The 144,179-nt window shown below is 35.1% G+C and overlaps 8 protein-coding genes, 1 long non-coding RNA gene and 5 pseudogenes across 16 annotated transcripts; 8 read left to right on the top strand and 6 right to left on the bottom strand.

Moving 5' to 3' along the window:
- Positions 1 to 3,887: 3,887 nt before the first annotated feature.
- Positions 3,888 to 6,676, top strand: LOC143560632 (uncharacterized). Its single transcript, XM_077048899.1, has 8 exons — positions 3,888 to 4,014; positions 5,036 to 5,148; positions 5,233 to 5,304; positions 5,409 to 5,444; positions 6,108 to 6,150; positions 6,248 to 6,335; positions 6,413 to 6,470; positions 6,576 to 6,676. Exons 1-8 carry the CDS (start codon positions 3,936 to 3,938, stop codon positions 6,624 to 6,626), a joined length of 540 nt encoding a protein of 179 aa, XP_076905014.1. The 5' UTR covers positions 3,888 to 3,935; the 3' UTR covers positions 6,627 to 6,676.
- A 663-nt stretch (positions 6,677 to 7,339) lies between these two features.
- On the bottom strand, positions 7,340 to 26,914 carry LOC143560621 (uncharacterized; annotated as a pseudogene). The gene is made up of 13 exons (XR_013140153.1): positions 26,502 to 26,914; positions 24,726 to 25,407; positions 18,639 to 24,548; positions 16,452 to 17,744; positions 15,989 to 16,252; positions 15,655 to 15,872; positions 15,285 to 15,556; positions 12,207 to 15,209; positions 11,457 to 11,589; positions 10,864 to 11,368; positions 9,078 to 10,000; positions 8,817 to 8,999; positions 7,340 to 7,978 (listed from the first exon to the last, which is right to left on the bottom strand). The product of XR_013140153.1 is annotated as an uncharacterized LOC143560621 (transcript).
- Positions 26,915 to 32,326: 5,412 nt separating this feature from the next.
- LOC143560620 (uncharacterized) lies at positions 32,327 to 37,940 on the top strand (annotated as a pseudogene). Its single transcript, XR_013140152.1, has 7 exons — positions 32,327 to 32,481; positions 33,434 to 33,880; positions 33,976 to 34,161; positions 34,292 to 34,344; positions 34,462 to 34,681; positions 35,046 to 36,778; positions 37,372 to 37,940. The product of XR_013140152.1 is annotated as an uncharacterized LOC143560620 (transcript).
- A 1,531-nt stretch (positions 37,941 to 39,471) lies between these two features.
- Positions 39,472 to 46,823, top strand: LOC143560649 (uncharacterized). Its single transcript, XM_077048911.1, has 20 exons — positions 39,472 to 39,549; positions 41,727 to 41,802; positions 42,000 to 42,044; positions 42,301 to 42,378; positions 42,843 to 42,929; positions 43,018 to 43,113; positions 43,516 to 43,627; positions 43,923 to 43,968; positions 44,071 to 44,142; positions 44,296 to 44,358; positions 44,461 to 44,615; positions 44,695 to 44,759; positions 44,838 to 44,988; positions 45,061 to 45,166; positions 45,248 to 45,383; positions 45,519 to 45,583; positions 45,668 to 45,832; positions 46,192 to 46,264; positions 46,346 to 46,407; positions 46,473 to 46,823. The coding sequence occupies exons 2-19, from the start codon at positions 41,799 to 41,801 to the stop codon at positions 46,387 to 46,389; spliced, it is 1,563 nt and encodes a 520-aa protein (XP_076905026.1). The 5' UTR covers positions 39,472 to 39,549; positions 41,727 to 41,798; the 3' UTR covers positions 46,390 to 46,407; positions 46,473 to 46,823.
- A 1,689-nt stretch (positions 46,824 to 48,512) lies between these two features.
- Positions 48,513 to 52,657, bottom strand: LOC143560648 (uncharacterized). The gene is made up of 3 exons (XM_077048910.1): positions 52,250 to 52,657; positions 50,613 to 50,743; positions 48,513 to 49,533 (listed from the first exon to the last, which is right to left on the bottom strand). The coding sequence occupies exons 1-3, from the start codon at positions 52,427 to 52,429 to the stop codon at positions 48,759 to 48,761; spliced, it is 1,086 nt and encodes a 361-aa protein (XP_076905025.1). The 5' UTR covers positions 52,430 to 52,657; the 3' UTR covers positions 48,513 to 48,758.
- A 3,916-nt stretch (positions 52,658 to 56,573) lies between these two features.
- On the bottom strand, positions 56,574 to 58,036 carry LOC143560631 (uncharacterized). Its single transcript, XR_013140154.1, has 3 exons — positions 57,943 to 58,036; positions 57,498 to 57,581; positions 56,574 to 56,832 (listed from the first exon to the last, which is right to left on the bottom strand). It is a non-coding gene; the product is annotated as an uncharacterized LOC143560631 (long non-coding RNA).
- A 1,290-nt stretch (positions 58,037 to 59,326) lies between these two features.
- Positions 59,327 to 63,437, top strand: LOC143560647 (protein PAT1 homolog 1-like). Its single transcript, XM_077048909.1, has 6 exons — positions 59,327 to 59,356; positions 59,402 to 59,568; positions 60,043 to 60,191; positions 60,880 to 60,936; positions 61,061 to 61,136; positions 61,231 to 63,437. Exons 2-6 carry the CDS (start codon positions 59,526 to 59,528, stop codon positions 63,168 to 63,170), a joined length of 2,265 nt encoding a protein of 754 aa, XP_076905024.1. The 5' UTR covers positions 59,327 to 59,356; positions 59,402 to 59,525; the 3' UTR covers positions 63,171 to 63,437.
- Positions 63,438 to 64,087: 650 nt separating this feature from the next.
- LOC143560646 (protein FAR-RED ELONGATED HYPOCOTYL 3-like) lies at positions 64,088 to 69,903 on the bottom strand. Of its 2 annotated transcripts, none has more exons than XM_077048907.1 (8): positions 69,756 to 69,903; positions 66,221 to 68,374; positions 66,080 to 66,136; positions 65,536 to 65,604; positions 65,367 to 65,435; positions 65,212 to 65,280; positions 65,081 to 65,143; positions 64,088 to 64,577 (listed from the first exon to the last, which is right to left on the bottom strand). In XM_077048907.1, the coding sequence occupies exons 2-8, from the start codon at positions 68,330 to 68,332 to the stop codon at positions 64,521 to 64,523; spliced, it is 2,496 nt and encodes an 831-aa protein (XP_076905022.1). In that variant the 5' UTR covers positions 68,333 to 68,374; positions 69,756 to 69,903; the 3' UTR covers positions 64,088 to 64,520. The 2 variants fall into 2 exon arrangements, with proteins under 2 accessions (XP_076905022.1, XP_076905023.1); XM_077048908.1 differs by having other exon boundaries at positions 64,089 to 64,577; positions 65,081 to 65,128.
- A 12,065-nt stretch (positions 69,904 to 81,968) lies between these two features.
- Positions 81,969 to 83,345, top strand: LOC143560619 (CASP-like protein 1 pseudogene; annotated as a pseudogene). Its single transcript, XR_013140151.1, has 3 exons — positions 81,969 to 82,276; positions 82,862 to 82,982; positions 83,064 to 83,345. The product of XR_013140151.1 is annotated as a CASP-like protein 1 pseudogene (transcript).
- A 2,219-nt stretch (positions 83,346 to 85,564) lies between these two features.
- On the bottom strand, positions 85,565 to 88,740 carry LOC143560630 (ribose-phosphate pyrophosphokinase 4-like). Its single transcript, XM_077048898.1, has 7 exons — positions 88,625 to 88,740; positions 87,390 to 87,708; positions 86,647 to 86,742; positions 86,492 to 86,560; positions 86,288 to 86,416; positions 86,045 to 86,144; positions 85,565 to 85,898 (listed from the first exon to the last, which is right to left on the bottom strand). Exons 1-7 carry the CDS (start codon positions 88,738 to 88,740, stop codon positions 85,765 to 85,767), a joined length of 963 nt encoding a protein of 320 aa, XP_076905013.1. The 3' UTR covers positions 85,565 to 85,764.
- Positions 88,741 to 92,101: 3,361 nt separating this feature from the next.
- Positions 92,102 to 99,438, top strand: LOC143560645 (myosin-1-like; annotated as a pseudogene). Its single transcript, XR_013140160.1, has 23 exons — positions 92,102 to 92,906; positions 93,045 to 93,146; positions 93,230 to 93,373; positions 93,454 to 93,604; positions 93,707 to 93,734; positions 93,821 to 93,986; positions 94,094 to 94,157; positions 94,268 to 94,281; positions 94,369 to 94,453; positions 95,036 to 95,139; positions 95,221 to 95,344; positions 95,868 to 95,986; positions 96,051 to 96,203; positions 96,295 to 96,384; positions 96,469 to 96,546; positions 96,634 to 96,791; positions 96,879 to 97,085; positions 97,227 to 97,432; positions 97,588 to 97,720; positions 97,796 to 97,925; positions 98,017 to 98,163; positions 98,637 to 98,704; positions 98,801 to 99,438. The product of XR_013140160.1 is annotated as a myosin-1-like (transcript).
- Positions 99,439 to 100,987: 1,549 nt separating this feature from the next.
- On the top strand, positions 100,988 to 110,487 carry LOC143560643 (helicase-like transcription factor CHR28). 2 transcript variants are annotated; one of them, XM_077048905.1, is made up of 12 exons: positions 100,988 to 101,290; positions 102,199 to 102,367; positions 103,456 to 103,575; positions 103,660 to 104,000; positions 104,084 to 104,155; positions 104,266 to 104,340; positions 105,391 to 106,279; positions 106,370 to 106,500; positions 106,630 to 106,848; positions 108,333 to 108,833; positions 109,575 to 109,784; positions 110,167 to 110,487. In XM_077048905.1, the coding sequence occupies exons 2-12, from the start codon at positions 102,211 to 102,213 to the stop codon at positions 110,275 to 110,277; spliced, it is 2,826 nt and encodes a 941-aa protein (XP_076905020.1). In that variant the 5' UTR covers positions 100,988 to 101,290; positions 102,199 to 102,210; the 3' UTR covers positions 110,278 to 110,487. The 2 variants fall into 2 exon arrangements, with proteins under 2 accessions (XP_076905020.1, XP_076905019.1); XM_077048904.1 differs by having other exon boundaries at positions 103,456 to 103,584.
- A 1,111-nt stretch (positions 110,488 to 111,598) lies between these two features.
- Positions 111,599 to 115,213, bottom strand: LOC143560644 (laccase-4-like). Its single transcript, XM_077048906.1, has 6 exons — positions 115,053 to 115,213; positions 114,656 to 114,807; positions 114,308 to 114,552; positions 113,693 to 113,821; positions 111,873 to 112,784; positions 111,599 to 111,795 (listed from the first exon to the last, which is right to left on the bottom strand). Exons 1-6 carry the CDS (start codon positions 115,152 to 115,154, stop codon positions 111,665 to 111,667), a joined length of 1,671 nt encoding a protein of 556 aa, XP_076905021.1. The 5' UTR covers positions 115,155 to 115,213; the 3' UTR covers positions 111,599 to 111,664.
- A 5,149-nt stretch (positions 115,214 to 120,362) lies between these two features.
- LOC143560642 (uncharacterized) lies at positions 120,363 to 126,258 on the top strand (annotated as a pseudogene). The gene is made up of 4 exons (XR_013140159.1): positions 120,363 to 121,495; positions 123,848 to 125,268; positions 125,364 to 125,427; positions 126,233 to 126,258. The product of XR_013140159.1 is annotated as an uncharacterized LOC143560642 (transcript).
- Positions 126,259 to 144,179: the final 17,921 nt, after the last annotated feature.

Genomic DNA, 144,179 nt, shown 5'->3' with positions numbered 1-144,179 from the left:
CACAAATGGTGCATCATGGCTACAAGCCGATGAATCAAAGTCTAGGAGCCATGACTCAATGTTCTTGAGCTCAATTTCAATATTCACATCTCGGTCTTGAGACCATTGCAACCCTGATTCTTCAGACGAACAATTAATATAGTGATCAAATTGCGTGAACATGTTATCTAAACTTGGATCTGGACTATAACCGAGGCTAGGATTAGAGCTATCATAGTCTATGAGTTGATCCTGGGGCCATTGAAACGCTAGTTCTTCAGACGAACAATTACTATCATCAGACGGCATGAACATGTAGTTATCTGGATTGATGACACTAAAATCCCTAATATTATCTGAACGTGGATCAGGGCTATCATGGTCATCAATTTGAATCACATGAGCCGGTTCTTGTGACACTACACGCGTTGTATGAGGAGGGGAGAAAGAAGATTGTGCCAAAGATTGTGAACCGTTGCCCGTAAGCTCTTGAACCAAGGTCTTGAAATCGGAAGAGTTGGTTATGTAAACCTTTGGTTTCAAGGCTTTTATGAGACTTTTGAATTGATGGGTGTGTTCTTTTTTTGAGATTTTGAGGGAGGGTTTTGTGAGTCTTTTAGCCATGGTTTACTTTGGAATGATCAAACAAGTGGTGATTGTTACGGAGGATCCAAAGAGGTATTTGTATTAAAATGAAATGTGAATGGAGACAAATTGAAAGATATTTAAAGATGCTTAGAATGATAGGTTTTCTTCGCAAAAGTTTGTAGTTAGAATTCAATATTCTTTGAAGATTGATGTGTTGAGTCAACACCTTTGCCCAATCTACTTGGACATGTTTTATACCTTTGAAAAGAATATTACAAGAACTCCAAAAAAAAAAAAGAAGTGAATTCTGATTAAAAAATATATATGTATATACAATTTATTAAAAGATAATTTATCTTTTTACATTTTCGAGCATAAATTATCACTCTAAAATCAAAAATTAATTGCGAAAGTGTCTGAGAGACTGATAAACGGTCGCAAATCCATTTTTTAAGTGATAATTTATGCTAGAAAATGTAAAAAGATAAATTATCTTTTTAATAAATTGTATATACATATATATTTTCTAATCAGAATCTTTTTTTGGGAGTTCTTGTCTTGTCAAAATGGATTTGCGACCGTTTATCAGTCGCTTAGACACTCTCGCAGTTGATGTTTGAGATCGAAGTCACATGTTTAAGCAAATGTTATGTGATTGTGTTGTTTAACTAATTGTTATAGAACGGTTGGGTTTCAAGTATTTGATTATAATTTTAGATTGTTGATTTATAATTTTAAAGTATATGATTATAAATCTATAACAATTTCTTTTAACAATTAATTTAGGACAAATATAAAATGATCAAACTATTTATTAATTACTTCAATAAATAATTCCTCATTATTAAATGTCACAAGTTATTTTATTATTTTAGAACGATAAATCACGCACTCTCTAACGCTACTTGTAAATTACACATTTTTTGACAACTACGAAACTTAAATTCTCATCATTTGAAAAGATAAAACATTGCCCAACACCTTGATACTACTAGGCTAGATGCAAATTGGTAAATATCACACATAAGCATAAGCTATAATGTTTATTAATCTTGAAAAATGTCTATATGAACTTACATCTTTAAGAAAATTAATTCGTTGAAATCAATCTTGAAGTGCATACAAATCAGAAACTTGAATATATAATTGTGAATATTAAGCTACTGCTCTTAAAAGTAAATTGAAATTAAAATATATATTACGTGTTGTACTTTGTTGGGTATAAAACATGTTTAGATACCATATATGGGAAATTTCTTACAAGTTAAATGACTTACAAAAATATCTGTTATATAATACAGCACATTTATAATCAAAATATGTTATTATTGCATGTCATCATTTGGCATAAGTATGAAAATGTCCAACGTTCTCCTAGCTTGCAAAACCCATAAAACCTTATGTTTTACGAACATGGTATCCATAGTTGACCTAACAAAGAATGCAATAAATAGACAAGATACCCATGAATCCATGATCAACTACTAGGTTACTATGTACACGGATTTAGGTTACTAAAATCTATTTAAGTTTTAAAACCACTACAAATTTGAGTTTTTTAAAAACCAAAAGTACAACCACATAAAATAAATAAATCATATAAAGTTATCACATCCTAAGTTTTCAAATGGTAATGTCCAATTACATTAATTATTGACCAAAGTGATAAATTTCAATTTTTAATCTTTTCATAAGTATGTGTATATATGACAAAAATAAAATGTATTTAATTCGAATTTCGAATCGAATTTAAAATCATAAATTCGTATCCGATTCGAAATTCGATTTCTAAAATCGAATTCGAATCGAATTTCGAGTTATTCGAGTCCGATTCAAATACTGAACACTCCTACATAGATTCAAAAAAAAATCTAACAAATTTGTTGATCATTTTGCAATCTTGATGAAAAAATATCTAAGTAAACAATATTGTAGATGCCATGTCAACAGAAGTTCTTGACGAACAATTACTGGATACAACACCAAAAATGTGGACATAAATAATAAAATAATGAGAATAAGGGATGAATTTAACTTCAAATATCACCCCACGTGAGAGTAGGATTCAATCTGAGGTTTGAGATTCGGTTAATTGTATGTATATATGTCACCAGTGGTCAATTTATTGATTATTATTTGATTATATTATATAGATATCAGTCTACTCATTAAAATATAAATTATTACGTAATAAAACAATTAAGAAAACACGAACAAACATGCAAACATAGGCAAACTTTTTTTTAATAACAATCGTGCTATTTGGTCCGTAATTTCATATTGTATTGTGTTTAGTGACAGTCATCTATAAATTTGTCACTACTATAGGAATGTAAAAGAATTCACATTTCATTCCACGTATTAATCTTTATTAAGTTCAATAATATGTCTTTGTATCTTTATTTATTTTCTTTTTTTTATTTATAACCACTCCTAGACAAATGAGAATTGAATATTGCTAATAAATATATAAAATAAAAAGTGAATTTCTAAATGTATTCCAAATTTGCTAATAAATATATAAAATAAAAGATGAATTTCTAAATTTATTTCAATTTCAGAAAATTAGATGGAGTGTTAAAATAGTAAAATTAGCCAATTAGGCCACCTCCAACCAAACCATAGGCGAAGCTTATATAGGGACCCGCCTCCCCCCTCCCTTAGACGTTTTCATCCTAGCTTCACGCCTTCGCCAATACATACCACATTAAGTTTGTGGAGGACGTCTGAATCCACAAACTCCAATGTGGAGTTGTTTGTGGCATGCATGCAGTGTCTGGATTTGAAATGCAGATTCATGGATTTCATAAACCTTGTTTGGATTTCCATGTTAAACCCCATCTCTCACACACACATTATCTTAATATATTTAATAGAGTTTGTAAATATATAAAGTTTTCAATAAAGTTAATTTGATGCGTCAACTGATGCGAAGATTTGCAAAAAAAGCTTAGTCTTGTGGATTTTCTTACAAAAATAACATATGAATAGGGATGAGCTCGATACCGAACCCGTACCAATCCCGAAAATCATCAAAAATGAGCAGTGGGACCGGTACAGTACGGTGGTTAAAGGAAAATAATTAGTAAAGTACCTACCGGTTTTGAAAACCTTAAAATAGCGGTACTGAATTGTTACAAAAAATAATACCCGGTTGGTACCAGTACTGGTACCGGGTCCCATGTGAATGCTTGCTTGCCCACGAAAGTTCAAACTGACTTTTAAAAACACCTAGTCAAAGGTCTGAGTTTGTAACTAACTTTTAAAAAGTCAAAAGTCTATTACCTACCACCAGTCAACTTACACAAAACATTCATTACCTTTAACAGAACAATGAATGAATCAACAAAGAAAATCACTCCAAGAAAATGGGATTAATCGGAAAGCAAATCGATTCGTTGAAATCGACACAGTTCAGACAACTCGTCACTCAAGCCATTACCTTCGGTTCTTTATTCTCTTTCAGATCATACAATTTTAATGTTTCTATCGTTAAATTACTCGATAATTCACTTAACTTGTTAAATGCAATTTCAATATGTGTTATTTCGATTAGAATATGATTCTTCGTAACTGAATTTTGTGAATCGCATTATAAGTATTCGAATTCGCGCCATTTTAGTCATTTTGTATGTTTTAAGAGGGCTCAAGCTTGGCTTGTATAGAGATGTATTTCTAAAGCTTGAGCTCGGCTCCTTTTTTAACTTTAAGAGTGCTCGAGCTTGAGCTTGACTCGTTTAGAGCTGTATTTCTAGAGCTCAAGCTCAGCTCGTGAGTATGTTATCAAGCTCGAGTTCGGCTCAACTCATTTAGAGTTGTATTTAAGCTTGAGCTTGACTCGTTAGAGTTGTATCTCTAAACCTCGATCACGGCTCGTGAGTAGTTTGTCAAGCTCGAGATCGACCCGTTTAGAGCTAGCTGTATTTCTATAGCTTGAGCTCGACTTGTTTATTATTTATTTAATTGTTTGTTTATATATATTTTATAATTATTTACATATATTTATAATTATGATTTTTATATATAATATATATATATAAAAGACTTTTTATATAATATATATATATATATATAATATGAGGTGGCGGCACAGCTTATTGCCCGCTTATCCACCTCTCTATTGTAATTGGATCTTTTTATTTAATATATTTTTAAAAAGACTAAAAAAATAATATATATTGGTTAATTATTCTTATCATATGTTTTATAATAATAGTTATTGTATAAATATATTAAATAAAATTTATATAAAAAAAACTTGTTTAGGCTCATGAATCGGCAAAGTTCATTTAAGCTCGGCTTCATTCGAGTTTTAACGAGTGGATCTCAAGTGGCTTGCGAGCGGCTTGTCTCATTTAGTCATTTATACCCCCAACTTAGACTATGCGCACTTGTGCAGGCTTTATATATCTTAGTTCTTGGATAATGGAGCTATTATTGAACCTTGCTCATTTGATAATGTTTACAGGTATGATTGTGACATCAGCATTAATAAAATGGAAAGGGCTGATGTGCATTACTGGTAGCGAATCACCGGTCGTTGTTGTGCTTTCTGGGAGCATGGAGCCTGGCTTTAAAAGGGCAAGTGAACGGCTACTCGTCTAAAATATCGTTTACTTTATAGTTAGTTAAAGTGACAGTTATATTTGAAGTTATAACTTGCAGGGTGATATTTTATTTTTGCACATGAATAAGGAACCAATTCGTGCCGGTGAAATCGTGGTCTTTAATGTCAAGGTATGCTTCTTAATATGTTTTTTCTCTTTTGTTAGCATCACAATCTTTTGATAAATGAATTAACTTTCCTGTTGTGTATTTGTGCTCTTGTTGTTTGTATGCAGGGACGTGATATTCCAATCGTTCATCGAGTGATTAAGGTGCGTGTTTTCAGAAGGCGTTTATCTTCTCTTATGCTTTTTTTCTATATTCAAATCGGATTAGGCCTGTAAACGAACCGAACGCTGAGTGAAATATTCGTGACCCGTTCGGCGGGAAGTTCGTTTATGTTCATTTATTTAATAAAACTAACATGAACACGTGTTTTGTTCGCTCGCTTGTGAACGTTCGTTTATTTACGTTCTTTTATGTTCATTTGTTTAACTCATTAACTATGTAATTTTTATAAAATTTTAAAATAATTAAATATTTAATATGTTAGCCAACTACGACATTAACCCTAGCCTCATATTTCAAAATCTTTTAACTCATTAACTATGTAATTTTATGTTCATTTATGTAGTTCAGTTATGTTCAGCTATGCTCTTTTACGTTCGTGAACTGTGTGTTTAGATTTTTAACAAACAAATACGAACATGTGTATTTTTTAAACATACGAACATGTACAAAAATATTTGTCCGATTACTGTTCGTGTTTGTGTTCAGTTAAAGTTAAATGAATGAACACGAACATTAATTAACTGTATTCAAATAAACTGGAATAAACTGTTACAAATGTTGCATTGATCATTTGAACTATGGGCTAACTGGTCATCTCTGATATTATAAATGTAATATGCGATCACTAATATACAATTCTGCAGGTTCATGAACATGAAGATGGAGAAGTTGATGTACTTACAAAAGGTAAATCAATTCAACAATATCATTTTTTTTAAATAATAAGTGGAGTTTATTAAAATAATTTGGTTATAAGTTTTTGACTATTTAACTGTCATTGCAGGAGACAACAATCCTAAAGATGATAGAAGTCTGTATGCTCAAGACCAAATGTGGTTGCAACGGAAACATATCATGGGACGAGCCGTCGGGTAAATTTAACTTTAAATTTTTGTTTATTTAACACCAAATATAAAGAAAGTTTAAATGCATACGGTACCTTTTCCAGGTTTTTGCCTTATGTTGGTTGGGTGACGATTATAATGACGGGAAAGCCCGCCATCAAGGTTTGATTTTGAATTAACTCTGTTACTTTTTTATCATTTTATCACATAATATTATTGGTGAGTATATCATTTTGATACTATTTTTACTGGTTTTGTTGTATGCAGTATATTTTAATAGGTGCTTTGGGACTGCTAGTAATAACTTCAAAAGAGTAGCAACTATCAGTTCCTAATTGAAAGGTCATTTAATCATCATAGAATATTTTTTTACATTGTGGGCAAATATATATTCAGTATAAACTATTCAAGTACATGATACTATACATTTATTTTGTTATATATTGGATTCTTCTCCAAATTTGCAAATATGTAGATTTGGGTCATCTGGGTAATTGAGATCGTGAGCTACTCGAGACCAGATCGATAAAAAGCTCCTAATGAGCCGAGCTGTTTCGAGTCGAGCCGAGACCGTCATCGAGCCCGAGCTCGTGCCTTGTATGGGAAGTTCGTTTAGGCTCGTCGAGCCTTAACGAGCCTCATGTATTTTTAAGTTTTATCTCTTTCAGACTTCTGTGTATTAATTTCACACTGCACAACCAAGTTTGAGCTGAAATTTGGCTTGTTTAAGGTAGTACACAAGCTCAAGCCGAGCTTAGACTCGTTTAAGGTTTTTCTTAAATTGTATAAAAATAGGTAAAAGCATACATTAATTAATAAATAATAAACAAGCCCAACTAGAGCTCTCTCAAATCAAAAGGAAATGAGCTCGAGCCTAGTTAAGACTCGGCTTGTTTACACTTATAAATTAGTACTTATACTTGTTTAAGAGTTTGGAGAGCATATAACCTTGAAGGTTTCCTCAGGAGAAATTATGGTTATCTAAGTTCTTAGCATGACCCGTTGTTCATTCAAGCAAAACACGAGAACTAATTATTCTTCGAGTACTAATTATAACTATGGTGCGCACACGTACAGCACCGACTCCCTTGAACTGGAAAAAGCATAAAACATCAAACCCGAATAACCAAACGAATACTAGAAGGCTCAGCCGACCAAGTCGCACTAACTTGATTGGACCGTGAACACAAATCAAGATTCTCTCAATGAGCTTCAGAAGATTAAAAAAAACATTCCGAAGGAAAGTGTTGATGAAATACAATTTAAAATTAAATCGATGGGTACGTTCTGTACAATACATTCTATATATGATACAAGCTTCACTATGCATACATATTCAAAATCATGATATCACCTAAAAGAATATAAACAAACTATATATACTCTGACTGTAATCGGAACCAGCCGTCCAAAGTCTTTGGAAAGCTTAAAAAAAAAAGAAAAAAGAGAAACCCTTTTAGCACTTTTTAAGTCTATCATGGACGATATATTTTAATGGTATTAGAAACTTGTAGCCGACAAAACGGACATCGAGAGACAGCAGATGAACATCGACGACATAACACATGACCACACGGGACAATAGTTATATCTATTTCATTCGTCAAACATATTCTGCACAGCCATGCTGCTTTAGCCGTGTCAGCTTCTTTTGCTGCTGTTTCCGACTTCTCCAGCAAATTCCATAAGATACAAGGGAAACAATAATCAGTAAGCCTGGCAAAACGGGTCGAAACAGTTTATATACATGGGTCGTTTTAGAGGGGGGGAAAGTATCAAAATGAGTTCAGCCTCTATATTTGCTTGTAGTGGCGACAGGTGGTGGCTGTGGTGGCAGCTACTAGAGGTGTAAACAAGCCAAGACATTCATGAGCTACTGACTAACTCGCTAAAGGATTTCCTTATCTATATAATTATAATAATTTGTATTTGTATAATTAAATATATTGCATAATGAAAATAGAAGTCAATTACACATATGGTCCACGTGGTTTGTTCGTATTGCATCTTTAATCCCCAAGTTCCAAAAATTACAACTTTAGACCAACTATTTGCACAAATTACATAGTAAAAACAAAAATTAACTAAGGGTATTTTTGACATTTCACACGTACCAAACAGAACAAGTTAATGTCCATTCACTTTAGGGACCAATGGTGTTATGTTTTGCCAAACAGTTATAGTTGTAATTATAAAAAACATAACTAAAAATAACTGTATGCACAACTATGACAAATATAACTATATAATATTAAGGGTGTGTTTTATATCATTGCAAGTATAAATATATAAAAAATAAATTGTATGGTATATGTAAAATTTTAAATAGCTAGCAAATTATAAACGAATCAAGCACGACTCGGGCTTGATTACTGTCAAGCAAAAACGAGCCGAGCTCAAGCTTGGCTTGACTCGCTTACTTCCCTAGTGGCTACAGGCGACGATAGAGGTAGCGGTGGTGATCATGTATATATTGCTCTTTTAATAAAGAGTTAAAGATGCACAAACCTGCTCGAGTAACAGTGCTGTGTGAGATTCTTTTAGTTGTTCTTGCAGGGACAAAGTTGTATGCAACAGAGACTGCTTCTCGGTATCCATTCTAATTCCAGCAGCCGACAGCATCTCTTGAACCGCTTGAACCAACTCATGGGCCGACACACGGCCATGCTCGAGTTCTTTAATCGGCTGTCTCTGTCAAAATATTATTAAAATTAACAACCTTTGTATTATCCAATATAAAATATGTAAACAAAAAGATAATATAAAAACCTGATTTCTTGACTTCACTCCTTGAGACCCTTCGGGTTGGTCAACAGGGTCAACATGGATACTGCCAACCGTATTATCCCCGTCATCAGACATCACGTGTGATGAAGATTCGTTCCCAATCGATAAACCTTTAAATGAGAAAACATGTGAAGAAAGAACAGCTTCAATTTTCCCAGGAAACGTTTCAAGGCTAAATCTATAAAGTGCTTGTCCTGCCGACGGTCTCACATTCTCGGGAATCTTTCCATATTTCAATTTCTCTCCATTTTGATTCCTCCACGCGACGATCTCTCCTTTATAGAACGGTCTTAACGGGTGAAGTTGCACTTGCATTGCATCTTGTGGAAGAATATCCCGACCCAGAAACCCATTTCCACTACCTATGCCATCTTTCGACTTCTCATTGGCTGTAAGTTTAAGGATGTTAACAACTGCAGTTTCAGAGCCTTCCGGACAAAGAAATAACGAACCGATCGGTAACACGATTGGAGACCCCAAAACATGGCTCACGACAATTGACACAAGGTCGAGTACCGAGACATAGGTTGGCGGTTCAGCAATTAGCATACGTGTGGTCAACCGGTCAACATAGTAGAGGGCTCGGTGACCAGACCCCGGATGGCTTTCCCATTCTGGGATGATGGAATCTTTAGATGCACGGGTTATGTCTAAGGATCTTGGGATGAGCCAAAACCTAGTGCAGAGAGACTGAACGAATTGTAGTTTTTGAGCAATGGATTCGAGTGTTTTTTGTAGTGTTGGGAAATCAGGAATTTGGATTCGGAAGTCGTGGTGGGTGTGGTGTTCAGAACGTTTGATACCGCAACTTGAAATGAACTGCTTAATAACTTTTGTTTGATGGATGTTAATGAAACCGGCCCGACTTGTTCTAGAGTCTGCAGATGTTCTTCCCGATCGAGCTCCTGGAAAATAAATTATAACTTAGATATAATCCGGAAAACTGGGCAAACAGATAACTTATGGTGATCTAGATACTTGGGTCCATATTGCATATAGTATTATATGTACTTCACACACTTATTAGTAGGCACTGGAAAACAAAAGGATCTATGGGTATTTGGATGTGCGTTTTAAAATAACAAAATATGACAATTTACCCTGTATCAACTATAAAACTACCTTTTACCAACGTTATTTATTATATACAATTAACTTATCATATATAAATCTAACTATGGGTGTGCATGAAACAGGAATAACCGAACCAAAATAACCAAAAGCAACCCAAAACCGACAGTTTGGTCTTATTTTTCTAGAAACCGAACTTCCGTTTTACATGTACCGAAAAACAAGAAAACCGACCTGACGTTTTACAGTCAAATCGAAGCCGTAGAAACCGGGGGTGGGGGGGAGGACTTCTGTTGTTGAAAATTAGAAACCAAACAACAGAACGACTATCAAAAACCTAAAAACTGAATTTTCAGTTTTTTGGTTCTATTTTGAGCCCAAAATCGACCCACACCGACCCATGCACACCCCTGATTCTAACAATCATTTTTTTTTCTCAATAGTATTACTAATAATAAAAATGTCAGTTAAATGGTCTTTATGATGAAGTAAAAAAGAGGGGTAAATAAGTAACTCTCATGCTTCCTTAAATAATCAGTTTTGTTTCAATAGACTAACTATAAAAACTGAGTATCCAAAACCAATTATCCGACCCCTAAATAATCAATTTGTCCAAGCTAAAAACTGTTTATAATACGCATCCAAACGCCCCTAAAGCTGATAATAACTAAAGGTAAAAGAAGAAGATGTCTAATACCTCCACAACAACATCAGAAAGTTTTTTATGTGAAAAGCCGAGCACAACCTCTCTGAAACATCATGATGAACAAACCTCAATCTTGATGAATCGATATACTTTGCATACCGCGAGCCGTACGGATCAATATACACACACGCATTTGCATGAACGAGTCTGCAACCATCATCAGGAACAATCAACTCAGATTCCCATTTGGAATCTAGTGTCTCATCACAAAGAAAATGTAGAATTTCCATGACCGCACGGAGCTCATTAGGATTTAAACGCTGATACCCACAAGATTTTTGAAGATTTGAAAGAATAATCATCGCACTAGAAATAGACAACGTGTCTTGGAGCCCTAGTTCTTTAAGAATCTTGACAAATGGCAGGTAGAGTGAAGGAAGTTCAAATGCAAATGGTGAAAGGTTTATAGTCAAGCGGGCAAAAAGAGAGCTTGAAGTAACTAAACGGGTCCCGTTAGCAGCGGGGATGAATGCTACTTGTTTCAACTCTGATACATCTGGGAATAAAAAGATAAGAGAATATAATATATTGGTTGTTCAATAAGCAAAAACTATGTAACTGAAAAGAAGGGAAATTAAAATTACCTGAGGAAGATAGTGTGCCCCAAATTTTGTCCAGGTATTTGAAAATCTCAAAAGATGTTTCCTCAACAGATTTCAATCCTGACTCGTTAGGCCAATGAGCCAAAGTGTCCTCACCAAAATTTCTTCCAATGGCCTGCAATCATCATTAGGTTTGTTAATATTCTGATTCTCACTACATTTAAAGGTGGCATATCAAGTAGGTAGGTCAATATTCTGATTTTCGCTACATTTAAATGCGGTATATGAAGCTAATACTTCAAAACGGGTTGGTTTTGTTAAGTGTGTAAACGAGACAAGCGAAGCCTGAACTCGACTAGACTCAAGCTCCACTCGTTTACCTCACCAGAGCTCAAGCTCAGCTCATTTATTATTTATTAATTAATTTATATACATTTATAATTACTTTCTATCTTTTTATATATTCTTTAATTGTAATTCTTATATATAACGTGTACTAAATAAAAATCATATAAATAATAGACTAGTTTAGAATTGCGAGCCAGCTCGATAAGTGAAGCTCGGGCCCGTTTATTAAATAAGCTTATTAGTATGCTCAAGCTCGCTTAAGCTCCGCTCGATTCGAGCTTTTAGCAAGGCGGTTTTGAGTGGCTCAGCTCGTTTCCACCCCTTGGTTTGAGTTATACGTTTTCCTCTAAACAGGTTAAACAGAGAATATAGCTTTTGCAATCAAATACAGTCAAACACATTATGACTGTCTAATATTAAGGAAAAAAAGAGCTAAATTCGTACCTGCAGGTGCTTTAAAACTATACCAAAAGGAGGAGGGCTCCTTAACTGAAGAGGGCCCCACGAATACTCAGGTGGGACCATACTTTGTTTGGAAAGAATGGGAGCAGAGCTCCATGCAAGTGGCCAATCCTTCAACAAAATGGCTTCACTATAAGAACAAAGTGCTCGTTTACCTCCTTTCTTTCCACTTACAGATGGAAATCCTTTCTCAGCTGGAACACATGCAATCTTGCCAAGAGTATTACAAAAGTTATTGCTATAAAGAACAGCAAAATTTGCAAATATTGCACTGATAAGAGTCTCAGCTAATGACCAAATCCCTACAGGAACTTCAGTTCTCGTGTTTGAAAAATCGTCTTCAAAATCATCAACAAACCCTGAAGATTTAGGCTTCATACTTTCAGCCCCGAGAAACTCGACTCTTCTAGCACATTCAAGAACAATATCCGGATCACCAGTGTTTTGAAGACCCGCTTTTCTTAATATGTTAAGCCATCCGTCTGAAACAAACCTTTCACCAGGAAACTTTTGAAGCTCACCATTGAAAACCGATGCTAATAATGAATCACCAGGATCAAACAAGTCTTTTGGTTTGTATAAATCTCCAGATTGCTCATCAGCACTTTTTACAAATTTGGTATCTTTTAACGTCTCAATGACTGAAGATTCTTGTTGAAGATCTTCCCAATTCATGTAGAGGTATATTAATACATCCTCTTGTTCTGATTGAGACTTAGTTTCAAATTCAGGCAATGAAAACCTAACCAGTATTTGTTTATCTTGCAACTCGGTGACTCCAAGTGCTTTGACCAGTTGACTCTCAACCGACTCTGGCCCGTAAAACAGGCATTGATCGTTATATGGTTTTAGGAAAGTGTTTGAAGCAATCATACATGTTTCCTGGATGTTCAACTTTACGTAAGTTCCAGTAACAGTTTTGTAAATCGGTAAATCACGCAACACTTCCAGATCTTGCCTTGTGTAATCAGAGCCATTGGATGAGAAATCAGAAGACAAAAGTGAGAACAATTGATCACAGTCTGATGCTAGAAACGAGGTCAACTCAGGTAAATAACCAGATTGTTTAGCTGCAACGAGTTTGGCGGCTATGGTTTGACCCAATGATTGACCAATAGCTGGAAAAAAGTTAAGTGAAGGAACACAGTCCATGAAAGTGAGATCAACTATTGGTATGTTGCATTGGTTAAGCAATGAGTACAGCCACGGGTACTTTTTATCAGTAACTTTGAAGGCTAACATATAAGGCCGAACCTCTTCAGGTGAGGAATCCAAAAGTGCCACGTCATCATCTTCAAGACCCCAATTGATAACAGCATTTTCTGAGTCGGAATCTGGTAAAATAGGCGGAATGAATATAAGCTTGCGATACTTTACACGGCATAAAATGGGTCTACCAAGAAAGGCGGGAGCTATCGGCCAATCAGAGAAGAGTGGTAGATCTTGGGACCCACCGAAGCTTTTCCAAAAGAGTTTGACCCAGTTCCGAGAGGGCCCACCTTCACGAACAGAACTTGCGTTATTTTCCCATGAGAACCAAGGGGCTGGACTCGAGTTCATGACATGGTTCACCCAATTTTCATGAAAAAGTGAACTCATGTGACAGCAAGCAAACGTGGAGAAAAAATATGCAGTTTCAATAATGGTATCAAATCATCATCAGTAAATATTCGTGCCAAAATCGGTCTCTCTAATATATGTGGATGGATAAACATTGAAGCCAAAGGGGTCATAAGTGATTGCTGCTGCTCATTTCCTACCCAAAGTTCGGTCAACCCGAGTTTAGTAAGATGACTTGATGCAGTGGGACACGGTAAGCCTTTAAGCTCATTGGCTACTTTTAAAAGATAGCGGTCTGGACCTCTGGTTCGAGCATCAAAACTAGGTCCTGGGAAGTTGTACCTTTCGTTTAACGAACTGCCGCCCCGACCAATGTCTTCAACAACCCCGCGTCCAAAGTCAAACAGAGCCCTACTTAAACTCGCCACCATTTCTATTGGGTCTCCTTGACCCGGTGGTGAATTCAAAGTCGTTAACCTGTAGGGCCCACTGGGCTCTGGCGGACTGGGGCCGTCACCATTAAACGTACTTGGCCCGTCATCATTAGATGGTTCTAGAAGCTGAATATCTGATAAACAATATTCTAGAACGTCCACATAAGTATCAATCGATGGAATATTGATTGAAGTTGGAGAAAGTCTAAGATGGTCACGGACCATTTTCGGTTTAATTTCTCGTATACGGAACCCGATTGACTGAATTTCAGACACTAATCCCCAGGGTACTGAAAATACTTGATAATGTTCTTTAACAAAAGCACAAACTGTAGCGGGAAGCACATTTCCACCAATTCTACTTCCAGGTTGTGAAAGAAACATGCCCTCTTCAGCTTTGACTATATTACCAGAATATAACTGCCAAACAGGAAGGTCAACAAGACGATAATAGAACGGTTTTATGACTTGGTCAACCAAACAGTACCAATCAGCTTTAAGGGTATTTGTCATTACTAAATCCTGAGCATCTTCGTTATCATTAAATATTAGCTTCCCGGTAGACGTGGGCCAAAAGGAATATATCTGGTTACCACACGCATTCAAAGCCATGTGAATTGAATGAGCTGCTCGTGAATCAAGTGTTGAAGATGAAGGGTCCCTTCTTATCTTAAACATTTCCAAAACTGCCCTTACGTATGAATCCTGCACACAAGTCATTAGTTCTCGATTCCATGCTTCTTTTAACTGGTTTCCTGCATCTGGTTGTGCTCTATATAAAGATTCATAATCTTGGTACGTGAAAATGTAACGGCCTCGATTGTAACGCGCGAGGAAACAACCAAGAATAGCAACCGGCATGCTGATACAGTCAGATAAAGGAAGTGGAGACATGATGGAACGGGTTGTAGGGACGTCAGCCAGATGTCCATTTCTTAAAATGTGTACAGCCACACCAGCAGCAGGTGTCAGGTTGTAAGCAAGGTATCGCCTGGAATTAAAAATGATGTAAGTATTTGTTGAAAATGTGTGCACAACTGACAAATGGAACGTTAATATTTAATACCTATCGAGAGCCATGTTTCTTGTTTGGCCAGAACCCAAGTAAAGTACAACGAGCCAACAGTCCACAACCATTGATCCCTTTTGGTGCAAATTTATATCTAAAGCATGCACCCTGACTGCAGAACTTGATGTACCAAATAGATTTGATAAGTGAAACTTCTTCCATTTCTTTTCTGAGAATGGATTCCTTAATGCAGCATGTGATGGATCCACGTATATCAGAAAATCTTGTGAAGGTTGTGGCTCTTTTTCCTCCCATGTTGACAATGACACCTGAATTTTGCACAAAATTACAACAAAGGCATAATTTGTCAAGTACAACTGCAATTACTAATAAAACCGCATTACAATAATGTACAAGAAATTATTACCTCTGAAACTGACTTCAGAAATACAATGGTTCTAGATGCAAGTTTCATAAAATTTTCAAATATTTTTGTTATTTCTGTCCATCCAGATTCAGCCCCGTTTTCAATGAACTCCGATGAAATAGGCATTCGTATAACAGTAGAATCATTTGACCATGGAACTTTTTGACCAACAAACAAAGGACTAAACTGATCACGGAATCGTTCAGCCAAATTGGTGCCTGCAGTTAAGCAATAATATAGATATACATTAAAAAATAGAGGTACAGATTATAAACTAACCTAAGTGGATGAAGCATAATAAAAATTTCAAATAAGTAACAAATTATGCCAATACCTGTTAAAGTAAACATCTTCGCAGCAGGAGAACGACTTGAAGGAAGAGCAAAAGCCATACCACGAGGATCAAACATATACAAATACCCACCAGATACAACTGAAGGAACATCAGTTATAGAATAACAGCTCATCAACCCTAACCCATAATTAAGCATGTCACCCCTTAAACCCCAAGGAGGAAGAAATTGGAGGCTTGATATTTCTTCCCTTCTCAAACTGGCTCCTTCAAGAACAGCAACTAGTGCAGGTCCTTGAGAATCTCCTGTAAAGCAGCATAATCATAAGGTAAACATTCATTATAAAACTCAAAAACATTTACTTCAGAAATATGCAACACTTCAGATGAAAATTTGCAACACTTTTGACGGTTTGACTAATATGCGATTAGCCCTTCACAAAGCATAAAGTTCATTTCAACTGGATATAAAGTAATAATTCATGGAAATTTGATCAGTCCATACCTAAATTGTGCTGCAGCAACGATTGGCATGGATGTTCACGCTTGTCAAATATTATGTGCAGCTTTCTGGCCTTACAGCAATCTGCGAGCTCAATAAGATCAAATAAAAGGAAATCCTTGCCTCCATACAACTCAAGAAGTTCACAAATTTTGGCATAGTCCATGCATGGTAAATCTTTTGTCATTTCCTCACCGGCTAAAGACATGGACCGAAGAGATTGAATCCCGAGCCTGTTTGCCAGGTCATTACTGATACTGGAATGTATGATGCGTTTTCCCAAAAGGGCATTATTGTCCAACCAAGGTGCATCATTATACATAACATTCAGTGAAGGCATAAGAACTCCTTGAAAATCAGGGACCAATAATGGAGTATTAGACGATTCAAGCTTTCCTTTATCTAACTGACACTCTGCAACGGCCTCTAGAACACAAAGGACAAAACTCAACTGGTCTTCTGAGAGTGGTGACCCTCTAACATCATCTTGTAACCGTTGAAGAACCTTAGCATAGTCAGAAACACTAAAATTAAGCCTAACTCCCAGAGCCAGAAGCAAATCTCTAAAAACCGATAATTCAGATGGAACAACATATAAATATGGACTATATTTTACAGGTGAGTCAAATGCAAGAGCTTCAACGGTTACAAAATCATCTCCAATCCAAACCCAATTAACTCCATTGAGGGAAGCTTTAAGAAGCTCAAACTCATCAGTTCCAACATACTCTTGCAGATTTGAATAAAGAACGGGCATATGCTCCTGTAAAGAAACTTCAAACTCTGAATCCAAATCTGAGTTCTTCTTGAGTTGTGTATAGGAATTTGTTAGAGAAACTAGTTGAATAGACAAAATGTTTATAGGTAACCGCTCTGTCCATCCAAGCATACGTTGCGCATACACTGACTTACATTCACCATCCAGTATGTGCATCATGGATGAACTGAGCCACATCTGTGATTTGGGTCTAACCGCATCTGGTGCAGCAATTTCTTGAGGCGATGATAACCATGGAAGTCCTGGAAAAGGCGAGTCCACATTAACAGGACACCAACGGATGGTTCTCAGTTCAGACCAAAACTCTTCACCAGGCATTTGATCATGCAGGTTATCTGTATAATAATCTGGCAAGCTGATGTCACTTTCCCCTGCAGTCCCAAATTCATTTAAACTGAATTCCACTTCCTCTGTTGAGAGCTTGAATGACAATGCATCTAAACAACCAAGTAATCGCTCTGTCCATCCAAGCATACATTGCATCCGGATCCATTGCATCCGGATTACAATAATGCAAACTGTTAGATAGCATAATATAAAAGCATTGACCAATTTGGATAATAGAGTATAGCAGCAAGTTATCCCTGCAAGTGTCTCCGAAACGTTACAACTTGTATAGTATTATATTAGTTTTCATCTAGTATAAATATGTAATGAATGTTATAGTTCAAATATGTAATGAATATTATAGTTCAAAGTGTGAAATAAAGTCTACTTCTCCCAATTCTCTGTTCTAATCTCTGTTTATAATATACTAACTGATATCCATTTACAGTTCAAATATGTAATGAATGTTATAGTTCAAAGTGAAATTGCACTAATTCTGACGTTATTTTACTAATCTCGTGAAAATAACGTTAAAAGTGACGGACGGTTAATCAGGCATCATGTAGTGGCGTTGATAGCCAAAAGACAAGGGTACATGCACCGATCAGCCGGTGTCCCGATGATTGAGTGCTATGTGCCTTATGTCCAAGGCTTGATGCAAAACTACTATCGAGCCGGGGGTCTCACCGGAAGCAGCCTCTCTATCCTTATGGGGTAGAGGTAAGGCTGTCTACATCTTACCCTCCTCAGACCCTACTATAGCTTTGCTATTGGTGGGATATACTGAGTACGATGATGATGATGATGATATCCATTTACACAAACTATGATTCATTGGCTAATAATTACTGGCAATTTGACCAATGGCGCGTGGACAACCCCAGATTCTCAGTAGCATAATTATCATGGATTTAAACTCAATTTCACTTATATACCTCCTCATCTCGTTCTACTCATCGTTGTGAGCGAAATTGAGTCGAAATCAAGTGTAAATCTTTGATGATTATGTTACCTGAATTACTATTGGTCAATAGGTAATAGTTTGGACTATTAAAATCCAATTTGCTAATAATCAAAAACCAAACAGTAAACCATGTAAGGAAAGGTGTTAAGGACATACATATGTGGTTCTTGCAAAGATCCACCATTTGTGAGGACAAAGGGTGTCATCATGAGTTCTTTCTTGAAGAAGCTGTCTTCCTTGATCAAAACACGGATTTCATCAAGAATATTTGTGAGAACACTTTGCTGAGAGACAAGTTCTGGCATGCGGTTGAATACATAACTTCTGTAAAACTGCACTCGAGAAGGTTCCTGGATATCCAAATATTTTTTCAATAATTTTCTATCTTTCTCTGATTCAACACGAATGAAGTCATCATCCAAAAGATCCTCAAGGATACCTTCTGGTTTAAGCCATTTAGTAGGCTTGGTTAATGAAACCAGCTTTATACTTCTAAAGGACTCAAACATGGGAATTCTTTTAATAATATTAATATGGGATTCATCCAGTAAGCCTCCAGAAAACCACTTGGATTGAAGAATGAAACTCCTAAGTTCATGTAGCTCACCCTCTGACGCATAGACAAAAAGCCGTTCTATTTTCTCTGGTTCACAAGCAATTGCTAATAATGCATTTAGAATGCCACTTGCAGTTGGAGACTACACATACATATTTAAATGTGGATGCTCTAATTGAAGATCATGCCTTAATAATAAGCAACCAGTTTTCAGCAACAATGACGACATATTCTCACTCCATCCGTCATCTTCAATCACATATGAATTCTCAACAAGTTGCAAAAGATGATCGTTTCCAACCGGTAAAATTGGCCACTTAGAAAACACAGAAAGATCATCACAATTTGAATTTAAATAACTCCATAACAACCTCATCCATTCCAAAGTCGGTTGACCTCGTTGACCAGGAATCCACGTCACCTGCTTCGCATGCATCCATTCTGCTGGAAGTAATCTCAGAAACAGCTTTTCAAGCAAATAACAATTCAGAAATGAAGCGTTGAACAATTCACTTCGAGCCATATCACATAACTTCCCATAAATGGTATCAGAAATTTCAGAATCCACAAGTTGGTTCGCAACAGAATCCTTTAAAAGATTATACGCATCTCCACGAGCTACATAAACTCTATCACTCAACCCTCGTTTCTCAAAAACCGTGAACGAACCATTCGAAAGAGGCAAAAGGGGTAACCCATATAAACTATCAGGATCAATCGGGTTTTCTAAATCAAGCAAGCAATACTCGAGTGCCAACAACAGTCCATTCCGGTCACGAAACTCCCGTTTCCGACGAACCAACAACGTTCTTAGCAACTGAGGTGTGAGAAAATGCAAAGACGGACAAAATTCCATAAATTTTTTGACGTGAGGTTTCGGTATTGTTGTCATTGGCAAACCCGCATCAGATAATGCATCGATAAGATCACTTGCATTCTCAAAACTAAAATCAGGGAAAATGGCTTGTTTGGTTGATATCCATTGACCACCTCTTGCTTTAGTAAACAATACACGAAGACCAGAATCAGCAATGAAGCTATAAAGGTTCTGCATCATTGAAGCCCATGGGCCTGATGTGGCGGTTGTGGGCCAGAAAGAATAGAATGAATCAGAATACTCGGTTTCCATTGTGAGTTTTTCAAGCAAGTGGCCATAAGCCGGTGCAGCAACTTCTTCTAGAAGGTACATGTTCCATTCTGACCTTTTTTTCCCACCACCCGCCATGTCATTTCCAAACCATATATCCCTTCGATTAGATGATAATTCAAAATACGCATTAACATGCACCGGAAGACCCGTATTTACTGGAAGCGGTAGAAAACAGAACGCCTTACCCACAAAATTCTTTTCAGCTTCCATAGTTCTTAAACATGATGCCACGCAAGCCCATGGAATAAACTTATGAGATTTGCTGTCTTTAGCTTCAGAGGTTCGTTTACCGTGTTGGCCATCAAAGCATTCACTGGTCAACCAAATATCTGACTTTTCTTCAGAGAATCTTTTCTCGGTCAACAAAAGTTTTTGACTTTTCCATGGGAGACCCACTTCATTGTTTCTTCTCAATTTGTCAAAGAAATGATTTTTATCTGATCCGCCTCGGTTTTCATGCATATGATTTACCATAAGCTGAAATGTGGTGCTTTCAGCTCCAGGTTCACCAATATGTTGCTTGTGGACTTGATGAAGCAACTGCATCTCACTACCGACCCCATCTTTTGTGTAAATGGATATGATTTTCACATTGCGTAAAAAAAGCAGTGTTTCCGAAACGACATCAGCAAATGATGATAAGAGTAATGTCACATCTTGAGGTGAGTATGCTTCCTTTTTTATTTGACTTTTTGAAGCAACTTTAGCATTTCTTAAAGGGAATCGAAAGAGTGTACCGGGAAATGATTGTTGCATGTCACAACCAAAGTGAAGAAATGGAGAAAACTGATCAGGAAATTGTTCTAGAATCTTCCTGCCAGCAAATTTAATCCGTAATCCAGGATGAGAAGGTGAGATTCCCGGTAAATTGCACGCGTGAGGATCAAATAACACGATATTCTCCCCAGAAACAAACGTGGGTATGTCTGTAAAATGGTAAACACAATTAAACCCTAAACCGAATCTTCCAATCGTAAACGGTTTCTCGAGTTTACTTTCTTGACCAATTCTAGAAATTGCATATAAATCTTGTGGACTGAAAACCGAGTTATTGAAACAGTACAAAGCAGGCCCCTGCCAATCTGCCATTTCCGGGGATAAAACAGATGAAGTCCCATAATGAGTGTTATCCAAAAGAAAAGCCACCTCAGTAGCTTTAGCATCTTCAGCATTTTGCACAAGCTCAAAAAGTGTGCCGGGCCCGTCTGCATACATCTCAAGAATATGTCTAAGTCTGGTGGTCAAAGCTTCATGTTGACCGAACGCTTCTGCAGCTCCCGATAGACTCACATTCATTGAATCCGCACTCTCGGCAAGTAACATTCGGCGAAGTGAATGAACACCAAGCTTTTCCGCCACATCATTTGAAATGTTACCATGCACGTATTTTTGCACAGAGTTTTTAACATTTATGGCCACATTAGATGCATCAGTTTCTGAACCAAGTAACCATGGAGCATCATTATAAACTAAATCGGTAGCATCAACTAAAATGCATGAAACATCTGGTAAGAAAATCTTAAGTTGCTCTTCGTACAATTGGACTTCAGCCAGATGTTGTGCAATTAGTAAAGCTGCCCTTAGCTCCTCTGAATTCAAAGGAGCTGACCCTTTAATAGTAGACATTCTGCATAAAATTTTAGCATAATCTGAGGGTTTCAAAAATTCCCGGATCCCGAGCTCGAGAAACAAATCCTTAAAAACTGCTAAATCTACAGGTATGACACGTATATAAGGAGCTAAATGCAGAGAACCTTTGATGACAACTTCTTCTGGTGTCGCAAATCCATCTCCTACCCAAATCCATCTAGAACCTTCTAGAACTGCCTTCACAATATCCATCTCATCTGAATTTAACATGTGCATAAGAATGGAGTATATTCTAGGCATTGCTAAAGCTAACTCCTGGCGAAGCTCAGGATCTGTTACAGTCTCATTATTCTTTCCAAGTTCAAGAAGTTGGGCGGCAATAACACTGCCACCTGGCGGTAATGACCACCCGAGGCAATGAGATAGTGATGTTGAAGAACAATCACCATCCAATATCCGCATGCTGGCGGAAACAAGCCATAAATCTGAGTAAAGTCTCACGAGTTTTGGTGGTGCAACCACTGATGACACAACGGGCCATGGTAATGATTGAAATGGAGATGAAACGAGCACCGGGCACCATGAAATTAACCTTAGATCATTCCAGAACTTTTCCAAATCAGATTTGAGATTGCGTGCCCTAAACGCACTTGCAGCGCGTGAAAACATCCGGTTCATTGTTCCCTGATCATTAAGAAAATCAGGTACCCATTTTAAGGCGTTTACTTCTAGATAAGAAAGAAGCACTTTCCCTCTAAAATGGGCCCGTTGTGGATCAGTGTGCATTAACCGTTCCACTTGTCGAGCACTTTGTGTGATAGCATCAGGAGACACATAAGTCCTTAAACCCAAACCATGTAAGATGTCTAAACTGCTAGATTCTTCAAAAACGCCAGCTGGAAAACTATCAGAATCTTCCAATAGCGCGTATAACTCTTCATTTCTAGGATCATAAAGCTGTGTTGGGCTCTTCAACAAACCACTGGCGCATGGGACAAATTCCAAATTTGCCAGCTGTCCCCTGAAAGTCGGGTCTTCTGCTGATAAATATGGTAACTCCTGCAAAACTGACATCATGATGATGTCACGAAACTCGGGTGGCAAATTTTTAACTTTGTTAAACGCTTATTGCTTATAAAATCTGGCCTTGCCAATGCGCTCGATACCATAATATTTACTTAAAATTTCATCTTCTGTACCAGATGAAGTTTTTATAAAATCACCACAAAGTAAGGATTCATGACAATCAAATGGGGGCAAAAACTTCTCGTCTTCTAATTTAGAGTAATAGATATTTTCAACAGATTCCTCGTCATAAATTCTAAAGATTGGAAGTCGAATACATGATCGTTTATCAAAATCGGACATAATGTTTCCAATATACCATTTTGGATCAAGAAAAAACACACGAAGCTCATCCCTCTCAGAAGCTTCTAGGGTATGAAGAAAAACTTCTTTGATGTCATCATTAGAAGAAACGACGTCAAAAATTGACTTCAAAACACCTGCACCGTCAGCATCAAGTATATAGTTGACCAAATCCGGGTGATCAACGCCATGCTTTGTGTCAAGTATCTTACACCCCACTTTCTGAAGAACACCCTGCATCTTGTCAGACAATGTATCAACGTTCAACAGTTACAATTGATGGGAGGTCTATAGAGGTAACCAGAAACCGAGGGCAAAATAGGAAAATCACCAAAAATGGACAGACTTTTACAATTACCACCAAGATACTTCCAGAACAATTGGAACCATCCTTTACTAGGATGATTAGAATTTGATTCTGGATCCCACAAAACCGCGGTCTTATACTTCCAATCAGCAGGTACCACTCTAGTGAACAATTGTAAAAGGAAACCAACATCAAACACGAAGATGTTTGTGGACGGGATCTTGGCAATAGATTCAAGCCTGCTTAACATATTCTGAGGTGTATTTTGATCAATTAATCTATCAGGTACCTTTTGTAAGAGCATATATTCCAATTCACTGCAGATAAAATAAGATACCCCTTTTGAAGCATCAAAGAATGATCCAAACTCACCATTTGCTAAAGAAACCAAAGGCAGATCATATGCATTTGTAACAACATCATCATCTGTCAAATCTTCAAGACAATACTCCAACAATACAAGCTTCAAAGACCTGCTTAAACTGTTAACAGCTTTTGATTTCCTTAAAAGATTTCTTACTGAATCAGGAGTGACAACTTTTAACCGCACACTAGATGCAAATTTCAAAAGCATATCCCGCAAGGGGATAGGCAAATGTACAATAGGTAATCCTAGCTGGACAAGAGCTGTACCGAGGTCCTTACTTTTAGAGAACTCATTATCATGAAGAAAAGCCTCTACTAGCGGGACCCACTTTCCTCCATCAAGATCTGAATGCAAAACTGGACTATCGCTAATGTTTTTATAAATTTGCTCGACTAAAATGTTCCATGGCTCCTCAAACGAGCCAGTAGGCCATAAAGAATAATATGAGTTGGTGGGACCCAGGATCGATTGGACTTGAAGCAGTAAATTGACGAAAGAAGAAGCAATCACATCTTCTAATAGATACCTGTTCCAGAGAGACCTTATTCTTCCACTTCTGTCCATATCAGCACCATACCAAATGCCACGTCGGTTTGATGACACCTCAAAGTATCCATTGACTTGCACAGCCATTCCAGTCTTTACTGGCAATGGGAGGAAACAAAATGCCCGACCATCTTTAAGAAGATCATCCTGTTAGACAGAAAAAGATTAAAATAACTTCACTAAAGTTTGAACATTTTTTTAAAGATTTATGGTATTACAGATTAGCATAAATAAACATTCAGCCACGCTATAGTTTCCATTTCATTTAATTCCTTCTGTGATACCATCATATCAAATGTTACAATAGTATAAAGTAAATATTACTCTGGAAGAATTGTTTGAGATGCATGCTGCTACAGCTGCCCAAGGTAGTAGATGAATGTCAGTCTTTAGACAAATTTGCAGCAAAAGAACCAATCCTGCTGGATGCCGCAGCCATAGTCTGCACTATATAAAATGTATCCACCCTCTTTTGAGACTGATCTCCATTTGCATTTTCACTCAAGAAATCCAGCAAAAATCCATCTGTTTTATTATCTGAAAAACTCATATTTTTGGATAATCTCAGAAATGCTTGGCGATGCCAAACAGTATCTTTATCAGCTAAACTGATAGAACAAGAATAAGTTTTTCTAGGTTCTTGTTCAGAAACAGAAGCGTGAAAACACCTTCTTCGAATAGATCATTAAACATTGAAGAAATGTCATCTGGTAAATAAGCTTGCTTTGACAGTTTACTGGTTGATGCTTGCTCTTTATTCCTTAAAGGGAATCTGAATATGGTTCCTGGAAAACAAGTCTCCATGTTGCAACCGAAGGCAATGTATGGAGTAAGTTGGTCTCGGTATTTAGTGATGGCTGATGAAGTGACATATTTGATTCTTTTTCCGGGGTTTGAAGTTGAAACATTTGGAAGGTAATCACCTTGAGGATCAAACAGGACTACATATTTGTCACTCACGAAAGATGGCAAATCAGTCAGATGGTAGACCGAGTTGAAGCCAACCCTAACAAACAAACAGTTACAGATTTAGTAATAAACAACTAAATTTAGCATGATCGAGCATATATGTTAAGACAATATCGCTTGTTGCAGATTATAACTTAAAAAACCATAATTAGACATTTCAAAACAAGTACACTAAAATATACATTATTAATATCTTGTTCTTGTAATTAACTTTCTAGTAAGATGACAACCAATAGAATCTAAGGGGCGAAAAAAAAATCAACGAATTCCTAATTTGGTTACGTAGTAAGTGCTAGGGCTAGACGTTTCGTCATAAAGTATCTCTCCGTCAAACAATCCTAATTTTTTAGCTCAACATCACCACTTCATTAATCAAACGCAAAGTATACACATAACACCACAACACAGAAATCACATAACAAACAACAATAATAACAAATATTAATAACAATCAACATCCATAACACTCCTCTGAAAGTCCATAACCTTTATCTTATTCATGTAGCCTACTCTCTAGCAATACGAGCAGATGTCTTTTAGCCACTAACAAAACCTTCAAAAGACAACTAATTCATCCTAATTCAATTTATCAACATGAACTAATTCTTCATATACCATCTCTCCATCAAACAATCCTAATTTTCTAGCTCAACATCACTTCACTTCATTCAACTATTAGCAACACATAACAAGTAAAAATAATAATAATAATAATAATAATAATAATAATAACAATTTTTAAGCTCAACATCATTTCACTTCATTCAACTGTTAGCAACCACATAACAAATAATAATAATAATAATAATTTTCTAGCTCAGCATCATTTCATAGCAATCACATAACAAATAATAATGATAATAACAATAATAACGTTTTACTAATAATATTCGTATACTGAACAAAAGGATCCAATTACAATAGAGAGGTGGATAACCGGGCAACAAGCAGCGCCACCGCCCCTCTTTTGAATGGCAAAACCGATCCAAATAATAATAATAATCCTAATTTTTAAGCTCAACATCATTTCACTTCATTCAACTATTATCAATCACATAACAAATAATAACAATAATAATTAACCTATCCAAATAAACTACATCAACTAATTAACCGAAACCGAAACCTCACCCGAATCGACCAGTCTTCCACGCCTCACTCTGCTTACCACTTCCACCAACCCTAGAAATACTTGCGAAATCACCTTCAGTAAACACGGCATTATTATACGCCACCAACGCCGGACCTTGCCACTGCGCGAGCTTCGGCGACAACAACGAGTCCGTCGAGTGCGTCCGCCGGTCCAGACACAGCCGGACCTTAGTAGCCCCAGCGTCGTCCGCATTCTGTATCAGCTCCTTTAATACTGTTGTGCCTTCAGGATAATTCAATAACACCTCGCGGATTCGCCTGGTTAGATCTACCTTCTGGCCGAAATCCACCAGCAGCAGTGAATTTGAATATGAATTTGATTGTTCGTGTTCCATTATTGTTTGATGATGAATTGAAATTGATATTGATAAAGTCAAAGTCAAAGTCAAAGTCAAAGCATGAGAGGTTGTTATATATATATATAAGTAGTTGAGATTGAAGGAGGTTGTTTCAAGCGGCTGACAAACACCGCCTTGGTGTGATGATCATCATCATCAAACTTAACTTCACGATTGGGTAAGCATAGAGGAATTATGTATTTTTATTTTTTTTATTTTTTATTTTTATTTAGTCAACATATCATTTGTATTTAATTTAATATTTATTAACAAGTATTTTTGTCATCGCGTTGCGGTGAAACGGGTTAAAAAAGTAAAGAATTAAGTTGAAATGATGAAAGTTTTGTATATTACTAAAGTAGAGAGATCAAAAATATATATGTATAAATTTTTTGTAAAAGAAGTCTAATAAATCAAAGTTTGTAATTAAAGTTGAGGGGAAGAAATCATATCGACTAATCTTGCATGGCAAAATTTTAGTGAACTAAAAATTTGCTTAAATAAAGTATAGGGCTCATTAAACTTGTGTGACAAAACTTAATGAACTAAAGTTGGCAACCGAATATAGAGACTTTCAAAAAGTACGCACATTTGATGAATAGTGAGATATGTGAGAGATATAGATTTTGGTTTTTAATATATATATATATATAATTTAATTTAACGAGTTTGTATAGTTGTTTATGCTATTATATAGTTCTGATTTAACTTAAATTCGTTTTAAAGAATCTCACACTAAGAATATGCGTTGTGATTTAATTAAAAAGTGCATAACACCTTGTAAGATCAATGCATGTATGTAGTAGACTTTAAATAGCACACTCTTTAATAAGCTCGTTATAGTTTAACTAAAAAGATAAATAAAAGGAAAAAAGTAGAACAAGTGTGATTGATTGGTTTGAGATGAAACCTATTTCATATATACAATTTGCAGGTTAATTGGTTGACGCGGGGGGGTTTAACGCGCAACTTTACCAATATTGTTGTCGTGTTGAGCTTAAGGAAATTAATGTGGCTCTTCGGTGATGGGCTTTAACGTCGCCGTCTCTGATAATCATTAAAATTTATGGGCCGAATACAAAAAAGAAATTTGGGACTTAAATAAAAGGGTTTTTGTTGAGTTTAAATAACTATATTTTAAAACGATCTTACTTTGTTATGATTTAGGTTGTGCAATAAAATTGTGTTTATAAAGTAATAGGCTTAAATGAATTGAGTAATTGAATTTAAACATTAAAATATATTTTTCTCATAAAAAGATAAAAAATAATAATAAAAATCAGGGGACTATCGGGATGATCGAGTCGGGGGCCGCCGACCATCCTGTCCTCCTATCCAAGCCGGCCATATTAATGAAGTGAGTCCTTCATTCTAGTCATCTTTTCTCCTTGCGGTTTCCATTTGTTCGTTTGAACTTCCATTTGTTCGTTTGAAAAATGTTGTTTCTGTTTTCACTAAATTGTACTAGCAGCGACTTGTAGGATTTTGTTTTCATTGAACGAGCATACTAGGGACTCGTTGGATGATTGAAGAGGCGAGTACCTCATTTCAAGTATTGTTTTACTCGTTGTGGTTTCCATTTGTTCGTTTCGACTTGTCACACCTTCAAAATCCACTAACGGAGTTTTACCGTCAGAGAGTGTGAACTAACAGGATCGGAATCATTAGTTATAATCAAACACCAAAAATAAAGTTTTCAAACAACCAAGACATCAAGTCTTAAGTAAAAATGAGGAAGCGTAAATCGTAAACCAAAACAGTTGGGCCACACAAGACGACTTAAAAACACAAGTTGTCAAGACAAAAATTAAAAGCAGTTTTTAAAACAATGGTGTTTAGCGAATGCATGTCCTAAACCGCTCGCCCGCCTCGGCTACCTGAGAATAACATACTAAAAGTGTCAACACAGGGTTGGTGAGTTCACAAGTTTATATAAATAAAGCGTTTGCGTTTGCGTTTACGTTTTGCGTTTGCGTTTGCGTTTGCGTTACCAGATAGTGTTAAGTCAATTTATATATCAATAGGTAGCTAACCTATCAACAAGTATTACTAAGTGTTTGACACCGAAGCTGACTGTTTATCAATTTCCTTGCCACCATGTCAACCACGACCATGGTAATGTGTTAGCCAAAATTACACCCACTCGACCTACAGTCGAGTTTAGAGTTGGGCGGGGTTTGTCAAACCCAGTAGTACTACTCAACAGTGACTCACTATTATCAAAATATTAACCGGTTCGATGTTATGAAGGAATTTAGTTGGTTTGTTTGCCACTTAGCCTTACAAGTGATATATAAAAACTAACAAAATATACAGCGTTGGAGTATGTTATCTCCCCCAAATAAAAGCGTTAAAAAGAGTAAAAGGGGCCGTGAAACTCACTGTCTGCGAAGATAACCAAAAAGATCCGAGAAAAGATGTGCGTCACATAAAATCCTCACTAGTGTTCTAGCTACCACTTTAATTCTTCAAACAAGCTTGCAAGGAGATTGTATGTGTGTGTGTGTGTTCACGGCTGCCAAGAGGAGGGGGGAAGGGGACGATCGTATGCAGGGATTAGGGGGTTAGGGTTTGTGTAATAATATGTTTATATTATTAATTATGTTACACTTAGCCCCCTGAACTTCTAGTTAATCAATTTCTAGCATAAACTAGGCTTTTGTTTCTTGAATTTAGTGTTATATATGTATATATATAAATATCAAGTAACACATAGATTAATACATAACTATCAATTACTTATCGTTTGTTCACCAACGGTTTGAGTCGACTCGTGTGTGTTTCGGTGAAATTCCGAAAGACTACTTGTGTAGTGATTGCCATGCGTCATTTAAAACCTAATTTAAATGTAATGAGATATGCGTTACAGTTCGTGTGATATTAAGTTTGAATTAACGGAGTTAACCTGAAATTGATGAGTGTCACACGACTTCCATTTGTTCATTTGAAAAATGTTGGTTTTGTTTTCACTGAACGGGGTTAGCAACGGCTGGTGGGCTTTTGTTTTCACTGACTGGGGCTATAAAGAAGTCGTGTGATGATCAAGGAGGGGATTCCCTCATTCTAGTAATCTTTTCTCGTTGTGGTTTCCATTTGCTCGTTTGGGCTTTCATTTGTTCGCTTGAAAGTGTTGAATCTGTTTTCACTGGACTGGGCTAGAACGACTGGTGGACTTTTGTTTAAATTAGAACAGGGATATTAGGGACTCATGGGATGATCAACAAGGTGAATCCCTCACTTTAGTGTTCTTTTACTCATTTTGGTTTCCATTTGTCGTTCGGGCTTTCATTTGTTCATTTGAAAAATGGTCGCTTCTATTTTCACTGAACTGGGCTAGCTGCGACTGGTTGACTTTTGTTTTCACTGAACGGACCTATCAGGGACTCGTGAGATGATTAAGGATGTGGGTCCGTCCTTATAATATTTTTTACTCGTTGTAGTTTTCATTTGTTCGTATGGGTTTTCATTTGTTCGTTTGATAAGTGCCGCTTATGTTTTCACTGAACGGAGACAACATGGACCAGCGGTCTTTTGTTTTCCCTAAATGGGCCTATCAAGGACTCATGGGATGATTAAGGATGCGAGCCCCTCACTCTAGTCTTGTTCTACTCGTTATTATTATTGAATGATTCTATATATTTTATTAAATCATATTTAAGAAATTATTTCATATAAACTTAACTTGAAAGAAAACCAATCATTCATATAATTTGTTTAAAGTTTTAATTGTCGGTCTCAAGTAAATATAAATACTTCTTTTTAGCTCGTTGTCTTAGGTTTAGTAAAGTACCCGTTTTATCTCTTAGAACCTTAAAACCCACATATTAACCAATTAAGAATAATATTCGATAAAACCTGACTCAAAAATACTTAAAAGTGTAAGAAATATTTATATAATAATATGTATATTTAATGTTGAACCATGCACGTTGGTTCATGTTGATGAGAGACATAAACAAAACAATATTCTTTACACACGACAAAATAAAATATAAAATTCGAAATAACATAAGGAAAACAAAATAATAAATTATTAAAGTTTATACTATAGTTTAACTCTTGTAATCTTTAGGGACAATGTAAATTTGATTAAAACTACCGTGTGTTTGCTTAAAAAATTATGTTATAAATTAAAAAAGAATAAAAAAACTACATTATTTAATTAATAACAAAAGCCGTCACCATTTTGGTAGGGGTGATAAGGTTTTCTTTAGAGTTTCTTGTTACACGTTCGATTCATGACTCATGTGCATGCTTTGAAACATAGGCACCACCCTTTGGGAGAGACCCCAAGGTCACCGCGACAGATGCCTTTTATAAAAAAACAACCGACTAACGATGAAAAAACTATCAGACTAGTTATTATGGGACCCCGCCTTAATGTTTCACACATTGCATCTGGTTGTTAAGGCCCGCACGATAAATGAGAGGCTTCAACACATTTACATGACGCAAAGGAGTGGAAGGAGAAAATTATGGGGTTCAAATGCTTTAACAAGGAAATGTTGGGACTATAACATACTAGTTTGAGGCCCGTGTATTACACGAGTAATTAATGAAAATTTTAAACTTTAACCATTAAGTGAAATACTATAAAGAAAAATGATCATATATTGTTAATACAACTACAATTTACATTAAAATTACATAATTAAAATTACACAAATATATTTAAATATGTAAAAAAGTATAAATCAAGTCATAAATATATATATGTTTCTGAAGCATTTTGGTCTGAGTTATGGAAGAAATATTAAAAACTAAATATTGATCTTCTTATTGCTAAAACCCTTTATACTACACACAAAAAAAAGTCATATAAATAAATGACAGATAATTCATATAGTAAATCGTTATACATATGAATTATAATTATAATATTCAATTTCAATAATTTAATGTTAAGCACCAAGATATGTATATATAATAAGTATTCTTCATGTTTGCAACATTTATATACAATTTTTGGGGAAATTAAGAAAATACATATTTTCCTTTGTTCAAATACACATGAGAAAATTTTAATACCAAATTTGAAACCAATCTTATATAAAAAGTCATATTAATGAATGAATCGGTTAGGCTTTATTAACAATTAAAATATTGAATTCATATATTAAAATAACTTAAAAGATAAAGGACCATATATTAAAATTGTTTGAAAAAAATATGAGAAGGGCTATAAGGTTGTCAAGTGGCAAAAATGGTAGTATTTTATTATAAGAGATAGATTTTAAAATTAGATGTGCAAACGAGTCGAGCTGATCATGAGCTACTCAAGACTAGCTCACTAAAAAGCTCTATCGTGTCGAGCTTCATCGAACCCAGACCCAAACTCAAGCCTAAAAGTGAGCTCGTTTAATAAACAAACCTGAGCTCGAGCTTCACTTGTCCAGCTCGAGCTCCATGTAAATTAAACGTTTGATTCCAACGCTTTGAATGCTATTAGTTCCAATTTCAACTCCATGAACCAATCGGGTAATTAGGGTTTAGTAACTGCTAATTGATTCAAGCGTACTGCAATCGAAGAGTTGAACAAGGTATTATGGAGAGAACACCGGCAGCATGTGCGATGGATTGGAGTATTCAGCTTGACAAAGCCCTACGTTCCAACAACCCCAGTAAGCCTCATTTAAGAGTTACTGCTTCATTATTATTATTGAATACATCTGCTTTCATATACAGTCTTCAGTTTATTCTAATTAGATAACGAGTTTCGTTATTCAATACCTAACTAGCATTGTTATTGTTACGCCTCTGTTACTATTTTGTTAGTTAGTTTGGTGTAAGTTTGAATAGAAAGAATGACATGTGTGTGAAGTATGATCACAGTGAAGCTTTCTCACTCAAATGAGCCGAGCTCGACTAGGCTTGAGTTTGACTGGTTTCGAGCTTTTTTTTCTAAAGTTTAAGCTCGGCTCGTTTGTTATTAATTAATTTATAGAAATTTTTTTATCATATATTTTGAGAAAAACTTCAACAAGCCTAAGCTCAGCTTGAGCTTGGGTGCAGTACTTTAAATGAGCCTAAGCTCAACCCGAGCTCGGCAGTGTAGTCCTTTAAACGAGCCGAAGCTCAGCTCAAGCTCGGTGTGCAGTGTGAAATTAACATGTTGAATTAAAAAGAGTTATAACTTAAAAATACACTAGGCTCGACGAGCCTAAATGATCTTCACATACAAGGCTTGAGCTCGTGTGCAGTACTTTAAACGAGCTAAAGCTCAGCTTGAGCTCGGAGTGCAATGTGAAATTAACATGTTGAAGTCCAAAAGAGTTAAACTTAAAAATACACTATGATCGTCGAGCCTAAACGATCTTCACGGTCAAGGTTCAGGCTGGGGATTGATAACTAAACGAGCTTTATTTGAGGGTCGGGCTTGGCTCGGTTCGAGCTTTTTATCGATTTGATCCCAAGTAGCTCGTGAGCAGCTTGGCTCATTTTGTCTATTTCTCACTAATCTGATATAATTCTTAGGTTGTATTTGTAAAATAAAGTAGATTGTATTTGTAGACCTTTCAATAAATGGTAGCTATGATTTTTTTTATCTCATAATTCTAAATCATTTGTTTTCAGGAAAACGCACAGAAGCCATTCAAGAAATTGGGGCCAGGCTGGAATGGTGGAGCAAGGAACCGGAGCTTTCAATGGCTGAATATGACATGTTTGGCTTAATCCCTGGTGAGGATAAGCTATTTGCAAATGCCATTATTCTCCGCCTTGCTGACACATTTGTGTCAGGAGACAAACACATCAAACTCTGTGGTAAAGATGTTCTTGTCTGAGTTGAACCACAGGAAAACTAAAACTTTTAACAAGAAAAACAAAGGTTTTATCTCAAACTATAAGATACCAAATCACTTGGAACTGTTGAAGAGAATAAAGTTGTGCTTCAACTCTGGTGACGAGGAAGTTAGAGCAATGTCATTAGTTCTGTTTGGCTGCTGGTCTGATTTTGCTAAAGATAATGCTGAGATTCGGTGTATTATATTGTCTTCTATTGTATCATGCCATGTTCTAGAGGTAAAAATTATAAGAACATTGTTTATTCTTTAACATAAATTAAAAAATTTGAATGCATGATTAATGGTTATTTACTTGTATAAATGTTTTTTAAGGTCAGGGCCTCTTTATTTGCTGCTGGATGCTTTTGTGAGTTTTCAGATGACTTTGCTTGTGTGTTCCTTGAAATGTTAGTTAGAGTGGTTTCATCAGCTGACATGACAGTTGCTGGTAGGCTAGCAGGCGTTCGTGCTTTTGCAAAACTGGGAAGATCTTCAGCACTATCTAGTACGGCTTACGAGGTTTTATATATATTTTTTATTATTTTTTTCAAAGATTAGCATGATACACGTAAGTTACGTGTATGACGTAAGCACTTTTCTTGTTGTTTGCTATATGACTTTTTTTAATATGCTTCAAAACACACTGTAGGAGGGGATAAAGCTGATCTTAGGTTTAGTGGAAGATGATATTGTGACAAATATGCTGATTTCACTCCAATAATTGCTTCCAGATCTGCACTCTTGGTTTCTAAGCAGGTATTACTTTGTTCTTCATACTATTTTACATGTCTTTTAATTTACTCGATAAAATTAATGTGTGTATCACTTCTTGGTTCAGGTAGATTTGCTTCTAATATATTTAAGCCAAGATAAGTCAATGTCACAAAGAGCGACATCATTAAGATGTCTAAATATTGTTTTATCAAGAAGTCACTTTCGTTTTTCTCCTACAACAAAACTGATGACTGCAATGTTCAACATACTTAATGAAGAACTCCCACCAGTGATGCAGCATGATGCGGTTCATATTTTGTATGAGGTTGGTATTGTGCTTGAGTCTTTGAATATCTCATCATATATGTTGTTAGAGGTGTGAGTTTGACCCATTATTTATCGGGTTATGTTTATTAGTTTGAAGGAAACAGGTTAAACGAGTCAAAAGTTGGATAAAGTGTATTATTAATGCATAAAATTTCCTTTATGATTTAGTTCAAGGAGCTCGATTGCTATTGGTTTAACTTAGTTTTGGTTAAAAAGTGTTTTGGGTCGATCCAACCCGATTTGACCTGTTATCCAGCCAGCTTATTTTCCACCTCTATATGTCTTTACCATCATTAATATATAATGAAAGTACTAAATGTTATAGCCTATAGTTATCATTTCTTATGTGAGGAAATTTGCAGATCATGATGTCCAAGATGTTAAGCTTGAGTTGTTCAGAAATAAACGAATGTTTTACCAGGATTTTAGCTATTGTTGAGAACGTAATGCAATCTACATTCGTATCAAACAGACTCTTTGCCATGCATTTTCTAGCAGATATATCTGTTAAGTTCACAAGAAAACTAGACATGGCATGTGATGAAAGTGATAAAACTTTCACATCACAAACGATTTCATTTCTCTTGGATCGCATCACTTTGCTAACAAACTCGGTTTTAAATCTTAGTCAACCCAACATAGAAACAGAACAAGAAATTTGGAGCTTATTTAAAATAATCAACCTTTGGCTTCACAAATCCCCTAATATTGGTGAACTTGTTATAAATAAGCTCCGTCTTTTTATCAAATGCCTACTGAATAAGGATCATGGAACATTCGGGTCAAAGCTTGCGGTTTGTGTATCAAAAGTGGCCAACAAGTGTCTGAAAAACATGGTCAAATATGGAACTTTGGCCAGCCAATTCCAGAATGTTGTGAACTTTTTGATTCATGATGTATGTGGATGCAGTTATTTTGATTACTATGTGCACATTATCTATCATCTTCTGTTATTTAAGCAAATAAAAGAATGCAATTCTGATAATGCATACATGATTGAAAAAGAAGTTCTTGCACTAGAGAAAGCAAAGAAACTTATGGAAGTGAAAGATTATTGGTCGGCTTATAAAGCTGGAAAATACGCGTGTTTTAACGGGGCGTGGTTTACAGCTGCATTTATTTTTGGAGAATTAGCAACAAAAGTTCATTCTGATTCCTTCCGTCAATGGCTAACATCTTTGACTTTATATGCATATTCAGAAATGAAAGTTCTATATTGCAGTTTACCAGAAGAACGGTCAACTCTGTTAAATTGGTTAGTCAATAACCGATCTTCATCACCGATAACAGGAGTTTTGGGTGAAATAAGCAAACCGACAGATGACCATATTGAAAATCTTGATGGGGTTTGTAAAATTCTTCAGGTTTCAAAGGAAATACTGTCGTCCAATGATGTCACGCCATGCGGCCGACACTATTTTCAGACTCAGTTTTTGGGTCTAAGGACAAATGTTATGGAAATTGCACTTCATGTCTTTAAGCTTTTGGGTACTAATACGTTTAGCAAAGGGCAGAACCGTCATTTGCATGATGGTGGTTCATTGGTTCAACCGTTTACACAACTATCCACCCAGTTAGTGAAACTGGCACGTTGGTATGATCTAGTTGCCATGTCATTTATGGGCATGGACCCCACAAGTACAGTCACCGTATCTGCTTATGCGTTAAGCTGTTCGGTTTTGGCCTTTATTACTGGTTTTTCTCTTTTCTTTCAATTCGATAACATTAATTTATATAGTGATTTTCATTCTATGCTTATACATGACCTAGTGGCTCAGCTTTGGTATATAGACCAGGAGACTAGTAAAGAGCTTTTGTTGCTTTTAAAGACTTGTATTGGTCAACCTAAGATCTATTCTGGTCGGCAATCCATATCTCGGTTGGAAAATACATCTGAAGTGACAAGTATCATAAAGATTTGTCAGTTCGCTGTGAAGGGAGTTGTTGACTTGCAAAATGCTGGAAACAGAATGCATGAAAATGATGATGAGATTCGATTGCAAATAGTTAATGATGGATTGGAGCTTCAGCTTGATGTTTTAAAGAGATGGTTAAATGTCTCATTTACGACTCCAACATATTTCTTCAGTTTAAGGTATGTCATATGATTACATTCTCTTATCACTTGCTAATCATGATCTGATTATTTATGAACAAGTCGATCTGGGTTATGTTTTATATCGAACTGGTCAAACAAGTAAAATAAAAAGAATTAGCTTAGAAGAGAACAAGTAAAACCAGCCAAAAGTCGTCAAAACTTCACCCGGAAATTATGAACCCCTTTTGATACTTTTTGGTCCTAGTTTTAAACCCGAGCCCATATTTGTCTTGACCCGAGCGAAAGTAATACTCTTTTCAGGCTACCAGGTTTGAGGTTTTGACTCGAAATGTTTTTCTCTAGGGTCAACCCAAGTCCATTTTGCGAGTGAAACTGTTACTTTTTCAAACCACCGGTTTGACCTGAAATGTTTTGACCCATTACCTGACCCGGCCCACTCGTTTTGGCAAGACCTACTAAATGATCGTATCTAAAAAGTTATACTGTTAATGAAAGAATATAATCTTATAAATTTATAATCATATTTGACCCACTAATATATAAAAAAGTGAACTAATTAAGTATTAGGGCCTCTCTTCGATCCTTTTAGTTTAAATCATGTACTAATGAAGTTTGCATATAATTTACAGGCCTTGCGTTTCTTGTCAACTGTTTGCCATGAACCGAGACTCTGGAAATGGGGCAAAGATCTCCGTCCCGCCAGGTCATCAACTCCATCTAGATCTATGTCTTCAGATGAATAACATTTTACCAGAATCACGAGCTTGGATTACCAAGCTGTATTGCATACTTCAATGTAAAACCTCTTATCAACAACCTAGTCAATGTCAAGACGGTCAGAGTCAAACAAAGACGAATGTTCATGATTGGGTTGATGATACTGTTTTAGAATTAAATGACAAGCTAGTCAAGTATGTGAACAAGCGTGAGAACGGCCAGGATGTGCAGGTTACAGAATCGGTTGTGAGTTTTAGACCTAACCGAAAAGGTCAAGGTTTCTCGACTTGTGTGCTTGATGTTTCTATGTTTCCTTTGGGTTCGTATGGAGTTAAGTGGCGTGCGGGTTGTTTGGACATTGATGGTTGTTATTGGAGTCTGAATTGTTTTAAGTTCTGGTCCAGTTTTCACTGTACAAAAACCTTGTTAAAAGCCACCTAGTACACTAAAAGTAGAGTAGTATCCTAGTTTTTTGTATATTACTTTGTGACTACTTTATTTATTAGAAATTTAGAGTACTGTTAAATTCTCCTTGATGATGTATTTAAATTTTTACATGGTTTCACTTTTATTATTGTGAAAATCTGGACTAAAATGTTGGTATCAAATCGGAAGTTAGAGGTATAGATTCTAGATATAAAAGTTAAAAACAACTTTTTTCTAATAAAGCTATAAAATCACCCTTTTTGGTATATAATCATTAGTTTTCTCATACAAGCATAATTTTATAATAATAATTAATTTTGTAAAAAAAAGAGGTGTATTTATATGCATTAAATAAGTTAAATAAGAAAATAACTTTTATCTTTCGTTTCTTTTTTAGAAATATATACTTCTATTAAAAAACTTGTGAAAAATAATGGTGAAGCTAACATGACACTTGACAAATAAGTAACAAAAAACAATTTGTAACTTACTCGTAGTTTTCGCTTGAATTAGCAAAAAAAAAAGTTAAGTAAATTCAAATCAAGCTAGCTTCTTGGTCGGATAATCCTTTATTGCTTTGTTTCCACAATGTGAATGTGTGCAAACGTATAGAGACGTTTGCAATGATCATATATCATATGGTATTAATGTGTGATATCGAACCCAATACGTAAGATATTCTTGTAATCGTATTAAATATAATATCAACTTTTGGTTACCAAAACCAATGCTAACCAATCACAAGAACAAAAATATAATTTTGAAATATATGTATCAGATATTGTTGTTTATAGAAGTATATATTTCTTTAATAAAAAAAAAAATACATCTACGTCCAGTTTAAATCACATCAATTCAAAGTTTATGCAAACATATAAATGAGTTATAACAGGCAAATAAGACAGTTCAGATAACTCGTGCTATAAGTGTTTTATAACTAGATCGTAACTCTATCGAAATCCGCTCGAAAATAATACAATATTCGTTTATCAAACCTTTTATTATCTAATTTGACTCGAATCTACCAACTCATATAAGTTTTCAAACCGGGTTCGACCTTCTTCAAATAAAAACAAATACGTCTACGTTCAGTTTAATTCACATCAATTCAAAGTTTATCCAAACGAATAAATGAGCTATATGAGGTAAATAAAATTGTTGTACTAACTCATGTTTTATAACTTGATCGTAACTCTACCGAAATTCTCTCAAAAAGAGTTCGTTACAATATCCATTCATTAAACTTTTTATCATCTAATTCGACTCGAACCTATTGATGACACGTAAATAAATTGGCTATAACTGGTAAATAAAACTGTTCTACTAACTCATGTTTTATAACCTGATTGTAACTCTTATCGAAATTCACTCGAAAACAATTCGTTTAACAATATTCGTTTATCGAACCTTTTATCATCTAATTCGACTCGAACATATCGACGACGACGCACATATTTCGAACCGGGTTTGGTTCAACCTTCAAATAATAATAACCATCTAACAAGCCCAACAAAGGCGGCCTACTGCCTACATATAAACCCCACCGGTCCAACGGGCCCAACTGCTGTGACTGCGTGTTTCATTTTGCGGCTTTTGCCCTGATTTTGTAGATTTTCATCTCAACGCTCTCATCGGCATCTCAATCGGTGCATCTGTTTCAGCCGGTAATCCTTGCAACTCTCTAGGATACTCATTTGATTGCTTCATTTTCACGCGTGTGAAGGTTTTAGGTTAATTATTGCACCTGTTTACAGATATTAACCTAATTGATGATTTGCGTGCTGATTTAGCTTAGCGAACTTGTGTATAGCTTTTGATTGCTGCATGTGAAGGTTTTAGGAAGGTTTTAGGTTGATTTATGTATCTGTTGTTCGAATTTTAACCTAATTGATGATTTGAGTGCTGATTTAGCTTATCGAACTTGTGTATAGCTTCTGATTACTGCATGTGACGGTTTTATGAAGGTTTTATGATGATTTATGTAACCTATTGATGATTTGAGTGCTGATTTAGCTTAGAAAACTTGTTTATAGCTTCTGATTACTGCATGTGAAGGTTTTAGGTTAATCGATGTATCGGTTAACCGAATTCTAGTCTAATTGATGATTTAATTGATGATTTGAGTGCTGATTTAGTTTAGTGAAGTTGTTTATTGCTTCTGTTATCTGCATGTGAAGGTTTTAGTATTATCGATGTATCTGTTATTGGAATCTTAACCTAATTGATGATTTGAATGCTGATTTAGTTTAGTGAACTTGTTTATAGCTTCTGTTTACTACATGCGAAGGTTTTAGGTTAATTCATGTGTCTGTTATTCATACTTTAACCTAATAGATGATTTGAGTGCTGATTGTTATTCAGCGAACTTGTTTATTGCTTCTTGATCTGCATGTGAAGGTTTTAGGTTAATTATTACATCTGTTAACAAGTTCTAGCCTAATTGATGATTTCAGTGCTGATCTAGTTTAGTGAACTTTTTTATTGCTTTTGATCACTGCACATGAAGGTTTTAGGATGATATTTGCATCTGTTGTTCGAAGTTTAATCTAATTGATTATTTGAATGCTGATTTAGTCTAGCGAACTTGTTTCTAGCTTCTGATTACTGCATGTAAAGGTTTTAGGATGATTTGAATGCTGATTTAGGATACTCGTATCTGTTGTTTGAATTTTAATCTAGTTGACGATTTGAATGCAGAGATAAGTTAACGAACTTGTTTGCAGCTTCTGATTACTGTATGTGAAGGTTTTAGGATGATTTATGTATCTGCTATGTGAATTCTAACCTAATTGATGATTTGATTGCAGTGTAGTTTTGCGTGCTTGCTTACTGCTTCTGTTTTCTGCATGTGAAGGTTTTAGGATAATCGTTGTATCTGTTAACCAAATTATAGCCTAATTAGCAAAACTTGTTTATTGCTTCTGCATGTGAAGGTTTTAGGATAATTATTGCATCTGTTATCGGAATTTTAGCTTAATTGATGATTTGGATGCAGATTTACTTTAGCGAACTTGTTTATTGCTTCTGCATGTGAAGGTTTTAGGGTGAATTTTACGTGTCTGTTTTCGGAATTTTAACATAATTAATGATTTGAATGCAGATTTAGTTTAGCAACTTGTTTATTGCTTCTGTTGTCTGCGTGTGAAGGTTTTAGGATAGTTATTGCATCTGTTTTCTGAATTTTAATTAAATTGATGATTTAAATGAAGATTTAGTTTAGCGAACTTGTTTACAGCTTCTGTTTTCTGCATGTGAAGGTTGTAGGATAACTGTAGTATCTGTTATCTGAAGTCTAACCTAATTGATGTCTTAAATGCAGTTTTAGTTTACTTACCTTGTTTATTGCATCGTTTTTCTGCATGTGAAGGTTTTAGGATAATCTTTTACATATTTGCTGCTGAATAAACTCTTTTAGGATCAATGCTTTATTTTATTAGTTTTAATCTCACATTTGTATGTTTTTTTCCGTTTAATAAATGATAAACAACCAGTTTTGAAATTATGTGATATTTTAGGATGCTTTTTGTATGTTTTATTCTAATTTAAACATAGGAGATGAATTGAATGCATTTTTTGTTTGACTAATTCATTTATTGCTTATGGTTTTCACTTTATGTCTCTTTGTAGTTTGAACACTTTATTTTTGTTGTTTTATGCTGTTATATACCTTATATTGTCTTCTAAGTTCAGCGTCATGACTATATATCACTTATTATGAACGGATGTACTTTACGTGAACAAATGACATTTAGTGACAATTTTATAACAATTAAACATTTAAAATTATTAAACCTAAATTTATACTTCCGCAGGAAGCCTAATGTTTTTTTTTCTCTTTCAGGGTGACGCACATTCACTCTTTATCAACCAAATTCCATTATCGTGCAGTAAATCATATTCCCAGCTCACTAAAATGGGTAAGCTTTGGTTTTTTGTTATGTTTTTATTTCGCACATCTTTGCTAGACCTTAGCTCTTGTATATAAGTTCACTATCTTTGATTAGATCGTGAATGTGATCCGATTTCAATTTGTTTTGAGTATAAAATACTCTGATTGATTAATGTATGTAAATTTAAGTGTATACTGATTTCTTTTCTTTTCTTCCATTTATAGATAATATTGAGGACGACATTCGTGCATTGCAGCTTGACTCATCTGGTATGTTATTTGATATGATATAATCGACATTTTTGGTTGTTTTTTTATTTGTACTCTATATCTTGAAGGCTGATTTGGAAAAGTTATGTATTGATCTGTGACATGTTCACTTATAGAACTTTGTATAACTTTTGTGTTTTTTTTTTAAATTTCGTTAAGTAGATTCACAGTGCTACTGGAAATGATGGAACTTTAAAGGGTATTTGAAATTATTGAAAATTCTGTGATGTTATTAAATTATTTTTTTAAATGCTAGCTGAAGATAGTAATATCGTGCCTAATGAGAATGGTGGAGAGCCTGAAGATTTAGTGGCTTCTGATAATGTGAAAGAAGGTAAGAAGAATTTAACATTTCATATAAGTGCCATAATTGATGATGAACTTAAGTTATGTGCGAATTTACGTTATATGGTGGTTTATTTGGTATAGCGTTAAACAAAGTTAAAAGGCCTAGAAATGATGAACCTGATGCTACCTGCGGTATTAATTCATTTGTTTTGTTTTTTTATTTCATTTCATCATTGCAAAGTCCCAGTAAAGAAAAGTTAAGGAATATATGTATATATACTTATATATATGTGTGTGTGTAGCAAGTGTTAATTGATACATGTCTATGAGAGAACAGTATCTAAAACCGTTTCTCTTTTTTGTTTTAGAAACAATTTTTTGACAATATTTTCTGCTGTCACTCTTTCAATGGTTGTTTTTGTGTGTATACAGAACTATACTGTTTTGTTTAGTCTTTCTGATATGAGTGCAATGTTTGATTGTTATTGTGTATACTTTTTATGTCTGCAGATCTGAAGGACGAGTCACATATCGCTGCTCACACGGATGAAAATGCTGACAAAACAGAGCATACTGAGCCAACTGCTGTGGCTGAAGGTTTCTTACTGAAACTGTGTCTATACTTCCTAAATTGTTCTTAACAAATATTGTGATCTCTCAAACGAAGCTAATTATTGCATTGCAGTGAAAGAGCAAGGGACTGCTGCTTCAGAACCAATTGAGGAGGAGGTCGAAAAGGAGAAAAAGAGGCATTTGAATGTGGTATTCATCGGTCATGTTGGTAGGTTATTATTCTCTTCAGTAGTTTTTTTGCAGGGTGTATGAACCGAGTTTTAAGTACTTGATTTTGTTTTGTTTTCCTTTTTTTTGTGCTAATTTAGGCTCAATTTGGCCTATGATTTCAATTTTGATTGTGAATTTTGCTTCTTATGGAAATGATTGATTTGCACTTTTTAGAACTTTTAAAGGCAGGCATATTAAACAAGTTTCATTTTAACTTTGTTATATTTGTTTAGTTATATGGTCCACCATCTTAACCAACTATGTTAATATCTCTCCTGAGTTCATGCTCATCTGTACTATTTTATAGAATGATGAGTTGGTTTTATGTAAAGCTACCTGATCGTAAAGACCCTTGCATTTCATCATCTGATACATTTTTGTTTTGTGATATTGGCTATAGATGCTGGAAAGTCAACTATTGGTGGCCAGATACTATACCTCAGTGGTCAAGTTGATGAGCGTACAATTCAAAAGTATGAGAAAGAAGCCAAGGATAAGAGTAGAGAGAGCTGGTAAGCTGTTTCTGGAGTTTGAGTTTATTTATTTTTAATTATGTTTTTACTTTTAAATTCTTAGTTGTGTATTGTTCAACATGATTACCGTTTTCTGAATACAACTCACATATTACTCATATTTCCACCTTTTTTCTTTTTGTCAAGTGCAAGTGTACAACTTCATGTTTCTGTTTTGACTTAAAATAATTGATGTTTCATGTTTGTGGTTTTTTTTCTCGGGACTTATATGGTTTTGAACAGGGTGCCTTGTTTCGATATGCTTATTTAACTTTTGACTTTTATTTCATACTAGGTATATGGCATACATTATGGATACCAATGCAGAGGAGAGGGTGAAGGTACTTTATATCCACTTCATTCATTTGAGACAAAAAAGTTTATTCTTGTTCTGGGTTATGCTTGACCTTTGTATTACTTCAATGCCAAATTGCTCATTATAGGGTATTACAGTTGAAGTTGGGAGAGCACATTTTGAGACAGATACTACCCGATTTACTATATTGGATGCACCGGTAACTGCATTTACCGTCTTTGATGTAGTGAAATAGGAAGACTACAATGCTATATTTTATTATAATTATGAGAGAATATCTAGTTTATTGGCTCACTATGTTGTGCACATTGATTTTTTGATGATCATTTTAATGGTTTTGTGCATCTTTCAGGGACATAAAAGTTATGTACCTAATATGATCAGCGGTGCTTCTCAGGCTGATATTGGTGTACTGGTAATTGTTTGTTTCAGTGCAGTCTTGCTTATCTGTATTGTGATAGCTTAATCTCATGTTTCTTTATCTCACTCTTTTTCTCTCTCCCACACACACACACAGGTTATATCTGCTCGAAAAGGTGAATTTGAAACAGGATATGAAAGAGGTGGACAAACTCGTGAGCATGTTCAACTTGCAAAGACTTTAGGTATTTCTAAGCTGCTGGTTGTTGTCAATAAAATGGATGAGCCAACTGTTAACTGGTCAAAAGAGAGGTACTTTAACCATTTTTACATTTTTTTAATGCATTACAGAAACCTAATTCCTATACTCACCGTCACACTATTTTTATAGGTATGATGAAATTGAGTCAAAAATGATTCCCTTTTTGAAGTCCTCAGGCTACAATGTTAAGAAAGGTAAAATTGTATATACTTTATTACTTCTTATAATATTTAATGTGTGTTAATGTTAATATAATCTTTTAATGGCTGCAGATATTCAGTTTCTTCCAATATCCGGTCTTAATGGTACCAACTTGAAAACAAGAATGGACAAGACGATATGTCCATGGTGGAATGGTCAATGTCTCTTTGAAGCCCTTGATGCTATTGAAGTTCCTCCACGTGATCCAACTGGTCCATTTAGGTATTACTTCAAATTCTTGTTTGTTTCTGAAAGAAATTAAGTTTATTATCTAACTTGATATTTAATTACTAGGATGCCTATTATTGACAAGTTCAAGGACATGGGTACTGTTGTTATGGGAAAAGTAGAATCTGGTAGTGTGCGTGAGGGCAATAACCTCATTATTATGCCAAACAAGGTACTTTTTTAACAACTGAACAGAGTATTTACTTTTGAACAACAATGTCTAAAAGGGCGTGTTTGTAACTTGACTTTGCAGGTTCAGGTGAAAGTTCTTGCTTTATATTGTGATGAGGACAAAGTTAGGAGTGCAGGCCCTGGTGAGAATTTAAGGGTTCGGTTATCTGGGATTGAAGAAGAAGACATACTTTCGGGTTTTGTTCTTTGTAGTGTCGGTATGTTTTCTTACTAGAATTAATATTAACACCAATCATATTAGTAAGGTCTCCTAATAAAAACAGCTTATTTTTTTTGTTTACCTGATTATCACTCTTGTATGTTTGTGTTTAATGTGGTCTATTTTTGTGCAGAAAAACCAATACCAGCAGTTAATGAGTTCGTCGCTCAGTTGCATATTCTTGAATTGTTGGATAACGTATGAAACTACCATCTCTTATCTTTGTTATTATAGTTTCATTATTTATTGTTTTGATTTATTTATTTGTTTTTTGTATTTTAGGCTATTTTCACTGCTGGTTACAAGGCTGTATTGCACATTCATTCTGTTGTTGAGGAATGCGAGATAATTGAGCTGATGCAGCAAATTGATCCCAAAACTAGGAAACCAATGAAAAAGAAAGTGCTCTTTGTGAAAAATGGTGCGGTTGTTATATGCCGTATTCAGGTTTGTTTTCACACAATTATACTAATTTTATTTAATGTTATATTTTTAATGAGGCGTTCTGATTGAAAAGTGTAAATTCTTAATTTTTAATAAGGTTGGGTTGACTCAAAACGTTTTTATTTGAACTAGAATTTTTAAATATTAATAAATAGTGTTAAATATGATTACAACTGTTATTCCATGTCAGTAATAATATTACTCATTTGAAATTACACTTTGCGTGACATTCTACCTGCTAACTCGTAATGGACCAGTTATTATTTGTTATATATATATATGTTTTGAAGATATAACAATAAGAACATATTAATATTTTTAAAAAATATGTTCTTATGGTCTGTATTCGGATATTTTTTCAGGTGTCTAATATGATATGCATCGAGAAATTCTCAGATTTCCAACAGCTCGGGCGGTTTACACTTCGCACAGAAGGTAAAATCTGTTTAAATGTGTAATCTCGCATCTGTCTTCTACCAAATGCAGAATTTTAACAAAAAGAACCTTTTTGTACAGGGAAAACAGTTGCAATTGGAAAAGTTACAGATCTTCGTGCATAAACAATTTTGGGAAATATGGTAAATGTTAAGACTGACATTGTTTCACAACTCTAAATTACAATCTTATCTTATGTTTTTATTAGATGCAGGAAAGCCCGGTTCTAGTAACGAGAAGCTAAGCAGGGCAAGGGTTTTTGATATGTTTTGGGTTTCCAGTGATTTCATGCTGTGAATTATACAAGACCAGATGAGTGAGAGCATAAAGTACAAAACTAGAACCATGTTTTTTTAAAAATAGTTTCTTTTCTAGAAACTGCCAAGATCAGTTGATTATAGATACTTGGCATCTTGTTATTTCCGACAATGTAATCGACGCTTTATTGTGCTATACTTTTGTGTTGTGTGACGACTCGTATGCTTATGATTGGAACTTGGATTATACTATAAACTGAAGTTGATCAGAAGTCTTTTTATGCCATTATATTCGGTAATTAGCTTTTGTGTTTTTTTTCTTTTGTTTTTTTTATAAAACAGCCAGCTTATTTATCTAAAACAAGAAACCACGTTTTAAATCTACGACAATTGTCCATGAAACTAAAACCCTTTGAAAGAAAACCTTTTTACCAATCCTAGATATTGCGACTACAAACCTCTCGATAATTACCTTTTAAGTGCATTGCTTCCTATTGTTGAGCATTTTATGTTTTGTGGTTTGTAGTCGTGGGTGTAAAAACTTACATTAGAGTGTGGTACTTCAGTTTCAACAGGTATACGTAGTGCTTTGTTTAAGATTTTGTTACATTAAAGCTTGTGTGCCATATGGCATGCGTTTGTAAAAGTTGGATATGTTCTAAACGTCATTAGCCGTGCTCAGTAAATTCTCAAAACATTCTTACTAAAATTTTAAAAATGCCCACGGATAGTGGTCAATATAGCACTTGTCTATGAGATTGTAGCTTAATAAATTCAAACGCAATCGTCCCTGTGATAAGTTTCATCTCCTTCGGGTTGGATGGTGGTTATAGTACCGTCAATTCTGTCAACAAAAGAAATGTGCCGTTAAAATGCCCTCAAATATTAGTCCGTTTTAGCTGCAATAGTTATGGGTAAGAGAACTCCACAGCTAATCATGTTTTAGCGGAAGCAAAATCCTAGAATGGATATTCTAGTAGGAAGTTTCCATACGAACAACCAAAAACAAATCCAAACTCCCTAGTGAGCAAATCGAACAATATTGGTTGGTATGAGATGCAAATATTGCTCATTTCAAGAATTATGAGTAATTTTACAAATAAATATTTACAAGACAAAAGGTTCACTATAAAAATGTGTGGTTCCTGTTGAAAATTGGATAAAACTAATAAACTTCTCAACAAAAAAATATTTAATAGCCCATTTCAAAAGACCGAAACCCCTACTCACATGCATGTCAAATAAAAGTTTACAGAACCCCTGCCACATCTATCCACTCTTAATCAAATGTGAATCCAACAAGTTGGTTTTTCAAAGTAACTTTTACGAAGCATGGTTGCAAATCAGAAGAGAGATGGCGTTAACAAACAACGTAGACCCGAGCAAGCTGGATACTGTTGTCCTGAGAGGAGATGATTTATGATGGGCAAATCACCCTTGTGTAAAAGAATGGAAAGTAGCCACCAACGACTAATTTGAAGCCTTTAGGGGTATCTCAAATAAAAAGGAAGGAAATTGTTGGATTATAGATTTGAACGAAATCCCAAAAAAATCCAAATGAATATGAATTACAAGAAGATAAATCCCCTCAAGTCTCAGATGAGCTTTTGAACACCTCCAAAAGATATTATGGAAAAATTGAAGGCACAAAATCTCTTACCAAGACCACAAGGACCTAGCGCAAACAATACAAATGGAAATTGATGGCCCAAGCCATATTTTGTGGAAGAACTCAATAATTATGTGTGTTAGTGTAATATTTTATTAATAGTGTTTTAAGTGTGTGGTTTTGAGTCTAATCATTATTAGAGCTCGTTTCGGGCGAGAGAGGAAAAGCCGAGCGAATGCTTATGTGACCACATTTTCAGACCCGCCATTCTGGGTGCTCATGGTCTCATACAAACACCGCTTAAGGATGACAATTCAACTTTACAAATCAACAACGTGACTGCAAACTTCGCATAAACAAGCCTTCATAATTCATATTACAGCTTCAATAAAGAATATTATGTTCATAAATTTAACACTTTGATTTCAAAATAACTCAACAATAAATAAAAACATATACACACCCATACAACCTTCTCCCTGCCTTCCCCAATAATACACACTCCTAAACATCTAATATTCAATTTTTCTATCTAAATGTATACTCAAAACTCCCCCAAAAAAAAATATAATTTCTTTCTATTTCCCTTTTCCCGCCAATTGATATTATATAAAAACAATTAAATTCATTAATCCATAGCCGCTTTACTCTTCCGACCGCTCATTGGCTTCGGCAAACCATCAAACATCGGTCGTGTAATGGCGGCTGTAGACAATGCTTGAAGGTCAACAGTCAAATTCAACATGGAAGTTGGCCAAATTGATGATGTGGATGTACCATTAGTATTGTTAGTACCAGTCAATGATTCTTGAAAGCTCGGTGAACTTGAAGACTTTTTCACCCCACTAAAAGCGTCGGTAATCACTGAATCACCCAGTTTTAACGGTGGCATGTTTTGTGGTCCGTCAGCGTCACTGGTGGTTCGGCTGGCAGCTTTTGGTCTCAGCGCTAAACCCTTCCCGGCAGCAGGTGAAAATGCAGAGGCAGTGTTGGTGGTGTCAGGTTTGAGCATCGTCTCCGGGGTGTGATTTTGGAGGTCGACTTCTGATTTCCGCCTTCTTGTTAATATATCGTACCATGAATCTGAATCGGATTTTTTACCATTTGTGACAGGTGTGGTTTCATTGTCTGTCGGGCCCATTTCTGATAACTCGCAGGCTAAGCTTTTACATTTACGGTGAAGACCGTGTGCCGGGTTGGAAGGTTCAGATTGTTTTGTCCCGTTCTCAAATCTTTCGTTAATACCGTTTTGATTTGTCGGTTTAAGATCATAATAGTCTCGTAAAGCTTCCATCGATGGTGAAACGGTTCGTGGGGAAGAAGATGATAGTTTTAAAGATTTGATTGAGTCAAGTAAGTCTGAGTGTCTATGGTTCGGTGGCGTCGTGTTGGGCCTTCTTGGCCTGCAAGAAAATTATTAAGTTAGTGACTTGGATCATAATACTTGCCATCTCAATACGGGCCCATTTATTTATATATGGGTCGATTTCGGTATGTTTTATGTGTTAACTCTTAAGGGTCAAATGAACGGAAAAAAAATTAACTAGAATGGATACGGTCAAACTGGTCATAAGTCACCCAAAGTGTTTCTATTCTAACTAAAAAATTTAGATTCTTGTTGAAATAAAATCAACCTATTTCATCCCCTGTTTTAATAACCACAAATAACTGTTATCAATCATATATAATATCAAAAATGTTTATCAGGTGCAATTTGATTAGCCAACATAAAAGTATGATGTATCTTTTATTAGATACACGCGTGCGTTCAAAATAATGTGTGTGCACTAACAAAAGCTACAAAAAACTTAGTATTAACATTATGATACGATATGGTTTACGGCTTACAATATCATCATCATCATCATCATCATCATCATCATCGTACTCAGTATATCCCACCAATAGCAAAGCTATGGTAGGGTCTGAGGAGGGTAAGATGTAGACAGCCTTACCTCTACCCCGTAGGAATAGAGAGGCTGCTTCCGGTGAGACCCCCAGCTCGATGGTAGTTTTGCATCAAGCCTTGGACATAAGGCACATAACACTCAACCATTGGGACACCGGCCGATTGGTGCATGTACCCTTGTCTTTCGGCTATCAACGCTACCACATGATGCCTGATTAACCTTCCGCCACTTTTAACGTTATTTTCACGAGATTAGTAAAATAACGTCAAAATTAGTGCAATTTCACTTTAGCCCACCTGAGGGTTCACACATATACACATTATATGCGCGCACCCAAGCAGGGCATTACGGCTTACAATATACTAAATGAAATTCTGAGACGTATAAGTAAAAATTCCTAAGACAAAAACGGTGAAACTGTGTATTAAGTACAAAGTAGTGTGTAACAAAATTAACGGCGCTCTCTCTGACTATATTTAATATGTCATGATGTGTAAAATGCATAAAATAGAGACAAGGTTCATTAGATTCAAGCACAACAACTTCATGGATAGGATGTGATGTATAGGTACCTGTGTGTCTCATGTCCATTTGACATGATGGGAGAAGGTGGATGCCGTCCTGGTAGTGGTATATGAAGTGTCTTGCGGGAAAACATTTGTAGATCTGTTGTCAGACCATTCATCTTTTTCACATCAGCCACCTGTAATAACATGCAATGTTAAATTAAAAAAAAAATAATAATCAAATTTAAACTAGCATGCATGCATCTAATTGTAGAAATAAATATCTATAAAATTATCATATGTCCTGGCTTCATTCATATAATATTCTCTTGGTGTCATTTAAACAGATAGATAAAATATCCCTATGCGATAACTAAATCAAATGATTCACTTTTTCAATGATTGATTTGTTGTAATTCCAAAAAAGATTTAATAATCACACTTCCGTAAGAAGTATGACAAAAACGCATAATGTTGGTTGTATACAAGTACTTCCTCGATTGGCTAGCGTCCTCAAATCAGTTTACGTCACCAACTAACTTAGAATTTGTCGGAGTCCCAATAATAGTTAAGAGCCAAATCTGAATAAGTTAAACGTTCCTAACATATTTGTCATGTGATTTTGGAGGTCGATTTCTTTTGTCTGGAATAAACTTTGAAGAGCCAGCTTGTTAGTTTGTATTATGGAAAATGGAATGGTTAGAATTGCTTACTTAAACATTGTATGCTTATAAACAGAAAAAAATAATCAGCTTAAGGTTAACAATTTCCACCAAGAATAACAAATTGGAAATAAACAGTGGGAAACTGCTTTTAGAACACATGCCATTTCACCCTAAGAAAACCGGATAAAGACAAGCACTTTTCTTCATCAGAACACTCAAAAAGTGGTTATCTGCTTGTAAAAGAGGATAATATCATATTTATCTGACAAAAAAATTATAGTATCAAATACACCCATCTCCTCTTCTTGACATAACTACCGCTCTCTTTTTGGATGGACAAACATGATTTTATCATACATTTTAAGAGGCATCTCTTCACAGTCCTAAGCATAAAGTGAACTACCTTTTATAGACAAGAAGACACACATTTGAATTGGCAGTACTAACTTTAACAAAATTGGCATAAAAATCAATCAAAATACGCTTTCTTTCTAATCACTTAATCTTCATAATGCAACTTTATTCAGCAACCATATCAAGCTAAAAACCCAATCTCATGATAAAATCACAAAATTGTTAAATCTTCTATTCAAATTCTAATTCCTCGACAAACTTCTTCCTACCAACACATTTTCATTACTTTCCTAGCATGTACACTCGAAAAAAAAACTCACCTAACTTCCAAAAACAAAACAACATCAATCAATCACTTATTCTCACAATGCAAAACTTAACTTCAACAGGTTTAACACATCATAAAATCACAAAATTGCTAAATCTACAGTCTACACTCCTACTGACACATGTTCATTATTATCCGAGCATGTACACTATAAAAAAAGGAATGCACCTAACTTCCATAAATAACATTAAAACACTTCAAACACCACAAATTCATTATAACAAGTACAAAAAGTAATAACATATTTATAACAACAACAACAACATTCAGTTTCTAATAAATTAAAAATAATAATAATAATAATAATAATAATAATAATAATAATAATAATAATAATAATAAAGAAGTAAGTTTACCTCAACACCATACTTAATTGCAACACCAGCTAACGTATCGAATTTGGTGACCGTATGCTCAATATATCCCAAACCGCCATCACCGACACTCGAACCACCACCAGAAGATGAAGTTTTGTTGTCAGAATAACCGGAAAACACCTTCGACGGTGACGATGACGGTGACGGCGATGATTCCATCAACAAACAAACAAACGCCGATCTAACCGTTAATTCCAATAATTATCATCATCGGTAGGGAAATTGAATCGGATAACCAAACCCTAACCCTAACGGTAACGGTAACGGTAACGGAAACAACTGGCGTGCATTGATCGGATAATATTATAAGTGAATATAGAGAATCGATTAACAACGATTAACTGTTTGTTTGTTTGTTGTAGATCTGGTGGTGTATTGTATTGTATTGTATTGTATTGGTGAATACGCGTACGGAATGAAACGTGTATTGACAAAAAGTATTATAAAGTGTGTGTGGGAATGAATGAAGAAATTAAATGAAATGAGAGGTAGGGGGGAGAATACGACACGTTGGATGTTGGTGAACTTTTTATATTTTTGCCTGGCTGGGTAATAATAATAATAATAATAATAATAATAATAATAATAATAATAATAATAATAATAATAGTAAGTAACTTTAAACTGAACAAAATACTTGTCTTGTGATCATTAATATTAAAAAAACAAAACTAATTTTTAAATTTTTTACAACACTTTTAATGTTTTATTGACCACCTAAATACATAACTAGTGTTTGTTTTTTCATATGACAAATTAACATTGTCTAACGACATAGTTTAATGTGTCATATACTTCAAACATTTGGGTGTCTGATGCCAAAAATAAAAAATAAGGGTTGCAACTAACAAAACTGTGCTGACCATATATTTGTAAATTGCAATTAACTTTTTTGGTTGGGTATATTTGTATAATAATAAATAACTTTAAATTGAAAAAAATTAATACTTCTTGTCTTGTAATCAATAACATTTAAAAAGAAAAGGGTGAATTTTTTATATATATATTTATATATATATATACTAGTTTTATCCCCCGTATTACGGGGGTTGTTTTATATTGGTTGTTCTAATATTTATTTATTTTTTGAATTTATATTTTTTATTTGTATGAAATTTAATAGTATACTTATGGTTTGATGATAAATTGTTTCACAAATAAATGAGATGTTATAACCCGGTTTAAAAACTATATGGTTTTGATGAGATGCAAGACCCGTTTTATGTTTATACTATAAAATTGGTTTTTTTAATTATAAATAATATTTATGAAAGTTAATAATATACTTATGGTTTGATGAGACTCAAGGGCCGTTTATTTTTTTTACTATAAAATTGGTTTTTTAATTTAAACAATATATATATCTTTTTTAAATTAAATAAGATATTAACTTGTAGTATATCCTATTTCATAGGATTTTTACATCAATAATTTGGTGAAAATAATTTTTAATTTAATGAGATGTTATAACCCGTTTAAGGAATATCTGGGTTTGGTAAGATCCATACCCATGAATTCAAGTCAAATGCATGAGAAGCCTTCATTTAAAAATCAAGCAAATCTGGTGACTCTAAAAAGGGGGGGAGCGACCACATCGCGACACGTAGGATTTTTATGTTTTCGTTTATATATATATATATATATATATATATATATATATATTTGTATGTGGGTTTTATTGAGTACGTAATAGGTGTATTGTTCATTAGTTTAATTGTAACTTGGTGTTTAATAACGTGAGCTATAAGGACAATGAGGTAAATAATTACGTAATTGTTAGTAGCAGAGTGATTGTATAAAAGATAAGTTGAAGAGCAAGCTTCGTAATTAATGTATTCTTATTTTAAGTCTTGAGTTTTTATATTTGAATTTTGTGATTTATGTATTTGATGAATATGAACCGCACTTCATTTCGTATTTAAAACATAAATTAGTACGTTGTGGTGTATTCGTTTCGTATAGCTTCCAATAACTTATTACTTATTGTCGATTTGTATCCACCGCACTATATTCATGACAACTTTCCTTTTTCTGAAAGTGTATTGTATACATGATAATATTGGCATATCAAACTTAGCTAAAGTCAAGTAACATCAAGGGTTACTTATAAGACGTGTTTTGTTGTATATTTAAACCATCATTTCAATTTTGAATGGTCGCCTATAAAAATAAAAATTCATTTGTGACGACGATACATGGATGGACGGTGTAGCGGAAAATAAAAATGACGACCTTGAACAAAAATACTAATAGTTGAATGAAAATTGTTGATAAGAGAAGTTTAAAACCCAATTTTTTTATAAAATGCAGGCCGTTTTTTAAAATCAAACAAAATGTTGAATGCTAACTAATTATGGAATAACTGTTAATGATCGTTAGCGTAAGTGATTGAGGTGAGACACCTAAAGACTTCAATTTTAAAATAAGGTCTTGGATTCAAGTCTCAGTTATGACAAAAACAAATATGAGGTTTGGGCAGCAGGTTTTATCACTTATGGCGGATTTCCACCTGTGAGCGGAATGGAGAATATCGGATATGTCAGTCATTAGTGGCTCATTGGTCATTCAGTGATCCAAATGATTGTTCGAAAAAAAACTAATTAGGGAATAACTTATGTTATTGGAAGGGGAAACAAATCTTTTAAAATAGTTTATTTCCTAGAAACTTAAATGTCCCAAACAATTCATGTGAACATAATAAATTTTTGTGAGTATAATAACACCATACGAATTTTGTGTGAAGGGGACCAAAACCTATATTGATGCTGATACAGGTATATGCTCACATTTCAATAAATTCCAAATTACATTTCTGTGTCCTTTAGGCAAAGGATAAAATTTTGGAAGGCAATTCATAGAAGTGATTGCTATTTATTTTAAGACGTTTTTATGATTTGTGTTACAGAGAAGTTTTGTTAGGGCTGTAGAAAACATTACTATAGAGGGGAGGAGGGGCAGAGGACGACCGAAATTGACTTGGGATGAGAGGATTATGCATGATTTGATAGACCTAAACCTCTCCGAGGACATGGTTGAAGATAGGAATTCGTGGAGAAGTAGAATTAAAGTTAAGGATTTTTAGAGAGAATTGAATACCTTAGGGCTTAGACTTAACTTATTTAGGTCACATACCATAATGGTATTTCCCTTACATATATTATTATTATTATTATTATTATTATTATTATTAGCTTTCATATAGCTGTTAAACTATGATCTTATTATTAATATTATTATAATTAGTAGTAGTTTTTATATAACTGTTAAACTTTGATTTCCTCTATTTTGCTTCACACACATGTACTTAGAGCCGAGGGTCTCTCTGGAAGCCACCTCTTTATTCCTTTGGATAGAGGTACGGTGTGCCTACATCCCACCCTCCCCAGACCCTACTTATAGCTTTGCTGTCGGTGGGATTTTACTGGGCATGATTGATGATTGATGATTGATGAAGAAGTTTTGTTACAAGTTCAAAAATATTACGAATATGAATGCTAATTTTAAGAAAACACACCTTGAGCCATTTAATTTACATAATCATTTATATTTAAGTGATCATGTATTTGTTTTATCTTTGTTTACACAGCAGACTTGTACATTTAACTACACATGTAACTTTTCATATCATTATTAAACGCAAAAAGTAGATCAGCTAATTTACCTTTTATCAACAGATAAACTTAACATAAATATTGAAAACGACCATCAACTAACAAGAAGTTGGATTGGCCAAAAACAAACACTTAGAAACCATCTAATGTTTATCCTAGGACACTGTTCACACACCACAATCCACATCTAAGAGTAGTTAATGATAAAATCAATTATATTTCCACGCAGTTGCTTTGTCTTCTCATACGCTATGTCTTGCTGAAACGCCAAATCACCCACCAAGTTGCTATAACAATGGAATGTAACATTCTTTTCTTAATACTAGATAGCGTAGCCCGTAGTTCATTTTGATTATTGGCAAATCTCCACCGTTGTTTATGCATTAAAGCATAATTAAAGCATTCCAATATTCAAACCACTCTTTTCCTTTTCAACAATGATCATTTCACCCACAACAATTATCACGAATGCAATCAACCCCCCGTACATATCAGACACCGATAAGTTGTACATATAATCTCCAATGTTCATCAAACAAACCATGATGCATTTGATTTTTTAACTAACAAGCTTTATAGATCCATTATATGTACGTAAATGATTAATCTAACTTCCCCTTCATTCGAGATAACGAATAAGTTATTTACTGGAAAATAAATGGATTAGAAAACAACAGTTTATCTATAAACTAGGATTTTTACCCGCGCTTCGCGGCGCGGGCTAGTTATATACAATTAGTAGCTGTAATTAGCTAAGGTTGCTGACATCAAATTATGTCCAAAAGTGATACCAAAGCTTCTAATCATCGAGTTATGTCAACCATTGTCTAAAAGTGGTCTTCTACAAATCCAAAATAGCAAGTTCTAATGGCCCTTTTTGTAGATGATTATGTTCATCCAAAATAGCACTTTCTAATGGCCCTCTTTGTAGATGATTATGTTCCTGGACTCCTGGAGAATTAAATGTATAAAGTGAGAAGTAACCTTTTATATTAGCACTAATGTCTTTTATGGAATATAATACCTGCAAATGGAAAGTTATGGCTGTGTACTACGCTATTAGACTACATGTAGTGGACTTGTATGTGGGAGCTAAATGAATGACATGAACTCTTAATTCTAGTTAAAAACCATTACGAAATGGTGAAATTGACAATTAAGCTTTTTTACCGTTATGCCCTTAGCGGCCGTCATTGATGTAAAATAATTAATTTAGGACCAGATGTAATTTGTCAGTTAATTTAGGACTTTATTTTTGATTAATTCTTCAGCATCTCAATTGGTTTTCATTTTAGAATACTAAACGGTTTCCATGTAATTTTTCTCTGAAGCATATATTTTTAAACGACTCGTATGGTCATTACCATTTTGACCCGTGATTAACATAAAAGTAGAATCTAAAAATTGAGTTTTCTCATACTCTCATATTGGCTGTGTATCGAAGGTTTTTCAAAGGATACAGCCAAAAGATTTTTACGGGAATGTAAGAACCTATGCTAAATCATAAAGCGAAGAGCTGACTGTATATTTCATACAGTCAGATCAGAAGCTACTGGCGTTGGTGCATAAATAATTAAATATCAAATTGCTATAATTAGTTGAAGCAGAAACCTTACCTTCAATAGTGGAGCCATAGTATAGCATAAAGATTAACTTGTACCATGGGCTGGATGTAAACAGTTCAGCCAAGTAGCCAACACCTGCAATATGAGACCACCTGAGAATCCTTTTTTCCCTCGTTTGACTTCTTAAAAAGTCAGTGCAATAATTAAAGCATTAGTGCATTACACAATACAATTGTAGATTTTATTATCTTTTGCTACTTAAATCCCTAAACATATACCAATTATATTTGTTTACATGATTGTCCTCATTTGATCCAAAATTTATATCTATTGTAGAATATGAACTAAATTATTAACTCATAATGTTGGTTTTGATCAATAGTTTACAATATTTTAATAAGAACCCCATATGCTATAAATTATAATCTAAGTAATTCAGTCAACATCCAACAATCAAAGCCTAAAAACAAATTGAAAAAAAAAATAAATAGATCACCTGACGTGCAACAGCAAGTGACCTTTAACCCGCGGCGTGCAAATTTATCAATGACAGCATGTTGTGTGCAAGATTCTATATCTACACCAATTTATATCTACCTTTAACCTTTGCTGACCATGCATTTAACAATCACATTGCAAATAAGTTAAAGTCATATTGTCAGTTAGATTCAATTCATGAATAACTCTTTTTGAGTTTACTGTAATCAAACTTTGAAGAGCATACATATCAAATCTTTGTTAATTTCAACTTGAAACTAATTCTTCAATATAATTGGTTAGACTAACTGAATGCCATAAAACTTTAATCCTGAGGATAGCCTCCATATTCGAATAGCCTCAGTAAGTCACTATATTGTCCATGAATATCCCCTAGAAAATCACAATTTTTATACAGCTTTAAATAAATAAATCATATATAACGGAATATCAAATAAACACATGTAATCCGTTAAGCTTTTATCAGGTAACAATATATACTCTCCTATAACTCCTTTACAAATAAGGTGTAACAATAAACATAATAAATAACAATTCAACCTAGTCACGTTAAATATTATTTTGTATTGGTAAGTTATTGGGCTTGTATATATATTTTACGAGCCCTAATATGTTTGCCGGTAGAGGTGTTCAAGGTTCAATTTTGACGACTTTGGGTCCCTATATGACAATTTCTACGCTCGAAATTCTGAACCAATTCGGCTTTTCAATTACAAAACCACTACATTACGGATTTACGGTAGCCTACTACAAAAATCATTCAAATAATCTAAACATAACTTGCAAAGTTTCAAAATAATTATATATATCTAATATAATAAAACAAAAATAAATATAATTAAATCCTACGATCCCATACGGTTTTACCCCGCTGGTTTTGATAAAAATTGTACACCAAACCAAGAAAAAAAACAACCGCGAAGCTGAACCAATGATTGGTTTCAATGGTTTTATGATTTTGAACCGAGCCATGAACACACCAAGAGGTGGACAAATAAACCTGTTAACCGAACCGACTCAAAATCGAACTGTAACCAAACTGGTTTGAAACCGATTATGTAGAAATCGGTTTAGAACCGATTAAAACCGTAGGTTCGGAACCGATTTGTAATTTTTTCCACCAAAACCGATCATAACCTGGTCAATAAACCGGTTTCAACACAAACCAAACCGATTTTAACCGGTTTCAGTCCAAACCAGTTTTGTGTTTTAAACTGTTCTGTTCACCTCTACACACCCCTGTTGGTTGGCCGGTGCTGATATATTCATATCTTTTATAATAATAATAATAATAATAATATTTTGACACTATCATATTATTCATATCTTTTCTTTTGTTACAAAATGAAATGATTGCGTACCGACCGTAATATTATCACTGTACCAACCAAACCAAATGCATCACTCCAAATCATCCAATTTCACCTTCATCTTCATCTTCATCTTCATCTTCATCTTCATCTTCACACGCTAACTCAGCTTCTACCCTTCCGTCCGTACGATCTCCGATCAATCAATTTTTTTTTAAAAAAAAACGACACCGTTTTACCTCTCGAAACCCTAGTTTTTCACAGTTTGATCATGGATAGATCTGTTAGTCAGGAGTTGAGTAGCATCAATCAAGGTTTGTTCTCAGCTCAGCTGATTTTATTGTTGTTGTAATTTGATCGGTAGTTGTTAGGGTTTGAATGATGAATATGTGTTAATTGATTGAATTAGTTGTGAATTGATATTCTGATATTGCTATCTAGGGTTTGAATTGGATATGATTGTGGTTGAATGATGAATTTGTGTTGATTAATCGAACTAATTGTAGATTAATAGCTATTTCAGCTTCTTATTGAACGTAGCGGTGTAATATTGCTATCTAGGGTTTGATTTTCTGTTTGTATGATGAATTTGTGTTAATGGATTGAATTAGTTGTGAATTGATAGTGTGATGTTGTTATCTAGGGTTTAATTTGGATATGATTTTGTTCGAATGATGATTGAATTAGTTGTAAATTGATAGTGTGATATTGTTATCTAAGGTTTGCTTTAATCTGTTATGTTGTTTTATGAATTTGCTTTCTTATAGTTTTTATAAATTGTTTGGCAGATGATAGACTGTTTGACGCTTCGCAATATGCTTTCTTTGGTCAACCGGCTATTGACATGGCTGACTTTGGGTGTTTAGAAGAAGATGGTGGCGATAATCCTGCAACTGGAATTGCTGACGATGAATACCATTTGTTTGACCGTGAAGAGGTAAAGTTTTCCTAGAAACTTAATGATACTTGTTCATTATCGTTTATCACAATAAAATTATTTACAAGTACTGTAGTAATTTGTAAATGAGCTTATTTGAATTAAGTTACAAACTTGGTTTTTATTCTCAAAAGAGGTGCCATACCTGAATTAAGTTAGAATGGCTTGATTTGGATGTGAATACAACTTGAATTTGAATTTGAGTTTATTTAGACTTTAATCTATAGATCAGCAGAATGCATATTTGAAGTTAGTGATATAACTTAATTGCACTCTAGTTTGCTAATACAATCAAAGCTGACCAATACAAGGCATTATGGATTTATGTCATAACACTAGTTTTTAACATGTTGGTATGTGTGTGTTTGTGCTGTGGCATTATGTGGATAATATTACTAGCACTTTTTATGTCAATATAACTGCAATATTGATTGTTCACAAATGATAAACTTTGAACACGCTGCATTCTGCTGGGAGGATATGAATAATAAAAAGTTGGGGTCAAATAGATAGTAGTCAAAAGCAAATTCTAATTATTGTATACAAATATAAAAAAACAATTACTTTCATGGGTAAGCAGGTAACCAAAAAAAAAAAAGAAAATGTGCACTTGATGGTTCTTTAATGCAGTTCTTAAACTGTTAGTGCTAATATAAATTATTTTTCTAATACGTTTTTTTTTTCACAGGATCCGGGTGTAGGATCTCTATCTGATTTAGATGATCTGTCAACTATATTTTCAAAGGTTAGTGCAGTAGCTATTAGTTTTTTTATTATTATTTACACTACAAGTTCAATGCAACAGTCTTACTGCGTGAAGGTTTGTATGTTTAACTGATTGAATGATATAATAATGTTTTATTTTACAGTTAAACAGATCAGTTAGCGGACCTAGACATCCTGGAGTTATTGGTGATCGCGTGTCAGGAGATATTTCAAGAGGAAGTGAGTACACATCTGACCACTATTTTCTCAACATCTCATTATAGATTTTAAGAAATACTTGTTACTATTAAGGTTCATATTTATGTATTTTCAGGTTCATCTGCATCTGACTGGGTACAAGATAGAGACTTACCTGAGTGGTTAGATCAACACATATCCGACACAGAAAGCAGCCAGATCAGCAGAAGATGGTCTTCACAATCACAATCACATCTTCTAGATTCGAAACCCTTATACCGTGCATCATCATACCCTCATGAAAAACACCAATTTTTCACTGAACCCGTACTTGCACCGAGCTCATCATTACCTTCATTTTCTCCCGGTAACAATCAACATTCACATCTAACCCGCCCATCTGGCATCAGTGGTCCCCACACACCCTTTTCAGACCCAAATCTTTCACCTCTAGGTGGGTCCCATCATTTGTCTCGTTACAGTGGAAACCGTACCCAATTGCTCCATCCAGACCTAGCCCAGTTCACTCAAGCTCAAAACCATTGGGCTAACCCTAACCACACGTTGCTCCAAAACGGGTTATTATCACCACAGCATTTTATCTCGCCGCATTCTTTACGGATCAGCCCGTTTGCGCTCCAACCACCTTACTTATACGACACTATCCCGTCTCACTCGTTGCATTTAAACAAATACGTGTCGCCTGGTACACGCGAACAGAGAACAAAACAAAAGAGTAAACGTGGGTCACGGGTTTCTCGACAGGGTTCAGATAGTAGCAGTCAGAAGAATGATAATAATAATATATGCCGGGTGCAATTCAGATCAAAATATATGACATCTGAAGAAATTGAAAACATTTTAAACATGCAACATGCTTCAACGCATAGTAACGATCCATATATTAACGATTACTATCATCAGGCTTGTCTTGCCAGGAATTCTTCCAGAGCCCGTTTCCACCCGGCCCAAATCAAAGATTCACAACGGGCACGTAACGGGTCAGATTCACAAGCTCAGATAAGTGTCGATTCACACGGAAGGGTTTCATTCTCGTTAATTCGTCGGCCACAACCACTTCTTGAAGTGGGCTCGTTATCTGGTTTGGGTGATAACGGATCAGGGTCGGACCCAAAATCGTTGGAACAAGAACCGTTGCTTGCAGCTAGAATCATGATTGAAGATGGGTTTTCTGTGCTTGCTGATGTGGAAGACATTGATCGGTTTTTGAAGTCAACTCAGCCACAAGATGGCGGTGCTCAGGCAAGACAGAGGCGGAAGATTCTTCTAGAAGGTTTAGCGGCGGCTCTTCAACTTGTGGACCCGCTTGGTGTAACAAACACGTCTTCCGGGCTGGGCCCAAAAGATGATATTGTGTTCTTACGGGTCGTATCGCTTCCCAAAGGACGGAAACTTATTTCCAAATATCTTCAACTTCTGTCACCGAATGGTGACCTGGCACGAATTGTATGCATGACCGTTTTCAGTCATTTGAGGTTTTTATTCGGTGGACTTCCGTCAGAACCCGAAGCATCCGAAACCGTCACATCATTAGCAAAGATAGTGAAAACATGTGTAACCGCCATGGATCTTAACTCATTAAGTGCTTGTTTAGCCGCTGTTGTTTGTTCACGAGAGCAACCACCACTTCGCCCACTTGGCAGTTCAGCTGGCGACGGAGCATCGATTGTTCTAAAATCGGTTCTAGAAAGAGCTACTCAGCTGTTAACAAGTGCGGGCCTGGGTTTGCAAAACACAAACCCGGCACTTTGGCAGGCTTCATTCGATGCGTTTTTTGGGCTTTTGACGAAATACTGTTTAAGTAAATATGACAGTTTAGTGCAAGCGATGTATGCACAGGTGGCACCGAGCAGTGAGATAGTGTTGTCGGAAGCTGCAATGGCGATTAGTAGAGAGATGCCGGTTGAGCTTCTTAGGGCTAGTTTGCCTCATACAAATGATAGTCAAAGGAAGATGTTGGTTGACTTTAGTCAGCGGTCAATGCACGTCGGTGGGTTTAGCAGTGGTCATAAAGGTGATGGTGGTCAGGTTGCTCCGGAATCAGTTAGCGTGTGAGTGAATAAAGGTTTGTTGGACATTCTCATCTGCCAGTTGAAGGTGGTTTTATAAGGCCTGTGGTGGCTGATGTTTGTTTGTTAATGGATGGTTTATAAAAACATTAGGTCATAAATATTGTGTGCGAACCGGAACTTGTTTTTCGATTGGTTCGGGTCGATTGGGTAGTTTGTTTGTACAGGTTCTGCAAGTTTGTATGAATTTTAACTTTATACTGCTGTTTCTTTGTGTTTTGTATATAGAACCCCAGTCATATAAGTAATAATTATTCGGTGTTAAGTGGTTTTATGACTCAAGATCAAGCTTTTTTTCATGATTAAAGTTGAGGTGATACCATCATAGCTAACAAAAGGTTAAAAATGACTGAAGGGGTAAAAACTTGAAGCCTTTATTGGTGATTTTATTTTATTAAATCGAGTTAAATTCGAAACTTGGTTATCTTTTATGGACTTCGTTATTTGAGAAACAAATTATACCATAAAATCGAAATTTTTGTTGTCTTCAATTTTTTTTAGTTAATCCCGTGTTTATATTAAAATGAGTTTTGTTGGTTAATATTTGATTTGAAATTACTAAACTCAAAAAAAAATTACAATAAAGTAACAGATAAGCGGGCAACCATCTGTGTCGCAACCTTCTTTTGAATATGGCAATTCAATTATCGAACCTTATTATTTTAAAATAAAAAAGGGCGTTGCTGAAGTTAAAATGGCTCGTGTAGTTATTTACTTGGTACTATCAAGTCATGTAATAGTGTGATTATATACGTATGTTTCGTAATTACACCTATCGCATTATGATAACTTCGTACTCTTCACATGAAAAAAGCCCTTGAGATTTCTTATATACGAAATGACAAACATATATTTTAACTTATTTAACGACACGAAACGACAAGCTCTTCCTAGTTAAGCTAATACTGGCAAGTTGCCAACACCGTCAAACCTAAAAACACATTTAACTAATCAAGAATCTTAAACGAGTCAAAAGAGTTTCAACCAACATATACATTTGGCTTAATACATCTCAATACACAACCTTTATACAACAAAATACCTGTTTACATATATCTCCTCATTCCAACTTCTGGAACCTCACATTAGCACCGTACCTTAGTGCAAAAAGTAATCTGTAAATACACGATACATCAAATTTTGCAAAATAACGCCTCAAACACGGGTATCTCTCTACCTTTCAAGTTTCTTCTGTTGATTGGTTTGGTTCGCGGGGATAAAATGGTAAATTTCTTCAAGAACAATGTACTGCCGTTGGAAATGAAAAGCCTTCTTGGCGAATGAACACGTTTATTGGTCGATGATTTAGGTAAAGCAGTTGGAATGGATGATAAGCTCATTTGTGTCTTGACCCGTCATCATGCAATTGTGGGGTCCGCACATTCGGTTCCTCCTATGAGAAAAGAATTTGTTAAGTTATTTTTGTTCTAACATGTCAACTTTATATAACAGCAGGCTAATTGTTTATATTATTGCAAAATTTTGATGGGTTTTTGGGTCAACCCGACCCAACCCAATTATAGGTGTTTTGCACCAAACCCATTAAAAATTGTATTTTTAATGCATGAAATCTAAGTCTATTATCATTCAAATAATACTATATGCTTTGGGTCAACCTGGCCCGACCCAAAATTAAGAGTTTTAATCCAAACCCATTAATAATTGTAATTTTAATGCATAAAATCCAATCCTATTATCATTCAATTAATGGCATATTTAACAATGTAACTGTTCATAGCAAAATTAGTTATGAGGTGTTTGGGGCCAAACAAACCCGACCAGACCTAAAATTATGTGTTTTGATCCAAACCCATTTCTACCCGTTAACCCGCCTATCTGGCCCATTTGCCACCTCTAAACTGATAAAATAAAATAAAAAGTTTGCAAAACACCAACCCCAAGACCATAGGTGAAACCTGGTGTCCGAAAGAAGTCCATTTGTCCCTGCAAGCAAGAATTCTGGACTGCTATTATATCACAAGATCAAAAACTGTCCCAAAATAATCGCATACTCATGAATAATATACCAGGCTTTGAAGGGTTGGTGGAGCCCCATAGTAGCTCTCGTGATTTGGTGCTATGGAATTCAGCTGTCCCTAAAGAAATTAAAAAGAAAAGTTTAAAACCGTAAGCAAAAAGTAACAATAAATAGAACATCAGAGCCGATAATTATGATAATTACCAGTCCCTGCATAGTTTGTGAATTTCCATAAAAATTCTCTCTTGAAGGTGCCATCAAGTTAAGTTGAACCTGAATAAACCACATAAACACATATAATTTATACTTTATGATCAAAAGGTATTATAAACTTCTTTTTAAAATATGGTTTGATGATATATAAAATTCCTACCATTCCTTGCATACTTTGTTGCGCGCCAAAATAACCATCCAGAGTCACTGATCGTGAGCTCAACTTGGCCTGTGTAAAGTCGATTTGTGTACTATTATTATCTCAACAATATACACGAATATTTAATACTTTATCAGATTAAGTAGCCTCTTATTAAGAGGCTACATTTGAATTGGTCAGAGGTAGACTAAAATGAGACCTCTTAATGGTTCATGGAGCCTCTTAATGGTTAAAATTCATAGACATGCTGTCAGGCTTCTTAATGATACAACACTAGATAGCCAAACAGCCCCTAACTTTTAAGAGATATGAACAATGTTGTACAGTAGTAGGGTTGTTTGACCTCTTTCTGTCAAGTTTCTTAACTACAATCATAATCTAAGTTTTTATATAAAACTAGTGCATTAACAACAAAGTTTTGACTAATGACTATGTTTGACTCGTTTCCTTTTACCCTATATTTTATATTTACCAATTAGATCCGTCAAGTTACAACAATTTATGATGATAGATATAAACATGTAAGATTTAGGTAGAAGCAAACCAGCTGCTGCAAGCTGTCTTGGGCTCCAACTGTCATAATATCTTGCTCTGAGCTCATCTATAATAAAAATGATAAAAACAATATTTGTAAAATTAGCATAAGATCAGTGACAACAATATAAAAAAATGATAACCAAATAACCTTCTTTTTCTTCATGGGATTCTTCTTTTTATTTGCACGCATGTTTCTGCTTTGATTATCCTCTTCGATTCTTAAAACACCCGAAACATTTGATGTACCAGGTTCCATAATATTCTTATTTGAGTTATTTACACACACACAACTCGCAAAAATTTCTTCAAGTGCACGAATTGCTATATTATAGCTTTCTTGAGACAATGATCCTTCTTCACCCAATTTAACCGCTTTTTGACATAAATCATTGTATCTTTGAACTCGATTTTGCACCAACTCACACTCGTCTGCAATTAGCCCTCGGTTTTTAGCATCTTTCGTCCATCGTTTGAGTATATATTGAGACGGTATTACAGAAAGACCACAGTAGAATTGAAGAACAATTAATACGTGTCTACAAAGATAACCCTTTAATTCAAACAGTCGACACGTGCACGATACTTCAGAAGTCAATTCGTTATGATAAACAATGTTTTCAATATTCTTTTCATATTCCGGAACCCGATAAGTAATGACCGTATCCACGTGCGCATCTTTTTTAGGCATACACGCAGACGCACCCAAAACCTCACTTTGAAACTTCTTTAAAACTGCGGGTGTATATAAACTCGACACGTGTTTTTCAAATGGTGACGGTGATTTTAACACAGGCGGTTTGTTCCATGTATCCGAATCCGCTTTCGCTTCCTCTTCGTACCGATCTTGAATAATACTTTCGTATTGTTTAACGAACTCTTGCACACTCGTTTTCTTATGTACGTACTTGTCAAAATAACAATTTACACTCTCAGACCGTTGCAAAGTCGACATTCCCGCCAAACAAACATCGCGCATGTAAACCGGGACCCACTGCTTACGTGTCTCATATAACGAATTCATCCAATCACCATCTTTGACCCCAAGCCTATCCACCATTTTAATCCACCTTTTATCAAACTGCTCGTCAGTCCACGATCGATAAACACACTTTTCAAACTTTTCCATGATATTATCCTGCTTTAATGATTCAGGTATCCTACCGAATATATTCCATAAACAAAAACAATGTTTTGAAGTCGGGAACACCTGCGAAACAGCAGATTCCAAACTCTCATCTTTATCAGTAATCACAACTTTTGGGGCCCGCCCGTTCATTGCAGTTAGCCATGTCAGCATAGCCCAAGAATAAGTGGAAAAACTCTCGTCAGACAGCAAAGCGCACCCAAGCAACATAAACTGGTAATGCTGATTAACACCAACAAACAGAGCAAGTGGTATTCTATATTTGTTTTTAATATAAGTTGTATCGAACGATACGACATCACAAAAGTTTACATAATCATATCTGGCTTTTGCATCCACCCATATCATGTTTTTCAATCGTAGATCTTCACCAACATCTATCGCGTAAAAGAAATTTGAATTCACACTCTGCATCTGTGAGAAAAACTTGCATAAAATATTAACCTCTCCCGGTTCTAACGCCATGTTACGCGGCTTATTAAACAGATTATTCGAGTCGTTTTTCAACCCGACAACGTTTTTATACTCAGCAAATTGTCTTGCCATTGCAGCATACATCTTTCTTGTTTGTTCACTAACCGCTTGTGTGGGTAACAGTTCATGATTATGATCCTTCTCAAATTTATGAATAATCCATTTTCCATCTGACCGTCTTTTTACATGCATGCTTGCTTTACAATCTGTTTTTGAGCACGTTCGTCTACCGGATGATGCATTTTCTGGATCGGGATTGGTTCCTTGTCGGCTGCGAGGTCGGTTAAACGATTTGTCATGTTCGCGTTTGGTACCGTATCTGGAACATGCGAATTTTGCGTCAATGAATTCGCGTGATGTTTTTGAACGACGACTGTTTTGTATTGCGGTACTGAAGCCCATAGATCTTGCATATCCTTGATAAAAAGAATATGCTTCACCGTGTGATTCGAATTCCATACCGGATAATGGCTCGAGGTTTATATCTTCTTTAAAATCTACCATATCGGCTGATGGAGAATTTATAATAATATCTTCATTGTGAATTTTGTTTTCATTATCAATCAAATTGCTCAATTCTTTTGCATCTTCTTTTTCTTCCTTTTCATGGTCTCCAGATGGGAGCCTAAGATCAATATCCATAGCAAGAATTTAGGTTTTTCAGTTGATTCTTCTGGTTGTTACCTACAAGAAACAGTTGAATATAACAAATGAAAAACAATTTAGAACTTGCATCACAATACTATCATGCTATGATGTCAATCGCCCCCAATTCCGGCCAACTCCGGTGATTTCTGTCCTGAATGGGTTGAGGTGTAAAAACCTGTCTACTTCAAATTTTGACATATATAAATGTGCGCACACACACATATAATTTCAATTCGACTAATCGCTAGTTGGTACCCCACCGACCGACTAGCTCCTATCGAGTTCTACAGCACTGCATACTATTGAGCCTTTGTCCTAGAAGCCGGCTGCTAATATAAACCAATAATACATTTACTAATATCATAATTGTAAGACAACCTTCTAAGTTCTAACAACAAACTTCATTTTACCAGGTAGAGTGAATCATTGCATTAGATATACGACCTAGGCAACCTTCTTTTCTTACAAAATGACATCTTAAAGGGCAAGATATTTATTTCTATAATTATGAAATGCATGATCGAGTAATGTATATGGCTGATTGTTCCAGAAACAATCAATTAACCGCCAGCATTCAAAAGAGATAAACAACATTCAGAATCAGGTAGCATATCAGTATAAACCAAAATTCCTAATAAACATTTAATGTGTTAGTGTGTTACATAAATTTACTTCAGTATTCATACATATAATCAGCCATCTAAATTACACTCACCGTCATATTCGAGTAACCTAAAAACCTAACTCCAGAAGAGGATTTCTGAAACTACGAAGAACGCGCGGCAATAATACCTAATTCAACCAACACACTTACAGTTCACTAACTATATGCAACAATCAAGCAACACAAACTACAAAAAACAGTTAATCATTAACCCGCATCACGAAACTCATCCAAATCTCGAATAAATCCTCATAAAACCAGTTCAAACTCAAAACACGATCACATACGAAAGCACAATCAACATCAAAAACCACAAAATCACCGCTCGGTAACATCATATTGTACACTGACAAAACCTACGGTTCCTATTGAGCATTCACTGTGTCACTTCAATTTCCTTCCATATTCATACATATAATCATGATTAGATATTTAGGTGTTTCGAGTAAGTAGTGACCTAAAAACCTAATTCCTGAACGTACTACAAAGAACGCACGGAGATAATGATTCAACCAATTCACTAACTATATGCAACAATCAAGCAACACGAACTACAAAAACAGTTAATCATCAACCTGCATCACCAATTTCATCCAAATCTCGAAGGAATCCTCATAAAACCAGTACAAAATGGAAACACGGTCGTATACAGAAGCATAATCAACATGAGAAAGTATAAAATCGATAGTCCGTAACATTATATCGTGCGTAGATGATGAAGTTTATATTATGTATATATGTATGTGAGTATACCTGATGGATGGATGTATGTATGTAAGTAACGATGGTTGAATAGATCTGGTGCACGCGTGAGTGTTGAGCGAGTGGATTGACGAACTTTTTGGCCCCAAATTTAATTAGGGTTTGTTTGTAGCTTCACTCACTCGCGTTTCTCTTCTCGTCTCTCTGGCGCGTGACCCACACACCTTCTTTTTTTAGATACTATCCACCCGACCTGACTTGACTGGTAAATAATATATTGATATTTATTAACAAGTTCCTTCCCCTTTGCTTTTTAATTTGGGGAGCGGGTGTTCTTCAGGTTAAGATTTTGAGATTCGAGTTTGACGGTTATGTTTTTGTTCGGGTTTTGCAGCTTAAAACCAAGTGTCAAAACACGTCCGAAATCTCTCACGGGTTTTCGGGTTCAACTGTTCAAGTTTGGATTGGGTTTATCGGATTTTGAGTATTTAAGGAAATGATAACAAAAACGGTCAATATTATTAGGGTTGGCATTGGTCTGGGTTTGCTGATCCAAGTTTAATACTCCTTCCGTCCCATTTTAAATGTTATGGGACCCAAAACACACATATTAAGAAATGTTTGATCATTTTATTTTATGAGTTGTAAAATGACAATAATGCTCTTTAAGTTATTATGGCTAAAAACCAATTTTCTTTCTTGGCTAAAAAATCCACTACTTTGGCTCTATGTAATAGTAAGGGCACAATTGAAAATTGAAATTATATGTATAGAATTGACATTTAAATTGGGACAACAAAAAATAGAAAAATTGACATTTAAAATGGGACGGAGTGAGTATCTTGTTATAAAATCAAGTCTCGTCACCCCCATACTTGTCAGGTATCGGGCATACCTGCGAGTTTCGCAGCTTAAAATATGTTAGTTTGTTATAAAAATTCACGTGAAGATTTTCAAATACATTTTTTTTACTATTATAATTATCATATACTTTTTTATTTATATATCACCTATCATGATTAAACTATGATGCTTTATATACAAATAAACGTTATCATAAACTAAAAATATCATTATAAGTTTTATATATTTTTATGTATTTACTTCATAACATATAAAATATAAATATAATATCATTAAATATATATCTCAAAAAAGAAAAAAAACTGACATGAAGTTACTAAAATTAAATATTATTCAACAATGGTTAACAAAAAAAACTAAAAATTTTCATGTTTATGATTCAGGTATATAGTTCGGGCAAACAGGTATTGTGATTTCGATAATGGCCGGTTAACTAATCCCATACCCGTGACATTTTTTTATAACTTTTCCCATAGTTCAAGTTCGTGTTCCATGGTTTGCGTTGGTTAGTCTGGCTTATGGTTTTGTCAGGTTGCAATTAAAAGTAATATGCTTAACATGAATATGTAATTTGTTCCATAATCAACTAATTCGGGTAACAAATAATCACCTAAAACCATATGATTTTCATCTAATTAGTTTGGTTTTAGGTTAAATATGTTTTAATGAGTTGTCTCTAGAGGTGATATGACATAGTTCATCGAGGAGTTGGGTCGAGCCAACTTAGACTCCGGTTCGAGCTCATAGTTAAATTAGTTATATAAGTTGGCTCAATTTGGCTCGTTTATTTTTTAATTTAAATGTGACGATTACATGAGGCCATGTTCGGTTGTTGCATGTCGTGTGAAGTTAAACGGAATGCTAGGAAGACTGAGACAGAGGATCAAAACAATTGAAAAGTCTTGCTATCGAATTGGCTCAAAGAAAAACAAAAATTGTGTTTTTATATATAAACTTAATGATTTATGAGCACTGTTCATACAGGACATACTCAATAGCCCAACTTGTAAACATGGGTCCGGTGTGGGTCCCGTTGTTCAATACAAGTAATATTTTTGTATTTGATTTATTTATTTATTTATTTAACTTTGCTTCTTATTAAAGCAAAAAATATGAGGGTGTAGTGTAACAATATCCAATATATTGTTTTACGATTTGGATACAGCGAAGATGTTAAAAGTGATGGTCAAATCTTTAAGGTCAAACTATTATTATTATTTTTTTTTCATATAAAATCGAATATGTTTATTCAAAAAGTTGCATATTTAAATATGCATGCATAATAAATGGTCACCGACAATTGTTTAACAAGTTAAATATTATTATTCAATTTGTTATTGGCAATATCTTATGTGTAATATATGGTTTATTAATTATTAATTAATTGAACTTTTCAAAAGTATATGGCCGAACCTTGGCTTACTCACGGAAAAGCAGCTTAGCAAAGGGCAAGAATTCCAAGTTTCCAACTACACAACATTTAATATTAAGTTAAATATTAAAAAAGTTATCCTAACTGGAAAATGTATGATATTGTATAAATTGATTAAATTCTAATTATTGTTCTTTTCGGAATCAATAAAATGTTAAAAAACTGCGATAACAGTTTAACCTATGCTCTTTTCAATATAAAAAATTAGAAGAGGATGAGATGAAATATAGAAAAATAATTTTACAACTTTTATTGAAACACTATCTACACGTGATTATGTAGTTCGCACTGTTCTCAAAATAATATTCATTCTAAAATGAATGCATATAGTAATCCAGAACTATTAAACATAAAAAGAAAAAAAAACTAAAATTTTCACTATTAGATCCTTTGACAAAATTTAATTACACGTTGCATTCGTAACTATAATGTTCGTATATAAAATGAAATATACGGATTGATTCATACAATGTAAAATTATTATTTGTATACTACAAATAGTTTTTTAAGTTGTAACTTTTCTCTCACATGATAAAAATAAATTTGTAAACTTAAATGCATTAAGAAATATATAAATCATGTAATCATATACAAACGCATATGTGGACCGTGGTCAGATATATGAATGTGGCAAGTTAATGCCTGAAGTTGATTGATTTTATCTATTAGCAAAAGTAAGTTTATTTTTAATGTATTCTAAAATAATTACAAGTATGACCCTTTAACTTTAATCACATTTTGTTAATTTATATAATAGTTACATATATATCACTTATTTTAAACCAACTACCCCGACGACGTTTAAACGTTAATAACTTTTTCACACACCAACATTTTTTAAAAATATATATACCATAAAAACGCGAATTTTATTCTCTTTAATTTGAGTATGGTATTGTTATACTTTTTTCACTTTAAAAACTTAACGCGTTACGTGATTACCATTAAAGACCGGCAAGAAATCGAGGGGGGGGGGGGGTTTCGGCCGTTCGGGTTATGGGTCTAAAGGTTAAGGTTGGAATGAGTCGATACATAAAGGTTAATTTGGTTTGGGTCGGGACGGGTTTGGGTTGAAAGGGGTCAAGTCATAACGAATTTCGGTTAGAACATTGTCAAGCGGAATGAGTTGTGAGCCAAAACGAGTAATGTATCCTTACGTGCACACCAACACCTGACTAAGTGTTCACAGTTGTTGTGTGACGTGCTTACTAACACTGGTTAAAATTCCAGTGTCGCAATACGAGCATACTATCGTCGGTTATGCATGTACTATTGTGAAGTCACGCACATACAGAGACAGTAACACCGGTTACGCATCCGATGTCATGTTTGCGTGCATACCTCGCCGCATCGCGCGGACACACATCTAGTGGCTTATAACGTTCGGTTTGAAATAATTTATGTGTAACTGTAGATAAAAAGAGTTTTGGAAATTTGTAATATGAGAAAGGTAAATGTGTTACTTTATATTATAAAAACAAAACCACGGTACCTTGTATGCTTATGGTTTGAATAAATTTACGTTGGAATGTTGGTAAGAATCGAAACGTGTGAAGGCGTTGCAACGACATATTTAGAATTTAGAAAGGAATAAAAAAACATTGTCGCTAGAGTTTAATTAAAAATGACGTAAGATAGTTTAATAAAAAGATAATAAGCGTCACACCAAATAAAATATACCGGAACGTAAAAAAAGAAATAAAAACTAAACATACTTTTATTATATTCAAGTTTTTTTAAAAAAAGTTAACAAGCACATGCTATCATAAAAAGAACAATCTAAATGAAAATAAAATACGTTAAAGATTTGTTATTATCTAATATAAGTAATAGAGAGTGTCCGCGCCATAAGAAGGATTCTCAGGATTTTATTGTTTTTTTTTGTTTTTTTTTTCAAATTGATATTTTTATTGTTTTTTTCACCAATCAATTTTAAGTTTTTTGTATTGTTTTTTTTGATTTTTGCAATTTGACTTTGTTATTGTATTTTTTTTCTTTTACCGACCGATGTTGCGTAAACAAATATCTTTAATGTCTCGGCCCGAAAATGCTCGGGTTTCACTAACACTCTATTTTTTTTGTTTTTTTGGTTGTAGCACCGCAACTAATGTAATGGCGACTGACCGATGTCGCGTAGCCTCATCGCCTCAACGCCCGGGCCCAACGATGCTCGGCTTTTACCAACATCCGAGTTTCATTGACTGATGTCACCCCATTGGGCCACCTCAATTTTTTTTTGTTTTTTTTCCTGTTTTAGTTCCGAAACGTAACGAATGTGATCAAAATCGACTGACCATGTCAGCACCCAAAAACCACACAGATTTGTTTTACCAACACGACAACGCCACACCCATGTTTTATCGTTCGAATAATCATCTATTTAAAAGTTTTATTTTTTATAACTTAATTTGACGAATTTTTTTGGGTTTTTACTTTCGGTTTTAACCAACATTGTTTATACCATAATGAACGTAACCGAAACCGACTGAATTCGCGTCGACTATCCGTCATAACGCTTGGATTTTACCATTGATGACGTTTTACCAATGCCCCTGTTTCAATGTTCGGGTTTTATCAACTGCTATGCTCAGGTTTTAACGGTTGATTTCGTCGCGCAACTCGTGAGTAATTAACTAGTTTAAAGTAAAAGGGATGACAATGAAACTAATAAAAGTATATTTACGATTTATACCAGCATTTAATAGTATATAATATATAATAATTTTTTTTAGAAAATATTGGACATAGAAAGCTTAACCACTAATTTAATTTTTTTAGAAGACGTGGCTAAGCATTTAAGCCATCGATAATAATCATCATTTCAATTAGTTCAGTATTTATGTAGAAATACTACCGACGGGCATGTCCGGTTTCACAATAAGCGAAAATCTTTATGAGACTTAAGCAAAATGAACATTTTGTTGGATTTAAACAATTTAATTTTAAATTGGCTTACTTGATTAATATTTGAGTTATGTAAAAAACTTTTGTATAAAAATAAGCTTAAAAATGTCTCAAATACGACTATAACCGACTATGTTTTTGTTAGATGTCATACCCCTTTGTCACTAGACCAAACTAGTAGTTATGTAATTGTGTTGAAATATTGATTATACATATTTGCTTTCATAAAAATACATATATATTTTTTTAAAATAAAATTTCAGGCCTAACGGGGTGTCGGGCCTGTGACCTCGACGCCCCTACCACCCTCTAAGGCCGACCCTGCCAATGGGTATGAATTTTTGGGTACCGATAGGTAAGAGGCGGTGTTCCATTTGTTACCGAACCGTCACATCATTTCATCCCGATCATTCTTCTTCCACACCCACCATGTTTAAGTTGAACCACCCGAGACGTGGTCAAACACGTTATAATAGAGTTTTAACTGATATGTAGTTATAACATTACTGCTAATTTCTTGTTGTCACATATAATTGAAAACCATGTTAATGGTTGAAAGTTGATTCCCATAAAAACTTGGGAAATAAATTAAACTTCTATCATTATACATTTATACATAATTATGTGACATCCTAGTGTACTTCAAGCATGGTAACTTAAATGACCGGCTACAAAAATCATTTTTAAATATGTTGGTTAAGTCATATTACAAACCATGATTCATTGTAAGGACGTCAATGTTGGGTTTGTAGGCCTTTTTTGGGCCCGATTATTAGTTGAAGAGATAGGTACAGGGCGACCGACACTAAGCCTAGTCCATTAAAGATTTCTTGTTTATCAAGTTAAAGCCATAGATTAGTCTCGATGTGTATACAAATTTATGTACTTATAGTCGTTAATCACTCAATAAAGAATACCTAGTTATAGAGGTACACAAAAAAACCCGAGACGGGACCAAAAAAAAACCAGAACCGGTTTTTTTATATTCGGGTTTTTAAAACTCGAATGCCTACCCGACCCTACCCGTTGGGTACGAATAATGTATGCATTTTAGTACCAAAACCTGCACCCGAACCGGACCCGATTTGTACCCGGTAATACCTGAAAACTGAAACCGGTTCCATATCCGGAACTACCTGATAAATTAATACCAATACCCTATCTGTACCCGAAATTACCTGATAAATAAAATACCTCTAAAATGTGCAACCCCATAAAAAATCTGATATATACCAAAAAATTATCTGGAAAAAAACCCGAAAAATTCCAAAATAGGGGTTTTTCTAAAACCCGAAAATAGGGTATTCAAACACTCGGTTCTATACCCGTCCCCAACCTGATACATAGAGTAAGGTTTTTTGAGGCAATACCCGGACCTGAACCCAACCCGAGTATTGCCAATACCCGATTTTTCAATGCCCGGTCATACCCGAAACCAGTTCCATACCCGAATCCGGATATTTGAAAAACCCGATTTATGCACCTCTACCTAGTTGCTACCCGTGGATGTAGGTCGGTTACACCGAACCACATTATATCCTCGTGTTCGTTTATTGCTTTCGTGTGTGTGCAGATCCTAACAAACAAGACGATTTACTTGTAGGATAAATCGCAGAAGTGTATATAAAGGTAATAAAACAATATGATTGTTCCGTAATTCAAAGCAACAATTTTTGTAACATGTCTCCCAAACAATGTCATAAGTGATAATAGTACTTTTATAATGCGGTAAAATAACAATCCGACGATAACTACATAAAAATCACCAATAATATGAAGACTAAAGTCATTCTGTGATTAACTACCTTCAGAAGCTAGTACAGACCACACGCGATTACTCGCCACAGGACCCGACACGTTCCTAAACACACCGAAACAACAATCAAAACTCAAAATCAATAACATTCTTCTTCAATTCTGATCTAATTCTAATCTATTACATTGATTACGTTCGCGATTGCAGTGATCGGTAGATGATGATAGATATTTTGCATTCACTGATTAATTCAGTGGATATTTTTGAAATAAACTGTTAGCTACCCGTAGAGGGGGTAAATCTCAAAGAAGATCTTCTATTTCAAAATGGAAATTACAATGCTTTAAATAATAAAAATTCCTAAAATGCACTTTATTCTTTTAGCTTGAAATCAGGAAACGTGACTACTAACTGCTATCACTACCTACATTACATACATGCAAAATCATGGAAACATGGGATTACTTCCTAAATTAATGCTAGGTGGTTGTTGACTCAATTCCTTGGCTGCCACGAACTAATCCAACAAACCGCGGGCTGGCTGGTGCTTTGATGTCTCTAGTGGGCCGGGCTGATGAGGTTTGGGCTTGACCCATTGTTATATGGGTCGTATCATAAACGGACCATGGCAGAACGAGGCACGAGGGAATGAAGGATTTGAGTTGTCGCCATAATCTCGGTTTTCACCGGTTCGTTTTGGGTTTAAAATATTGATTTCAATGGGCCTGGGCCTGGGCCTGGGCTTGGCTCAATAGTAAGGAAGTTCTTAGCTCTTAGAGCACTTACAATGAAGACGTATCCAAGTCCCAACTATCCGAACTGCCGCCATCTAACCAACATTCAAATGAGCTTGGACGAAAACGTATGTGTGTGTTGGGGTTGGAGACTTAATACGCGTAAAAAATTCATAAACGAGGGTTATGTATTCAAAATTTTCAGACGAAAACAAGTAAATTTACTTTTATGAAAAAATAAAAAAACCGGGGTGGGTGGGATTGGTCCATGACTCTCTCTCTCTCTCTCTCTCTCTCTCTCTCTCTCTCTCTCTCTCTCTTCACATGTTAATTCGGTTGTGTAACTGTATATTGGTTTCGTCACATCACTTAATCCTAAATCGCTAAGATATTTTCTGTATTCATATCTTCATGTTTGAAATATCACTTTTTTCATTTATTTAAAATGTTTGAAGGATAAAAGTCAATAACTTAATTTATTAACAACAACAACACGTGTCTTAATTTAATAAGAAACTTCAATATAACAATAATGTACACGCCCTGAGAGGATGTTTAATGTACCAAGTGGAATGTGTACGAAGGATCCATGACTAGGTACATATACGAAAGATCCATGACTATTGTACTATTGTTACTATAATCAAATTCATCCATGGGTACATTTGGATAACTTAGGTGTGCTATAAATAACACATGTTCATTTAGTTATGTGAATTCGACAATTTATACGTATATAATTGTAACCGAATCATAAAATTCGGTTATAATTATAAATAACTTAATCAGTTTGTTCCTCGGTTAGCCTATTTTAATTTAATTTTTAGTTGTGATTTGATTACCCGCTAATAAACTAGTCTAAATGTCTCTCACATTGAAATATGAATATACTCATGTTTGAAATGTCAGTTTATTTGAATTTTTGAAATGTTTGAAGGATAAAAGTCAATAACATTATTAATAATAACTACATGTGTGTTAATTTAATAAGAAAATTTAATATAAAAATAACGTGCTGAACAAATTTTCCACTTGATTAAGAAACATATGTGATTTTTATGTCAATAACTTACACGTACGTTGTCTTACAACCACTTAGATTTTTATGATATTTTAGAGAGGAATTATTATTATTAATATAACAAAAATGATGCATATGTTTCACTCGTATGTTATCTTTTATACCTTATTGTAATTTTATTGATATTACGTGTTGGTATCAATTTATCAATCATACCCGGAGTATGAACACGGAATAGGATCGGTTAATAGTTTATTTCTACAAGCAATCACGCATTGGAAAATCCCCATATATATATATCACGATGCGTAAATGGACCTAGTAATTGTGTTTTTGTGAACTAGAACGTCGTATTCTACAAATTACATATGATCAGAACTCAAAGGTTTTGATGAAAATTACGAAACCTAGTGTTACAGAATAAATGAATGTTTTTAAATAATCTTATGACGGCTTGTGAATGTCCTGCTTTCTAGATGCGTTTACACAATATTGCCACCACCATTCACTTAATATTATATGTTTCTCAACTCAACTTCCTTTTTTGTTCTTATCATTACTTGTCGACTTCTCAATTTGTCTTTTATCAAACAAAAGCAAATTATATATATTATCAAGCATTTTTTTTCCTTTTGGTTCACATTTAGGCAAAGAATCCTTTAGTACTCCAATAAGATAAACCTTATGACACTGCTCATATTAAAGTGTGTCTCTCACAAATGCATCTTCACGATCTCACATATGACACATCACACCTGTGAGTTATAATTTGGAACTCCTTACATAAGTTCTGTGTAAACAATTAGTGATGACAATATTGATGTAAATTAATTAGTAAAAAAAACTATAGATATAAAGTGATAACATACTGTAACAGTATAACTAGTGATCGGTTTATAATTGTTGGTGATAAAAGTTAAAACTTACGGGTGACAATTGTGTATGATTTAAGATCTTAAATCATAAAAATTAAAAATAGAAAAAATAGAAAAATTAAACAGTTTATAAGTTTTATAACACACATAAAAATTAAAAACTATAAGAATCGTAACTGAAGTTGGTTTGTTCACAATACATAAAATTTAAAAATAGAAAATTGGATTATATTAATTCCATCTTTTTTACGTTGGCCGATAGTAATCTCATCTCATAAAATTGTTGTTACCGGTCCCACATTCACGCTATTTGTTTTCATTGAAACCCCGTTAATAAACTAAACTCTACTAATTTTTTCAAATTTCAAGCTTATGTTTTAGGACTTTTAATCGGATTGAGGATGCAAATCGATTAATACAAAAGTTATCTCAAAAACAATGCTATATGCGACTTATTTAAAAACAGATCATATTGAAACCTTCAATTATGAACGGCTACATTATAAAATACATCAGTAAAACGTTGATAATTAAATATAACTAAAATAATATCAAACAAATAGTTTGGGCCTTGGGGTGTATATATACTATATAGCGTCTGACTTTGATTTTTTTTTCTTTAATCTATTAGTCCTAGTAATAACGACTTTGGTTGCAATTGAATACGTTTTTCTGACGAAATAGAACGATGGTGTTTCTGGAAGAATATAAACGACATGGCAATGCCGATGGATTTTTCTGAAGATTCTTTTAAATAAATTTTAGTTAGTTTTTATAATTTATTTATGTAATTTCCTACACGTTAGTAAGTTACCGTGTAGTTTTGACGAAAATTCGTAGCTAACCTGTCACAAGTTATATCCACCAGTAAGTTTGCGACCACGTATTCCGTCGCGAGGGCTGGTTAAGGAGATTTATATGTCATGATTGAGCCGAAACAAAAAAAAAGTCCCTTAGGTCATAACGAATAACGTAACATAATTGCAAGACTAGGATTGATAACACAGTATATCTAATTTAGGGTTTAACAAAACAACCGATACATGGCAAAATTAAAATGTTATAATTTAGGACAAAATTGAGTGCATCAACAAAATGAAAAAAATAAAATATAAAGGGTACCTTGATGGTCAATGGTGGCCTATTGGTCGAATCTAGACGGTGGCTAATGGTTGTTGACAGTGGTAGACTAGGTGGTTAATCCGTCGACTACTCGACTTTTCCCTCACTCATAGCTACTTTGTTTCTTTTTTTATTCTTTTTAGTTAAAATTTTTGTCCAATAATTCAAAAAGTTATAGTTGGATACTTGGATTATGTATTAAAAAAACTATTTGGGCAGATAATTATATGGTTTTAATTATTAAAAGTTCTAATAATTTTTACAAGGTTTCATATTTTTGAATATGTATGTATAAAAAAATAGACTCTCGGAAAAAAAGGGACTTGGCTAGGGGTGCGGCTCACCCACCCTTAGGGCGGGCCATGTCCGTCACAAGTTAGAGAGGATTTTCGCGTAGGAAAACACCCTTACAAATACAGATTCTTGTTTTCATTTAAAACTTTCAATTATAAGCCTACAAGAATTAAGACAACTTTTATTACTTTGTCATGAGGCGGTATTAATGCTTCAGGAAGTTTTTCCATTGCAAGTCTGAAAGCAAGAATTAGGTAGCGTTTGGTATGCATAAATGAAGGACGGAATGGAATGACCCAGAGAATGGAAAATAGTGTGTTTGGTTGACCAAAGGAATGGAATGACCCATTACCTAGTCCATTCCATTCCCTTTAAAATACCACAATTTCATTCCATCCATACCCCATGTTTTTTTTCATACCATTCCCTCATTCACCCTACATCACCTCCACCACCCTCCTAACACCACCACCACCAACCGCCGTCGCCACTGCCACCAGCCACCACCATCGCCGTTCACCGTCGTCCACCGCCGCCACCACCCACCTCCACAAACCATCGCCATCAGTGCCAGCCACCCACCACCTCCGGCCACCCGCCGCATCCATCAATTATCGCCCCACCATCACACACGCCGCCCACCACCACCTCCATTGTTACCGCCACCACCACCTCCTCCACCGTTACCGCCACCTCTCCCACCACCACTCACTATCATTTTAATTTTATTTATTTATTTTTTTCTTAACTACCAACAATACAAAGTAATGTTTCATTTTATTCTCATGTGATAACCAAACATTTAATTGGAATGGTAATAACCCATTCAATTCCTTTGTCCATTCCATTACCACGTCCATTCCATTCCGTCATCCATTCCATTACCCCATACCAATCAGACCCTTATTGAGGTATGTACGGCCGGTCCGAAAAAAAAAAGCACTAGGTGGTGTCTATGCTCACCATTGGAAACAAATGTGAACGTAAAGTGTAACATTTTATTGAAAGTTTGATTTGCTAATGCGTCATGCTGATCTTTTCTGTATTGAAAAATTGTATGTCAAGAACCATTTAAACAAATCCAATATTCTTTAGTTAAGCAGTCTATACAGTTATTATTATTTGACAAAAAAAACACAATTTACGTCAACCATCTTTGCTTCTTAGTTTGAACATCTTGCTTTTATTAATCATGCCAAAAAAAGTTGACCAATTATTGTATACACATTACATTGGCATATATACACCAAACCACACTCTTCACAAACACAAACTTGCAACTTCGGGTGACAATGGCAGCGGTGAATCCGTCACATTCCCCTGTGTCAGTGGATATACCAGCACCCGAATCTGACTACAAGGGTAGTATGGGTACAGGTACAAGTACATATGCTGGTGCAGGTATCAAGTATCATGTGGTGATTGATGTTGTCTTGAGGGTTGTGTTGTTTGCAACCGCCTTGGTTGCTGTTATTGTCATGATCACTTCAAAACAAACCAAGCTAATACCCGTTGCTCCGGGCATGACCATATCCATGGTTGCGAATTTCGACCAGTCTCCGGCTTTCATGTGAGTAACATCTAGCATTTATAATTGATTTACTATACATTATTTTTGTTATAATTAAATAAAAATGTTTCAAGTTTTTAAAAGTAATAAATTTTTTTACACGCGTACATTAAGTTGTACGTAGGGAAAACTTCACATAATAATATTATTATATGTAACTTAAATTATTGCAGTAACAAAAGGAGTAAATATAAACCTTTAATTTTTCTAATCAATGATCTATGTATTTTAAGTTCTAGCTAGTTTTTAATTTTTTATATACACATAATATAGTTATGTATGAAACAATTTTTTTAATATCTATGTGTGTGTTATGCGTGTGTATGTAATATACATATAACCTACGCATGTGTATATTATATACATAGCACATAAACGAACAGTTAAACTTGTTTGTGCGTATTTTTTTTCCTAAATTAAGAAGAATGATTGAAAACATTAAGACATTGTACTATTTTCTTTTATCTTCATTTTTTCGATATAAAAATCAATGCTTCATTTTATTTCTATAATCAATGCTTCATTTTATTTCTATGTACAAAACAATAATACATACGCGTACATCATTGTTTTTGTACGACTCAGATACTACGTGGCTGCACTATCGGTTGCTTGCTTATACAGCATCATCACTGGTGCGTTCGCTCTAGTGAATCTTAAACGAGGGTCCACGAAGCTGATGTTTCACATTGCGATATTTGATACCGTAAGTTATTCAAATTCTGTCGTTAATGTTAATCCGTTGCTACTTAATACTAACTTGTAATATTGGGTATGTATGGTACAGTTGTTGTTAGGTATCTTGGCTTCGGCAACAGGTGCGGCTGGAGCCGTGGGTTACATAGGATACAAAGGAAACTCGCATACGAGATGGAACAAGGTTTGCAATGTGTTTGGTACCTTTTGTGGTCATATTGCTGGCTCGGTTAGTTTGTCGATATTGCCCCCCATAGCGCTTCTACTGCTTGTTTGGCTCTCGCTTTCCGTGTTTTCGAAGAAGATCAGGGTGAACTGTCCGTGTTTTCAAACTACTAAGTCATACTATGAAGCTATGGGAAAGAGTGATTGAGGTTAGACTTAGACGAGAAACTCAGGTTACGGTCAACCAATTTGGCTTCATGCCGGGGCGTTCCACCACAGAGGCAATACACCTTATAAGAAGATTAATGGAAAAGTATAGGGAGAAGAAGCGTGATCTACATATGGTGTTTATTGACCTAGAAAAGGCCTACGACAGTGTGCCACGACAGGTGCTCTGGGAGTGCTTGGAGGGTAGAAGAGTGCCCAGGAAATACATAGAGATAATTATGGATATGTATACCAGGAGTGAAACAAGTGTCCGTGCGCCAGTGGGGGATACTGATTTCTTTCCTGTAGAGGTAGGTCTTCACCAGGGGTCAGCGTTGAGCCCGTTTCTTTTTGCAGTAGTCTTGGATGAGTTGTCAAAGTCGATTCAGGGGACTCTCCCGTGGTGCATGATGTTCGCAGACGATATTGTGTTACTTGCTGAGAAAAAACAAGATCTAAACATGAGGCTTGAGGAGTGACGAACAACCTTAGAGACAAAAGGTTTAAAGATTAGCCGATCTAAGACGGAGTACCTCCACTGTGATTTTGGTGGGATAAACGACAATGAAGACGCACAGATCACAATTGAAGGGCAGGTGGTCCCGCAGGTAACGAAGTTCAAGTATTTAGGATCATTTGTACAGAGCGATGAGGAATTAGACAGTGATGTGACCCACCGAGTTCAGGTAGGATGGTGTAGATGGAAAGCAGCCACAAGTATATTGTGCGACAAGAGTTTCCCGACTAAACTAAAGGGAAAATTCTATAGGGTGGCAGTTAGACCTGCAATGCTATATGGAACAGATTGCTGGGCCATCAAGAAGGCACAAGTGCGGAAGATGGAGGTAGCAGAAATGAGAATGCTACGTTGGATGTGTGGGCACACAAGGCTAGACCGAATAAGAAACGTTGTGTTTCGCGAGAGATTAGGGGTGGCGAACACAGCAGACAAGATAAGAGAGTGGAGATTGAGATGGTTTGGACATGTAAAGAGAAGACACACGACGAATCCTGTTAGATCCGTAGAAAACATTACTATAGAGGGGAGGAGGGGTAGAGGACGACCGAAATTGACTTGGGATGAGAGGATTAGGCATGATTTGATAGACCTAAACCTCTCCGAAGACATGGTTGAGGATAGGAATTCGTGGAGAAGTAGAATTAAAGTTAACGATTTTTAGAGAGAATTGAATACCTTAGGGCTTAGACTTAACTTATTTAGGTCACATACCATAATGGTATTTCCCTTACATATATTATTATTATTAGCTTTTATATAGCTGTTAAACTGTGATCTTATTATTAATATTATTAATATTATTATAATTAGTAGTAGTTTTTATATAACTGTTAAACTTTGATTTCCTTTATTTTGCTTCATACACATGTACTTAGAGCCGAGGGTCTCTCTGGAAGCCACCTCTTTATTCCTTTGGATAGAGGTACGGTGTGCCTACATCCCACCCTCCCCAGACCCTACTTATAGCTCATTGCTGTCGGTGGGATTTTACTGGGCATGATTGATTGATTGAAGTTTTTATGTTGTCTAGTTTAAAAGTGTATATGTTTCTTAATGTGTCGGTTTGTTGTTGTGAAGTTCGTTACTAATAAAGATTACACAATAATAACTGTTCATTAGGGATATTTATGGTTTATAGATTTGGTCCTCATTCATAAAGTAGTTAAATTACTATATTAAATAACTTAAAAATAAATAAAAAAAGATAATATTGTCATCCTCGTTTTCCCAACCAACTGCCCCGTTTCTGTTAAGTGTACGTAAAATGACCAAAATACCATTTAATGTTAAGGAATATTTAATATTAATGGGAAGATTCCACATGTTGTATTTCTATAAAAAACAATTAATATTATGGGGTAATTTTGGTAATGTAATAAAAAAGTTAACCTCCAACCACTCCAGGGACTAACACATGTTACGTTTTGTCAAGCTAGTCGCTTAAACATATATTATTTGGTAGTTGGGGACCAAAACCGCAATACGGGCTATCGTGTAAGAATTCTTCTTCCTATTTATGGAGTTTTTTTTTTTTTTTTTGGGGGGGGGGGGGGGGGCTGTTTGACTATATCAAGCCCCTTCAAGTGTATTATGTATAGAACTAATCACACAATCACGCCCGGCTCGACATGACATGACATAATAATTTCATTTCATGATCTCTCTTTGATCTTACTGTATATATCCATACATTGTTATATGTAACAAGTTGTATGATTCGGTCTACCGAATGACTATCTTGAACCATTTTTTTATTACACATCGTTATGCATGTGACTCACTCATGCATTTTAGGTTTTCTATGGATTCAAAACTTCAAATTACAAGTGATAACAATCACTAATCAGCAGTTAACCGCTCGTTTATTAGTTAAATAGCCCGTAACTTTAGAAGTAACCAGTCATATATGAAGTGCGTCTGCAATAGATCCTGCAAGACTTAAGACTTCAAAAGGAGCTTTGTTTTTTATGCTTTTAACGGTAGGGGGACACGAGTCGGTGATCCAAAAGTAGGCAAACGCCGCGTTTGTGTTTTCTGCACATATATGAAAGTTGAATCTACATGAGTCTAACATGACTATTCGACTATTAATCATAACGAAAATATTAAAACATATCTTAATATTCGTTATCAAATTAAATTATGTAAATTAAGTGCGAGAAACCTAGAGAGACGCTTACCGCCATTTTTGTGAACAAATTTCTCCCAAGAGTTTTTAGGAAACACTGCATGAGTGACATATGCACTGACCTTGGTTGCACCATGAACTGCCAAAACTTTCTGCAACAAAACAATTATTATTATTATTATTATTATTTTCTACGGTGATTGTGAGAACCCGTTACATATGTAAACTCATAAACTCACGGGACCACCAATACCATGCTAACCAATGGGATCAGTACACCTTGTTGAAAACTTACCTGACATTCAATTAAAGTAACACCAGATTGTGCCAGATCATCAACAATAACTACATGGCAACCACTGGGATTACCTTCTTTTACGCGTACAATTCTTTTATCGCCCTCACGAACTTTTGCACAAACCACCTGTTCATCATCAATATTTTTTAGTTAAATATGCAATTTTTGTTTGCTACTTTTGTGAATACATATTCATCTTACCATGGGAAAATGATCCAACTGCTTGTGGAATCGCTTCCAAGCTCCATCATCCGGAAAGGCGATTACAATCTATAATGCCATACAAAAGAAAGATTACTAACATAATATTCATGAAAGGAGAACTTTTATGCTGAAAAGGAAACAAAAGAGGATACATTATCCGCATCTGGAAGCTGACGAAGACGTCGTTTCAAGAGAGGAATGCCAGTTTCAAAACAAGGCAAAACATTGTCCCCAAAGTAAAATCTTTCCTGTGAAGAGATACATTGCAGCATAGAATATGTTAATATTTGCTTAACAATACAATTAACATTATGTTTGATTTTTTAATTTTTTTTAAATTTGTTTTAATTATAATATGGATTTTATATACCGAACAAAATGATCCAATTACAATAGAGAGGTAGGTAAGCGGGCAAAAAGCTGCTCCGACACTCCCTTTTGAATGACAAAATCGATAATGCAAGGCACTCCAAGCGTTTAGGTGTCAATCCTATAAACATTTAAATAGTTTAAGTAGATATTTTACTGCTCGTACTATAGCTACACCACCTCCATCTGATTTCACACCTTTAAACCACAGTCCCACAAAACACTTAAAATAATAGTTTCAAAGTAGAAAATCAAACTTCGAAAATTATTAGTCAAAATGGTCGTTTGGCAAATACCTCAACGACTGTTCAGAAAGTAGCTACGGGGTCAAAATTTGAGATTATTGGTCGAAACTATCGTTTTGCAACTACCCCGATGGTCGTTCAAAATATATGGGGGTCAAACTTTGAAAATTCTTGGTCAAAACAACCGTTTGAAACAGTGTGAGATTAGATGTAAGACGGTGTATGTAGCATATCCCGTATGTTATTTAGAAACTTGAAGCCTTCTATATAAAAAATCTGACCTGCAAAGCATGTATATCATATATGACTAAGCTTGTGGGACCACCTCTAGATATAGGAATATTTGATAGTATTCTAGCCATGGTGAAAGCAGTAGCTACATCACCTTCTTCTTCTTCCATTCTTTCAAAGGAGCCAGTTGGAAAGAAAGGCAATACCAATGTGAATGAAGCAACAAAGAGCCTTGGAAGTGCAAATATAACAGAGAGCTGCTCAAATATGACTGCTGGTGAGCTGAAAGATGCAAGAAAAGAAACATGCTGGCCACTAATATCTTGTGCATTGTTTATGAATAGGTTAGGAAATCCATCATCAAAACTCCTGAAACATAATATTATGTAGCATGTGATATATATGTGAGTATCATACTATCATTTGGTAAATGTGAGGGTAAAATTATATATATCATTGTGCAAAGTACGTTTATCGTAGAAAGTGTACAAAGCCCTTCAATATTATAATTACGCAACATATATAAGTAACATCGTATGAGGTAAATATATTATACGTCAAAGTTATCTAATTAGATCACCCACGACGGGGTTGCACGTTCATATGTGCCACTTGTTTGTGGGACAAAGCAAATGTCGTGCGTCGGGACTTCGGGCTTCACTCGCATGTTTGAGGTGCACGTCAGTAAGGGTGCCTTGCATGCGGGATGGTGGGCCCATTTAATAAATAAAAATTGTGTGGATATAATGTGGTGTTTGTGGGAAGAATGAGTATGATATCGTGTGTGTTGGGGGGTGGGGTGTTAAAATGAGTGGGATATGGGTAAAATCCGATATGACATCTAACGGACATGTTTGTAGGAAGAATAAGGTGTCAGCGTTACGAATAGTTACTCAACAAAAAAGTTCGCCACAAAATAATCATGCAACCTATAATAATAATTATTCAACCTCCTCTTGTCAACCGGATAACGCCTAAAAGGCTCAAAGAGATGGGTTCCACCCCATTTTAACCAATCATATATTTTTAACTTTTTTAATATTTAGTTTACCACAACACTCTTATTAAAGGGGTTATTTAAAACAATTAATACGAACTGACAGTTTTGAAAAAAACCGAACCAAACTAAACCAATACCAATTCAACCGGTTTGTTTTGTCATTTTTCAAAATTACCAGTTAGAGGTTAGGCACAAAAGTTTTATCAATACAATTATAACAAATATTTTGGCGGGCTAAATTCCATATAAGAAAGATAAAGTTAAGAACAAAGTAATGAACACGACCTCCAGTTGACGGACTGTAGCTGAACATGGTCCGATTGAGTGGCTATTTTGCGAGCAAGTTCTTCGGCTTCAACGCAGTAGAAGAGAAGAACCTGTTTCTTCTTCGTCTTCTCCATGAAAAAGTAAAAATAAATTGTAGGGCGTACACAAGTGTTGCATGGATGGAATTTATAGAGTTCATATACACCAATGCACGAATGTTGAGTTGATGTTTGAAAAGACATATGATTCGAACCAAAAATATGATGCCAAATGGATGTTGAATTGGTAATGAAATCTTGAAATATTAATGTACGATCGTTAAGCATCTTTGTTTTTGTACACAAAATAAAAGTGTCTTATGATTTTATTTTTGCATTTTTTCTTCTTTGTAAAATATAATATTTGTAATTTATGTATAAAAATAAATGTAATCAGTTCAAAAATAGATGCATTGTTTATATCTTTAAAACAAAATATATGTGTCTATCCACTATAGGCGTCCTTAAACACCTTTAAGTGTCACGTCACCTGTCACGTCATATCCTTAAAAATCTTCAATTCATCTTCAACCTTTACAAATATTTTTAGCATAGTATTTAAATAAAACATTTTCGTTTACTTAATTGATTGGGCCCACTTCATATGTAAAAAACAACTAAAATTAAGACGCTTCTGAAAAGACTTGATTACTTTAAACATTTAAGGGCATAATTCTTCATTTGTAAGGGTTTGTAAGGACAATCATGGACATGCGTTATAAGCATGCATTGGAGATAGTCCAAGTGGACATCGATTGTAAACGTTCTCTTTTTATATAATGTTTAAGTTTGTTTTCGTATATTATTGAAAAATATGTTATTTTAAGAAACTTATCAGATACTGGTCGTTTTATCAATTCAATGGCCATAAAAGAATTAAAAATAAGATGGCAATATAGATAATTAACTTGTTTTTAATATAAAATAAAGATTTAATAAGTTGAGGCTGATTGATTTTGTTAGAAAATAAAGTAGGTTTGGGGTTTTTAATGTTTCATTAAAAAGAAAAAATAGATGTTAAAAATATCATAACAGAAACTAAATTGATGTAGAATAATATTCATTAACTTTATCATTTAACTATTTATTTCTTGAAATTACGTGTTATATTTTGATCATGTTTTGACATATTACATAGTTATTTTAGGGAGTTACTCTAAATCTAGTTGTAAAAATATTTGTAAAATATATCAAAATATCAAATATTATACTTCCATTTATATTTTATAGTATGGATAAATATTACAAAATAATTACTATAGTTTACACTAAATACGGTTTAACATACAATTTGTTTTAAAATGTAAATAAAAATACAAATAAAAGTTAAAAGATCAAGAAAAGGTATCAAAGTCATATGAAACATCATGATCTATCTATTAAGGAAGAATACAAATAAACTTGACAAGCAAAGCAAAAGCAAAATAGACACCGTGAAGAGATGTGTCTCGTCACCACGACCTAACTATTTTAATTTGGGTATTGTATTCCATTGTTATCCTCTTACATTCCTTCTCATCTTTTAGCATAAATTTTTTCACATTAGCATTAATTATGGAAAATATAAAAATACAAAGTTAGTTATGGATAGTTTCAAAATGAAATAAAGAAATACAATTGATTGGAATAGTTGAAAAAAATGTAATCGATTGGAACAATTAGTGTAAATTTGATATGGTAAGCTTCTTGTTTTTGTTGTGGGGGATCACTAGTTGCTAGTTCGGCTTTGTTAATATAATGTCGTCATTAAAAAAAATTCTTTTTTTTCAAAATAATAATAATTATGTGATGTTTTTAGGAGTGGTTAAAATTAAAATTTATTGTTGTTTAGCAATTTAGCCAACCTATTTATTATAGGGAAATCCCTAAAATGTATAGTTTACATCTTCAAATCAAGAGATTGTTCATTTGATATTAAAGTTCTCAAAATGTCCATCTTAATATCGTTGACTCTGACATATAAATATGACATGCGACGATTTTCTAAACCAGTTATTTTCATTGTATCTTACTAATTATCATTAGATCTCACCAAATACTGGCATATCTCACTAAATACCATAGGATGTCACATATAATATTATCAGATCTTACAGATAATATTGTTGGATCTCATAAAATAATATTGTCGTCTCATAATAATTAGCACCAGACCTCACAAGATAATAACATTGTCTCACAAAAAAAAATACCACCGAATCAACGATTTATGTGATAAATGATGTGATATAACTTGTTAAAAAAACAATCTCTAACATACAAACATGATGAAAGATGAACATTTTGAAAACTTTTTAATCAAACAAACAATCTCGACCTTATTTAGTAACATTGGCGGATCCAGCATACAAACGGGTGGTTCCCCGGAACCACCCGAGTTTCGAAATAATAGTGTACGGATATATAGAAGACGCGTAGGAACCACCTTATAAATTAAGAGAGAACCACCTAAAAAAAATTCCTGGATCCGCCACTGTTTAGTAAAATAGAAATTCAGGGGATTTCCCTTTTACTAACCTCGGATTAAGTCAAAAAAAATTTAGTTAAATTATATAAACAAGTCAAAAACATATTTTGAACTTACTTCTTTTTTCCACAAATCATTAAATTTCTATATTAAAAACAAAACATAATAAAAATCAATAAAAATATTTAATCAAAGTTTCTATTAATCCTAATATATGATCTAGCGTTGGAAGGTTTGGGTTATTCAGTGATAACTCAAGTTCGATTCCCACTCCTGTCACTTTTAGTGGATTATGACAAAGAATGATTTCAGCCAAGTCTTGCAAGGTTGTTAGTTCAAATCCTCAACTCACCCGGGTTTTCGTCCGACCGTGTGTTATGTCAGAGAGTTGCGCTCTTGTAGCGGCATAAGGACTGCCAAGTAACAGCCGACTGTATGGTTTCTTCTTGCTAGAGTTGAGCAACATGGCTTACCAAATTTAAAGAGTGCAGTAAACCTAATACACAAGAAATGAATTTGTAGTTTCAAAAATGAATATAAAAATAAAAATAAAAGATAATATTAAATTAAAATTAAAAAAAGAATATATTTGAAAGGTAGTTTTGTTTGATTGAAGAACATGGCGCGGAGTAATAGGTGTGGTGGCTTGCAGATGGACGTGTTTGACAATCAAATCAAATCTTATTATTATTTTATTCTTTAGCATGCCGGCAACAACCGTATCTCTTGGATTATTATTATTATTATTATTATTATTATTATTCTTTCTCACAATCAAACCTCCACCTAGGGTTTAAGTTTCTCGTTCATATTTCGAAAACTCCTCCCGCCTTTCTTCATTTCCGATTACGATCTTCGCCTTAGGTTCTAGATCGTGGAGGATTTTCGGAGTTGAATGCAGAAATCTGTTTATTGTGCGAATTTGATTACAGGTTGAGTTTGATCGGTGGTGAATTCATTCGGCATATATTATGCTCTGATTTCATATATAGATATATGCTCGTTGTTGCGTTAATTTGATTACAGGTTGAGTTTGATCGGTCAAATTAGGTTTCAGATCCGCGAATTACATACGGAGAGAATCATTTTGAAGCTTGATTTATGTTTTTGTTGGATTTGATTCGACATATATATCGTGTCGTGCCTCCTCGCCTCAAGATATATCACTTGTTATGTGAATTTGATTTTAGGTTGAATTCGATTGGTGAAATTTGAATTTAGGCTGAATTTGATATTAGGTTGAATTGGACAGGTGGAAAGGAATCGGTACGATTTGACCGGAGAGAATTATTTTCATGTATGGATTAGGTTTGATGATGGAATTTTGAAGAGTTTGATCAAGAGGAAAGAATAAAGAGAATTGACAGGATTGTTTGGTTGTTTGTTTATGCCTGGTCCCCTGCTTTAAGTTTGGCATAAATACCAATTAGTGGGACCTAGGTTTAGAGATTATCAAATTCTTCTTGACTTTTTATATAATTATTATTATTAGGAGTTAGACTGATCTAGTTAGGAGCTTGGATTTAAGGAATTAAGCTCTTGTACAGAATCAATAGGATTGCAGACTGTGGATTATAGGTTTATGGATTCAGCTAAAAAACGTGTCAATAGACAGAGTAGTAAGGGATCCGGTAACATCCCTGATAATGGTAGAGTAGTTAGTCATGGCAAAAGTGCTCAGGTAGATGATGATTCACCATATTGTAGCCCTAATTCATTGACGGTTGAACGATCTTCTTTAGATAGTAAGGATTCACCAGGCTGGGACGATACCTCTGTCTACAATGCCAAGAAGGTAACCTTGATCAAAGTTCTTTTGCATATTGTCTTTTGTGTGATGAACTAGAGTATATATGCGCAACAACAATCATTTTGAGCTGAACTTGTTTATGTATATAATGTTCTGACATATGTTGCTTTACTGATAATTCAGAAGAATTATGCTTGGTTTCAAGCCCCTGATGGAAACTGGGAGCTGGCGAAGATTATATCTGTAACAGGCACTGAATCACTCATTGCATTTTCTGAAACAAAAGTAAGCTAAACGCTATATAACTTTCATAATTGCTTTTATATGGAAGTTCAGGTAATGATTTTGATGCTTGCTTTTTAATCTAGGTATTAAAGGTGCAATCTGATTGTCTATTACCTGCAAATCCAGAAATCCTTGATGGTATAGATGATCTCATTCAATTAAGTTATTTAAGCGAACCTTCAGTCTTGTACAATCTTCAGTATAGATATGATCGAGACATGATCTATGTAAGAATATGTAACTGTTTGATAATGAACCCATTTAAACTTGTATTACTCTTTTGCTGACATATTTCTTGGTGTTCTAGTCAAAAGCGGGACCTGTTTTAGTTGCCATTAACCCGTTTAAGACAATACCATTGTATGGGGATGACTACATTGAAGCCTATAAGAGGAGAAAGATTGATAACCCTCATGTATATGCAATTGCTGATACAGCTATCCGGGAAATGATTAGAGGTTGTTTGGATATTTCTTGTGTAGTTGTATTACTCGATTTTACTCTATAGCTTTTTATTCTTGTGTGTCTTTCTCTTTAATATATGTTTTACCATTTTGCAGATGAAGTAAACCAAGCTATCGTGATAAGGTTAGTGTTTATGCTAGATGCTGTATTAATAAACAGCTTTAGTTATGCATACTGTATTCATGTTTTTGCATCTGAATTGAACCCAGTGGTGAAAGTGGAGCTGGGAAAACTGAAACAGCGAAGATAGCAATGCAATATTTAGCTGCAGTTAGAGGAGGTAGTGGAATAGAATATGAGATATTGAAAACTAATCCAATTTTGGAGGGCTTTGGGAATGCAAAAACATCAAGAAATGACAACTCAAGTCGTTTTGTAAGTAATTGAAATGTATTAAAAAAAAGATCTTTATAGGAACATGAAACTTTAATCTTTATAATATTTCTGTAATTTATCATGATAAACATTGGTTTGCATATCAGGGGAAGCTAATTGAAATTCCCTTCAGTGAAATTGGAAGAATATCAGGTGCCAGTATACAAACATGTAAGATGCCACGTTTCCGTTGTGTCATCACAAGAAAATACAAATTCTATTTGCTACTTTTCTAATATTAAAGTACTGATCGCTTTTTTTTTACTTCTAATCTGTTGCAGTTCTTCTTGAAAAGGTAAACTTGTGATTGTTTAGCTGTTGACCCTTCATTCTTAATATTAGAATTTACAAGCCAGCCACTTACCTGATCTTTTTTGATCAGTCAAGAGTTGTTCAGTGCACAGAAGGCGAAAGGTCATATCATTCTTTTTATCAGCTTTGTGCAGGAGCTCCACCTTCTCTTAGAGGTAACGATTTCATAATTTTAGCATTCCTATCTTTAATCCATGTAATTTAAAAAGTCTATAGGTATGTTTACACGACTACTTAACTTTGTAAGTATATTAGTTAATGAACATTTTAATCTTTTTGTTTATATTTGTAAAATTAAGAATACGTAAACTAGAGATGACTATTTTGATGCACTTACTTAGAAATGTCTTAATTTAGGTCATATTTTATCTCTAACGGGTTAATTAGGTTGAAAGTAGGCCAAAATGAAATTAAATAAGTACAGGTTTCTTAAGTTGTTCTGTTATTTCAAATTTTCAAAGGCATAATTATGTGTCATATGATACATAAATTATCTATACATTAAAACCTTGAAATGTGGGACCCAATCGATTTGTTTTGAAAAGTTGCTCGTTTATCCGAACCCATTTTGACCCGTTATATATTTCACATGATCCGTTTATCTTGTGGGAACTAATATATACACAAGCCAAAGAAGCTCAATTGTCAACACAATGTTCATAATATGGATTATTTATCTAAATATGGCATTCACTTTTTTAGTTAGTCTCTTTACATTTATGTGTACTTTGTAACAGAGAAACTAAACTTGAAGAGTGTGCAAGAATACAAATATTTGCAACAAAGCAATTGCTATACGATTCCCGGGATAAACGATGCGGACGAATTTCGTATTGTAGTGGTAATGATATTTTGTCTTCATATGATCCAAATATGGTGATCATTTGGTTTCATTTTCAACTTTTAATTCTACTTTTTTCAGGAAGCTCTAGATATTGTTCATGTTAGCAAAGAGGACCAAGAAAATGTATTTGCAATGCTTGCAGCAGTGTTATGGCTGGGAAATGTAACATTTTCAGCTGATGTGGTACCTGTGATTGATGAGGGTAATTGCTTCTATCATACAAAAGCTTTTGACTTTGTGTGAACCCTCAGGTGGGCATATAATGTATATATGTGTGAACCCTCAGGTGGACAAAAGCGAAATTGCACTAATTTTGACGTTATTTTACCAATATCGTGAAAATAACGTTAAAAGTGGCGGAAGGTTAATCAGGCATCATGTGGTGGCGTTGATAGCCGAAAGACAAGGGTACATGCACCAATCGGTCGGTGTCCCGATGGTTGAGTGTTATGTGTCTTATGTCCAAGGCTTGATGCAAAACTACTATCGAGCCGAGGGTCTCACCGGAAGCAGCCTCTCTATCCCTATGGGGTAGAGGTAAGGCTGTCTACATCTTACCCTCCTCAGACCCTACTATAGCTTTGCTATTGGTGGGATATACTGAGTACGATGATGATGATGATGATGATGATGATGATGATGATGATGATACAAAAGCTTTTGACTTTCTTGTCAACTATTCATGCCATATAATTTGATGTCATGAATAAAATTTTGGTTTACAGCTCTTCTAACTGTTGCTAAATTGCTTGGGTGTGAGGCCGAGAAACTACAGATCGCTTTATCCACTCGGAAAATGACTGTTAGGAATGAAACTATAGTTAAAAGGCTAAATCTAACTCAGGTAAGATAACTATCAGATATAATAACATATAGTATTTTTTCACTGAAAAACTTTCATGTTTCAGGCAATGGACTCACGAGACGCATTGGCAAAATCAATATATTCTTGTTTGTTTGATTGGCTGGTGGAACAAATCAACAAATCACTTTCTGCAGGGAAACGTCAGTCTGGAAGATCTATCAGCATTCTTGATATTTATGGATTTGAATCATTTGATGTTGGTCCTTTGATTCTTATTTCATGTTCATTACTTCTTATATATGTATATAATTATAAACAATTGATCTTTCTTCTTTTGACATTTGTAGGTAAATAGTTTAGAGCAGTTCTGCATTAATTATGCAAATGAGAGATTGCAGCAACACTTTAATCATCATTTATTCAAGCTACAACAGGAGGTAATCCTATTTAAAACACATATTATCAATATTCTTTATATAAGTGCTAATAATCTCTAATAAAATCTAGTGTTGACTTCTTAGGAATATATTCAAGATGGCATTGACTGGGCAAAGGTTGACTTTGAGGACAACCAAGATTGTCTCAGTCTTTTTGAGAAGGTTGACTTTGAGGACATCCAAACTTGTTTGTTGGACATTATTCTATGTTTATGCACTTAGTTGAACCCTAATTTTTGCTCTTTACAGAGACCATTAGGATTACTATCCCTATTAGTTGAAGAAACAAATTTCCAAATGCAACAGATATGTCATTCGCGAACAAGCTAAAGGAACATTTGAGCTCTAATCCGTGTTTTAGAGGAGAACGAGGCAAAGCATTTACAGTTCTTCATTATGCTGGCGAAGTATGCAGTCTTTCTGACTTATATTTAAAGTCTTTATGTGTGTTTTTTGCTATATACAAGTGAAAAGTTTTAATCTGCACCTCTCAGGTTACATATGACACAACTGGATTTTTGGAGAAAAACCGTGATTTACTGCATATGGTTTCCATCCAACTTCTGTCTTCTTGCACATGTGAACTTCCTCAGATTTTTGCTTCAAATATGCTTTCTGTGACTGAGAAGCCTGCAGTTGGTTCACCAAAAAAAATAGGTGGATCGGATCCACATAAGATTAGTGTCATGTTAAAGTTTAAGGTACATCCTAAACCTAAATCTCTAACTGTTCAAACAAGTAAAATCAAAATTTGACTTTTTACAAAAGAAAGGTGTCAAAAGGGTTCACTTTTATTAGCGGGTATGTTAACTTAGAGGTTTATTGTTTTCATTGTGCTTTAGGGCCAATTATTTCAACTAATACAACGTTTGGGGAACACAAGGTCACATTTCATACGTTGCATTAAGCCCAATGACTCACACTCGCCTGGAATATACAATCAACAACTTGTACTCCAGCAGCTAAAATGTTGTGGTGTTTTAGAAGTCGTTCGAATATCAAGATCTGGATATCCAACAAGAATGACCCATCAAAAATTCGCAAGAAGGTAGAAATTAAACATTTTAGTGTTTTTTTGGAAAAAAAACCACTTTTACTACTAGTTTTTTTAAAACTAATTTAAAAAAATTCTTTAATAAGTCCTGATGCCTTCATTTAGTCATTAAAGTTTAATATATATATATTTAAATATTCTTGCATTAGGTATGGTTTTCTTCTGGACCATGTTGCATCAAAAGATCCTCTAAGTGCATCTGTTTCCATCCTTCGACAATTCAATATTCTTCCCGAAATGTATCAAGTCGGCTATACAAAGTTGTTCTTTAGAACTGGACAGGTTAGTAAATCTTTTAACAAAATAATGTAATTTAAAAACATAATTAAATGAGTTTTTACTTTGGACATATATCAGATTGGTAAGCTTGAGGATACACGAAACCGTACTTTGAATGGTATATTGCGTGTACAAAGCTGCTTTAGAGGTCACAAAGCTCGTAAGATTCTGCGAGAAATGAAACGAAGAATTCACACTCTTCAATCATGTATGCCTTCTAGATTTATTCCAAAAACTGTATCTGATAATATCATTAATCTACAAATTAACTGCATTTTGGTGGTTACATTTTTTTACAGTTTGTCGAGCGCATAAAGATAGAAAGATATTTGCAGTCTTGCTACACAGACATAGAGCAGCAGTGCGTATACAAAAGCGGATTAAGGGAATTAAAGTCAGGAAAGACTTCAAAAAACTATATGATGCAGCAGATGCCATACAAGCAGGTAATAAACACCACCAATGTGCTATCCGTACACCAATGACATGTTACACGGAATGAGCCGTTTGTTAGGGTGAAAAGTTGTCAAAAGGATCATTTTAATAGACATAAGGGTCCATATAATATGGCAAAAAAAGTCATACGGGTCGTATTATTTTTTTTACTACAAAGAAATGGTTAACTTGATCACTGACAAAAGTCATACCGTTTGTGTTTAATATTACTATAAATAATATAGTCTGTTTGACATATTTTAGGCAATCGTGTCGGGTTGAAATGATGAACCCTAACACAACCCATGTGTATTCATGTCAAAGAATCATGTAACCCGAACTCAACATGTTTAACCCATTATCTAAACAAACCAAATGGGTTGTAAATGAGTTGATATCAAGTTATAAACAATTGTTGTTAACGGATTAACCAGTCATAAACCGAGACTTATTATGAAAAACTGAATATTAAATCTCTTCCCAGTTATTCGCGGATGGCTAGTCCGAAGAGGTAATGATGACGCTGGACTGCATCAATTTGGTAATTCAAAGGTCCACTTCTTCATCTATCTATGGCAACTTGAATCTGACACATTTGTTAAAACTAAATTGTTATAAATAATAATCATTACTGCAACAATTGAACAGATTATCAAGGACAGTGTGGTGGTGAACAAATCATATCTAGCAGATCTACAACGACGAGTTCTCAAAGCCGAGATTGGTATACGAGAGAAAGAAGAAGAAAAGGAAATAATCTCCCAACGCATCCAACAATACGAAGATCGTTGGGCCGAATACGAGCAAAAAATGAAATCCTTGGAAGAATTATGGCAGAAACAGATGAACTCACTTCAATCAAGTCTATCTTTAGCTAAACAAACCCTCACCATCGACGACTGTTTTGATATGACGGTTAACCCAACCACCGAGAGCTTCAACGATCGAAGAAACTCAAGCGGTGCGACATCAAGTAATAACGAAATGACTGCTGGATTAAGTTTGATCAGCCGGTTAGCAGAGGAGTTTGAGCAGAGGAGTCATGTATTCGGAGACGATGCGCAGTTTCTTGTGGAGGTTAAGTCGGGTCAGGCGGAGGCGAGTTTGAACCCGGAAGAACTAGCAAGGTTGAAACAGAGTTTTGAAGGGTGGAAGAAGGATTTTGGCGCCAGATTGAGGGAGACAAAGGTAATTTTGAATAAACTGAGTAGTGAAGGGAGTAGTAATGGTGGTGAAAGGTTAAAAGGAATTGGTGGGGGAGGTTTAATAGCTCAAGGGTTAATTAAATTTAAATTTATGGTTTTGTACTTCATGTGGTTTTTATTGATTTTGCAATAGTTTTATAAGTTTTTTTTTTGGTTTTTTGTTTGTTTGTTTATGTGATGTATAAAAATAAAGGAAAATGTATGCTGCATTTGTCTTGATTGTATGTTTTTAATCAACAAGATGAATGAGAAAACAAATGGAAGTTCGAATTTGAGTCCATTATGGCTCTATTGATGGTCCTTGCAAATATTTTAATGGTATTTATAGAAAGTTCAATAGAATAATTCATAAAGGATACAAGAATGTATATGTAGGTTTGATAATAGTATACTATAATTAGACCTAATACATTATTTATACATATGATCAGGGCTGTCTTTGAGATTTTTAGTACCTAGGTCGAGCTATAATAGAAAGGCCCGCAAGCCTTAATGAATAACGAAATATACAAGATAATTTTTATAAACGACTATTAATGTTATAATAATAAACATAGAAAATATATAGTATTGATGTAATACCCTAATTTTCGAAACCCTAAAAGTAAATACTTATACGATTTATTAATACAAAATTTATGAGAATTAATATAGTTATTTTAATATAAACTTAATTTTTTAACTTTGTATAAAAGATTTGGTATGTTGTTGAAATAAAATTTATTAAATTCAGAGTGAAGTGTAACTAAAAAAACTAAAAAGAGTGAATATGTAAATTATATGTTTAGTTTTAAATAAAGAGCAGGGGCTATTTCTGTCATTCTTGAAAACTTGAGTTATCAGCTCCACATTAACGTCGCTTGATTTCTGGCAAAGATTTTCCGATGAGTGCATTTTCCGGCGTGTTTTAAACACCATAATTAATGATCGAATCAACCGATTAACGACGTCGATTGACTTAGGATTTTTAACTGAAAAATATATACACATGTATAGAAGTTTTGGCCCCCGAAAATTACGTGCCCTACCGGAGGTGCGGCTCGCACCCCCTCCCGGGGCGGCCCTGCATAGGGTACTATTTGTGAAAGACTATAATTGTTTGCGGGTTTTATTATGGGCACTTACTTTATAATTTCACTCTGGTTTTATATGCAAATGCCAACTAATCAAAATGCCTTGATCCTACAAAAATCACCAACCGAAAAACGGATGAGGTTTCCATTAATAATGAGAAGGATAGGTGGTTGAGAATGTAGATGTTTACTATTTTCTTGGTCTTGTAATAAACTAAGAAATTAATAACACAATACATATAAAACTGATTCTTTAATTTAACCGGATTGAATTCCTTATAAACAACAACTGAATTAGTCATTTAGTTCAATTTTAAACACTTTTATTTCAGTTTGATTTTCAATTAAATTAGTTTGTAACTAAATATCAAAACCCCCCAGACTGACAACACAAGATCAATAACATACTTCAACGAATCAAATTCCTATTCAACAACCAAAAAAAAACACAATCTAATTTAATTAACATCCCATATAAAGATGAATAAATTAAATCCAAACACTATTATTGAAACTAAAACATTGAACTACACATGTCATCATGTTAAAATAGTACACAACATATAACTGTGTTAACATCACAAGACCACTTCAAGATTCAACAATAATGTCACCTTAATCAAAACCCCTCCCGACCCATTTCCGATCAACAAATACCCATTTCACCATTTCAATTTCATCACCTAAAAATGGGCGAAAACCATGACCCATTAAACCCTAAAATCCCCTAATTGATTCCAATTAACAGAGCAATTGGGGTTAGGGTTTCTAATTGATTCAATTAACCACACACATATCGAAGCCCTGCGACGATTCTAAAACCTAATTGCCTCTAATTTCATACAATCGACGATCACGAGGTTTGCCTATTACATACGTCATCAATTTTCGAAATTGACAATGTATATGTGTTAATTTGGTGAAATTGTGTTGATTTATAAGCTAATTTGTGAACAATTGTTTATATTTTTTGATAAAGTTGTGATCTTGTTGATTAATTTATGTGGGTTGCAGAGTATTCTAAATTAGGGTTTTTTAGGGTTAGGGTTTATATGTATTTAGTAGGGGTGTGCATGGTTCGGTTCAGTTTGGTAATTAACCTCGGCTGAAACTGAACCAGAGGTTCGGTTTATTCGGTTAGTTTGTCGGTTTTCGGTTTGGTTCGGTTAATAACTAGAATACATGAAATGGAGGTATAAAATATGAAATACTTGAAATGGAGGTGTAAAAGCTAGAAATACTTGATTTTGGTGAAATTGTGTTTATTCTTAAAACAATTGTTTACATTTTTGTAAAAAAAACGTGTTCATGTTGGTTAATTTTTGTTTATTGTGGAGTATTCGAAATTAGGGTTTTTTATGGTTATGATGCAAAATTTTGATTTTTTAGTGTTTATATGCATTTAGTAGGGGTGTGCTCGGTTCGGTTCAGTTTGGTAATTATTAATCTATTTTATTAATCAATCGGTTTTCGGTTTATTCGATAGTTTGTCGGTTTGGTTCGGTTGATAACCAAAACCAATTTTTGTTTGCTTAAAATACATGAAATCGAGGTATAAAAAATGAAATACTTGAAATGGAGGTATAAAAGCTAGAAGTACTTGATTTATTGAAATTGTTTTGGTTCTTAATCTAATTCATTTACAACTGTTTACATTTTTTGAAAAAAAAAGTGTTCTTGTTGCTTATTTTTTGTGAAATGCAGAGTATTCTAAATTAGGGCTTTTTTTAGGGTTAGGGTTTTCTGATGCAAAGTTTTGATTTTGTAGGGACTTTAATTAATGGGGTCTAATCAGCCTATAGATATAAGTTCAACGGATAGTGAATCGAGTGATTGGGATATTGAACAGTATAAAGATTATAATGATTCAGCTTCTTCAAAACCTAATTCTAGGGTTCTTCCTGCATTTGCATCTTCATCTGGGACAAGTTATTCAGGTAAAGAAAATCTTTATTGTTCAGTCTCTACATAATAAAGATTACTACTTTGTTGTTATTTGTTAAATTTAAGGTATTAAAATTGTATTTTTTTAAGGTTTTTATGTATTCAGTAGGGGTGTGCACGGTTTTGTTCAGTTTGGTACTTTGGTTATTAGCGTCAACCGAAACCGAAGTCATTGGTTAATCTATTCTATTAACTGGTCACTTTTCGGTTAATCTGATCGGTTATTTGGTTAGTTTGTCAGTTTTCTGTTTGGTTTGGTTAATAACCAGAACTAATATTTTTGCTTAAAAACATGAAATGGATGTATAAAACATGAAATACTTGAAATGGAGGTATAAAAGCTAGAAGTATATGAAAATATGAACGGTTCGGTTATTTTTGGATAAACGAGGTTACAATCAAACGGATAACCGATTTTTGGTTAATTCGGTTTTCGCTCACCCTGCTATTTAGCCTACATACCCAAGTTAGGTTTTTCTAGGTTTCAAGTAGGGGCGGCAAATGTGACCCATTGGGTTGAATGGGTTGTATTCAAATGTATATAATGGGTCAACATGGGTCAAACTAAAAAAAGAAAATGATTGAAACGGGTCAAAACGGGTTGAAATTTCTCAAGTTTTTTTTTTAATTGGAACGAGAAAAATGAAGGAAACTTTTTAATATTTTTACTTTTTTAGTTTTTGATTTATATTTCGAGTTATGATTTTTTAATTATTTTTTTGAATTTTTTAATGAGGGGTTTTTGAAATGGGTCAAAATGGGTTGAGATTTCAAAAACCCCTCACTAAAAAATTTTAAAAAAATAATAAAAAAATCATAACTCGAAATATAAATCAAAAACTAAAAAAGTAAAAATACTAAAAAGTTTCATCCGTTTTTCTCGTTCCAATTAAAAAAAAAAACTCGAGAAATTTCAACCCGTTTTGACCCGTTTCAATCATTTTCTTTTTTTAGTTTGACCCATTCTGACCCATTATATACATTTGAATACAACCCATTCAACCCATGGGTCACATTTGCCACCCCTAGTTTCAAGCCACTTCTACATTATTGAACTTAGAAGGTTTTATCCAAATTATAGGACAACATGGAAGTCAACGGGTTCATCCTCCTACAAGAAAACCGGCTATAAACGGGCACTCGTCTCATTCTAATAATTATGTGGATGATGAGGTTCAGATTCTACCCGGGTCTAGTAGTGGTTTCGGAAGTAAGTGCACCAAACTATCTTTAATTAAAGACTTGTAATTTTTAACAAATTTTGATATATAGTTATTTCGGACAGATCCTAAACGAGTGCTTCCATCATCCCTTCAGCCATTATTATCATCATCTAGTTCTCGGCCAAGTGCCCCGGTAAAAAGTCAAATCCGAGAAAATTACGGTCAACAGTATGCAAACGTGTTGCAAAGCCGTGGAAAGGCTCATTTGGAAGACGGTTTTGGTAGAGTTGGTAATGATTTGATGAATAACAACCATCATGGAAATAGGGTTCTACCGCCATCGTTGAAACTCCACGTGCCTGTTCCTACTTCACAATATGCTGTTCCTCCCGATCTTTACCGCGCTGCGCCTACACCTGAACCGGTTGGTGATGAGAGGCTTATTTATCAAGTGGCATTACAGGTATTGGTTTTTTGTGTTATCAAAATATGTTACGAATGAGGAAATAAATTGTTGATATTGAATTTGTGAAATGATAACTTTAGGATCTTAATCAACCGTTGACTGAAGCAGAATTGCCTGATGGGCTTTTGTCGGTTTCTCTTTTAAGGCACCAGGTTATATACTTATGTATTCGCTCAATTACAAAGTTGTTTTTTAGTGAATGTGTATATTTCGTTTACATATTTATGGTTCCATATGCTTTGTGGTTATTTTGTTTTTTTAGAAAATTGCGTTGGCGTGGATGGTTCAAAAGGAGAAGAGTGTTGCTTGTTCGGGTGGAATTTTAGCTGACGATCAGGTCAGTAGTTTGTGAAGTGTAAATTCGTATTGGCAGTTTCGACCTGTTTATGTATAAATGGGTCAATTTGGGTTATGTTTTACCTTTGACGGGTCAAACAAGGCCCAATGGTTGAATGGGTTAAAAGTCATCCGGAATGTGTTAGTACATAAAACCTACTTGATCACTTTATGACAAGGAAGTTAGATTATTGGTGTAACAATTTCGACCCATACATAAGTAGGGCTGTTCAAAAAGCCTGCGGCTCGAAGCTCGCTCGAAAATAGCTCGGCTCGAAATGAGCTCGACTTGACTCAGCTGGATTTCTAAACGAGCTGAGCTCGAGCCAAGGTCAGCTCGGCTCGTGGCTCGACTTGTTAGCTCGGCTCGTTTAGATTAAACACTAAATTTTAATATCTATATATAATAATAGCATACCAAGAAATAAATAAATAAAAATTATACATATATCATGTCACTCGATACCTAAAACCTTATAAAAGAATAACTAAAATAAAACATATAAAGTTATAAATTCTCTAGTTTATAAATTTTATATAATATGTATGTTAAAATTATAATTTTAGTCTTTTATATATCAAAATATGTAAAATATAAAATAAAAAAAATAATCAATAAAAACAAAAAAAATTTTAAAAAATTAAAGGAGCCCTGCTCGAAAAGCTCGAGCCTTAAACGATTCGAGCTCGAGCTCGATTTTTCAGCTCGATAAAGAAAATGAGCCGAGCTCGACTCGGCTCGTTTACAGTCCTATACATAAGTGGGGTGTTTTGGGCTATGTTTGATACCTAATGGGTCAAACAGGGCCCATTGTATTCAACTACATAGAACCTTCTTAATTGCTTTATGACAAAAGGTTAGATTATTAGTGTCACAATCAAGTTTTGTAGTCATCTTTTACACATTAGTAGATGATTTACTATAACTATATATAAAGTTACTAAAATTATAAAAATGTGTTTATGGGTCGGTCTAAATCAACCCATCTCAACCCGTACTGAACATTTACCTGTTTTGACTTTTGTTGCATCTCCAATCTTACATCGACAGGGCCTTGGGAAAACCATATCGACAATTGCACTCATCCAAAATCAAAGATTTTCATCAAAGCCTAAAACCGATCAATCTAACGATTCAAAAACCGAAGCTTTAAACTTAGATGACGACGACGATGACGATGATATCAAACCCACAGTAGTTGTAAACGAAGACCAAAATAATGAGTTAAAGGTAATAACTGAACCGGGCAGCTCAACACAAACATTCAGTAACCGAAGACCCTTAGCCGGATCATTAGTTGTTTGTCCCGCAAGCGTGGTAAGACAGTGGGCCCGTGAGCTCGAAGAAAAAGTCGCAGAAGAAGCTAAGCTTGAAGTTCTAATCTATCACGGTGGCAACCGGACCAAAGACCCTGCTGAGCTGGCACGATACGATGTGGTCCTTACAACATACGCCATCGTGGCAAAAGAAGTCCCGAATAAATGTCTTGACGAGGAAGATGAAGACGATGTTAAAAACGGGGATCGATATGGATTAAGTTCTGAATTCGCTAACAAGAAACGAAAGGCTATTTCTGGAAAGAAAAAGAAGGGCAAAAACGGAATTGACGGTTCTGGTCTTGAGTTTAGCGGGACTCTCGCGAAGGTGAATTGGTATAGAGTGATATTGGATGAAGCTCAAACGATTAAAAATAGCAGAACACGAATGTCTAAATCGTGTTGTGGGCTTAGGGCTAAAAAAAGATGGTGCTTATCGGGAACGCCTATACAGAATAGTATTGATGAAATTTTCAGTTATTTTAGGTTTTTGAAATGTGACCCGTATGCGAATTATAAAAATTTTTGTAATCAAATAAAGATCCCGATTTCAAGAAACTCGATTCAGGGTTATAGGAAACTTCAAGCTGTTTTTAAGGCTATAATGCTTCGTCGAACAAAAGGTACTTATTGTACCTTACGCATTCTTACATGTACACAACGTTAATAAATGTATTTTTTGTATCTTGATCAGCTTTTGTTTTTCTGGGCAGGCACTTTGATTGATGGCAAGCCTATTATTAACTTACCTCCTAAAACAATAGAGTTGAAAACGGTTGACTTCTCACCCGAAGAACGAGATTTCTATGTCAAGCTTGAAACTGAATCACGGTCACGATTTAAGGTACCTTTTTTTCCTGTTCATATTAATTATTAGACAAATTATATGACAATTTGATTGTACTATTTGTTATGAATCTTGGTTTATTTGTGATTTATTTTAAATATCAATTTAATAAATACTTTTGTGCAGGCGTGGGCAGCTGCAGGTACCGTGAGTCAAAATTACGCAAATATCCTTTTGATGCTTTTGCGGCTTCGGCAAGCGTGTGACCACCCGTTGCTTGTTAAGGGATTTAGCTCTGAATCTGTCAGTAGATTTTCTTCAAAAATGGCCAAAAATCTTCCACAAGATATGCGTGTGAATTTGTTGAATATTTTGGAAGATCTCAGCATATGTTGCTTGTGTAGTGTGAGTTTCATTTCCCTCCAATATTATAATTTAGAATCTTAGATTGATATATTGATCCAATCTTATAAATTTGTCTGTCTTATTAAAAGTCACCCAATTTTTTAGGGGCGTACATGGGTCGGTCTGGGCTCAAACTGAACAAAAAATTGAAAATTCAGTTAGGTTTGTTTTTTTTTTTCCGGTTTTTGGTTGATTGCAAAATCGAAACAGAAAAGAAAAATCGGTTTTTGAATAAACATAAACCAAACCGTCTACTTGTCGTTTTAGTTTGGGTTCGGTTACGTCAGTTTTTTGGTTACGGTTCGGTTATTTCGGTTTCGTGCACATTTCTAGGCCGTATGGTTTAAGGGACTAAATCCATAAACTGGTTAAGTAGCCATTTTATATTTTGTAAACTACAACAATCATATTGTTAAGCTATAACAATTTATAGGGTAAGGAGCCTAAGAGAACCCTTTGAAAATTGAGAACTTTGAGAACCATTTTGGACCACTAAGAAAACCTCTAAAAAATATTTAAAAAAATTATAAAACAAAAAAAAAACAAAAATTTTAAAAAAGTAAAAGAACCAAAATTCTTATATTTCATTCCGATTTCATAAAAAAAAAACTTCGTATTATAGACATGTGTATAATTTCATTTAATCTCTAGTTACGTAATGTACACATATGTACATTATCATTTACCTTAAATTGTACATATGTGTACAAAAAACATGTATGTACATATATGTAGATAGTATACATATATGTATAATTTAGCTAAACCGAGACTTTTTTTTATGAAATCGGGATGATAAATAAGAATTTTGGCTTTTTTACTTTTTTTATTTTTGCGTTTTTTTATGAATTTTTTTTTATTTTTGGGTTTTTTGTGGTCCAAAATGGTTCTCAAAGTTCTCAATTTCAAAATAGTTATCACATGATCCCAATCCTATATATATATATATATAGGTATTGGATCATTTCAGAAGTTTTTTTACAGCGAGAAGTGCGAGAAGTGAAGATGTAACTCCATTAATCCCTAATTTCACTCCCTTTCTTATGTGTAGGTGCATATGTATGTGTGTAGGTACGTATGTTTGTATATGTGTACGTATGTTTGTATATGTGTACGTATGTTTGTATATGTGTAGATACATAGGTTTGAATGTGGCTCGGTACATTTATATGTTTGTAGGTAGGTTTGAATGTGTAATTAAGACATAAATACGACCAACCTACATATATGTATGTAACATCATATGAAAGGGAGTGAAATTAGGGATTAATGGAGTTATACCTTCACTCATCGCACTTCTCGCTGTAATATCACTTCTCGCAAGATCCATCCTCTCTCTCTCTCTCTCTCTATATATATATATATATATATATATATATTTGTAACTGGTATGAAACCGATCATCCAAAACTGTTTTTTTCTGAATAATCAAATTCAATATATCCAAACCTTAAAAACTGATTATTAACTTCTTGATATTACAGGACCCACCAGAAGACGCAGTGGTTACCCTTTGTGGACACGTATTCTGTTATCAATGTGTATCCGAATACCTAACCGGGGATGATAACACCTGCCCATCACCAAACTGCAAAGCCTCAATTGGCGCTGACGTGGTATTCAACAAATCCACATTAACAAACTCAATTTCCGACGATAACGGGTCGAGTTCATCAAGAATCGATGAAAAATCCATCGTTCTTCAGCAAGATTACAGTTCTTCCAAGATTAAATCTGCGATCGAGATTATTCTGTCCAATTGCGTAGCAAAGAGTTCGTATTCAAACGGTTCCAATGGCGATGCGTCTTCTAGCTCCGTTGTTGATGGACCGATTAAAGCGATTGTGTTTTCTCAGTGGACACGGATGTTGGATCTTTTTGAAATGTCGCTTAATCAGTATTGTATTCAATACAGGCGGCTTGATGGGTCGATGTCGTTAGCATCAAGGGACCGTGCGGTCAAAGAATTCAACACGGACCCTGAGGTTTGACTTTCTGTTCTTTGTGGTTATATTAGCTATTACGGTAAAGTTAAAATACATAGGGAGACAAAAATGATAAGTGTGAGAAGGATTTGTGACCACACAAAAAATCCCTTAAAAATAAATTCAAAAGAAAAAATAAAAAAGTCATAATTCAAAATATATATGAAAAACAAAAAAATTTTAAAAACTAAAATGTTTCTGCCATCATTCCCGTTAAAAAAAAATAAAAAGAATTGACGAAAAGACACAATGCCAAGATCAAAGACACAATGACGTAAATGAACAAAGGACACAAGTATAACTAAAAAAAGAGACAATAGATCGCAAAATATAACACAATGTCGAACAAAAAATAGCACAATGTTGAGTAATATAACACAATATAAAGAAAAAAATGACACAATGTCAAAGGAAAAAAGACACAATTAATGACGAAACTAAACCCAAAACACAATGATAAACAAAAAAACACGACTTTTTTAACTCACTTTTTTTGGGTAGAACGAGAAAGACGGTGGAAACATAACTGTGTTTTTACTTTTATCGTTTTTTTTATTTAAGTTATGATTTTTTTATTAATTTTTTAGGGGTTTTTTTGTGTGGCTCAAAATTCTTCTCATCCTTCTGATTTTTGTTTCCCTTTGTAGAATAACTTGACCCTAACTATTAAGTGCTTAAGACAAATATCCAAGAAAAACTTAGTGCATCCACTTTATAATCAAGAAATGAACTATGCTGCAGGTGATTGTTATGATAATGTCTCTAAAAGCTGGGAATCTTGGTCTGAACATGGTGGCTGCATCTCATGTTATTCTTTTGGATCTTTGGTGGAATCCAACTACTGAAGATCAAGCCATTGACCGGGCTCATCGAATTGGTCAAACTCGTCCTGTTACTGTGTCAAGACTCACCATTAAGGACACAGTTGAGGACAGAATTCTTGCTCTCCAGGTTTGTACTTGTAATTTTACTATTATGCCATGTCCGCAGTTTAGTATTTTCCACCTTGTTACTTGCTTATTATTATTATTATTATTATTATTATTATTATTATTATTATTATTATTTTTCGTCTTGTTACCTTGCTTTGTTATTGTTATTATTCTTATTCTTATTATTTTATTATTATTTTTATTTTTCGTCTTGTTACCTTGCTTTGTTATTGTTATTATTGTTGTTATTATTATTATTATTATTTTTATTTTTCGTCTTGTTACCTTGCTTTGTTATTATTATATTATTATTATAGTTATTATTATTATTTTTCATTTTGTTACCTTGCTTTGTTGTTGTTGTTGTTGTTGTTATTATTATTATTATTTGGTGAATGCAGGAAGAGAAGAGGAAAATGGTTGCTTCGGCTTTCGGTGAAGATCAAAGTGGAACTTCAACCGCTCGTTTAACCGCTGAAGATCTAAGATATTTATTCATGGGGGCACATTGAGACTTTAATAATTAGTTAGTTATTTAGGTGGTTAGTTTGGGCTTATTTTTGTTTAGATTATGTGCAAAGCCATGTAAATAGTTGTAGTTACTTTTTTATGTTTGTAGAGAAGGTTAGTCTTGAATGTTTGCTTTAAAGCAGGATGTTGCGATCAAATAACCTTCCTTGGGGCGTAATTAAGTTAAGGTAGCGATGACAGTGGGTCGGGTTTATGCAATCTGATTTGAGATATCGATAAACAAATTTGGGTAAGAAAAAGATATGTGAAGGTACATTTGGAGTGATGTTTTCGGATTTCGCATTTTATTATGGTTTGTACACATTCCGCTAAGGTTATAAAATATATCGACTGTTGGTTAGTAACTATGAACTGTGTACATAACTACCTGATGGAACGATGAATGAGACTATCGATTAGTTTGTAACATATCTTTCTGCCGTTTATTTCTCTAAATTCACTCTTCACGTATCATTGACGTATGTGGATAAACGTTATACATGTACCAGTGTTGATTCACGTGTACATTTACGCTAGGGGTGTGCGTGGTGCAGTTCGGTGCGGTTTTTGGTTAAAACCGAACCGAAAACCAAAACTTCGGTTTTTGGAGTATTTGAAGCCGTTCGGTTTCGGTTCGGTATTTGGTTTTTGCCATTTGATCTTGAAAATTTTAGGTCAAAAGAAAGTTTTCAAAAAATAATTAATTTAGGTATAAAATTTTTTGTTAATTGTAAAATAATAGACTATTAAACATTTTACCAAAAATATATGAGTTACATGTTTATTAAATTCTTATAAATTACTTAATATATAATATAAAATAACAAAAATTTAGGTATTCGGTTCGGTTTTTTCGGTTTGTATTATATGCAAAACCAAAACCGGGTTTTTACAATAAACATAAAATCAAACCATCGGTTGTTGTTTTGGTTCGGTTTTTTCGATTTGGATTTTTCGGTTATGGATTGGTTTTTTCGGTTTCTTGCACACCCTTATTTTACGCTCTGAATTTCACTAGAATTTTTTTATATACATAGGTGGATTTATGACTTGGTGTAACTTCACATATGAAACATATGAACTACTATAAATCTATATGTAAATTCACACTGACTTTGTTTAGCGCAATCTTAGATAAATCTCTTATGTCCAAATCATGTATAAATATAAAAGTAAAAAAAAATAGTATATATTGAAATTGCATACTTGAATAAGTATATAAGGATAGATGTACTTTCATATTTATAAACAATCACAACACCACAAATCAACTTATACCAACCCAAAAAAAAACAATAAAAAAGGAAAAAAAAAACAGCTTGATTTATTCAACTTAAGGGAATAGGCTACCAAAAGAACAATAATATTCTAAAATCTTTATAATATGAACTAACACTTGGGGAGATCACTTGGAGGTGGTATTACAGATTCAAGTGGCCCTTGTCCATTGTCAACAACAAATGCCATTTTTAGCCCCCATGTCGTATGCACTTCGAGATGACAATGCATGAACCAGACGCCTGAAAAAATAATAAAGAGTCTTACATGAATGATTACGTGTATAAACATAAAGAAGATGCTTTATAAGATTTTATACCTGGATTATCAGCCCTGAATCTTATAGCAGTCCAACCACCCGTTGGAACACCGACAGTATTCCTTTCAACAAGATTATACCCTTTCGGATCTTTATTCGGATTAAAGTTTCCTAAACCCCTTCCCACAACAAAAAAATTGAACCCATGTAAATGAACCGGATGACTTTCGGCTGCTATCATCCCAGTGTCTTGCAACACTAGTTGCACCGTAGCGTTATAAGGAAGCCGATACACCTTTGTACCTTTATTTGTCGCAAAGTTCTTCGGTTGTGTGCCCGTATAGTTATAAGGCATCAACGGTTTACTAGGAAAATCGTCAGTAAACACACCGCTTATATTAAAATAATGCGCTTGTAAAAGCGCAGTCGTTGGCATGACAAATGTGACATTATTAATATCCGCCACCACTCTACTACCATTAACACAAGTCTTGCAAGGATTAACACCTAGCCCGATTGTGAAAAACAACGAATGGTCAATGGTTAACGGGACTTTAGCCGGATACATTACCGAATTCAAACTTTTTAGCGCGTTTACAAAACTATTGGCCACCAAAGTTGCGTTTTGAGGCGGTGGGGTAACGAGTTTGGTGGCCGTGGATGTGAGGGCACCCGAGTAATGTACAGAAGCGGTTGCAGTTAAATTGTTGACGGCGATTGGTGCGTCCATGAATGGTGAGACCGCGACTAGGTACTTACCGGCTTTTTGAGTGGTGGTTATGATGGCATTGGTGGTTTGGCCTGGTGCTATAAGAATGGTGTCAGTTGTGAATGGTTTGACATAAACTGCATCAACTTCAACAACTGTGAGTTTGTGGTTTGCAATCTTGAAAAAAAGCTCTTCATTGAGTGCAGCATTGATTATTCTTAACATGTATGTTTTCTCTTGATCCACTTGTAATTTGTACCCTCCTGGTTTTGTATATTCAAATTTATAAGCCACTAATTAGTAAGTCACAATATTATAATACAGGAAAATGATCAAAATGTTCATTTGACCAGTTTTCTTTCTCATAATTTTTACTCTCAATATCGTCGACCTGCACACTTTTTATTCATTGCCGATGAGATTTTCAACCAACAAAAATTGCCACATGTCATAAAGCTGTTGGCAGGGACATCTCCGAATATCGTCGACCTGCACACTTTTTATTCATTCCCGATGAGATTTTCAACCAACAAAAATTGCCACATGTCATAAAGCTGTTGGCAGGGACATCTCCGAATATCGTCGACCTGCACACTTTTTATTCATTGCCGATGAGATTTTCAACCAACAAAAATTGCCACATGTCATAAAGCTGTTGGCAGGGACATCTCCGAGAATCGTGAATATTTTTGGGCCGAAGGCGAAAAAAAAATTGGGTCTTATGTTAGCTAAGTAATTGGGTTTAAACATTCACAATACATATTTTTTTTCCAAAAAAATATATATGATTTAAAAAATAAATAAATTTGGCCCCATCGGGGTGTTAGGCCGGGGTCCGTTGACCACCTGGCCCTCATAGCTGGCTCTGACTGTCGGGTCGATAGTTTTTTATCTATAAAAAAATCGTTTGAGCTGACAAGATTTTTTAGGCATCTGACGAGATTTTTTGGACAACTGACAGAATTTGGTTGACTAAAAATCTCGTCGAGTAATGATTAAAAGTCATCAATTCGACTAGATTTAGGGGCGGATATTTTGGGAATAAGGTGTTGGACGTTTTCTTGACTTTGATGGTTCATATAAACATTTTGGTCATTTTCCTTTATAATAAGCTAATAAATAGTTTCAATGAAATGAAATAAACTAAAAAAACTGGAAGTAATATATTAACCATTTGCTAAGCAATTCCCAACAGGCCCAGGATTCCCATTGATGGTGTGAGCATCTGAAACATTAGGAGCTTGTCCTAATTTTTGTGCTTGGTTAATTACAGCTTCAGTATCTGACTTCCACCACTCACCTGTATTTTTCATAGTTAATGGTCATACATCATCTATAATGTTTTATATTATCCAAAATAACTGTGTGCGTGGTTCGGTTCAGGTTGGTTTTGAGCTAAAACTGAACCAAAAACCGAAAGCTCGGTGATTTTTGAAGTCGTTTGATTTTGGTTTTTAGGTTATCGTTTTGGTTTCGGTTTTTTCAGTTTTGCCATATAAGCTAGAATTTTTTTTGTTGAAAAAAAAAATAGGCCTAAATCATTTTTGTTACTTGATAATTAACTTATTAGTATACATTTAGGCTAAAGTATTTGTGTTACATATTTATTAAATTTACAAATTAGTTAATAATAAATAAATAATGAAAATCTAGGAATGCGGTTCGGTTTTTATAACATGCAAAACCATGACTGAACTATAAGTTCGGTTTTCACAAAACATAACACCAAACCATTTGTGTTTCTTTCGGTTTCATGCACACTGCTAAAAAAGTTATAAAACATTACCTAGGACAACCACAACTTCTTTGTTGGGTTTAGGAAACGGGTACGGGACTCCAACCTTAGGCAAGATGACGATGGCGCCATGAACCGTGGCTCTTAACCACAAGACGTGTGCATGCCACCAAAGCGTACCCCTTTGTCCCGTTAAAGTGAACTTGTACACGTAGGTTCCTCCTGGCTGAATCGGGCATTGTGTTATGTATGCAGGACCATCAGCCCATCCGGTTCGCAGTTGTCGTACACCGTGCCTATAATTTAAATCACACATCAAGTATATGTTAACAAATTTTGTTAATATGGTCTCAATCTCATCAATAAAAAGGATGACAAGTTTTAATAGTTAGTACTAACCAATGGATGCTAACGTTATATTTAACATGGTTGACCACTTTGACCGTCACGGTGTCATCCTCTCTAGCAATTATTGTGGGGCCCGGGAAACGACCGTTAACCGTTACTATTGGCTTACTTTTACATAGTCTTGTAGTATTGGTCATGACCACCTGCATGTGTTGTCAAAATCGTTACTATTTCCAAAATCGTCCTTGAGTTAACGATTAAAATTAACGACGTTAGCAAATCAGACGACACATAAAAAGAAAATTTTGGATAAAAGTTGCAAAAGTGACCATGGACAATTTTGATAGTTTAAACTTAACACTATTATATAATCATACTAGATATATAACTATATATGACTATTACTATTCTTTGAACAAACTAAACTAATCTTTTAGAGAATACAAACATTAAATTTGTAATTGCGAATGCGACACTCGACTAGCGTCGGGCAAGTCCAAGCCACCAAGACCACCATAAACGCCGCCACTTGCAACCATGTCGACGCCATTTTGTGCTCTTAGATAATTGCAAGTGCTATGTGTTGTTTTGTTGAGGCAAATGAAACACAAACCTTATAAATACATGAGTGTTTGCTCTAGTGTCATTTTTAACATGGTTGGTGGATATATACTCTGGAAAGATGGTAGACCAATAATGGTATTTATTTTACTTATTAATGTAAATAAAAAAAAATTATAATTTGCTTTTAGTTTCAGTTGATTTCTTCCTTAGGATCTACACTAAGTTTGTTATGCATCAACTTTCAACTTCAATTTTTCTAGTACCATAATTTTTACGTTGTTTATTTTCTAAGTTTTTTAGTTTTTAAATGTTATGCCATTATGTTAGTTTCCATTATAAATGAAAACTTAATTGTAGACTTTTCTTACCATTATTGAAAAAGTTAAAAATTAACAAGAATTTGTGCATGGAGTTATTATATATATATATAAAAGGTTTATCATCATCATAAAAATAATTTTTAATAATAACATTGATGTGTAACTTTTGTTACATTGACAATCATCATGTCCTCCTTCAGTCCTTCTAAAGAACATATATATGTAAAACTGTTACAATTTCAATTAACCAAAAACATTCTTTGTAATCTAATTAAGAATTATTTATTTACTGGTAAATACATGGTTAAGCTCTTGTATGTTGTACATGTTAGACATAGTAGAAGAATGACAGAGAGACAATTATGCAAATATATAAGCGTGTTATGTGTTGTTAAACGATATTTATGCAGATGGGTAACAAAATACAATTGGCTTTGTACTGAAAAACACACATTATTTTTCATTGCCTTTTATGTAATTTGTGAATGTAGAAATAAAAAGTAATAAAAAAATATTATTTCATTGAATAGAAACAGAAATTAGAAAACTAGATATATGTAAGTATTTTTAAAAATATGAATGAGAAAATAAGTATAATTTTACTAAATCTTAATATGTATAAACGAAATATTTCTAAATTCTCTCAAGTTATCAAATTGTTTTATCTGTAAATGAAAGTTTCTCCTGCATTTTACCCGAATTCACGGATATGAGTCACCAAACCCAGATAGCCTTTAAACCGATTTTTTTTAAAAAAAAAAATTGTATTATTTATAATTAAGAATCAATTTTATTATAAAAAATAAACAGGTCATCGGTTTTACCAAACCCAAATAACTTTTAAACCGGGTTATAACATCTTATTTATTTATAAAACTCTTCCATCATCAAATCTATTATTAATTTCCTTATAATAAATAAAATTTAAAAAATATATAAATATTACAAACGAACAATATAAAATAACCCGTAATACTTGGGAATAAAAACTAGTTATAATATAAATGCTATTACGAATAAATGTTAATGAAATTATGTGGTTAAGAATTGGTCGGATTGGTACAACGAAGCCCTGGTTTGATTAAAGCAAAAGTCAAAGGTACCCTTGACCAAACCACAACCATATCCTCTATCCTCAATTAGATTAGGGGGTGTTTGTTTTTTCTTCAAACATCTTCAAGGGAGCTAATGTCTGCACGCGCGCAGACATTACCCTTGAAGACTGTTTGTTTTTTTTCTTAAAACAGATCTTAAGTTATCTTCTTTCATCTTAAAAGAAAAGCAAAGAAATCTTGCTTAAAACATCTTCGCAAAAAAATCATACTCTTATCCCTTTGAAGCCACCCTCTCATCCACTCCTCCCACCACCGTCCGCCACCACCACCCACCGTACGCCACCACCACCATCCCCCACTGCCACCGTCCACCACCATCCACCGCCACTACCCACCGTCCGCCGCCACTACCAGCATCCACCACCACTACCCATCGTCCGCCACCACCACCACCACCACCATCCATCACAGCCACCACCAATCACCACCGTCCACCACCCACCACAACCGTTCATCACCACCACCACCCACTGTCGGACGCCATCACCGTCAACTACCACCGTCCACCACCCACCAAAACCGTCCATTACCACCACCCACTGTCCACCACCACCATCCATCGCCACTACCCACCGTCCGCCGCCACAATTTTATTATTATATTTTCTATGTAACTTGAATAAATGACTTCTATCTTGTGAGATAAGTTTGACAGTTATGCAGACAGTATCAGCTTATAAAAACAAACAGTCTTATATTTTCAGCTTGCAGATCTTCAGACCACATCTTCAGTTGCAGACATGAAAACAGATGAAATCAGCTTGCAGACAGTTTATGTCTGCAAAAACAAACAGCACCTAAACTTTATACTTTCTAAAAGTTTATTTTTTCTATAAGAAACAACATATATACAGCGTTTATCTTATTTATGACAAAGTTTGTATTATTAAATAGATAAGCAAAAATATAAAAAATATATGATGCAACGTAACAACACATATATTTGTTTATTTTCTTCCTTAAAACTTTTTTATATTGTGAGTTCAATTTAAGAAGCCTCAATTTCCTTTCGATCTCTTAGAGCATACTTCATGTCGGTTTTTGGTAGACTTACAACACCATCAAAGTTTGTGTTGTTATTGTGGCGTCAGCTAGTTTAATCATTTATCAATGTTTTTTAGGGATGAAAATGAGCCGAGCCGAGCCCGAGCCTCAGATCGTGTAAGATCGAGCTTGACTCGTAAGTAGGTTTTCAAGTTTGAGCTCGGCTTCGCTCAACTCATTTTTATTATTTATTATTCTTATACGGTTATACCTATATTTCTATATATTTTAGTTAATAGTTTTTGTATATAACGTAATGCATATTATTACTTCATTTTTTTCATATTTTTATACATAATAAATATTATCACTATAAAAATATATATTAAATATATTATAGACTCGCAAGCTGGCTCGAGCTCGACAAGTAAAGCTTGGACTAGGACTCATTGATTAAACAAACTCTATTTTAGGCTCGAGCTTGACTGCTTGAGTTCCTTTATGCTCGACTCAGTTTGAGTTATCTCAAGTAGCTTACAGACGACTTGGCTCATTTACAGCTCTAATGTTTCTCTATTGTCATTGATACTATTTGTTCTTTTTGGTTTTTGGATATCTGGATCACCTTTCATGTCTTTATAATTTTATATAGCAATGATATCAGACGTAGCTTAATTAGCTTACGATTCTCTTGTTTGATTTCATGTGTAGACTAGTGTTTCTCAGTTGGTTTTTATGTCTTAGCTTATTGTATTCGAAGTCACCTAGGCACCTACATTAAATTGTCAATGTTTTGTTTTGTGAAGTCAATGTTTAGTTGGTTGTATGACTTGGATAGTTCTCTCTCTTAGGTTTGGTTTATGGGCTCAATGGGCCTATTTAATTGTTTCTCAAATTGGGTAGCATCGTTACTTAGTTAATAAGTTGCATTACCATTTACATCATTACATGTATTGTAATGCTATAAAACCATTTTTTTTAAATAATTGGATGATTCTCCATTAAAACAAATAAAACCAATTAAAAATCAATAGTACATCATTGTTATAATTCTTTTCATAATTTTTAAAATCGTCTGGTTTAAAATCACTTTAAATGGAAGTTGAAAGAAAGTTTGTTGTTTTTTGAGAACCATGTTTTCAAAGTCACATGCTACTTTTGTTAAACTTGAAGACAAATTATAACATACTAAAAAGTTCCATAAACGGCTAAAACTATGCCATAACGTCCAGACTTGACAAATTGCCAAAAGGGATAATGGCACAGCTTGTTGCTCGCTTAGACCATGTGTAGTTGTAAAGCTCCACTACCAGGGGTTATGCGCCACGTGGCGCCCAGTCAGAGTTATGGTTTTGTACAAAAACATGCTGTAGTCATAACTCTCCACTACCAGGGGTTATGCGCCACGTGGCGACCAGTCATTATCAATTTTAATATAATCCAACGGCTCCAAATGGCCCCAACAGCTATTTTTTTGGATTTGTGTGCCATTTCTTGCGTTTTGTATACAACGCAGCCAAAATAACATATCCTATAACGCGGGGGGGGGGGGGGGGCGGTGTACCCCCCGCGTTTTCGGTCAAAACGTTGGTGGCAACGTTGCCACTACACATGGTCTTACCCATTATCCAGATGTAGCTTGGTTTGTGTTATATATTAATAAAGTTTCAATTATATCGAAAATTAAGAAGAATGTAATTCTGATTACACCTTATTTTCATATTATTCAATGTGCGCATTGGTTCAACAACACCGTTATTCAGACAATTTATCACACTTGGAAAAAATAATGCCGTATATACGACTCATTTAATTTTAAAAAAATGGGATGAAACTAGTTACTTAATAAAAAAGGTTTAGAATTGCACGTATCTAACTTAAAGGATGAAATCCAACAAGAGATAAAATTGAGTTAACGGACTAAAGGTATCCACATGCAATTACCACGTCAGTTGCTACTTAGACTATTTTCAATGCTTTGTGCGCATTTAGCTGTCATTAGATGTCACGTCATAATATTCTTACAAATTCTTAAATACCCAAATATCATCTCTAATATCTTTACCCTCCTTAAATTTAACCCACCTCGTCACCTCACCCTCCTTAAATTCATAGCACGCACCAAGGAAAACCCATGCCCTTGTATAAGGGCACCTAACATAGTGGCTTTTTCAAACGAATAAGCTTCAATAGTAAAGGCCTCTAAGAGACAATCTTCAAAAACCCATCATAAATATTCTTATCCAATGTTATAAAACCGGTTTATACCGGCTAGTAACACAAGTAAGCCAGATGCTGGACAGATGACAACTACGTTTTAGCCTGATAAATTGGGTGAACGATTGATAATCTAAACCGTCGGTATTACTAGTAACACCAGTTGATACCATCATACAGGTTTATGCCTTGTAAAATTCAAAAATCAGTTTTTAAAACATCGCCCTTATCTAGGATGAACGTTTTCGGTACCGATACCGAATCAGTACCAAGTTTTGAGTTTTCGTTAACCAGTATCACCCGAATTTTGCCAGAAATATCGGTACCAAATATTTTCAATTTTCAGAATCAAGATTTTTAAAATTAATACCGATACCATCTCGAGCTTATCCCTGACTATTTCAAATATAATCTTCTATTTTTTCATATATTTTTTAATATTTTCTTTAGGTTTAATAATTAATAGTCTCCACCGCCGCAACCCCTTAAACCCTGCACTCCGACCACCGCTTAAACCCTCACCGTCACCACCGCACTCCACCGCCGTCACCACCACACCTCCACCGTTGAAACCCAATTCCAATAATCAAACCCTAAACCCAAACAAGTTGCTTGCTTGATTGATTATTATCATATTCTTACCCAATTCATGATCACACCACCAATTCAAACCCATCAATTTCATGTTCCAATCATCAATTCAACCCAAACCCACATGTGTTCTCCACTAATCAGACTAACCCATTTCCGTAATCTAATTCTGCACTCATTTACCCTCCAAATTAGATCAATTTCATCTTTCCCCCAATTCACATCACCCGATCACACCGCCACCAATTTCGACAAATTTACGGTCACCGAAACATTACACAGCTTAAGAAAACAACCCAGAAGCGCACTCTCGTTTATCGCCCGGTTAAACCAATCCGGCTTCAAACACGATGTCGTTACCTACATTGCGGTTATTAGATTGTTATGTGAGTATGGTAAAGAGATGAAGTTGTATTATATGTTTATGGATGTTATTAATGATGTTAATAGTGGGTCTTTTAGCTTTTCGATATCCGACTTGTTCGAAGCCTTGGTTGAAGAGATTCGGTTGCAACCCGTCGGTTCGAAGACGAGTAATTTGGTGAAAGCGGTTGACGTGTTGGTTAAGATTTATGCGATTATTGGTAGATTTGACGAGGCAATGGATGTGTTATATAGAATGAAACGAGGTGGATTGGTGTTATCGACACGAGGGTGTAATTATTTGTTGAACCAGTTGATAAGTTGGGAGAAGTTGGATATGTTTGAGTCGGTTTATAAGCAGTTGAAGCGGAAAGGATTTGTTCCGGACGTGTACACGTACGGGATACGGATTAAGGGGCTTTGTCGAAAGGGTTGTTTGGAGGAAGCGTTTGATGTGTTTCGAGAAATGCGAGAGGTTGGAATAGAGTGTGATTTGTTTACTTACGGGACGTATATAGACGGGCTTTGTTCGAACGGGAAAGCGGATTACGCGTACGAGGTTGTGAAAAGTTTGCGTGAGGCGAACGTCGAGGTTAGTGTTTACGCTTACGCTTCGATTATTAGACGTTTTGTTAAGGATTCGAAAGTAGAAGAAGCTGTAAATGTGTTGGTTCATATGAAAAGTTACGATATTGCCCCTGACGCGTTATGTTATTGTGCGTTAATTCAAGGGTATTGTAGTAATAATTGTTAGGAACAAAGCGGCGCGCGGAAGCGAAACATCACACACATGCACAACGATAAACACACATAAACGAAAATATAAACGACACAAGAATTTAACGTGGTTCGGTCCCCGCGAGGGGACCTACGTCCACGGGCTGCAACTAGGTTTTCTTATTAGCTCAGAACCAAGATTACAATTACATGATGGGATATATATAATAAACAAGATTAGGGTTAAACATAATTAGGAGCCAAAACCGGGCCTTCTAATAAAACCGGCCCAAAGGCCTTCATAACCCAACAATCTCCCACTTGAAGGCCTTGCGATAAATTCCAGCCTGCCATCCAAGTAAATATAACAATCTCATTCATCCAGTAACTCTAGTAATCTTCAGTAATAGAAATCAACCAAGCCTCCAGTTCCAAGAACAAGCTAAAACTTCAACAAAAGAAGTTCTCCAAGCCTCCAGTTCTCTAGGAACAAACTAAGATTTCTACCAATCCACACCCTGGTTGCATCCGCCCTTCTCATCAGTTACCTGAAAGGCCTATTGAAGCTCCCGAGAACTCCAATCCGGTCATCCCAGACCCAGCCATGACAAAACTCGCCAATGACTCATCCTCAATCTTAACCGACCCTCACTTACTCACACAACCGGCTTCAAAGACTTCCAGAGGATAAACACTCTCCAAATCAGCAGACTATACCAGGAGAGATTTTCACATTCGGATTCCTGGTCCTCCGAACCCAACGTCCCTTTGGAAACAAACCTAGAACACACCTGCGTGCTCCCACTGTTACCAAAACCCCGAACATGTTCAGACCTCCTCCGAATACGCTCAAACTAACATCACTGTGGCTCCAGGCTTCATGTCTGCAAACTGAAACCCCTTAGCTCTACCCGATTCAGCGAGCCAAGACCTTATAACTCGGAAGTTGGTTCACTTCTTCCGACGATACAAAAAAAACTCGTATCTTCCAAAAAGTCTTTAATTAAAAGATTCAACAATGCTTCATTGAAGTGAGTAACAAATAAAGCATACCATAATCTTGAACCCAAGAGTCGTCACCGCCTTCACTGAGTCCCAATGCATCAACCCCAGATACATTCTCAAAAGCAGAATTCCAAACCTTTCGACATCGACCCTTAAAATGTCTCACCTTTACGCAACCTACCAAGTCGACTATGCCCAGCTCCCACTGTTTCTGTTATCCCAACCCATGCCACACCAACACTCCATGAGATGAACCCCACTCGTACTATCCCGGCAAATAACTTTACCCAACACGAGATTATGAACCTCTCAAATGGTGTACCACTGATCACCACCAAACAAGATATAACTTCACAATTCCAAACGAACAAGAAGTAATAATCACAGTTTCGAACCAGCTAACAGGCAAACAGTTATAACAACAGTAGAACTTTCATGAAATCAAGCGGTACCAAGGGTTCTATGACCGTACACACGATCAGTTAACTCAAACCCTAACCGAAAGATCATCCAAACGAGCAATAGTTAACATGACTTGCCACTAACCTCATTTTTTTTTTTTCACTTATGCCGTCACCAGCACACCCGCTGGTTCCATTTTCTCCAAGTTTATCCATCACCAGTACTCAGACTAATCTCTTGCAAACAAATCTGAACCCGAACCTAAATGGTCTTCACAAAACCCGGTTCCCTGAAGCCGAGCAACCTCCAAAGAAAAACCCTAAAACCCGAAACACCCGACCCGGTGCTTCACCTGCAACGCCCGAGTGAAACCTGCAACTCCAAGAAGTCCAAAACAGGAATTCTAATTGCAAAATCACCCGGAAAACCGTCCCAAACAGCCCTGAAAAACAGCCCCGAACAGCCCTGTTAACCAGAAAAACGAAGATCTCTGACAATACTGTTCACCGCCGGAATCACTGTTCACGGCCGGAAACACTGTTCATGCGGATACTGTTCACCGCGGCACTGTAGCGGCGGCACTGTAGCAGCCCTTCTCAAACCAGCCTCTTCTACCTTTTTTTTTTTTTTTTTCGATCGATACCCGTGCAAAACCGTGTGTAAACAACGAGCCAAAGCTCTGATGCCACTTGTTAGGAACAAAGCGGCGCGCGGAAGCGAAACAGCACACACATGCACAACGATAAACACACATAAACGAAAATATAAACGACACAAGAATTTAACGTGGTTCGGTCCCCGCGAGGGGACCTACGTCCACGGGCTGCAACTAGGTTTTCTTATTAGCTCAGAACCAAGATTACAATTACATGATGGGATATATATAATAAACAAGATTAGGGTTAAACATAATTAGGAGCCAAAACCGGGCCTTCTAATAAAACCGGCCCAAAGGCCTTCATAACCCAACAATAATGACATACGAAAGGCGTTAGCTTTTCATGAGGAAATGGAAGCAAGCGGGATTAAAACCAATTGTGTTATCGTGAGTGCGATATTACAATGTTTGTGTGATTTAGGTATGCATGATGAAGTTGTATACTATTTTATGGAGTATACGAAATCGGGAATCTTTCTTGACGAAGTCGTGTTTAATATCGCGATCGACGCGATGTTCTTGCTACACGAAATGAAACGTAAGAAAATGATTCCCGATGTTATGCATTACACCACTTTGATCAACGGATATTGTCGTAAACAAGATCCGTTAAGCGCTTTCGATCTTTTTAACGAGATGACGAGTAATGGATTAAAACCGGATTTAATCACTTTTAACGTGCTTGCGGGCGGGCTGTCAAGATGCGGGCTTTACGAAGACACACTCGGGATTTTAGATCACATGCAAGCGCGTGGTTTAGAACCGACGAATCTTACGCGTAGTTTGGTTATTGAGGGATTATGTAAAGGCGGTAAAGTGGAAGAAGCCGAGTTATATTTCGATAGTTTAGAATCGAAAAGTTTGGATCTTTACGCTGCGATGATGAACGGGTACTGTGAAACAAATAATATTAATAAAGCTTGGGATCTTTTCGTTAACGAACGCACACTTGTTAACAAACGGGCTTCGTTCGTGAAACTTTTAACTCGTCTTTGTGCAGACGACGATACTAAAAAGGCCTTTGCTTTATATAAAGAACTCGATGCGTCAGATGACGGTAATTGTAAAATAATGTACGGTGAACTCGTATCGTTGTGTTCACATGTTGGAGATATGCGAATGGGCAGACGGGTTTTCGATAAAATGATACGGAAAGGACTTACACCGGACGCAGTTACGTACACGATGATGTTAAACGGTTATTGCAGGGTGAATCGTTTAAACGAAGCTTACGATCTATTCAATGACATGAAAGATAGAGGTGTTGAACTTGATATTGTTACCTATACGGTTTTGCTTCATGGAACGAGGAGACACGATGACGTGTTGAAACTTTCGAGTGAGATTGAAGAAGCGGGATTGGCTCGTGATGTGTATTGTTACACGGTTTTGATTGATAAGCATTGTAAATTGGAAATTTAAAGGATGCGGTTAACTTGTTTGATGAAATGGTTGAAAAAGGTCTTCAACCGAATACTGTGACGTATACGGCTCTTGTATGCGGTTATTGCTCTATGGGACGTAAGCAGGAGGCTGAAACGCTTGTTGATGAGATGATATCTAAGGGGATCGAGCCGGAGGCGCGGACAATGGTAGCGTTAGCAACTATAAAGGCCAAGAGGATGAAATTTAAACGTTAAGGTAGCTTTTTATTGGTTTGAATGAAGGTGAAATATGAATTTTAAATCAGCAGTTCACTTTGCTAATTGAGCGTTCGTTAACAATCATGGTAAACTTGACTTCTTATGTACATAATATGTGCTTTAGTGTCTAATATTTTTTATACTAGCTCACCGTTGACTCAAGAATGATACTTTGGTTCAGGACAAAGAGGCGTCAACATGAAACATGTTTTTGTATGGTGACAAAGCGACGGGAGATTTCGAAGGTAAAAGGCTCTTCTATTTGTCTTTCTGATGATTAGTTTCAAAGTTTATTAGTTTATTCTTTTATCATGTTATTGTCTTGCTATTTTCGGTTGTCCCGAAAGAATGAAAAGTTCTTTTTTATTATGTTTTTGTTAGCAATGTCTATTTTGTTTCTGTAATAGTTAATACCATGGACTTAGATGCCTTATGCTTTGTCTAGTAAATCTGAATCATATGCATTTGCGCTCGTTGGAAAAAAACAGGGTATGAAAGATAATAATGACTTCATTTAGGGGGGGGGGGGGGGGGAGCTAAACGGACGTTTCGTGCTTGTGCCAACATGGCAGGCTCGCGAGTTGACTTGTTTAAATCATTTTTTTTTCAATTTCTAGTATTTTAAATGTGTTATTATATATAACAACTTAAAACTGTTTGGGCACTTTTTATGTCAAAACTTACAATATTAGAAATAAACCGGCATTGTTTAAACGTAATTGTTTTTAAAAAATAAAAAGCAATATGTAAATTTATAATTTTAAAGTATTAGCATGTAAAAAAGGCGAAATTAAATTTTTTGAGTCAAATGGCCTGTGCCCCCGCAAACCCGCGAACATGCAAACACGACTCGTTTATTGACTCTACTATCAAGTAGGGGCTCATAGAGGTGGGCTCAGGGATGCGGGCACTCTCCGGGCTGCCATATTTTCTTTTTGTAGGGTATCTGACATCAGCACTTTCTTGTAGTTTTAAGCGCTTGACCCCTCATTTTGTTGCTGGTAGAATAGTTGATGTGAAAATATACTTATTCAATGCGCTAACTCGCAGGCAAAGAAGATTCCAGAAACAGACTGAATCTGTTTCGAAATTCCTAGAGCAATACATGGAAGGAAAACAATGTAGATAGGCAGGTAAATACCCACTGTAAATGACTACAAAACATTATGTTCAAATTATGCTAACGCTTTATTTATTCGAAGAAGCTATTATATATACATCTATAACCAAAGATTAATGATTTGGTGTTGGTATATTAAACTTTAACTTCAAACATAACATGAGCAATTTCACTTGATAACATTAGTTTTGGGTCCAGGTTTGCACTCGGTTATGATATGGACTTTGCACTTGAGGTAAATAAGGAGTGCAAGCTATGCGATCGCTATTTATCGATCAATCAATCGTTGTAGCTAAGATTTTGGAGTTGGTGGCAGATTCCTTTGGATCTAAGTTTTCCTTTAGTGGACCTGAATTTATGGAACTATTACACAGAACATTTTAGCTCAAATATATAAAATATATTCGTTGACGATCAATTGTAATTATCGTTTGGGTTGTATATATTTGCTTTGTAACTATCCTAATGAACTTTAGCCTTTAGGGTTCAAGCATTCTCTTTGTCTATCTCTTCATGTCTCTCTGCGACTCGGTCGTCCCCTAACATGACATCATCTTTCATTTTTTTTACTTTCTCATGCTACCTTGTAGACACATTGTCATACATATAGATTATAAATTTTATTTATATTTTTTATTTGTCGTTGCTGTCTGTTCGACATGGTTGTGGCCTTTGCTACCGAAGTTGGCTGTGAGAGTCGTAGCTCGTGCCTCTGTTTTTGTTTGCTGAAAATTTCAAGAACTTAATTATATATATATATATATATATATATATATATTTATAAATCAACTGTAGATATTTACCAATTTGTTAATCTTTCAATATTGAAAAAGGACAATCAAAAGAATTACACACAATTTAATAATATATATATATATATATAATTTTTTTCTCTTTTATGAATAATCAAAGGAGCCCAAGAAACCAAAAAAGTGAAGAAACAAACAAGAGGAAAAAGTAAAGAACATATTGAAATTGAATAAAGAAAAGAAAATTTTGAAAAATAAAGTGTCATGTTGTTAGTCCTTGAATAACATAAATGTGTTGTTTAAGAGGCTAATAATACAAATCAAGAAAAGACTTGGAACACTAGTGTGAGGTGGTTGCTTATCATCAAGAACAAAAGTTGTTGATCAAGGATTCAAGGTAATGAGATTGTTTTAAATTGAAAAATGATGGAACCCTATTAGAATCAAAGTAAATAAAAGATGGAATTGACGGATTGTAATCCAATTCGAGAAGGATTAGGTGTTCAATTACAAAGGTAAGAACCATAATTTGGTAAAATAAAACTTCGACATCTTAAACAAATATTAATACTAATACGGACAGTTACTAGAACCGATAAACTGTTTTCGCTACTCCGCTATCTTCGAATCATCTTGAGTTAGGGTTTAAGCGGAAATTGAATACCGACTGAAACCGATTACTTGTCAACCTGGATTGTATCACTTCTATATGTAATTATGTACTAATCTCTATGCTATTAAACAATAAACAAACTATTTTCACAATTAGCAACTATGGTCCCTCGCTTTTAGCCAACATACAATTATCACCACAAACTCTTAACTAACTTGCTATTTGATTATTTTGACTTTAGCAATGAACCATAATGACTTTGACTTTATTTCAACTTTGAGATCGTGAGTTTGTGTTACTCAAACCATGTGGGCAAACAACTTACCCGTTGGAAACCCGAAAATGGAAATTAGAAATTTTTGAATTTCTCTTTGTTTCAAACCATCTATCCCGATTATTTCGTTGTTGCAGCATTATTCACCATTTTGCCTAAAGAATTTTTCTCTAAGTTTCATACCCTTGTGCTTCCTTCTGGGATTGCTACTTCACAACACCCGACTCTAGAGCAAGATCCGTTTGTGACTCCACGGTTGCTATCACATCTAGAAACGCATCCAGTACTACCCTCAGACTCATTCCTCATTGATCCACTAATATAGGCGTGCGTGTCACACCCTATTGCAACAAATCTATTTTTGGTCGAGATTTGGAAAGTCGCCAACTCCAAATATGGCAAGAAATATGTATCTTCTTAGCAATCATGGACTACAAGCATCATAATTTCCATCTCACCCGTGCTCAGTGATATATCTGTAATGGCAATATTATCTCCGTAGAAAGGCGTAGGCTGATCAAATGACTGGTTACAAGTTACAAGGAACTGTGAGTTGTAGCAACACTCTTCCACTAAACCGAACGGGTAAGGAATGATCATATTGCCACATGAATGCTCACATTGTGACCCTTTTTGAGCATTTGCTTGCACTAAATTTGAAATCGCTACTAGTGCTAGTATTTTTTGTATAATAATATTCATGGCCATGCTCTCTCTTTCTCTTTTTTTTCTTGATAATTTTGAGTGATTGGAATATATGGTAAGAGTTCTTATAAGACCATGTTATATGACTTAGCCCCTTATTAGTGTTAGAATAAACTACCTAGAACTAGTCCAGAAAGAAACTGCATGCAAGTTAATTGGACGATAGACAGTTGACGACGACGAGGTCTTTCATTTTACCCTTATTCTTATTAAGGATTAATCTTTTATTAATTTAGTTTTATTTTAGATTGCTGGTTTATTTATTCTAATTGAGTCGGAGTGTTGCGTTTGCTGATCTAAATTAACATTTCTGTTATATTTTGTATTTTACATAAGGTTTACTAACATATGCACGGTGATTGATCATTTGAATATTGGACTTGATGAATAGGTTACTAGAACAATGTATAAATAGAAGCTTGTTTTATTTTGGTTGTTGGTAATCAAGAAGCAGTCAAACACACATGCATGCATGCATGCAATATGATCTGAACAAGAATTGATGAACAAAGATTGAAATAAACTTTCTTGATATATATTGAATCAATCTTATCGTTTACATGAATGCTATAAACCCAATCAACCGACACAACGTTACAAATACATAATATGACTTTAAACATACTTTCTAATAATGACACAAAGACCCCTTAGGTAATTTAACTATCAATATCAATAATTATATATAAGGTGTTGTTTATATTTGTGTGGATGTATATTACAACATTATGGTTATATTTACAGTTAATAAAATGTATATATACTGTAATATATATTGAGCCTGGTATTAATTTATGATGAATCTAGTTCGTTAATGAAATTATGGTGAAGAATTCTTTCCAAGAATGTTAGGAAACAAAACTGAATTAAGCATGACTCTTAGAGTTGCTTTTCCAAGGTAATTTCGTGCATGCAAACCCTTGTTGAGTACTACATTACAAGTTAAAGGGTTGGCCTATGTGAGCAAAAATACTGTTCATAAACGTATAAGTATTTAAAGCACTTGATACAAGTACTTTAAGCATGACTTTTTCTAGGTTACCATTTAAACGTAGTTATGACCCTTTTTTTCTTCTTTTTTTCAAAACATATCCTTGTGTTATTTATCTACGTTTCGATTTTCGAATACCACCTACCGCAACATGTAGGCTATATTTTAACAGTTACAAAATAAAACGCGTTAATGTTGACTGGAGTAGACTTTGGGCTTTGAATATTAGCTTATTTTGTCAAAAGCTAGCTTGGTCTGACCCACAAACTTGAAAATATTATAAACATATTTTTTAATTAATCATCGAACATTGTTGTCAATCTCAAATCAATAGGTTTGATCGTTTGATTTTAAAAAACTTACCAGATACATAGCAGCAGGCTTACTTGACTTTTCATGCTCCAGTACTAATTATTGCATAATAAAATTGTAAAATATTCATTTGTTTTCGTCTTAATTTAAGCAAGAAAAGGTATAATTTGTTTAGGACAAGTGGAATATTTACAAATTAGAACCACCATAATTTCATAAGTAGAATAATAAGTATACCTATTCCAAGACGTACGCCCAAACCTATTTTCTAATTCTAGTAACATATTAAATTATAATAGCGGGTGCTCAAGTTGTCATCTGCCCTCGAACTGTTCAAAGGGTAAGACCCGACCCTTTTACCGAATACCCTACCCGGACCTTTTACCCTTTTAGGAAGAAACTTGGACCCGAGACCCTACCCTCTAACTAATAAAAGGGTCGGGTATAAATAAGGGTTTTAAGGGTCCAACCCTTTACCCTTTAAGACAGTAATCAAATCTCCTTTTTCTGCATTTACAAGTTGCATATCTCATAAATGACTTTAATATGTGAATCATAAAACAATTATACTTTCATTTAATAACATAGTAAAGCTTAACTTCGAATGTTTATCAATCATTTGAACTGATGCAAGCAATATTCATATTCACAAATTACTTGTAGAGAACAATTCAGTGATTTCCATATATATGTTTCCATTCAGTAGTATAACCCTTTATTTTTTTTTCTTAGTAGTTGGAAATTTCTGATGAATCATATATGAAATACAAACCTCTCATAAATTTTATATTAATCGTGAATCTGAAGTATATCTATCTAGTAAAAGGGTCAAGGGTTTGAAAAAGGGTCGGACCCTTGAAACCCTTTTACCCTTTAAGTTGAAATTTAAATACCCTTTACCCTACCCATATGTTAGGCCACGATTTTTATACTGAGGATCTTTTATCCTTAACTGTCTTATGGATAGTTTATCCTTGAAATATATGTCAGGATATAAAGGATCGACGATCCTCGGTATTGTTTGTTTACTAATGATTGCATTTAGTATAGTGATGTGTTAGACATGTGTATCAACTTGGAGACGCATTTGCATCAATTATCCATATGGAACACCCTATAGCTGGAACATGGATATAGGATCCTAATTCAACACAGCTGGTTATGGACGAACTCTCTAAAAGATCGAAGTTTAAATATCACCAACGGCTGTGTGACTCGTTCTTCTGCTTATCTCGCTACTGAACGACTATACGCACGTGGTCAAAGTCATAGAGCGGCTAGTGGAGAACTTCCGTGTAATTAGGAGATATTGTTATTATTGTTATATTATTTAAACGGGTAATGATCGAATAGGAAGGACACTTGTATTCACACACATACTAGAGCAGATTCAATAATTCTCTCTATACACTAGCTTACATTGTAATTTCGATCATATACTCCACAAACATTTGTAACCACTTTTCATTGATTAATAAACTTGACGATGATATTTTTCACCGTCCGGAGGTTTTTTGTGCCGGAGACCGAGATAACCATATACTCGTAGACCAAAGGTTATCTTGTTGATTATTGACTAAGATACTTCGACCAAAGATTATCCTATTAATCCTTGACCTGAGCTATTTTACCAACGATTACCTCGATAAGTTTTGACCAAAGTAAGACTATCTTGGTTAAGGGCTTTTTCCCTCGTGATCAAATCATCGTGTTCATCAATATCACGCTCATACATTAGTCATTATTGTGTTAGCACCTTACCTCACATTTACAAATTTGGATACTTGATCCTTAGCAGATTTTTGTCCAAAACAATTTGGCGCCCACCGTGGGGCAATTGGTGCTATAATCCATATTATTCTCATCAAGCTTCATTTTTCCATACCCTGAACACTCACAATGGCCTCTCAATTTACCTCTGCTTCGTCAACCATGCCCTCATCAATTCCTCTCTCATCGAGGACCTTGCCACCAATGTCTCCGCCAATCACGGCAGCACAACGAGCTACTACTACTGGAAGCAGAATGCAACTACCAATCTTCCAGAGCTCGAAAACCACTGCTGCTACCCCGGCGGTTAATACTAATAGTGATGTTTCGTCTATGTTTTCGCAGGTTAAAGCATATATGGAGCAACAGAACAAGACTAACCAGAGGATCCTTCGTGAGATAGAAGATCTCAGGAAGAACAAGAGGCCAGCAGAAGATCTCACTCCCCTAGTGCCCAGGATGCTGGATTTCACCAGTCCGGGATCCTTGGTTCAGCCATCGCAAGGATCGTCACTGTTTCAGCCAGGATCCTCTATCCTGCAACCAGGGTCCATGGGTCAACCGGCTCAGGGATCCTCAATGTTTCATCCAGGATCCTCTATCCTGCAACCAGGGTCCATGGGTCAACCGGCTCAGAGATCCTCAATGTTTCAGCTAGGATCCTCTATCCTGCAACCAGGGTCCATGGATCAGCAGGCTCAAGGATCCTCACTCTTTCAGTCAGGATCACATATCCTTCAACAAGGCTCCGTGGGTCTACATGCTTAAGGATCCTCGCAATCTCAGCAGGGGTCATCAATGATACCGCCGGGATCATCTGGGTGGTATGCTCAAGGCTCCTATGGTTACCAACCTCAAGGATCCTTTGTTCAGGATCAAGGATCTTCAAGAATGCAGCATATACAGTCTTCCGAAGTCCATGTTGGAGACATAATTCCCATGCAAACCATAGCTTCAGGAGGACCCACTCCTATTGTCGACTCCTCTTTTCCAAGATACTCGTCTGGAGTACCAAACACCACCCAGCAGAGAGGTAACTGGTACGATCCTATATCTTTAGATACTAACCATGTTCCCATGCAGGATTCAGGTATTAACCAGGCCATGGCTAGGGAATTACAAAAGCTAAAGGATATGATATCCAGTGTCCCGGGAGTGATATGTCCAATTCCTGAGATACCGGAGGGGAGTCAAGTTATCCAGATTCACTCCGCCCATATGTGATGCTGAAATTCCGAAGCGATTCCAAACCCCCAACATGAAGACATATGATGGGAGCATCGACCTTGAGGAACATGTTGCCCAATATAGGGAAATGATGGAAATTAATCCAATTCCTGAAAGACTCAAGGAGGCTTGCCTTTGTAAAGGATTTGGAGCCACGCTAACAGGAGCTGCACTGAAATGGCTACTAAGTCTTCCACCTTTTTCGGTTACATCTTTCTCTCATTTAGTCAATTTGTTTAACACTCAATTTTCCTGTAGTCGGAAATTTGAGAGGTTAACTAGTGATTTATATCGCGTTATCCAGCCTAGTAATGAATCCCTTAGGGATTTCGTTACAAGGTTCGGTAAGGAAGCTCTACAAATCCCAAACCTTGATATGACTACTGCTGTTGAAGCATTCAAGATGGGAATTCAAAAGAGCTCCCCTTTTAATGATGATTTAGTGATGACTCCATGCAGAACATTATATGAAGTCAGAAACAGGGCATTAAGGTACATCCGCTTGGAAGAAGATAAAAAGATCCAGGATCGTCTCGGGAGACAAACAAAACAAGAAACACCCGAGAAGAATAAAGGATCCTGGAATAGGAACAACAATACAAAGCCATACGCCAAGTTCAACAATCAGAACGTGCGGGCAGTTGAAGAAGGAGATGACGATGAAGATTACCCTTGCATCTCTGACTATTGTTTCTCTGTAGATACTCATGGCTTGATTTGTGCCATGAAGGATCTGGGAGAAAAAGCAAGGTGGCCCCGGAAGAATGAGAAGGTCGTCGGCTTCAAGGACAAGTCTAAGTGGTGTGCCTTCCATGAAGACTTTGGCCATGCGACATACGAGTGCATTGGCTTGAGGAAAGAAATTGGGTACCTCCTGAGCAAGGGCCACTTTAAAGAACTCTTGGGAAGGAAGAAATCAAAAACCCAAGATCCTGAAGACCTCAGAAATGCAGGAGCGACGTACCAAAGACTAGTAAACATGATGTTCAAAGACCAATTGGGCAAGACTATGGAGGTATACATAGATGATATGGTGGTAAAGTCGAAGAAGGCAGAGGACCACCTTAAAGACCTCGAGGAAGCATTCAATATCCTTGACCAATATAACATGAATCTAAATCCGTCCAAATTCCACTTCGGTGTTAAGGCTGGAAAGTTTCTGGGATATATGGTCACAAAAAGAGGAATTGAAGCAAGCCCGGAACAGATCGAAGCTATCGTCAATCTCAAATCTCCTGCAAATGCCAAGGACGTCCAGAGACTTACCGGAAGAATAGCAGCCTTGAATAGGTTCATCTCAAGATCCTCCGAGAAGTGTAAAGACTTCTATGATATCCTTAGAAAGAACAAGAAGTTTGAGTGGACTGAAAAACATGAAGCTGCTCTCACAGCCTTGAAGGATTACTTATCCTCAGCTCCGGCTCTGATGAAGCCTGTGGATGGAGAATCCTTGTATCTATATCTTGCTGTTTTAGGAAATGCAGTGAGTGCGGTCTTGATAAAGGATCATGAAGGTGAACAACATCCCGTATACTATGTAAGTAAAAGTCTTTTAGATGCGGAGTCCATGTATTCTCATTAAGAAAAGCTAATTCTTGCACTTACTATGGCTTCTACTAAACTGAGACATTATTTTGAAACTCACCCTATTATTTTGAGAACTAACTATCCTGTAAAGAATGTTCTTAGAAAACCAGAGTTATCAGGTAGAATGGCTAAGTGGGCTGTAAAGTTAAGTGCATATGATATACAATACGAGCCAAGAACGGCGATCAAGTCTCAAGAATTAGCGGACTTTGTGGCTGATTTCACTAGTGATCTACAAAAAGAAGCTGACTTGGAAGTGCAACAACTAGAAAAGACCAAGGATCCTTGGATACTCTTCACTGGTGGAGCATCTAACGTGAGTGGAACAGGATTGGGGATCCTACTGAAATCGCCACAGGGGGACATATTACCCCAGTCTATAGCTTGTGAGTTCCAGGCCACAAACAATGAAGCAGAGTACGAAGCTTCAATCGCAGGTTTGCAATTAGCCAAAAACATGAGGATCAGGTATCTTCAAGTTTATGTAGATTCTTTATTGATAACTAACCACTTTAACGGCTCCTACGCTGTTAAAGGTGAGAAACTAATGAAATATTTAGATGTGTGAAGGAATTGTCGAAATCCTTCGAAATATTTAGTATTACACAGGTACCGAGGGAAGAAAATGTGACATTCGTCAATTTCGTGTCTCGTTTGTATTTGTTTATCATGTAAACCGACCCATTTTGTAAACCAAAGCTTATGATATAATCAAAATGATGGATTTTATGTTACAATATTGTTTTACACTTGTTGGGTCTTGAAAACATTCTTTTTGATCCTTAAAACTCCTTAAAATGACTTAAACCAAACTTTGGGGACTATTATTGCCATTTAACAAAAACTTGTTTGACCATTTCAACCATCACATGCATCTTTAACCTATTTGTATGAACCATACTCTTACCATTATAAAAGCAAGGCTCCATACGCCATTTTGGTTGTTCATCTTCTCCAAAATCTCTCTCAAATCCAAGTATTCATCTTTAACATTTTGTTATTTTGATTTCTTAAGGTCAACTAACTATAGTCTTTCATTTTAACTTGTTCATATAATATTACTAACACTTGAATATGGTGGTACAACATATATATAATACACACCCCTTGTTTTCTTTATTTGTTACTTCACCGACTCCGGTTGGTTAAGTTTCGAATGTCATAAGGCAAGGCTTCATGGAGGACTTCGTGTTCTTGATATATATATACACACACAGAACTTATTATACATATCACTTTTGACTAAATTCTAACCCTTTTAGTTTGTTCATCTTATTTACAAGTTCCATGGTGCGGGTTTGTATAAGACTAACCTCGGTTTAACCGAAACTAGTCCAAACCAGAAACCGAACTTTTGTTTACTAGTTTTGTTAAAATAGTTGTTTAAACATGTTTATTGCTAGATTTCAGTTTCAAAAATCATTTTTACAAGTTCTTTGATATTAAGCATATGGAATCCATCTATGAACTCGTTGGGGGATGGAAACCGAACTAAACCGAAACTTTTGCTTAAAAGACTTGTAGTTAACTTTTTAGTTGTAAAATTTAAGTTTTCTTCATTTATAAACCAATATACAAGTTCTATGATATTTGGGCATGTAGAAACCATCTATGAACTATTTGTGAGATGGAGACCGAACCAAACCGAACTATACCGAATTTTACTCGCTTAAGACACACAAGTGTGTTTTTAGCTATCAAGACTTGTAATTTCTTTAAAAATAGTTTACAAACTGATTTTAATTATTTTCTTAAGTACTTGGAATTGTTGGATCCAACTTGATCTCATCACATAGTTTGGACCGACAAAACCGAACACTCGCTTAACGTGCGTCGTTAGTTCTAAACAATAGATCTACATACTTGGTTAAGTGTTAGTATATTTTAATGAGTTATCTCATAACAATTAATATGTTGGAAAGTTAACTTTGGGTTTGACCATTTGTCAAGACCCGAATCGACAACCCGAACACTCGTTAAAAACCCGTTTTAGTATCTTTGTCCCAAAGGAACTTGCATTTTAGAATTTTTCCCACCTTATTACTTAACATTGGTTAAGTAAATATTAAGGTTAGATACTTTAACCTGGTTTCGAGCAAACTTACATTTTTAAAGGATTGTTATTATAAATTCTTAAATAGTTACATTTTAAACCTTGAACTTTAATTGTTTACTTTTTGCAACAATTATTTTGTTTAAAGATCTTCAAGACAACCATTCTAAATCCAAGATTTTATTGTCATTTAGGCCTTGCTTGTTAAACTTCATCCATCTGGTTATTCATCTTTTACCGATCAAGTTTTATACTTGAACGTTAGTAACTTCATACCCCGTTTTCTATCTTTTGTTTTGGGGTGACATTTCATACTTATTCAAATCAAATGCTTTATACTTGAGTCTTAAACCACAAACGTTGTTGTATACTTTACTTGAATAATTGCTCGATTTGGTGTTTTATGCTTATATGCCTATGTGTTTATCGCTTTCGGTTGGTGGAATCTATAAATCCTAGACTACTTGGCATCCCCTTGTAGCAAGGTGTCGTTAACGTAATGCAATTAACGATAATCTATTAAATCCTAGACTACTTGGCAATCCCTTGTAGATAGGTGGCGCTAACGTAATTCTATTAGCGATTGTCAATTTATCTAAGTTTATAGCTATTATTTATGGTTTTGTATGCTAGTTTTGTGGCTTTTCATACTATATATCTATTGTTCAAACTTATGAATTGCTCACCAACCTTTGTGTTGACAACTTTATTTTATGAAATGTTATAGGTTTGCATCTAGGTTGATTATGGAGTTCGGTGAAGAAAATGACACAAATACCGTTAGGATATTAGCAAAAATGAACAATATTTGATTTGCTATATTTTGTTGTATTTGACTTATGAATATTTGGTTATGTGACATTTTCGATGTTGTGAAATGAAATGAGTTTGTTAAATTTTTTCGCTTTAAATAGTGTCATGCGCTTATGGGCAATCGTTACACCTCGGCATGTTCCGCCGCCTTTGGTCGGGGTGTGACAGAAAACGCTGGGGCAAATGCCTTAGCAAACTTAGCCTCATCTTTGAAGATTCCTGAGGATTTGAAAATCCCAATAATCCACATTCTCACGCCAGAAATAGGAGAACAGGAAATTGGGGAGATAACAAAAGATAAAGGAATCGTGCTCTGGGATCCTTTATCCTCCAATAATAAAGGATCATGGATCCATCCTATCAAGAACTATATTCAGACTGGAGAAATTCCAACCACAGAAAATCCCAAGTCCTTCAAGCTCAAGGTATCCCAATATATTTTATTAGATGATATGGTATATAGAAAATCTCTTGCAGGTCCATATCTGAGATGCATCGAGGATCCTGAGATCCAAGAGGTACTTAAGGATTTTCACGAAGGAGATTGCGGCAATCACACATGTGGATGAGCGTTATTTTCCAGGATACTCAGAACCAGATACTTCTGGCCAACAATGAAAAAAGATGCAGTGGAGTATTCAAAGAAGTGTGATGCTTGCCAAAGACACGCAAACATCCTTCATCAACCAGCGGAACCTCTATATCCTATATCCTCCTCATGGCCTTGAAATGGGGTATGGATATTGTAGGCAAACTACCAAAATTACCAGGTGGAAAAGTCTTTATGCTTGCCATGACTGCCTACTTCTACAAATGGATTGAGGCAGAGGCATTTGTACAAGTCCAAGAAAGGGAAGTAATATATTTTATTAAACGAAATATTATAACTAGATTTGGTATTCCCGCTGAAATTGTTTGTGACAATGGTTCCCAGTTTATTGGGAAGAGAACTACTAACTTTTGTGACAGTTGGGGCATCAAAATGATTACTTCGACTCCAATTCACCCTCAATCCAATGGCCAAGCAGAGTCTAGCAACAAGATTATCATCAACAATCTAAAGAAGAAGCTAGGATCCAAGAAGGGAAAATGGGCTGAAGAACTGCCTTATGTTCTTTGGGCAGATAGAACTACACCCAAAAATGCGACAGGCTAGACACCCTTCTTCTTGGTGTTCGGAGCAGAAGCAGTAATTCCTACAGAAATGATGGTCCCTACTGCTAGAACCAGTATCCGTGATCCTGAAGCTAATAGAGAAGTTCTCCTTGAAGACTTGGATACTATAGAAGAACTCAGAGACCTAGCAAAAATCAGAATGGCAGCGTATCAACAAAGGGTAGCTGGGGCATATAACAAAAGCATCAGAATCAGAAGATTTCAAGAAGGAGATCTAGTACTAAGAAAAGCCTTCCAAAACACCACAAATCTGGCTGATGGAAAGTTAGCACCCAAATGGGAAGAACTTATCAGATTGAGTCTGAAGCAGGAAAGTGGGCATATTATTTGCTCACAATGGAAGGCAACAGGTTACCAAGAGCTTGGAATGCCATTCACCTCAAGAAATATTTTTTCTGATCAGGATCCGTTATCCTGAGAAGATATATTATCCAGTAAAAGGATCAAGGATCCTTAAAGTGGTAACATCTTTCTAATCTATTATTCTATTCGAATTATATTATTAATTTAAAGATAATATATTCTTAACCTTTTATCTTTTCCAAGTCTTGAATAACCATGCAGGATTGTAACGGGACATTTGATGTTCATGAGGTTGGCCACCTCTCGTTGCATTTAAGGTACTTTATTATTTCCCTTGGCCTTGCCCACGTTAGGATATGACCCCCGATGGTCATATCCCCTAAGCTTTAAAGGTTTTCACCTTTCTTACGATCGCCAGTTGCGCACGCTATCCAACATATAGTTCGGGGCAGCGGGACCAGTACACGCTTAGTGGTTGACAATTTCGTTGTCTCCGGCTATATGGAGGATCCTGCGAATTATGGTAGACGTACCATACCTCCGGTTTATAACGTTTTCACGTTATCTCACGTTTGGGCTAAATCCCGGTTTGGGCGAGACCCCGGTTAACATCCGTATCTTTGGGCCAGTCCCCAGTTTGGGCTTGTCCCCAGTTTTTTGGGATTGTCCCCAGTTTATTTTATGGGCTTGTCCCCAGTTACACGGGCTTGTCCCCAGATTACACGGGCTTGTCCCCAGTTGCACGGGCTTGTCCCCAGAATATTTGTTGGGCTTGTCCCCAGTTTAACGGGTTTAACCCCAATTAATAACATGAATTGTTTGCAGTGAATTTTCTAAGTTCTTACTAAAGATCAAGAAACTAAGGATACCGGATCCTAGAGCTACTCTTGTAAGGAACATTAGGAGTTCGATACTTCTGGTAACCTAAGTCTATTTGGACCTTCTGGTATGATCTTTATTGATTAACTTAAGTTTGATATTTATTATAACTTTGGATATTCCGGCTAGAAAGGCTAATCTTCTAAAAATAGTTATTTAATTACTGAAGTCTTTAACTAATTTCCGGATATTTTATCCTAAAATTTTCCTTATATAAATTTATTGATTACTTAAGGATATTCTATTCTAAAAAAATTTTAAAGATCTTATATCCTAAAAATCTAATATTCGAAGATTATTTACCAAACTCTAAACAATACTTAAACTTATATACAACAAGTTTTTGAAAATAAGTAACAAGCAAATAGTCAAAAGATTTATGTTAATTAAAGTAAATAAGCCACAAGGACTTATCCAAAATTTCTTAACCCGGACTTCACCATACGAAAAGATGGTCCATCCATCTGGGTTAAATAAGAGTTACTAATAGTTCATAAAGTGCAGGAAAATAAAAAAAAAGCAGGGGCAACAAAGGCTTCATCCCCACAAACAGAGGATACCTCCACCTTTGTCACCCCCGCATATTGTCATAAGGATCATAGATCCTTTACCCTATATAACTATTGTTTAATACAGACCGCAGTACTTGTTAATAAAAACATCAAAAAAGCAAAATAAAACAGGCTCGGGCCTTATCTTTTGTATCCTTCATCGCCTGTCGTTGCCTCGTTTCTACCTTCAGCTCCATCCAAACCCTTCACCCCGCTAGTTCCTGCTTCACCCACGTCAACCATCACAACCTCAGTCTCCTCCTCGCCTCCACCTAAGTCAATCAAGGCCTGCTTCCATTCTTTGATTTCCCATGAAGACTTATCAAAGGACGGATCGTTGGCTTCGGTAACTAGCTTGATTTTGGCCTCTAAGATTGACTTGGCTGCCCATACCTTCGCCTCTTCGGCTACCCGGTTGATTTCATCCTGCATCTGAACGGCCAGGGCAGCAGCATGCGCCTCTATTTCCCTTTTCTCTTTGGTCATCTTAGCGAGGGTCTTATCATGTTCTGCAACAGTCTTCTCATAATGATGTCGGGCAGAGTCAATGGCCTATAAATGAAAGCAAAGAAGTCAAGGAAAAAGTTTGAGATAATGGAAGTTGGTGAAGATAAAGGATCCTTACAGAAGAAAGCATATCCAAGATCTGTTTTTCGGCGTCAAATGGGTTCTCTGTCTCTGAGCTTTTCTTCCTCTTAGATCCAGACTTTGTTCGGGTTGTAATTGGATGAGGTTCGGATGTTGGAGTCTGGTTCGAAGTCCTTTTCTTGTTAAGCATGCAATCAATATCCTTGAGGGAGAACTTGGAAGCAGATTTTCCAGACTTTGGGTACCTATAAATAGCAGATAGCAGATAAGTTTTCAACTTTTAACGCTTTTTACTAAACATTATCATCCTTACTTGACATGATTGATTCTGGCCTTGGTCTTTGAAAAGCTTCAACAGATTTTGCATGAAAAGTCCTAATTGCAGGATCCAAGGATAAAAACCTCTTTACTCTATCTTCAACTCCTGGAAGATCGATCAGCAGATCGAAGTTTTCAACTGCACAAATAATGGAAGTGGTTAGCGAAAGAATAAAATATCCTACTTATGTTATCTAAGGATCCCGGATCCTACCTTTTGGTATCAACTTTTTGGGAAGATTAGTTCCGCCTGGGATAGAATCTCGTCTCACGAAGAAGAATTGATTTTTCCAGAGGGTATTCTTAAGGGTGACTTTAAAGATGGGGTTCTTTTGATTAGGCTTCGATTTAAAAATGAACCGTTTGGAACCATGTGTAACAAGGTTGTACAGGTATGCTAATTCCGCTAGGTCAAACTCGATTCCCTCCTCCACGGTAATCCTTTCTATGGTATGAAGGACTCTCCACAACATTGGCATGGTCTGAATATAAAAAATTCCCGCCAAATTGAAGAACTTTTGAGTGAAGTTGGGGAATGGATACTTATAACCTATGAGGAATGGTTGTGCCGGAAAGCAAACCTAGGTTTTCGAGATGCTATCACTACGGGCTGTGGAATCGAAGGGTCGAAAGACCTTGTTGATTGGAAAGCATGATCGAATTTCATCGATTTCTGAATCTGTGAATTTACAGACTTCGGCAGAAGGTGATTGAAGAATGTTTTGCGAATACAGTTCGTCGTGAAGAAAAAAGGAAGAAGAAGAAGAAGAAGAAGAAGAAGAAGAAGAAGATGTAGAAGCAGTAGACATATCGAATAAAAATAAATAAGAAGATGAAAGGATACCTGAGAGACGATTAAAGTGTGTGATTATAAAAGAATTACAATGATCACATATATAGGCGGCTTGTAACTATGGTTTGTGAATATCAACCGCCTGACACACGTCTAATCATCTACTATTTTGCAGGATTTTGAATTTCAAAATGACAGCTGTGTTCCACTGTCACCCGCCATTTTGGGGGCAATTGTTAGGCCACGATTTTTATACTGAGGATCCTTTATCCTTAACTGTCTTATGGATAGTTTATCCTTGAAATATATGTCAGGATATAAAGGATCGACGATCCTCGGTATTGTTTGTTTACTAATGATTGCATTTAGTATAGTGATGTGTTAGACATGTGTATCAACTTGGAGACGCATTTGCATCAATTATCCACATGGAACACCCTATAGCTGGAACATGGATATAGGATCCTAATTCAACACAGCTGGTTATGGACGAACTCTCTAGAAGATCGAAGTTTAAATATCACTAACGGCTGTGTGACTCGTTCTTCCGCTTATCTCGCTACTGAACGACTATACGCACGTGGTCAAAGTCATGGAGCGGCTAGTGGAGAACTTCCGTGTAATTAGGAGATATTGTTATTATTGTTATATTATTTAAACGGGTAATGATCGAATAGGAAGGACACTTGTATTCTCACACACACTAGAGCAGATTCAATAATTCTCTCTATACACTAGCTTACATTGTAATTTCGATCATATACTCCACAAACATTTGTAACCACTTTTCGTTGACTAATAAACTTGACGGTGATAGTTTTCACCGTCCGGGGTTTTTTGTGCCGGAGACCGAGATAACCATATACTCGTAGACCAAAGTTTATCTTGTTGATTATTGACTAAGATACTTCGACCAAAGATTATCCTATTAATCCTTGACCGGAGTTATTTTACCAACGATTACCTCGATAAGTTTTGACCAAAGTAAGACTATCTTGGTTAAGGGTTTTTTCCCTCGTGATCAAATCATCGTGTTCATCAATATCACGCTCATACATTAGTTATTATTGTGTTAGCACCTTACCTCACATTTACAAATTTGGATACTTGATCCTTAGCAAATTTTTGTCCAAAACACCATATTATTTATTCGGGTCTAATTAAGGGTTTTAAGAGTAGGGTAACCGGGTTTCAAGGGTCTGACCCTTATCTTGCTCACCCCTAATCTGCCCTCCACGTTGGCACGTTGTCATGAACCATAGATTTACACACGAAATACCCAAACCAATTTTATTAAATCCCAAATTGTTTATACATATACATCTATTCTCTCATCAAAATGTTAGAGAACAATACAAACATACAAAGAACACTTAAGATCAGAAAAATACAAGTTGATCTTAAGACTCGATCTGAATAAAAACTAATAATTCAACCCTAATTATTTTACCAGACCAAATATAAAAGAGACGAATGAAACAGACGAATTAAACTTTAGTCTTCAAAGATTCCAGTAGCTCTGCTTAGCAAACCCCTTACTTTCCAAGACTCACATAATAAGCCCCACAATTTTATCTTGACATACAATCAACCAACAAAAAACAAACAAACAAACAACAATTAGCACTAATCATATCCTTAATATTTAATATTGTTTGCTATTGAATTGAAGTTTGACATATTTCAACACATGTCCTCAAGAGTCAAGAATCAAATTCTACCTCTTCTATGGTCCGTGGGGACGGACTTTTGTCTTGGGATAACATCACACAACGTCCTTGGGTTCTCACCACATCGTCCGCTCTTTGCTTCCACCTTAACACACGAATATCCATGAAGGCTCCATTGCAGATGTTATAAGAATCTAAAGCCAATATTAATGTTACAAATTCACAACAAAAACAACCTTTTTGCTTCATCTTGCTCAAATTAGAGGTTTATTGATTTTTATTATTATAGGCAAGTTCCATATATAGTACCACTATAAATATGAAACCAAATAAGCTAATTAACAAATGTTTTCACTAACAATACCATGTTGAGCCAATTGCTCAGTTGCGCTTGCATTCATCTTTGCGTTATAACAGCGGATACAGCCATGCATCATTATAATTGTACTAATCTCTATGCTGTCAACGATTAACAAACTATTTTCTAACAACTATGGTCAGTCAT

This window comes from Bidens hawaiensis, unplaced genomic scaffold, assembly GCF_021521415.1.
Source record: "Bidens hawaiensis isolate Kalapana, Puna unplaced genomic scaffold, B.hawaiensis_p1.1 tig00020418_1, whole genome shotgun sequence".
Lineage (NCBI taxonomy): Eukaryota > Viridiplantae > Streptophyta > Magnoliopsida > Asterales > Asteraceae > Bidens > Bidens hawaiensis.
This window is presented reverse-complemented; position numbering and strand designations above follow the sequence as displayed.

Coding starts and splice junctions, on each gene's coding strand:
- LOC143560630 (XM_077048898.1), bottom strand. CDS start 88,740: ATGGAGAAGACGAAGAAGAAACAGGTTCTTCTCTTCTACTGCGTTGAA. Junction 86,417..86,491: donor AGTTGGATCATTTTCCCATG/GTAAGATGAATA, acceptor GATGATGAACAG/GTGGTTTGTGCAAAAGTTCG. Junction 85,899..86,044: donor ATTTGTTCACAAAAATGGCG/GTAAGCGTCTCT, acceptor ATATATGTGCAG/AAAACACAAACGCGGCGTTT.
- LOC143560643 (XM_077048904.1), top strand. CDS start 102,211: ATGGGGTCTAATCAGCCTATAGATATAAGTTCAACGGATAGTGAATCG. Junction 102,368..103,455: donor ATCTGGGACAAGTTATTCAG/GTAAAGAAAATC, acceptor TCCAAATTATAG/GACAACATGGAAGTCAACGG. Junction 109,785..110,166: donor ACAGAATTCTTGCTCTCCAG/GTTTGTACTTGT, acceptor TGGTGAATGCAG/GAAGAGAAGAGGAAAATGGT.
- LOC143560644 (XM_077048906.1), bottom strand. CDS start 115,154: ATGGCGTCGACATGGTTGCAAGTGGCGGCGTTTATGGTGGTCTTGGTG. Junction 114,808..115,052: donor TTCGCAATTACAAATTTAAT/GTTTGTATTCTC, acceptor CAACACATGCAG/GTGGTCATGACCAATACTAC. Junction 111,796..111,872: donor ATTCAGGGCTGATAATCCAG/GTATAAAATCTT, acceptor TTATTTTTTCAG/GCGTCTGGTTCATGCATTGT.
- LOC143560646 (XM_077048907.1), bottom strand. CDS start 68,332: ATGGATATTGATCTTAGGCTCCCATCTGGAGACCATGAAAAGGAAGAA. Junction 66,137..66,220: donor ATCCCATGAAGAAAAAGAAG/GTTATTTGGTTA, acceptor TTTTTATTATAG/ATGAGCTCAGAGCAAGATAT. Junction 65,144..65,211: donor CACCAACCCTTCAAAGCCTG/GTATATTATTCA, acceptor ATAGCAGTCCAG/AATTCTTGCTTGCAGGGACA.
- LOC143560649 (XM_077048911.1), top strand. Junction 43,628..43,922: donor GATAAGAGTAGAGAGAGCTG/GTAAGCTGTTTC, acceptor ATTTCATACTAG/GTATATGGCATACATTATGG. Junction 46,265..46,345: donor GTTTACACTTCGCACAGAAG/GTAAAATCTGTT, acceptor CTTTTTGTACAG/GGAAAACAGTTGCAATTGGA.
- LOC143560647 (XM_077048909.1), top strand. CDS start 59,526: ATGGATAGATCTGTTAGTCAGGAGTTGAGTAGCATCAATCAAG. Junction 59,569..60,042: donor GTTGAGTAGCATCAATCAAG/GTTTGTTCTCAG, acceptor ATTGTTTGGCAG/ATGATAGACTGTTTGACGCT. Junction 60,937..61,060: donor TGTCAACTATATTTTCAAAG/GTTAGTGCAGTA, acceptor TTTATTTTACAG/TTAAACAGATCAGTTAGCGG.
- LOC143560632 (XM_077048899.1), top strand. CDS start 3,936: ATGGGATTAATCGGAAAGCAAATCGATTCGTTGAAATCGACACAGTTC. Junction 6,151..6,247: donor AGTTGATGTACTTACAAAAG/GTAAATCAATTC, acceptor CTGTCATTGCAG/GAGACAACAATCCTAAAGAT. Junction 6,471..6,575: donor CGGGAAAGCCCGCCATCAAG/GTTTGATTTTGA, acceptor TGTTGTATGCAG/TATATTTTAATAGGTGCTTT.
- LOC143560648 (XM_077048910.1), bottom strand. CDS start 52,429: ATGGAATCATCGCCGTCACCGTCATCGTCACCGTCGAAGGTGTTTTCC. Junction 50,744..52,249: donor CAATTAAGTATGGTGTTGAG/GTAAACTTACTT, acceptor ATGTTATTACAG/GTGGCTGATGTGAAAAAGAT. Junction 49,534..50,612: donor AATGGACATGAGACACACAG/GTACCTATACAT, acceptor ATTTTCTTGCAG/GCCAAGAAGGCCCAACACGA.